At 32.3% G+C, this 119414-nt stretch overlaps 2 protein-coding genes across 5 annotated transcripts; one reads left to right on the top strand and one right to left on the bottom strand.

The window, feature by feature from the left end:
- Window positions 1–8225: 8225 nt before the first annotated feature.
- On the bottom strand, window positions 8226–63409 carry LOC139521080 (solute carrier family 12 member 2-like). 4 transcript variants are annotated; one of them, XM_071314338.1, is made up of 25 exons: window positions 62399–62898; window positions 61427–61450; window positions 54604–54723; window positions 51135–51306; window positions 40626–40765; window positions 37368–37478; window positions 36695–36806; window positions 30952–31079; window positions 29502–29747; window positions 22593–22700; window positions 21010–21133; window positions 19652–19753; window positions 18889–19044; window positions 18413–18512; window positions 17279–17390; window positions 16706–16849; window positions 16002–16111; window positions 15647–15762; window positions 14905–15153; window positions 14085–14199; window positions 13473–13559; window positions 12758–12875; window positions 11905–11972; window positions 10814–10951; window positions 8891–9961 (listed from the first exon to the last, which is right to left on the bottom strand). In XM_071314338.1, exons 1-24 carry the CDS (start codon window positions 62825–62827, stop codon window positions 10816–10818), a joined length of 3327 nt encoding a protein of 1108 aa, XP_071170439.1. In that variant the 5' UTR covers window positions 62828–62898; the 3' UTR covers window positions 8891–9961; window positions 10814–10815. The 4 variants fall into 4 exon arrangements, with proteins under 4 accessions (XP_071170442.1, XP_071170439.1, XP_071170441.1 ...); XM_071314340.1 differs by having other exon boundaries at window positions 14905–15147; XM_071314341.1 differs by lacking the exon at window positions 61427–61450 and having other exon boundaries at window positions 8226–9961; window positions 62399–63409.
- A 6912-nt stretch (window positions 63410–70321) lies between these two features.
- LOC139521078 (ADP-ribosylhydrolase ARH1-like) lies at window positions 70322–85386 on the top strand. The gene is made up of 2 exons (XM_071314337.1): window positions 70322–71048; window positions 84069–85386. Exons 1-2 carry the CDS (start codon window positions 70821–70823, stop codon window positions 85224–85226), a joined length of 1386 nt encoding a protein of 461 aa, XP_071170438.1. The 5' UTR covers window positions 70322–70820; the 3' UTR covers window positions 85227–85386.
- The last annotated feature ends 34028 nt before the right edge of the window (window positions 85387–119414 follow it).

Genomic DNA, 119414 nt, shown 5'->3' with positions numbered 1-119414 from the left:
ATAAGGAACATTCATGCTATGTTAGGTTTCATTCCATTCAGTGGTTCTCTAAAAGAAGTCATTTGTATGCATTTCCCATAGGGTCCTATGTTAAACTAAGTCCCCCGCTGGCGGCCATCTTGGATGATGGATCGGCTACAAAGTAACAACACTTGGTCAGCACCCCATAAGGAACATTCATGCTATGTTTGGTTTTATTCCATTCAGTGGTTCTCTAAAAGAAGTCATTTGTATGCATTTCCCATAGGGTCCTATGTTAAACTAAGTCCCCCGCTGGCGGCCATCTTTGATGATGGATCGGCTACAAAGTAACAACACTTGGTCAGCACCACATAAGGAACATTCATGCCATGTTTGGTTTCATTCCATTCTGTGGTTCACTAGAAGAAGTCATTTGTATGCATTTCCAATAGGGTCCTATGTTAAACTAAGTACCCCGCTGGCGGCCATCTTGGATGATGGATCGGCTACAAAGTAACAACACTTGGTCAGCACCCCATAAGGAACATTCATGCTATGTTTGGTTTTATTCCATTCAGTGGTTCTCTAAAAGAAGTCGTTTGTATGCATTTCCCATAGGGTCCTATGTTAAACTAAGTCCCCAGCTGGCGGCCATCTTGGATGATGGATCGGCAACAAAGTAACAACACTTGGTCAGCACCTCATAAGGAACATTCATGCCATGTTTGGTTTTATTCCATTCAGTGGTTCTCTAAAAGAAGTCATTTGTATGCATTTCCCATAGCCTCCTATGTTAAACTAAGTCCCCCGCTGGCGGCCATCTTGGATGATGGATCGGCTACAAAGTAACAACACTTGGTCAGCACCTCATAAGGAACATTCATGCCATGTTTGGTTCCATTCCATTCAGTGGTTCTCTAGAAGAAGTTCAAAATGTAAATTGTTAACGACGACGACGACGGACGACGGACGACGACGACGGACGACGGACGCCAAGTGGTGAGAAAAGCTCACTTGGCCCTTCGGGCCAGGTGAGCTAAAAATAAGAATAAAAGCATGGAACTTCTTCTGAAGAAAAAAAAGAAGTTAAAAGTATCCTTTAACTTTACTTTCCACTATTAAGATGTTCTCTCACTAAATAATTCAAATATGGTGACTATATTGAACATATCTATCCCATTGAACATATAAAAGATATAACAGATAAAGTCAAGTCAGCCTCATATCTTGATTTACATCTAGAAAATGACAATGAGGGACTGTTGAAAACAAAACTTAATGACAAAAGAGAGTATTTCAACTTCCTAATTGTGAACTTTCCATTTCTATGTAGCAACATCAGTTGAAAATGCAAAATATTTAGGTATAACTATTTCATCAAATTTAAAATGGAACAAACACATTCAGAACATGACATCTAAAGCAAATAAGACCCTTGGATTCATCAGAAGAAACTTAAAAATGAACTCAGTAACCATCAAAGACCGAGCATACCAAGCCCTTATTAGACCAAAACTTGAATACTGCTGCACTGTCTGGGACCCTTACACAACAGAGAACATTAACTCCATAGAAAAAGTTCAAAGACGTGCAGCGAGATATGTATGCTCAAACTACAAATATACTGAAAGTGTAACAAACATGATTAACACACTTCACTGGCCAACATTACAAGAAAGGAGACTCAAAAGCAGATTAAATATGTTCCATAGAATAACAAACAACAAAATTGCCATACCACATACTGACATATTAATTAAAAGCCAATCAAACACCAGGTCTAGCCACGAACAAACATACCGACAAATTCGATGCAGCAAAGACAGTTACAAATTTTCATTTTTCTGCCAAACTATAAAAGACTGGAACAAATTACCCGAACCAATAGCCTGCAGCACCACTACTGAGTGCTTCAAGGAGAAACTCACTAGAGAGATGGTCCTTGACACTTACAAACACCTACATGTATAATATGTATCTTGTTTTTATCTTATACCAAAAATTAAAAAATAAAAATTGAAAAATATTACTTACATATACATTTGTATTATAAAAATTGAAAAATTATTAAGAAATCAAAAATATATATTTTTAATCATTAACAATATTGTTAAACCAGGCATGCGCCGGAAAGTAATCATCAACCAGTTGATATTTTTCTGTATATAAAGAAGAAGAAGAAGAAGAAGAACATTCCAGCAGTGCCTACATACAAAGTATATATCTTCCAACTTGATACAATATTCCCAGGGCCTGTATTTCCTATCATGATTCACATTGCTGCTCACAAGGAAGCTATTACTATTAAACCAAGGGTTCCAAATGGTGAATTTGAAATCATCCCATCGTAAAATTTTACGGAAGCCATCACAAGTTTGTTTAGGGTTATAAAATATCCATTTCACAGATCACAGTTGTGTGTTCTGTGTATAAATTAATCTGCATGTAGTAAAGTCTTTGACCTAACTTTAACACATCATACATGTATGTATAACATATGACACAATAACAACAGAATTCTACTGTTTATTCATTAATCTAAAACCCAGTGTTTAACAAAAACAATAAAATGATCAGAAAATAATGTAACATGTTTACAGCACTTTGGATGGTTTTTACATAATCACAGTTTTTACATTTTACATATAACGAATACCACAATGTATAGTATTATAATGATTATATACTTAGATCCAAATATATGTGTCACAGACATCTGTTGCCCTGGTTAATATACAAATATATATATTAACCAAATTACCCATATTGCACGAGAGAACACGGAAATCTATTATCTTTGTGAGAGTAAATAGTTTCTTTGAACTTTTATAACTCACTACAGCTTTTCACCTTTAATAAATTTTCAAAGAATCCTTTTTATTATAGTTTATATTTTCTCTATTATCTGAATTTTGTAATGTTGGCAACAAGTACTGATCATCAATAGGGTTATTATCTGAACTTTGTGACGTTGGCAACAAGTTCTGATCATCGATAGGGTTATTATCTGAACTTTGTGACATTGGCAACAAGTTCTGATCATCGATAGGGTTATTATCTGAACTTTGTGACGTTGGCAACAATATCTGATCATCGATAGGGTTATTATCTGAACTTTGTGACGTTGGCAACAAGTTCTGATCATCGATAGGGTTATTAACCAAATAATCCCAGAAAGTATCTAATATTTGACTTTTACCCAATGTTTGATAACAATATTGAATCTAAGTCCAATTTTCTAATTTAAATAATGGTAGAATCCATGATTAGTTTTTTTTTCTTTTTCTTTTTCTGATTGCTGCTGAGGTCATCACCATTTAACCAGTTTAGGCAGCAAAAAGACTGTTACAGGGTTTCACTGAATTTCTCTATTATTACCCCATGATGTATTTATAACAGCTAACATGATGGTTGATTTTCAAAACATCTGGTGTTTTCACATAAATCATATTAAAGAAAATTGCTTCCAGTCAATGTTAAAGAAAACACTTGACCTTTAAGGTGGCACCTTACACTACAGGGAGATAACTCTGTAAAGTCAGCTAAACGTTTTAATTACGTTGTGTTATTAGAGGGAATATTAAGCTTTTCAATGATCAAAATTGGTGTTTGTCAAACTGCTATATAACCAATGTAATTTTTCTGACAAAACGGTTGGTTCAAAATTTTTATATTTATAAAGGTCAAAGTAAATACTTTGTTAAAATTTTATGAAAATTAAACGAGCCAAATTAATTTTAGTGAAAGTGCTGGGTACCACCTTAAGTCATATGAGTTCAAACAAAAACTAAATTCCAATAATAAAATAAATGAAAATATGACTCGAAACAAATTTAAATTTCGAATAAAAAGATAGATGATAAATTTTCCCCAAAAAATGAAAATTAAATTTCAAATATTTATGATGCTTACCTTCCCTTTCCCCTATTCTTTGTCATCTTTACTTACAATTATTTCAATCATGTGCTAAGTATAAACTGCACATTGACTCAATATAATACACTGACTGTCAGACTTTATATCAGAAGTAAAAGTTCAGTGATCAAAATTCTTTAGGCCTAAATTAAAATATTGTTTGTTTGCCCTTTTACGACCCTATGTTTTGAAACAGGGTAGGTAGGTAGGTAAAATATTTTATTTTTTTCCCCAAAAAAATAATTTGGCTCGATATATTTTTTGTCATGGGTAGGCAGGTAGGTATAATATTTTATTTTATATTGCAAAAAAACATGAAACCCTGACGGGTTAAAATGCAAACATAGTACATTGTATACACAAGTGACAAGAAACATAATATACAAAATCTGCATAATGTCATTTTTGTCTGTTTTGCTTTTGCTAATAAGTTGATGGGACTATTAGTATAATAGTCCCAGGAAGTTTTGAAAAAAAAATATGTAGAATGTGAAGTTAATTCATATGCAAGACTACTTTGTTTTCAAATATCAAAATATAGAGCTGTGCCACATATTTTCAACGTGTATATGCCTGGAACTTTGAAGAGTTTTAACTTGTACTAATATTCTGTACTACGTACCTTGTACGCTGACCTCTACCTAAAGGTTTTCTGTATATTATAAGCGATTACTTTGTCCTGGTAAAATATGTCCGGGCAGAGATACATTACTAGTAAAAAAGTCCCTAGAGTGTTTAAATTTTCGTGTGTGTCTGGGTTTCCAATAAAAATGCTACAAGATTTGAACTCAATTCTGAATCTGAATAAGTACGTTGCAGGGCCAGTATATATGGCATCAGTGGCAATGGGAGAGAGGCGCTGGAAAATTAATCCAACGTTGTGAGAGCAACCGAAGTTTAAAGCTCTCAATTGTCTTAGCACAAACGAGATTCTGGTAGTCTATTCCATTCGGGTACGTATTCTACATCGCAATTTATAAATGGTCTGTTTGGAAAACTTGGGAGCTTTTACTGCCAAATATTCTCCACTTTACAGGCTTTTGCCACCTTTGGTTCATGTCAGATATAAATAATACAGCAATGCTGGTCGAAGGCATCTTTAACATAATCATCCTGATCTACGGATCACAAAAGGCCATCCCTACTGTACATAGAATACAACGTCCGTTTACAAAAAAGTTTGTACACACGTTGATAATTTTGTATTAAACGAACTTTTTTGTAAGTGAACCCTGCTCTCCAAGTATAAAGATACAGAGTAACGTACGTCATATCTAGCTGCGAAAATGTAGCTCTATTGTCCTTTGATTTTTTTTTTTTGCCATAGATCTATGGTCCGCAAATATCAAAAATCATCAAAAGGACCTTAAGAGCTACGTTTTCGCAGCTAACGTCATATCATCATGTTTTCTCAAAGCGTTCAACATCGATTTCAAACAAATGCTTTGAAACTCTATATGCAAGTGTTCATGTCAAACGCTCACGAGATACCAAACGGACTAGACCTTATACGGTAAAGATAAAACCCGAGGATTCCGGTAAAACAGTTTTGAGCGGGAAATACAAATATAAGATTTTTGGTAGGAACGAAAAGATAAAATAAAATAAAATCTTGCTGGTAAATACAAATAAAAGATTTTCAGGCGGAACGAATTGACAGGGTCGGTCGGTAAAGGGCAAACAAACAATATTTTAATTTAAGCCTTAATTGATCAAAATCATTTGTTTCTCCTTGTAACTGTTCAGTAATTAATGGTACATGATTTATAAATGCTGGGTGAAATGCCCTTATCATGCATGGCATGTGAAGCTTAGACATCATGAGCAGACCTGAACTATTTCAGAATGAAACTACCAACACTAAATTCTACATAATAATAGTACAAATGTACAGATTACATCCCTCCACTAAATTCTAACAAAACATAAACTAGAGGCTCTAAAGAGCCTGTGTCGCTCACCTTGGTCTATCATGTCTATGTGCATATTAAACAAAGGACACAGATGGATTCATGACAAAATTGTGTTTTGCTTATAGTGATGTGTTTGTAGATCTTACTTTACTGAACATTCTTGGTACTTAGAATTTTCTCTATCTATAATAAACTTGGACCTTTAGATACAGTGAAAAATATTTTGTAAAAATTTACAAAAATTTACCAAATTAGTGAAAATTGTTAAAAATTGAATAAAATGGGCAACAACTCCTTAAGGGGTCAACTGACGATTTTGGTATGTTGACTTATTTCTAGATCTTACTTAGCTGAACATTATTGCTGTTTACAGTTTATCTCTATCTATAACAATATTCAAGATAATAACCAAAAACAGCAAAATTTCCTTAAAATTTCTAATTCAGGGGCAGCAACCCAACAACAGGTTATCCGATTTATCTGAAAATTTCAGGGCAGATAGATCTTGACCTGTTACACAATTTTACCCCTTGTCAGATTTGCTCTAAATGCTTTGGTTTTTGAGTTATAAGCCCAAAACTGCATTTTACCCCTATGTTCTATTTTTAGACATGGCGGCCATCTTGGATGGTTGGCCAGGTCACCGGACACATTTTTTAAACAAGATACCCCAATGATGATTTTGGCCAAGTTTGGTGTACTTTGGCCAAGGAGTTTCAGAGGAGAAGATGTAAAAGATTAACAAGATTTACGAAAAATGGTTAAAAATTGACTATTAAGGGCAATAACTCCTAAAGGGGTCAACTGACCATTTCGGTCATGTTGACTTATTTGTAAATCTTTTTTTGCTGAACATTATTGCTGTTTACAGTTTATCTCTATCTATAATAATATTCAAGATAATAACCAAAAACAGCAAAATTTCATTAAAATTACTTATTCTGGGGCAGCAACCCAAAACCAGGTTGTCCAATTCATCTGAAAATTTCAGGGCAGGTAGATCTTGACCTGATAAACAAATTTACCTCATGTCAGATTACTCTAAATGCTTTGGTTTTTGAGTTATAAGCCAAAAACTGCATTTTACCCAAGGTTCTATTTTTAGCCATGGCGGCCATCTTGATTGGATGGCTGGGTCACTGGACACATTTTTCAAACTACATACCCCAAAGATGGTTGTGGCCAAGTTTGGATTGATTTGGCCAAGTAGTTTCAGAGGAAAAGATTTTTGTAAAAGATTACTAAGATTTACGGAAAATGGTTAAAAATTGACTATAAAGGGCAATAACTCCTAAAGGGGTCAACTGACCATTTCAGTCATGTTGACTTATTTGTAAATATTACTTTGCTGAACATTATTGCTGTTTAAAGTTTCTCTCTATCTATAATAATATTCAAGATAATAACCAAAAACAGCAAAATTTCCTTAAAATTACTAATTCAGGGGCAGCAACCCAACAACAGGTTATCCGATTTATCTGAAAATTTCAGGGCAGATAGATCTTGACCTGTTACACAAGTTTACCCCATGTCAGATTTGCTCTAAATGCTTTGGTTTTTGAGTTATAAGCCAAAAACTGCATTTTACCCCTATGTTCTATTTTTAGCCATGGCGGCCATCTTGGATGGTTGGCCGGGTCACCGGACACATTTTCTAAACTAGATACCCCAATGATGATTTTGGCCAAGTTTGGTGTAATTTGGCCCAGTAGTTTCAGAGGAGAAGATTTTTGTAAAAGTTAACGACGCCGGACGACGACGGACGACAGACGACGGACGACGGACGACGGACGCCAAGTGATGGGAAAAGCTCACTTGGCCCTTTGGGCCAGGTGAGCTAAAAAAGCATAATAAATACAATGTTAAACTAAAAATATAAATGAGAAAAATTAACAATTAAATAAATAAAGTAAATAGTAAAAGATATTGCGAACTAAGATACATGTAAAATATTAATACTAATCAAAGCTTTAAGAATGAAACTGTTGTGTTTTGTGTTTATTTGCATTGAGAAATTGTTTCCAAAACTTCTTTAATATAATTTTGATGAAGAAAAAAATATCTTTGAACTTATCACTTTGGATGACATTTTATTTATATCAGAGACTATCTTTTTATTATGCATAAATTAGTAAAATGAGTGGGATAAATATCCCCGAGACAGCAGTCAAACAAAAGTTAACTAATAATCCAGTTAACAATTAGTTTGTTATATTTCATCATTTTTCAGCATACTAGCATGTACTCAAATTATGCTTTGATATCTATATCTCATAAATAAGCACCAAAAAAATTGAATTTTTAAAAATTTACTTTAATACTGTTAAACAGATGTGTAATGATGGTTACAAATTACAATAGAAGTTCATCAATATTTTGTATTGACTATTTATCTAATTGCATTTTTATTCTTATTTTAATATGTTTTTCTAATTATTCATATGTCAATTTAATAAAGATGAAAAATATCATTTTGAAACTTAAAACCAGTAAGTACAAAAATGACTGAGCATTCTATAACAGGATATTTTTCAACTAAAGACGAAGAGCTCTAACTGAATTTTGGACTACCCAAGCTAAATTCATAATTGATTTGAAGATATTGAGATAATTTGTTTTTCTGAAGATAATCTTAAAACACATCAGTTATTTCCTTATGCTTTGTTTAGTCTGACAAAATAATTGCAGTAAAATAAATATAAACTGAACACAAAAAATATTGCAAACTTCCTAAACCTTAATCTCAGCTTTTGAGTTTTAACAATCTAAATGCGAGTTAATAAACCCTTTGTGCAATCTAAATTTATTTGTATTATTTCACTTGATTTACCAAATTTAACTCATGTTATATATATATTTATAGAATGATTTTACAAAATTGGGGTTTGCTAATTTTTGATAATCATTAATTAAAATTATATTTTTTTTATTTGTTTTTCTAAGTATGAGATAATTCAATCTAGAAGTCAGTCTTCTTTAAAAAAAGGTTGAACAAAAATTTCAAGCTATAATCAAATAAAGAAAATAAAAAAAATAAAAATTGTTACTATTTTTGAATAAAGGTCGAAACCCAGAGTTACCCATCTTTTCAATATATTTCCTTTTTATTTTTTTTATCAAAATATAGAGAATTTCTATCTTTTTATTTCCCCTACAATTGAGACAGTTTATAACATAAATTCTAAAAAAATAAATGGTTAATGTATTGATTATATTTTATAAGATTACAAAATAATATATTAGCTAATATTACATTATATTTGTCATGTAATGCGTAGCACTATGGATTCATTTGTTTTCATGGAAACTTTGATTTTTTAGGCTTCAACAAATTTAGTATATGACCAAATGGTGACCTATAGAGGTTAATGTCTATGTTATTTGGTCTCTTGTGGTGAGTTGTTTTATTAGCAATCATACCACATCTTCTTAATTTTGAAAGGCTTATATTTTGTTAAAATTTTTAAATTCATGGTTTTTGTTTATCCACTAACCAAAGGAAAAAAGTACCCCATGATTAATAATGAATCCACAGTATTTAGATTTAAATGGAATAAATCTATATCACAGTAAGCATAGTATCTCTATAACAATTTTGTGACTCACTATATATATAACAAAACTTAAATGTGATTTGGGATAAAATATTATTACAAAAATATGTTCTTTTAAATATATCTCATTGGAAAACATTAACTATGATCAAACCAGTCCTAAAAGCTATTCAATAAATTATGTTAGTGTGACTGAAAATTTGAAATAACAACAAACTTGTCTATAGCAATGAAATAACAAATAATATCTTTAATTACTTTTACTTCCTCTCGGCCTTCCATAAAGATGTCAAATCATTGAAAGGGGAGCATTTTTATACAAAATCAAAACATAATTGTACAAAAGAACACTTCTAATGTTAACTAATGCATCAAAGCCTTGATTCTTTTTTTTTTCTCATCACATGATATCATCCCTGTATACAAAATACATTGTACAGTAGTCTATCTTTATCATCGTATTTATTTCTAGTCCTAACATTTCCATGTCTTCAGATTGATATTCATTATTTGCTTTCTGAAATGAATTTCTTTGCACTTCTTCATCTGTCAAATCCATTCTGTGTATGTGATTTTCTTTGTTTTCATCTGTATCTTCTAATATGAGGCAGGCATTACCTGTAAATGGGGACGAAGTCTGTATGAATTATTTTTTTGTAACTTAATTATTTGTCAAAAAAAAAAGAAACGGAAATACCGTAACGTTTCCGAGTTTGGTTCTGTTGTTAGGGATTTTAGTTGTGACGTTATTTAAATTATGACGTCATATGCAATGTAAACAAAGAAACGCTATCATTAGGTAACGTTTTTTCATATCAGGGAATTATTAAAAATGAAATTGGTATTGCGCGTTTCTTCCTATTTTATACTAGACTGATAAATATATATTTTACTCAAAGTTTCATACAAACGAGACCGGAAAAAGGAAGTATATTGTACATTTCTGCGCAGGTCCGGGATTTCAAAACATGACATAAAAAAAATTGAACGATTTTGAGTTCATTAGTACAATGAAAAATTCGGGAAATTTTCCCGAATTTTTTTTTTTATTGAATTTTCTACTGTTATTGGGGACTTCGTCCCCATATTAACAACCTTTTTATACAAAAAAAAAACATTAATCTTTACATATTTCAAAATTTAATCCACTTTACAATTGCCTCAAAAATCAATACAAGTTTCCCTTCAGCCAACACAAATAACTGCTTTTTTGCAAGTACACTTTACAAAGCTAAATTTGAAATACTTTGACGAATAATGATGATTAATAATAACAACTTGTATATGCTCTCCCATCATAATTATGATTTTACTATCACATACAAAGTCTTCTAATTTTACTATTTGAAGAAAAATATAAAAATAATAAAAACAAAGATGGCTGAAATGGCCAATGAAGATCCTATAGTATAAGCATTTACATTGTACTTGGCTACTATAAAACTTACAATGACTTGGTACTGACCTTACTACTAGGAATAGAATGTCAACACACTACTCTGATTACCACGTAATAACAATATCGGTGGCATTCCTGTCGTTAAAACATCCAACCATGCCATGTATAATCCTGCTGGACAGGTGCCTTTCCTAGGCATTGGTAAAGTCCTACAGAAAATAGTAATTATTTTACATAAATAAACAAACAGCTTTTCCTAGGCATTGGTAAAGTCCTACAGAAAATAGTAATTATTTTACATAAATAAACAAACAGCTTTTCCTAGGCATTGGTAAAGTCCTATAAAAAATAGCAATAATTTTACACAAATAAAGAACCTCCCTTTTCTAGGCATTGGTAAAGTCCTACATCAAGGAGCAATCTTTTTACACAAATAAGCAAACATAAAAAATGGAAAGTGAAAATGGGGAATGTGTCAAAGAGACAATGTTATTAACTTATACATCAAACAATATGGACAGTTGGCAAAATGTGTGACAAACAATTTGCAACTGATTTGTCAAGTTTAAGACCTTAATTTTGTTTCTAAAGTTCAAGTCAATTTGTGATAAGGAATGGCTATACATATTCCTACAACTGGCCAATTACATTTTACCTTTTTTATTTCTGATTGCTCCCACGTGAATCTAATTTTTAAATTCTTCTTTATTTATCAAAATCCTTTTTATTGATTTGACTTGACAGAATTCCTGAACATAGCGGACAATATGTTTATATAGATAGAACCATAGAATGATAAAATTAAATGCACAAATATGCTCTAAGATATAATTTGACAAAAGGAAATCCTGATCATAGTTAAATATTTTACAAAATCTTTAACTTCCTGTGGATCAAAATCTGTCGTAATAAGATTGTACCTAGATATACAGCTATCCTTTAAGACAGGTACAATAAGATTGTACCTAGATATACAGCTATCCTTTAAGACAGGTACAACCACCTGGAAATACTGAGGGAATCTTGTACGACAAGCCAAACCTTTTTTTCTACTTGGATTTTTGTCAATAAACAGTACATTTGTTTTCTCATGTCCAGCTTAGAAAATCAAAACTATGTATATGTATGCCATATTGTTATTATACAAAGATAACTAACTTACATAACTATTAAAGATGCTTCTGATGATTTGATCTTCAAAAGCTCGCTCAATCTTACATTTCTCTGTGTCTACAATGAAATAAAACAAACCAATCTAAACTATTGTTGTTAAGATAAGTATAATATCAGTATTTTAAGGATCTACATTAAAACTTTAGATTGATTTGATTCTATTATTATATAATTATTTCCTAATGTCTAAGTCAAACTCATTCTAATGTATAAATACACTTAAATTTTACAATTTAGAAAACATTTGACCTGTTATTTTTATTCCCTATACTGTAATCAGATCCAACGTTCTATGATTTATACATATGTATAAGGCATCAATGTTCTATGATTTATACATATGTATAAGGCATCAACGTTCTATGATTTATACATATGTATAAGGCATCAACGTTCTATGATTTATACATATGTATAAGGCATCAACGTACTATGATTTATACATAGGTATAAGGCATCAACGTTCTATGATTTATACATAGGTATAAGGCATCAACGTTCTATGATTTATACATATGTATAAGGCATCAACGTTCTATGATTTATACATAGGTATAAGGCATCAACGTTCTATGATTTATACATAGGTATAAGGCATCAACGTTCTATGATTTATACATATGTATAAGGCATCAACGTACTATGATTTATACATATGTATAAGGCATCAACGTTCTATGATTTATACATAGGTATAAGGCATCAACGTTCTATGATTTATACATAGGTATAAGGCATCAACGTTCTATGATTTATACATATGTATAAGGCATTAATGCAGAACATGGTCATCATTAATAATTAAACTCAGTATTTTTTTTTAAATGAACATATACAATTACCTTTTCTTTCAATAAAATGACATCCTCCTCTGAAACTTTCCATGGGAACTCATCTTTAGTCTCACCATTATCTTCGTCTAGCATCCAACCTTCTAGTAAACTTTCAAATGACTTCATACTGTAGAGGAAGAAAGATTAGTCCATTTCTAAATAAGTATTACAATTTTATATGTTAGAAAAAGAATAAAATATCTGAGATTACTTTTGAAATTTTGTTAACAAAAATAATTAATCTTGTATATGAGACCTGTTAACAGGCATGGGATAATACAAAAAACATTTCAGAAAATCAAACTAGAAACAAAAAAATGTCAAATTTACTTCTAGGTAAGATTATCTTCTACCACGCAATAAAATGCAAGTTGACATTTATACTTGAGTATTTTAGAAGGTAAAATTTGTTCAGCAAAGTTTGTCACTTTATTTGAACTAAGGTGAAGTGGAAGTGCTTCCCAAAGTGAATGCGTAAACAAATTTTGTGCTTTGAGACTACAGAACTTATGTTTTTGTGTAGATTCCTAGTTTTTGTAGTCCTTTCTTTAAGGAGATCACCCTGATTGTTCCATGAAAGTGGTTGGTTTCCAATTATTTACTGTAATTGTGATCATGATTCACATTTATAGGTATAAAATTTCATTTGATTTATAAAACATTTGACCTTCCAAGGAATAACATTTATTCATCAAACATAAAATAAATATGTAATTGTATGTACCTTTTTTCACTTGGTTTACGACCTATTTCTGGTAAAACATACATCTCCTTACAGTCTATCCTGAATTTACTCAGTAGTGTTGCTAGTCTGTAAATATAAATATTTTTTATATATAGTACATCCTGATCATTACTCCTGTTAACATCCCAATAATTTAGAGATATTTTCTAATTGGAGCCTTATCTCCTCCTTTGCAAAGGATTTCCCTACAGGGATATGAAAATCTCCCTAGACATTTCCTACATAATTTGTTTTCTTCAATTTCCAGTTAGAAATTAAACATGTTTTTTATGCTTCTGTCATTAAATTGATAATTTCTTTTTTAAAATTCTGATTGATTTTTTTTCTTTCGATAATTATTTTCTAATAGATATGAATCTTAAAGCAATATAATTATCAATAAATAAACTATATTTTATATTTAATCTGGAATTATTCTTCGTTTTTTTCGTGTAATTGAAACTTGTGTTTTGCAAAATTTCAAAGATAAAATATAATTATAGGTAGCCTTATATTTTATTTGAAGGCTTAGTGATTATTTCCTTTGTATTTGTCTAAAGAACTTTTCCAGGCTTAGTGATTATCTCCCTTATATTTGTATAATGAACTTACTGTCTCTGTTCCCTGTCAATCTCTCCTCTCTTTGTTCCTGCTGTGAATATTCTCAGCTTACAGTTACTCCATTGGCTCTGGGTAGTCAGAATGTAGGGTAACAGTAATGTCAGACCTGGGGAAAAACAACATTGACAGTGTCGTTAGAATTGTATCAATAATATCTCATCTTAGAAAAAATAAACATCAATCAGTTTTGCATTCCATATATTACACATTCTTTCCAATCTAAATTTAAGGAGTCGTCTACCTACTTTCATAAGCACCAGACCTACCTAAAAATTATATATGCATATTTTTTGTTGTTTTTTGGTATAAATTATGACTTAATTTTCGATTCACTCCAACTATGGCACCACAAAGCAAGCTTGAAATTATTTTGATAATGCCATGTGGTGACTGCCAAAACTTAAATAAACCTTCATTTTAGGGTCACTGACATCCATAAAAGTTTCAAGGTAAATCAACATAGTAGTACTTAAAAATGAATCTCAGAACTTGAAAAAACAACAAAAACAATTATGATCCACAAAGTATGGTCACTCTTTAAAATATATTTATCAGTATCTTTTACAGTCCCATAATGAATGATGACATTGTTAAAAGATATTTTTATATAGTCAACATTTGTGACGCTTGTTCTTGAAGGGTCATTGTGAATTCCCTCAAAATCGTACTTATTCTATTTTTATAATCTAGGACATTTTGTTGATTAGCACAACTACTGCATAATTCCAGCTTTAGTTTAAACAATAAAAGAATGCCAAATCTCAGTCTTTTATCTTTGTCTTAACTAAGCAGATTTTCTATAAGCCAATACCTCCATCATCAAACAGCCACCAGACATCAATGGTTCCTTTCCTCATCTTCTTCCCCCCAAACCTCTCAGACAGCTGATCTAGAGGAGAGGCTGAGTCATCTTTCTCCATGTCTCTATTAGGGGTAGAAGCATGAGTCTCATTCTCTCCATTGGTGGAGGCTGTACTGTAACGACGTAACATGGTGGGGGATCCCTCAGGAATGTTCAGAGTCTGTTCTCTTTCTGGATCACTTTCATCTTCATCTTCATCTAAAAAAGAAAAAAAAGAAATTCTGTCAATATCCCTAATGTGCCTCAAATTCAGGTACTCAAATATTTATCAATTATGGACTTTTGATGAGGAGGTCAATGCATTATCTATGGACCTGTTTGGATTATATTGATCGAGAAAAAATACAGAGGTTAATTATAATCAAACAGGTTCATTTATAAAATATTATATGTAACTGAGCGAAAGTCCTTAATTCATATACAACATATGTAAATAGTGTGAGTTTGAGAATTGTATTGACTCGATGTTACTATATTTATAATATGAAATATAATGTCATCAAAAAATATCTGTGCATTGATATTAGACTTGTGGATAAACTAACAAAAAGTCAAGCAATAACAAGACCTGCTTAGGTCAAAATAAGGAGATATCTAATGATTGCCATGAGACAACAATACATGAGAGACCAAATAAGAAGAAGTCAGCATGATGTGACAATCTAAAGTACAAAACACAGGGCCTTATTACCATTTAGGTTGACTTCTTCCTCTTGTTCTTGCTTTGTACAGTCACCACTTTCATCAACGAGAAATCCTTCTTTAACTCTTAGTATAGCCACTCCCATCTGCAGGTCAAAAGCATCACTAAAGAAACACAAAACATTGTTGTATTTAATTTTTAACAGACAAGTAAATTAAGTTTAAAAGACAATCTCTATAAATTCATTTTGTCTGCTTATATTAATTTTATATATCTGTGTTCAATAAATTTACAGTTATTACATAAATTGCATTCATCCATAAATCCATAAATAAAAGGAAATAAAATGACTTAGAAGTTATAACTAGCAATTACGAAAAAACACCTTAATGAGTCAACCTACTGAAAAACATTAAAGTATTCCTCGACTAGACTCTGGTCTTCCTTTGTTCTCCAACCAGACATGAATCCCATCATCACAACATTAGGTCTCAGTTTACCAACTCCTGTGTTCTGAAAATATATTAATAATATGTTACATAATAAGTAAAGACGGTGCAAGATAACTTTGAAGTATTTCTTAAAATCCCACCATCTCATGAACATAGGCCACCATAATTATTTAATTAAGCTTATAAATGTTCTACACAAACCACCAATAGTAATTTATATACAAGGTCTTCAAAGGCTGACAGATATCTTTTTCTAAAAAAAACACCCCTAAACATGAACCGGTTGATGTCTGTGAAAACAAAATTCCTTAAGTCATAAGACATTTCAAGAAGACTGTTTTCTGCACAGTAAGAAACACACAACTTCTTCATAAAATTCTAAATTTTGTATTTCAAAGCCATTAATGCTTTGAAATACAAAATTTAGAATTTTATGAAAAAGTTGTGTGTTTTTAACGACTATATAAAACATCAAAAAAAGTTTCATTAAGACTGAATTGTCTGGTCTGTTAAACTGACAATTGATTTTATGTTCAAAGATAAAGGTTTTACTTGAAGTATCACATAAATATTTAAATATCTTTTATAATGAGGTCAAGGTCAGATAGTCCTATCAGACGGGTATGTACACCTTACAAACTGTCTTTCTACTCACTAGCATAAGAGCCTGTACACCAGTCCTGAAATTCTCTGCTGATGTTGCACTGTAAAACGCCCTAATCTTTTTTTTATTTAGCCATCTGTTAACCTCCCATGATTTGTATCTGTTTATCAACTTCACGTTCTCATGGAAATCACCCTGAGAACAAAAATACAAAACATACATTAGGGTTTCTCGTAAATTCTCAAATAACCTTCATATTTTTTTCTTCATTGGTGTATAGATGTATCCTCTAATGACCTTCTGTAATATTTTCCATTTCACATTATAGTTGCTTGATCAGCATTCTTACAAGTTGCTGCTGCTTAATTTCATGATTTGTTCCCATGAGTCCTTTTGTTATCTTATGAACAAGTATCACACATTTCTATTTTTTGCTTTCAATGAAAATCATTAAACTCTTCTGACAATTTTTTAGAATGAATATATAAGATAGTTGTGGCGAGTCTTAAGTTTAACTTCATTTAAATTAACAAATTAATAAAGAATGCCTTGTTAATTGTGTACCAATAAAAAAAAAATTAAAATGTGTCCATGTGGCACAGATAAGATATAAATGATGCTCACTATAATAACATGGCCACACATCATTAAGCTGACTTTCTTTGATAGTGACCATACAAAGTCCACTAATGCAGGTCTAGACTTCGGTAGTCCTGTCAATACTAATATCTGAGGTCTGAAAACAAAAAAACATTGATATACTAATTTAAATTTATTAATCCTAGCTAGATCTATTGACACTGACTGAACTTGGTCTGTGTATTTTCTAGACTTCACCATATATTAGTTTAACAGATATGTTGGTAAATTTTGCTCATCTTTTTGAAAACTGTAAATTCAAAAAATATCACGATGTTTTTATCAATACAAAAAATGCAAGTGTGTTATAATTGCAATAATTTAACCTAGCATTTTGAAATTTTTTATGAGTTAAACAGGACTATTTTCAATATGGCAAAAATTAAAATCGTATTTCAGTTTAAAATGACAAAATTTTAATAATAAATGCACGCAATAATTTCTGAATTTACAGTACCACAAGATATGATTAATGGTTTGTTGATAATAAACACAACTTTCTGCACACTTGGACTGTAAAATGGTACAGGAAACTGGATTATGTGGACAAAACTCAGGATGGAAAACTGCAAATACTAGAGATTTAAAATTCAAAACATCTATAAGAAGCAGGTTCTTACTCACAACCTCAATGCTAGAAGCCTACAAGTTAGAGAAGATAGAGAACAAAAACGAAAAATTGAGCGATTTTTACATTCATAAAGGGGCATAGCTCAGGATCCATACAAGTTATGCCACCCAATTTATAAAAGAATCTGTATTTTGTGGTAATATGCATTCTGTTTAAGTTTAATATTATTGGTTGAGGCAAACTAAAGTTAGAGAAAAGAAAGGAAAAAAATCAGTTATGTTTATAAAGGGGCATTACTTATATACGACCACCTAATTTCAACCTTGATCTGTGTTTTGTGGTAATAAGCATTGTGTATAAGTTTTATAACAATTGGTTGAGGCAAACTAAAGTACGAGAACTATAACCAATTTTCAGAACATTCAGGATTGACAGATGGATAGACATGGGTTACACAAAATGCCACCTCCACATTGTACTCTCATAGTATTGAACATTTCATTTATTTCCAATATCAACATTCCCTGATTTACTGTTAAGTTTCTAACCTGAAGTTTTTAATGTGATCCTCCACCTGAATTAACTTTAATGTGGATTGTAAAGCAGTTCTATATACATGGGCTTGTGTGGAGGAACCCCAATTAACATCTGAAAATAAAATGGTTGATATCAATTTACATGAGAAGCTCTGCTAGGCTGTACAGAAAGGCACTGTTACAATATTATATTATACATGGTTGAATACATTCTAGTAAATGTTTATTGAAATATTGAAATAGGTAACAACATGTTCCAAGTCTTGTAAGACAACTGATTTACAATATGCATGCCAAAGAGATTAATCTGGCTATGCTTATAAAAACATTATCACTTACTATTTGAAATATAATTGTATGAGCTTCTTTTCAGGTTTCTTTCAAAATCGTTTAGTCAAATGATTATTTACATATTGGATTATCAAACTTGGTTCTTACAAAATCAAAGTTTCATACATTTTAAATCACAAACTTTCGAATACACCTACCTGGCTTGATATGATGTACATATACAAACAAAGCTACAATGACAGCAAAGGTAACCAGAGCTGTCCACCAATTAATTATAAACATCACAGTTGTACAAAGTAAGGCACCCAACAAACTTATCCACATAGAGTAGTAACGAAAAGCAGGACGCCATCCTGTTAAGGTAATACAGGTAAATCATGTTAAAATAAATCACACACACACATTAATATATACACAATTAGGTTAAACTAGGTCACACACACACATTTTAATATCTATATTTGTTTGTAATAGCAATTTTGAATAGACAACATCACATATTTCTAGGGGTTAAATCCATTGTTTTTACTAACCAACTATAAAAGCCTCATTTTGGTATCCCAGAATTCATTGGTAATGGTATTGTAATATCTTCAAAAATAAACAAAATAATCAATTGCTTAACCAATAAACCTCCTTTTTATCAATTATATGTCTGGTGCAAACATGTATCAATAATACAAATGCATGGTGTTCATGTTTGTAGCCGGAAGCGTTCCTATAATATCATGATATTTAGTCACCCAAGACAAGATCTGTCAAACTGATTCAACAGCTTTGTTAAATAAGCGCCACATATAAATTATAATTATTAGCAGGATTAAACAATTGCAAGCCACATGTAAGTAATAACAATTAGAAAGATAAATTTCATATTTCAAACAGCATTTTTTCATTAAAATTGGTAACAATAATCTTTGGGCCAGGTGAGCTTATAAGGGAATATGTTGAGTAACTCACCTGGAGATCTGGCTAAAGATGCATCAAACACAGCATAATTAATAAGAGTGTAAGCCATTAAGAAAAAGTTGGATATAATCGGAGCTATAGCATTCAAATCACCTGAAAAATAAAACTTCAAATTAATTTGGCTATAATGGGAGCTAAAACATATGAGCATGTTATAGAGTAATTCTATTGAGTATTATATTCAAATAAATTAGTGGATACAATTGATATTGAGATGAAAACTTATTGAAGGAATGCTTATAAAACAAGTGAAACTGCGAGCTACTGCTCACTGATGATACCCCCGCCGCAAGTGGATAATATTAATAGTGTGAAAATATGCAAGTGTTCGGTAAACAGGAAGTTGTCAAGTGATGAATCTGAAAACGCATCACACGGTATAGTTGACTTATATAAATCCTGAAACCAAATTTCAGAAATCCTTGTATTGTAGTTCCTGAGAAAAATGTGACGAAAATTTTCAACTTGGCTATCAGTGTAAAATCATACAAGTTTTCGGTAAACAGGAAGTTGTCGAGTGATGAATCTGAAAACGCATCACACGGTATAGCTGACTTATATAAATCCTGAAACCAAATTTCAGAAATCCTTGTATTGTAGTTCCTGAGAAAAATGTGACGAAAATTTTCAACTTGGCTATCATGTGTAAAATCATACAAGTGTTCGGTAAACAGGAAGTTGTCAAGTGATGAATCTGAAAACGCATCACACGGTATGGCTAACATATATAAATGTTGATACCAAATTAAAGAAAGGGTGGATGTGTAGTTCCTGAGAAAAATGTGACGAAAGTTTCATGGGACGGACTGACTGACGGACTGATGGACGGACGGACTGACAGACAGAGGTAAAACAGTATACCCCCCTTTTTTAAAGCGGGGGTATAATAAATGGGGAATGCGTCCATGGGTCATAGATGACGCCCCATCTTGCATATCATATGAAGTTATAAAGGGACATAACTGAAGGACAGTTAAAGCGACCCTACCCAAATTTGTACTTGATCTGAGTTTTGTGGTAATAAGTATTCTGTACAAGTTTCATAAAATTTGGTTGATGCAAACTTAATTTGGAAAACGGAAACGAAATAATTTGTGAAGAGGCAAAACTCTAGAGTGGTTAAAGTGTCGCTCCAAAAATCCAAACTTTATCTGTATTTTGTGGTAATAAGCATTGTGCATAAGTTTCCTAGCCTTTGATTAAAGCAAACTAAAGATAGAGAACGGAAAACCAATGTTGGGATTTACGGATGTGCATATGTACCGACGGATAAGGGTAAAACCTAATGCCTCCACCCCACCCATTTGTCATTCAAAAGGGGAGATAATACAGTGAACATCAACACTTACCTATACAAACAAATGCTACCCCTATAAAATATGCTAATATATAGGCTCGTCTTGGATTATCACTCACACCATATCCTTTAGCAAAGAAATCTATCTTTGGAAATATCTTATCTTTACATACAGCCTACAAAACCAACATGTGATAAGTATAACTTTATTGTAATTCAACAGCCAAATAATTGATAATAATTAAAGACAATGCACTAGTCTAGGACAATGCTAAAAGTAGCTAAACAGTCTCTCCTTTTTTAAACTGCGTCTAGTGATTTATTTTGTGTTGTATTATCCCTTGATTGTTTTTGTTGTTTGTTGCTGTCTCATACACTGTAGAAACATTAATTTTTGTGGGGTTAAAATTTCGTGGTTTTGGTCTAAATAAGATTTCATGGGGATTTAATTTCGTGGTTTTTATTAATTTGAAGCGCAATTATATGAAAGTTGAATTTTCGTGGGTTTTTTAATTTTGTTGATATATTCTTTCCACGAAATAAACAAAAATAAATCCTCAACAAAAATTTCTGTTTTTACAGTATATATGTATAATCACTCGTGTTTTATTTCTTTTCATCATCAATTTATCAAAAGAGATCATGTGTCTAGTTATATGACACTCCATAATGATTGGAACTTATAATGGCAGCTGTGTTGATTGTAATTAGACCATACTTCTATCAGTACAGAGATCATAGGAGGATGAGCGGATTAGGTTTGTAGCAAAACAAATTTCCTATTTCACTTGAAAGTAAACTCATTTCCCTGAATGAAATCATGTACTTTATTATTAATATGTAGCCATGATTCCAATCAATGTATATTCATTTGGGATTAATCATACAATATTTCAGATGCATATAAAATTTTAAAGCACTTCAGGTTATTATTGCTTTAATTTTTAACATGGTGAACTTTTGAATTTGGGATTAATCATACAATATTTCAGAAGCATATAAAGTTTTAAAGTACTATTACTTAAATTTTAACATGACGATCTTTTGATTTTGGAATTCTAACCATACCGATAGTTATCACCTAAATTCTAACATGATAAACATATGACTTTAGAATTCTACCCATATAGATTGTTTGAGAAGCATACAATAGATTTAAAGCTTTCACTTTGATTGTTAAGATCCTAACATAATGACATTTTGTACAGACAATTAATTGTGGCTCAGTAAACATGCTTGAATAATAAATTAATTTCACTATTTAAGGGTTAACTACATTTTAAACATATATGTCAAGGTAAAACCACTGACTAAGATTAAAGAACTTCAAAAATAGCTTTTATTAAATCTTGACATTTGTGAAAAAAGACAGTTGATAGTTGTTGACTACTTTAATTTAAAGTAAAAAATTATTTTAATTTTTTTTATTAATGCGAATAATTGTGACTGGGTTAGGACTACAATACTAACAACTGGCATTGTGATATCTGTAACATATATCTGAATGTAAATTTTCCTAAAATTGTAATAAATAATCTTACATAATTGTCCATTCTTCAAAAAATCATAATAATGCACACATTAATTTCTGAATTCATAGAAACTTGAGAAAGAAAGGGAAGTAATTGAGCAAACCTGGAAGACTTTAGGAGCAGATACAAGACTGGCTAATGCTGAAGACAGAGTTGCTGAGAATATACCAATGGTGATCAGAGGTCCAAACCCTGACATCTTTTCCATTGCCTGCAATACACAACACATATTAATATATATTATACTATATATTTATATATTTTTTATCATATAGCTAAATCAATGTATTTATTACAACACTGCAGTAGCATATAAGAGTTCAAAGTTTAAAAAGTCAATTTGTTCCCATATTGATTTGATATTTTGTTGTAATAAATAAGGTTAAATACAGGTAAAATCCAGCTATAACTGGATATTCTTTTGCAATTTTTAACACAAATGTCCTCATTTTCTACACAATGGTGGTATGTGTAGAACGGGTTCTGCTTACCCTTATGGATCACCCCTGATTTTGGTGGGGGTCATATTGCTTGGTCTTTGGTTTCCTATGTTGTGGTTTGTGTGCTGTTTTTAATATTTTCATTGTTTTGTATTTTGCCATAGCATATCAGTTTGTTTTCACCTTATGAATTTAAATATCCCTTTGGTACCATTATATTATCTTCTTTTTAAATCTCTAAATGAAACCCTGATAAATGAATTTATGAAACATAAAATGAAGCAAGAGTTCAATGAAGCATAACATGTACATATAGGTAAGGATTCAGTAAAGCATACTTAACCAGTCTTTCTGTTTTAAAATTTTATACACCATTTTTTTTAAATATCTTTCTCAAAACATTTTTATTGACAAGTTTTAATTTACTTTAACTTACTTATAGTGAAAGTTTTCAAGAAATGTACAGTGCATCATGCATTAGTCATTCAAACTATATTTTAATTTAAAAAAATCTTTAGTCAACTTCTTGTTGTACCATAAAGAGAGAAAGTTTTAGGGTAAAGTTTATATTGATACAGAATCTTACAACTTTTTCAGTTTTCAAGTAGTGCAACTCCTACATTTTATATTAGAATTTTGTAAAGATTGTTGATAAAGCTTACAATTTAATTTGAACGGGATATTACATTTCATTAGACACAACATGAATCAATATTTCCTTTCTACAAGACACTAGAGGCACCTGGTATGGAATTCAATGATTGTTCAAGTTTGCTGAAAATTTTATTGACAGTTATACTTTTGTATACAAACAAACAATTGGTTTTTTTTCCATCTACTATCTAGATTTTTAGGAAGTTTTCTAATAAATTTTCCATTAATGTTTTCCTTATGTTGGTTGTGCATTCATGCATGTCAACACAAATTACTTGGTAAAGAATTGCCAATTTGAAGACATAATCTTCTCAACTGACATTGACAAATCAATTTCTCACTAGGTTCTTCATGTAATCAATCAATTCAAATCACAATAAAATGCCAGATTTCAAATAACCGAGTGATTTTTTTCCTTTTAATCCTAATTTGTTATCAACCATAAAATAAAATATAAAACCCTTGTAAATCAATCTTTAATGTCAAGGTGACCTCAGGACATTTTCTTCTACAGGAAGAACGGTAAACCAGGATATTCTAGTTAGGTAGTATTTCCTCAAACAATATTCATTTTGCTCACTAAAACACTGCGGTACCAGTATATTTTGAAGCAGAACAAAAAAATCTGATCAATAGCAAATCCAGTCCTAAAAAGACATGAATTTTCTATGGTGCATATTCAAATGAGAGTTGTAATTAAACGTTACAAGTTATCAAGGCTGAGTAAATCAATGGTTTGTTATTACATATATTGGACATTGCACTCGACATATCAATACGTTTTTTCAATACTGTAGCAAATGTCACTTCTAGTTCTACTGATTACAATTGATTACCGAATAGGACATCATCAAGACAAATTGCTCAAGATTTAGCAAGGTCAGGGATATCTTATAAATTACACAAACAAAATGTAAACATCTTACAAAAGCAATCAGATAAATGGAAAGATAAACTGTCAGGTCAATTAGAAGATAATGTGTAACCTAGAAGACTTCTTTAAGATCTGCTATATTTAGAAGTTTTCTTCAAACAGAGAAGCCAAAAAACCACTGGTTCACTATATTTCTAATTGAATATGAATAAAAGAGGACATTAGGTAGACAGCATACTAACAACGCAAAAAAACATTTGGAGATCAACCATAGGCAGGTATCTAATATAATATGTCAAGATTAAAATCTACATCAGGTTTCCTGCAGGAAGTCCTCTCTGGGACTCTGGCATCAAACACCAATGACTATAAAATGCTGAGCGCAGCACACTGAGCACAGCCTGATGAAATAGCAGAGGTCAAACCCTGAACAGTTGGGGCAAGTTTGGACACAATATTCAAGCTTGATACTGTCTGAATTTTTGGTTGTGATCAAATTTTTAATATTATATACATTTCTGCCAAATTAATGTGGTCAAATTTAATAAAGATCTTAACAAGAATGTGTCCATAGTACATTGATTCCCCATCTGCATCATCATATTCTATGTTCTAGGTTCTGACCGTAAAAAAGGGGGAAAATCTCTAATTTGGCATTAAAATTAGAAAGATCATATTATAAGGAACATTTGTACTAAGTTTCCTGAACAGACAGACGGAAAGATGAACAGACAAACAAACGGACAGACGAACGGACCTATAGACCAGAAAACATAATGCCCATAAATGAGGCATAAAAATCTACTATGCAATACTGTGCAAATGAAGATTTCTTCTAGAAACATATAAAAAAAAACATGAAATTTAAAAATTTTGAAGAAAAATATAAACCTCCCAAAAAATTGGGAAAAAAATCCTCCCTCCCCCATATTTTAAGAGAGATCCATACACTAAAACACAAGTTATTGTCTGCAAACTAGAAAAAAATGCTTCTTTTATTTTTTTGACCATTTTTGTCCCTATAGCTAATTTCTGCATGTTTTGAGGCAATTACCCCATACGTATACTCAATCAATCCCAGCCTTTCTTTTGAGATATGGAATCTTGTACAATTTCAGAGAAATCCATACACTTACACACAAGTTATTATCCAGAAACTACAAAATTGCTTATTTTGGCCCCTTATTCCTAAACTGTTGGTACCATAACCCCCAAAATCAGTCCCACCCTTTTTTTTTGTGGTATTGAACCTTCTTGTAAAATCTCATAGATATTCTTTCTCTTAACTTAAGTTATTGTCCTGAAACCAAATGTGTCGTCGGACAATAATGATAACGCTGATAAGTCACTGATCATGACAACATCATGGCATAATACAGCCCAAAAAAATTTTGCGGCTGTATAAAAACATCAAGAAGAAAGTAGCTTTATTCTAGCAGACAAACATATAAATTTTGAAGTAAATGATCTATGCATACTCAATCTACAGCAGAAATGTGAAAATTTCAATAAAGGTTCAATATAGATAAAATAAATATGGCCCTTATTTTTAGCTAAAGTTTATAAAAGGGTTTATTGACCATTATCATTATGATTCAAAGCTAAAACCATGGGTAGATAAGAAATAGTCCTCTTTGGTGAAAATTGATTATTCAGCGTTCTGCAATTTTTGCTTACTTTCACCTAAACTTTGGCATATTTGGGGTCACCAGAAAAGCAAAACCTAAAATCTGTCTCATCTCACCTACACCAACAAAGCAGGCAGGACAATAACATAATCTGTAAAAGTTTAGGTAGGTTGTAAATAAATCCATGTCCTAACAGCAAATAATCAAAGAGCTGAAAGCTCTGAAGAAAAATGACGCCACTGTCTCTAATATTGGGATAGTTTTTATGCAAGTCTTGATTTTCACATACCTTAATTAGTTTAACAATGCAACATGTCTCGTAAGCATATAATTGATACTTGTATATGTGTGTGTGTGAAGTGAAGGTGACAACTGGCTGTTTTTTTTAAGATAAATGAATAGGTCAAGACTACCTGAATTTGTACAAATAAATACCGTAGAAAGGCTTGTATATTTCTCACTGGTACATAGTCTGAATCCGGGTCCGTTCGCGCCCCATTCACGTTTGCGCCCACTCATGTTCGCCCCCTTTCACTTTCACACCCTACATGTTCGCACCCAATCTTAATTGGTTTTGTGTTGAATAACTCTGTAAGCAAGTGTTTTCTTATAAGTATAATTGTTGTCATTGTCTCAAAATAAAGTGTTGAATAAATCTTAATCATGTTTTGGATAGGGTATTGTTAAAAATAATAATAATCCTTTCTAAATAAAGTGGTATTTTGTCAACGTTTTATTTTGTGTTGAATAACTCTTAATCATGTTTTGGTTAATGTATTGCTATAACTTTGTTTCATTGACTTGTTTCAAAATAAAGTGAGATTCTGACTATGTTTTTTTCTGTGTGTTGAATAAATTTTATCATGTTTTGGTTATAATAGTGGATTGCTATATTTTGGTTCCTATATTTTATTGCTTCGTTGTTTCAGATCAAAGGGACCAAGCTGTTAAAAACCATTATCTTTTGTGTTTTTCCTTTAAAATCTTCAATGTTTTACTCATACCAAGCTATAAATACATTCAGTATTTACACCAAAGCAATTTAAAACAACAATCATGATTTTCCAATTATTCAACTTGAATTTGAATTAAAATTGGGCGAGAATGAGTAGAGTGCGAACGGACCTTGGGTGCGAACGTGTAGAGTGCGAAAGTGTATTGGGCGCGAACAGACCTGATACCACAGTCTGAACCCCCTTCTCGCACAAAATATTAAGTAAATAATCTTTTTGTTACTGTTATCAAAGGTCTAATGAAACTCAGGTAATTTCAAACATTTGTCAAAGAATTCTAGTCAAACCAGCACCTGGTTAAATTTGCACCTGGACAAATCAGCACCTGGTTAAATCGACACCTGATTTAGTCAATTCTCACCCATGTTAAATAGATATTTTTAACAGTATTTTAAGCAAAAAGAGTAAAAATAAGAAAGGGGTTTCCAGAATTTTTTCAGTATTTAAGCAAAAAGAGTTAAATACTAACTTTCACATTTTTGGGTGTTCATGTACATTTTGTATAGCCTATATATTTATTTTTCTCAACTAAATGACTTTTTTGGTGTATTTTTAATGTAATATATATGAGTAGTCCAAATAATTATTACGTCTGGCAAGGCTTTTTTAATTTTATTCTGGGACACCTTCCTATGACCGCAAGGCTCTGTTAATTATTTTCTGGGACGCCTTCCTACAAACGTCGTAGGAAGGCGTCCCAGAAAAAAAATAAAATATCCTTGCCAGACGTCATAATTATTTGGACTAATACATGAGATATTGGATATTTTTATGCATTATTTTAACCAGTTGAGCATTTTACGGGATTTTTGGTTTAATGCTGTTTAAACTTTATTGAAAAAAAAACACCTTAAATTTGCTAATTATTTGGCATGAAAGTTTGATTTATTGAAAGGGACTCATAGTTTTCCATTTTATTTTAATAATGGTCTAATTGTTAGAAAAACAGTTGGGTAAGGGCTTCGTTGTTTACCTTTATACACAACAACATATTCACTTTGGTTTCCTTGTTTACCTAAATACACAACAACATATTCACTATGTACTTGGTAACAGTTATTAATTAATTGAATAGAAAATATTATAACAATTATTGGATGCCGAATTGACGTCAAATAGGTGCCGATTTGACTAGATGCCAATTTAACCAGGTGCCGACTTGACTTGTACGTTTCAATTCCTCTGCGATCGTTTGCGGTATTTTCTTGAGAAAACCTATTTTCCATCATCAAAGAGAAGAAGAAACTGCTTGAAAATGATTCTGGAACGCTTCATGATTGTAAAAAATAAGTTTAATTCACTCAAATAACAATTTTGAAACTTGCGATGTTTAAACAGGAAGTTTCAAAAGCACGTGTAAAAGAAGAAATTAACCGGTGAGAGTGGAAATCCGTACATGACAGATATCACTATAGTACGACTTTGAAAGTAAAACAGTTCCATCCTTTTGTAAAACAGTCTTTAATATACCTATCACATTAATGTTTGAAGGGTCTTAAGCTTATTCAAACCATATAAGTCGGTATGAAACACCAAAACGGAATGAACAATAACCGATTACGTTTTGTAGTTTACAAATTCTAAACTGGTTCCCGTCAAACTACAACACTTTGTTCGAGTGTAGTGGAATACAAGCAGAAACCAGTTAGTTTGTATAGTAAATATGAAACCGAGTGTAAACTGGATCCTGGCTCATAACTACACAATGATCATGCATAATGATAACACAAGCAGATTCCAGTTTGTATGGAAAATAGTAAATACGAAACCAAGCGCGGTAGGCAGAGAATTGTAATGAAGTTCAGGTCGGCAGTAATGGAACAATGACTGCGTCATTTTCCAAAAACTTAAAATCTTTCTTCACAGGGTATTAATCATTACCTATCATCAAAAGGCCATGATCAATTATATATTTTTTTTAACCAAAAGATCAAACAAGTAGTTTAACTTTAAACACATGTGATGTTCGTTGGTAAGAAAACTTACTTAAATCCTCCAAAGGACTGATAAACATACTGTCATGAATTAGAAGTTCCTTCATTATATAGTTTCCAAATGGAAGGAATATTCTGTATTTTCTCTTTTTTACGAAATTCTCCTTTGATCTTACTGACTAATAATTTTCTTTCTCAGCAGTTATTTGAAAAATTATCGCTAGAAGCTAAGGGAGCACATGCCGTTGTCAATGAAATTAACAATGTTGTCATAGGTAAAATAGTAATAAACAGATTATAATAGGTTATCTCAACTGGTTTGCTTTTCTCACTTTCGCCGTACTGACTCCAGCAAGAAAATCAATCTTGTTGAGATGACCAACATAAATCTATAACTTCTGTTTTGTTAGGCAGAACAAATACATAATGACATAATTCTATGAGGTTGACCTACTTTCAAAAATCTTACCTGATAATCATGTAATAATCCAAACAAGCTTGTGGGATCAACAGTACAATTGGCTATTGTAGATGTGATATTGTCCGAGGTAACAAGGTCGGAGTTTAATGTATTATTTACAAGCACAGATGAACACACTGTTAATGGAATTTCTCTTATCACAGTAGCGCCTAATATCCATGCAACAACTATATACACAACAGACGATATCAAAATGGCAAGAATTGTTCCTTTAGGAATGTCTTTCTGAGGATTCTGTAAAAGAAAGAGATATTTTAAGGGTAATTCATATATAATTTAATTTAACAAAAGATTAAATGTTGAAACAACATAAATAGAAGAAAAAAGTAAAATTAACAAAATAAGACAGCAACCAGATAACAAATTTCACCAATAATTGACATCTATAATATGATCTTAGAAGTAGTCCAGCTATTGCTTGTTTTTGAAAGTTTCAGCCAGTTACATACTCATACTGAAAATAGTTCTATGAACACTTTTAAATTGAAATTTTACATTTAAGTCCTTTAAATATTCAAGTCTTAATAGTATAAATATGTAATATCTATATACATGGGACTTCCACACACTAATATCAAACTTGATTGCAGAATACCGATGGTTATTTATATACATGGGACTTCCACACATTAATATCAAACTTGATTGCAGAATACCGATGGTTATTTATATACATGGGACTTCCACACACTAATATCAAACTTCATTGCAGAATTCCACACACTAATATCAAACTTTATTGCAGAATATTTAACTTAAAACTAATGACGAACACAACTTTTGCAATTTCTTTCTTCTTATTTTATTCCTATTTTTACACTTATAAAGGATTCACATTAATTTGATAACATTTTTTCAACTATATTTTGATTGAGGAAAGGGATTTTTTTTTAATTAAAAGTATTGCAAATAACAATAAAAGACTTGGTACCTTCAAAAATTATCAAAAAAAATCCTACTTTTTTGTGGTAAAAAGGTTGTGGGTATCATCCATAAATATGGATTATAGAAGACTTTTTATTGAAGTCATATTAAACAGGCACAAAATGTGTTGGGGTAAGACGTTCAGAGTTAAAGCCAAACAGATAAAAGGAAAAGAACAGCTGATCAGTCCATTACATTTAATAGGTCCTCTATCCTGATTATACTCCATAGCATATTTCTCAGGGCCATTCAAGAATTACTATAGCTACATGTATATAGAACGGAGATAATATACTTAAAGACCTTCATATGTACCAGATTTATTTTAGGAAGTAATCCATTTTCAAGTTGTTGTTGTTATTAACACTGCTATTTATATTTATCTTCTAGAACAGATGATCTGTGTTATAAAGGTGAACTACACTATACGATAAATCATTTCATATGGTTTTTTTAATTCTATATCAAAATGTTGAAATAACACTGTTCAATGCTGCTTTAATCCGATACTTACTTTTAAATCTCCTGATATATTAGCGCCGGCTAATATGCCGGTTGCAGCAGGAAAAAATACAGAAAATACAGAGAAAAAAGATTCACCATCTATAAACTGTGGCTTTAAATTTTCTACAAAAAGAGTACCTGAAATATAAATCAATTAGATATAAAACCACAATAACAAAGGATTCTATCCAGTCAAGATTGTTATTAAAATAAAACATAATGATCTCTGTTTCCACTCCCATCTCTTGAGTGAGTTTCAAAGTGTAAGTTTCTATTTTAACTTTAATTATTGTACAAGTTGATGTTTTTGGTTTACCATTGATACTCATGTGTATCTCTGAGAATAAAAAGCTAGTGTATTTCTTTCAAGAGAAGACAAGCGTGGAAGTCAGAATACAAATCGACTGTCCTGAACTAAGGATATGCATTCTGTGTCATTTCTCCTTTTGTCTCATTGCCAATCATATCACATCTTCTTTTTTGTATTAACAGATAAAACATCTCTTACAATTTTTGTATTTACTAGTTTTCTATTGGCTGATTTCAGTCATTTTTGTGTATAGCTTTCCTAGCCGCATAGAACAAAACACCAATATATGTGATAACCCATGAAAGTACTGGTACCAGTGACACTTGTTCTTTACTGATTTAGTTTAACTGCTAACATATACTTGGAACAATACACAACTTACATTCATTAACAACGTTAATTAAAACGTCAACCCAATTAAAAGTAGATTGACTTATACTAATGATAATGTACAAAGGACATTTGCTCTGCTTACCATTTATCATATGAAGAATTTACATTCCAAATATAATAGACATTTGCACTTTAAATTTTGTATTCATTATTATGACATCTAGGACCTCTTTGCACTAATTACCTTATTCAATAAACAGTAAATATCCTGTTATTCTTCCTATTGACCTGTATCTGTAAATCATGGGGAGTTATAATGGTAATTTTCAAATGTTCTTGAACCTTTTTTATCATCAGTGCCTGCATTAAGTGTGTTCTTAGGATATTTGTTTGCTTTTTGGTTTTTTTCATTACTCATAGGTATAGAAGACATTACTTACTGTTATATCCTATGATACCTCTGTCTAAGTTTTCTTTACTTACTATTATATCCTATGATACCTCTGTCTAAGTTTTCTTTACTTACTGTTATATCCTATGATACCTCTGTCTAAGTTTTCTTTACTTACTGTTACATCCTATGATACCTCTGTCTAAGTTTTCTTTACTTACTGTTATATCCTATGATACCTCTGTCTAAGTTTTCTTTACTTACTATTATATCCTATGATACCTCTGTCTAAGTTTTCTTTACTTACTATTATATCCTATGATACCTCTGTCAAAGTTTTCTTTACTTACTGTTATATCCTATGATACCTCTGTCAAAGTTTTCTTTACTTACTATTATATCCTATGATACCTCTGTCTAAGTTTTCTTTACTTACTGTTATATCCTATGATACCTCTGTCTACATATTCTTTACTTACTATTATATCCTATGATACCTCTGTCTAAGTTTTCTTTACTTACTGTTACATCCTATGATACCTCTGTCTAAGTTTTCTTTACTTACTATTATATCCTATGATACCTCTGTCAAAGTTTTCTTTACTTACTGTTATATCCTATGATACCTCTGTCAAAGTTTTCTTTACTTACTATTATATCCTATGATACCTCTGTCTAAGTTTTCTTTACTTACTATTATATCCTATGATACCTCTGTCTAAGTTTTCTTTACTTACTATTATATCCTATGATACCTCTGTCAAAGTTTTCTTTACTTACTATTATATCCTATGATACCTCTGTCAAAGTTTTCTTTACTTACTATTATATCCTATGATACCTCTGTCTAAGTTTTCTTTACTTACTGTTATATCCTATGATACCTCTGTCTAAGTTTTCTTTACTTACTGTTACATCCTATGATACCTCTGTCTAAGTTTTCTTTCCTTACTATTATATCCTATGATACCTCTGTCTAAGTTTTCTTTCTAAGTTTTCTTTACTTATTATTACATCCTATGATACCTCTGTCAAAGTTTTCTTTACTTACTATTACGTCCTATGATACCTCTGTCTAAGTTTTCTTTACTTACTATTATATCCTATGATACCTCTGTCTAAGTTTTCTTTCTAAGTTTTGTTTACTTACTATTATATCCTATGATACCTCTGTCTAAGTTTTCTTTCCTTACTATTATATCCTATGATACCTCTGTCAAAGTTTTCTTTACTTACTATTACGTCCTATGATACCTCTGTCTAAGTTTTCTTTACTTACTATTATATCCTATGATACCTCTGTCTAAGTTTTCTTTACTTACTGTTATATCCTATGATACCTCTGTCAAAGTTTTCTTTCCTTACTATTATATCCTATGATACCTCTGTCAAAGTTTTCTTTACTTACTATTACGTCCTATGATACCTCTGTCTAAGTTTTCTTTACTTACTATTACATCCTATGATACCTCTGTCTAAGTTTTCTTTACTTACTATTATATCCTATGATACCTCTGTCAAAGTTTTCTTTACTTACTATTATATCCTATGATACCTCTGTCTAAGTTTTCTTTACTTACTATTATATCCTATGATACCTCTGTCAAAGTTTTCTTTACTTACTATTATATCCTATGATACCTCTGTCAAAGTTTTCTTTACTTACTGTTATATCCTATGATACCTCTGTCTAAGTTTTCTTTACTTACTATTATATCCTATGATACCTCTGTCTAAGTTTTCTTTACTTACTATTACATCCTATGATACCTCTGTCTAAGTTTTCTTTACTTACTATTACATCCTATGATACCTCTGTCTAAGTTTTCTTTACTTACTATTATATCCTATGATACCTCTGTCTAAGTTTTCTTTACTTACTGTTATATCCTATGATACCTCTGTCTAAGTTTTCTTTACTTACTGTTATATCCTATGATACCTCTGTCTAAGTTTTCTTTACTTACTATTACATCCTATGATACCTCTGTCTAAGTTTTCTTTACTTACTATTATATCCTATGATACCTCTGTCTAAGTTTTCTTTACTTACTAATATGTCCTATGATACCTCTGTCTAAGTTTTCTTTACTTACTATTATGTCCTATGATACCTCTGTCTAAGTTTTCTTTACTTACTGTTATGTCCTATGATACCTCTGTCTAAGTTTTCTTTACTTACTATTATGTCCTATGATACCTCTGTCAAAGTTTTCTTTACTTATTATTACGTCCTATGATACCTCTGTCAAAGTTTTCTTTACTTATTATTACGTCCTATGATACCTCTGTCTAAGTTTTCTTTACTTACTATTACGTCCTATGATACCTCTGTCTAAGTTTTCTTTACTTACTATTATATCCTATGATACCTCTGTCTAAGTTTTCTTTACTTACTATTACATCCTATGATACCTCTGTCTAAGTTTTCTTTACTTACTGTTACATCCTATGATACCTCTGTCTAAGTTTTCTTTACTTACTGTTACATCCTATGATACCTCTGTCTAAGTTTTCTTTACTTACTATTACATCCTATGATACCTCTGTCTAAGTTTTCTTTACTTACTGTTACATCCTATGATACCTCTGTCTAAGTTTTCTTTACTTACTATTATATCCTATGATACCTCTGTCTAAGTTTTCTTTACTTACTAATATGTCCTATGATACCTCTGTCTAAGTTTTCTTTACTTACTGTTATGTCCTATGATACCTCTGTCTAAGTTTTCTTTACTTACTATTATGTCCTATGATACCTCTGTCAAAGTTTTCTTTACTTATTATTACGTCCTATGATACCTCTGTCAAAGTTTTCTTTACTTACTATTACGTCCTATGATACCTCTGTCTAAGTTTTCTTTACTTACTATTATATCCTATGATACCTCTGTCTAAGTTTTCTTTACTTACTGTTATATCCTATGATACCTCTGTCTAAGTTTTCTTTACTTACTGTTATATCCTATGATACCTCTGTCTAAGTTTTCTTTACTTACTATTATATCCTATGATACCTCTGTCTAAGTTTTCTTTACTTACTATTATATCCTATGATACCTCTGTCTAAGTTTTCTTTACTTACTATTATATCCTATGATACCTCTGTCTAAGTTTTCTTTACTTACTATTATATCCTATGATACCTCTGTCTAAGTTTTCTTTACTTACTATTATATCCTATGATACCTCTTGTCTAAGTTTTCTTTACTTACTATTATATCCTATGATACCTCTGTCTAAGTTTTCTTTACTTACTGTTATATCCTATGATACCTCTGTCAAAGTTTTCTTTACTTACTGTTATATCCTATGATACCTCTGTCTAAGTTTTCTTTACTTACTATTATATCCTATGATACCTCTGTCAAAGTTTTCTTTACTTACTATTACATCCTATGATACCTCTGTCTAAGTTTTCTTTACTTACTGTTATATCCTATGATACCTCTGTCAAAGTTTTCTTTACTTACTGTTACATCCTATGATACCTCTGTCTAAGTTTTCTTTACTTACTATTATATCCTATGATACCTCTGTCTAAGTTTTCTTTACTTACTATTATATCCTATGATACCTCTGTCTAAGTTTTCTTTACTTACTGTTATATCCTATGATACCTCTGTCAAAGTTTTCTTTACTTACTGTTATATCCTATGATACCTCTGTCTAAGTTTTCTTTAGTTACTATTACATCCTATGATACCTCTGTCTAAGTTTTCTTTACTTACTATTATATCCTATGATACCTCTGTCTAAGTTTTCTTTACTTACTATTATATCCTATGATACCTCTGTCTAAGTTTTCTTTACTTACTATTATATCCTATGATACCTCTGTCAAAGTTTTCTTTACTTACTATTATATCCTATGATACCTCTGTCTAAGTTTTCTTTACTTACTATTATATCCTATGATACCTCTGTCAAAGTTTTCTTTACTTACTGTTATATCCTATGATACCTCTGTCTAAGTTTTCTTTACTTACTATTACATCCTATGATACCTTTGCTAAGTTTTCTTTACTTACTATTATATCCTATGATACCTCTGTCTAAGTTTTCTTTACTTACTATTACATCCTATGATACCTCTGTCTAAGTTTTCTTTACTTACTATTATATCCTATGATACCTCTGTCTAAGTTTTCTTTCCTTACTATTATATCCTATGATACCTCTGTCTAAGTTTTCTTTCCTTACTATTATATCCTATGATACCTCTGTCTAAGTTTTCTTTCCTTACTATTATATCCTATGATACCTCTGTCTAAGTTTTCTTTACTTACTATTACATCCTATGATACCTCTGTCTAAGTTTTCTTTACTTACTATTATATCCTATGATACCTCTGTCTAAATTTTCTTTACTTACTATTATATCCTATGATACCTCTGTCTAAGTTTTCTTTACTTACTATTATGTCCTATGATACCTCTGTCTAAGTTTTCTTTACTTACTATTATATCCTATGATACCTCTGTCTAAGTTTTCTTTCCTTACTATTATATCCTATGATACCTCTGTCTAAGTTTTCTTTACTTACTATTATATCCTATGATACCTCTGTCTAAGTTTTCTTTACTTACTATTATATCCTATGATACCTCTGTCTAAGTTTTCTTTACTTACTATTATATCCTATGATACCTCTGTCTAAGTTTTCTTTACTTACTGTTACATCCTATGATACCTCTGTCTAAGTTTTCTTTACTTACTATTATATCCTATGATACCTCTGTCTACATTTTCTTTACTTGGAGGGATAAATGTTCCAATTATAAAATTAACAAGGGCAATTAATAAGGCTACTAACAACACCATCTGGGCCTGGAAATAAAAACATGAACGTCAATTAATATATTTCATTTTTTCAAGAATTATATATAACATTTAAAAGCATTAAACTTTTGCTAGACTGAGATATATAAAGGGGAAAAGGTACAGATACCTTATTCATTTATGCAAATTATACATTGATTAATAAAATAATGAAGCGCTTTTTGCTTTTATCAGTCCATTTATTTCCTTTTATGCTATATTTTTTTTCTTTTTGGAAAATTGAAGAAAATGAATTTTGAAAAGAAATGTAGCATGCATGAATCTTATAGAAAAAAATGTATAAAAAAAGGGATGAGAAACTATGGTAAGAGTTAAGCAGTAAAGAGGTCTACCAGTATATATGGAATAAGGTTATTGACATGTTACTCTCAATATCAATTGTATATACAGTTTCTAACAAGTGAAAGAAGCCTTTCATATCGACTGAAACTTGTAGAGAAATTCTAATGAAATTCATTACTTGTTACCAAGGCAGAGAGTTTAACATGTCTACAATTGTATAGATGTTGTAAGGTTGTTTTATTCAGCTACTGATATAGCATAGCTTACTCTTGCTTCCCACTCCATACCAATGATAGCGATCACTAACAGAAACGTAGTAGTCAAGATACCAATTATACGTATATCATTGACCTCGTCTATCATCAAAGCATCGTGTTCCTACAAATACAACAAATAGGTTTATTTACGTGAGATACATGCAAAATAAATCTGTCTGTACCAGATCTAACTGCAAATTACCTGCATGTATGCACTTCTCTTATGACAAGATACCTATAAAGGTGTCACAGTTTTCTACAATAACAATATTTTTATTTGGTGTGCCCCTGTACTTTATATGTTACATCATTGTCCAGACAAGACAATTAATAAGATTTTGATTTTTTTTGTAAAATGTACTAGAAATTACAAATTATATGGTGCATGTAATTAAGAATGATGATGTGCTGCACTATAAAGGTGAATGTAAAAGCATGTTTACAATATATACCATCACATATATGACATGTTCCAATAGTTTTCTCATGTTTAATAGGAAGATTGTTTTGTTTCAAGGCATGTCTCAGCCTTGCACATTTAAACAATTACATATAAAACTGTATCATTAATTTCTACACTTGTGACATAACCGACCGCAGCAACCTTTTTAAGTCTAGTATCTTTATAATACTAATGATACATTTGTATAAACTACAAAGGCACATGTTTCATTATTAAACTTAATTTATATGTCAATGTGCATTATTTTTTGCACATACATTAATTATTTACCGATTCTGTAAATACTTAACAATTTTTTGGGTCTAAAGAAAAACATGTTTTACAGGACTTCTTTTCTAGCGCATTTTAAAAGTAATCTAGTCAAACTGGCAATTTAGTACTATTTTGTAGGGAACTATACTGTATAGGATGGGATTAGCATCATCAAAGATGTACCTGCTCAAATTCATTAGAATAATTATGCAATTCTTTTTGTTATTTGAATTATTCAGGATCATCCATTCAAACACAGCTTCTACCCACAGACATTTGACTTGTGCACCACATCTTTTGTACATATGCACAGATGTGGCTATTAAGTTGAATTAAGTTTTTTTACCATCACTTTAAATGTACGCCTACACCTTTCTCTCTCGTTTATGACACTCATTCTTTAGGTGGTGAATACTTATGCCAAGTTTCATTACCCAACTACAATGGGTTTTAAAGTTTGAGAGAGGAAACAATTCTTGAGTATGTATGCACAGGGGTGGATAAGTTGAACTTTTTACCTTAATTACCTCAGACCTACCTACATTGTACCTACCAAGCCTGGGGTTTCTTTTCAGAACAAACCTTTAACACACATATTTTTATGTTTGGCCTTAATAATAATATTAATATTTTGCATACTCAATATCTATTAGTAAACTTATAATATCTATAATACAAATAAAACATGGTATATTCAAACATCAGATTTGGAGAAAACCTGTATTATAACAGTTAAAATGATATCATAAAGATGTTTATGTAAAAATAAACATTTATTACACAGGTAATGGGAGTTTGATAATAAATAGGTGGCTTATCCTTAGAGAACTGGTCAAGCTGAACAAAGCAATTTTTTTGGGGATGAAATTTTTTGGGTTTTTTTTTGTATTTTTTGTTTAAAATTTTGTTTAGGTCAATCTTTATCAGTTTAAGGCCAATTTTTAGGGTAAGGAATTGTTCTAATAATGCTTTACTTTTTGAAATAGCAGACATAGTACAGATTGTAATGGCTGTCACCAATATTAATAATAACAATTTTCAAAGTCAATAATATTCTGTTCTATAAGGTTTAAACATAGTCTTTATCTTTTAATAAGAAATAAGAATTTGTCCATAAGTACACAGATGCCCCATCCACACTATCACTTTCTATGTTCAGTGGACCATTAAACTGGGGTAAAATCTCTAATTTGGCATTAAAATAAGAAAGATCATATCATAGGTCACATGTGTACTAAGTTTCAAGTTTATTGGACTTCAACTTCATCAAAAACTACCTTGACCAAAAACTTTAACCTGAAATTTGCACTATCATTTTCTATGTTCAGTGGACCATTAAACTGGGGTAAAATCTCTAATTTGGCATTAAAATAAGAAAGATCATATCATAGGTCACATGTGTACTAAGTTTCAAGTTGATTGGACTTCAAATTCATCAAAAACTACCTCAACCAAAAACTTTAACCTGGAGTCTGACAAACAGATGCACAGACCAGAAAACATAACGCCCATTAATGGGGCATAAAAAGAATAAAGTATTTTAAACTAGACTATGGGGCATAAAAAGAATAAAGTATTTTAAACTAGACTAACTAAACACTTCCATCACTTTCGTCAGCAGAAAAAGAGCTTATAACTGTAGTTGGACAGAAAGAGATGTTTAAAGGGTTTTAAATGACATTATATTCTAAAGGTTTGAGGTAAGAGATGCAAGTAGTATCTTTATCAAAAATATCAGTCCTGGCAGATAATTTTAAATAAATATGTTCACACATTAGGAAACTGTAATGACAAATCGTGAATAGAATATCTTTTGCCTTTGGACTATAACTTTTATTACCAATAAATACCACTGTCGTGTTAGGAAGTGATAAACAATAAGAAATATGGAATACTTATAACCATCTATAACTGTCTACTATATGGATTATTTCTGACACTTGTCTCTCTTTAATGGCTGGGGTTACTCCTTTTTTCTTATTGACAATCAGAACAAATAAATACCACAGACAGTTTCCATGCATAATTAATTCTACTGCAAATAGTTTTGTATATATTAATCAGACTTATACCTTTATTGATCACAGGAATAGTTTTATGACATTTATTATTCTACCTAGATATCATCCAGTATAGAAACTTAATTACTATATCATTCACTCAGCTATTTGTATAGAATTTCAGTTTCAGGGCATTTAGTATTCAAAATTTTCCATACTGGACTGTCACAGTATAAATATATATACATGTACATGTATGCATCAAAAATAATATTAAGAAATAATTCATTGAATAAAGGAGATCATATATAGAACAACCAAAATTGGGTTATGATTTTCTGCATGCGAGTTCCAATTCATTTTGTACCTATACTAATTTTGTGGAGTTACAAAATCTTGATTACTAGTTTTATCATTCCACTGATGGTTCTATTCAGTGTTTTCAATTCCTACAATATCAGTTTTACATTGTATAATGCCATAATGTTAATATGAATCCTAACAATATCATGATCATAAATAATAAAATTAATCCTAAAACTGTTATAAATACCTTCAATATATCTCTGACAGTCTCAGCAAATCCTACAACATACATGGCAACAGCTACAGCATTGGCTACAGAGAAGATCAGTCCAATAGCACCACCAAATTCTGGACCTAAACTACGGGATATCATAAAGTAAGCACCTCCTACAATAAAACAGATAAAATCAGTCCAATAGCACCACCAAATTCTGGACCTAAACTACAGTATATCATAAAGTAAGCATTTCCTACAATAGAACAGAGAAATCAGTCCAATAGCACCACCAAATTCTGGACCTAAACTACGGGATATCATAAAGTAAGCACCTCCTACAATAAAACAGATAAAATCAGTCTAATAGCACCACCAAATTATGGACCTAAACTACGGGATCCGATATCATAAAGTAAGCACCTCCTACAATAGAACAGAGAAAATCAGTCTAATAGCACCACCAAATTCTGGACCTAAGCTACGGGATTTCATAAAGTAAGCACCTCCTACAATAGAACAGAGAAAATCAGTCCAATAGCACCACCAAATTCTGGACCTAAGCTACTGTATATCATAAAGTAAGCACCTCCTACAAAAGAACAGAGAAAATCAGTCCAATAGCACCACCAAATTCTGGACCTAAGCTACTGTATATCATAAAGTAAGCACCTCCTACAATAGAACAGAGAAAATCAGTCTAATAGCACCACCAAATTCTGGACCTAAGCTACGGGATTTCATAAAGTAAGCACCTCCTACAATAGAACAGAGAAAATCAGTCCAAAAGCACCACCAAATTATGGACCTAAACTACAGGATATCATAAAGTAAGCACCTCCTACAATAGAACAGAGAAAATCAGTCCAATAGCACCACCAAATTCTGGACCTAAACTACTGTATATCATTAAGTAAGCACCTCCTACAATAGAACAGAGAAAATCAGTCCAATAGCACCACCAAATTCTGGACCTAAACTACGGTATATCATAAAGTAAGCATTTCCTACAATAGAACAGAGAAATCAGTCCAAAAGCACCACCAAATTCTGGACCTAAACTACAGGATATCATAAAGTAAGCACCTCCTACAATAGAACAGAGAAAATCAGTCTAATAGCTCCACCAAATTATGGACCTAAACTACGGGATCCGATATCATAAAGTAAGCACCTCCTACAATAGAACAGAGAAAATCAGTCCAAAAGCACCACCAAATTCTGGGCCTAAACTACGGTATATATATATATATATATCATAAAGTAAGCACCTCCTACAATAAAACAGAAAAAATCAGTCTAATAGCTCCACCAAATTCTGGACCTAAACTACAGGATCCAATATCATAAAGTAAGCACCTCCTACAACAGAACAGAGAAAATCAGTCAAATAGCACCACCAAATTATGGACCTAAACTACAGGAATCGATATCATAGAGTAAGCACCTCCTACTATAGAACAGAGAAAATCAGTCTAATAGCTCCACCAAATTATGGACCTAAACTACAGGATCCGATATCATAAAGTAAGCACCTCCTACAATAATACAAAGAAAATCAGCCCAATAGCACCAACAAACAATTGACTTAAACTATGGGATATCATAAGGCCAACATTAAAAATATCTTTGTTTCCCCTCCCTGACTGAGGTTTTCAGGGTATGGGAAGGTAGGTAGGTAAATTATTTTATTTTATTCCTTGATATGATTTTCTAAAAAAGTAATAAATTACCCCTTGAAATTGCAGTAATATATGTTTACACTTTAAAAACAACTACATACATTATCAACATTTATCACTGTCAGATAAAGAAAATTTATACTGTCACATTGTTTTGGATTCTGACATTAAAATTTGTCAACCAGGTGCTCCGCAGGGCGCAGCTTTATACGACCGCAGAGGTCGAACCCTGAACAGTTGGGGCAAGTATGGACAAAACATTCAAGCGTGATACAGCTCTGAATTTGGATTGTGATCAAATTTTTGACATTACATGGGGTTTTTTTACACAAAACAAATGTCAAGATTTTACAAATCAATTAAAGATTTCTTCTTCAAACTTTTTAAATCTAAAATTAAATAGTTGACACAGCATAGGTTTCTGACACAGAATGAATGTGGTCTAATGAACTTAAAAACTTTTTTTTTGCCTTTGAGCAATTCACTATGCTGTTGAATATTAATCCTCTCAAAAAAATGTTTGAAGAAATTTTCTTTTTATTTATGAAATCTGAAATGAGAAAAATTTAAACCCCCCCCCCCCTTTTTTTTCACATCCCCGTTTCCCTTTCTCCAAAACTGATATCAATTCAAATTTCTAATGGAGTTTGCAACAATAACTACTCTTTTAAATACATCATAAAATATTAAAATGTAAAATAAAGTGCTTGTTATCACTGAATGGTAAAGATTGGTTGGTAGTAAAAGTGAATATACATTGTTTATTGTATAAAACAATAAAAAAAACTTCATCAGCAACATTTTATATTGGCAAATTTCCAATGAAGTTATTTACATAAAGTTATTGGCAAATAAAAATAGAAAATGACATCATAGTCATGTCTGGCAAATGTCCAACATACATTATCTAAAAACATTTTAGATAAGATAAGGAAAAAAAGCTTCATCAGCAACATTTTATATTGGCAAATTTCCAATGAAGTTATTTACATAAAGTTATTGGCAAATAAAAATAGAAAATGACATCATAGTCATGTCTGGCAAATTTCCAACATATATTATCAACTACTATTCTATACAAAGAAAGATAACTCCAATTGAAAATTAATTGCTATTGCACAATATTGTGCAATTAGATATTTCTTGCTATTGTGCAATACTGTGCAATTGAAAATTTCTTGCTATTGCACAATACTTGATATGGAATCCTGATTTGGACCAACTTGAAAACTGGGCCCATAATCAAAAATCAAAGTACATATTTAGATAAAGCATATCAAACAAGAAGTAATTGTAACAGGATGCTGTTACGAAGTCTCCCAAACAAAGCTCCCATAACTCGCCATTTATATGGTCCCATGTTCATTTGATTTGATTTTTTGTCCAATACAAGAATATATATGGCTTACGGGTGGGGATCTCCACCATTTACAAGTATTTAAACAGGAGGGGGTGGTGGTGACCCCCAGGGACTTTACCTACATTTTATTTGATTTGTTTTATTGTCCCATACAAGAATATATATGGTTTAGGGGTGGGGATGTTGACCGTTTACAAGTTTTCAAACAAGAGGGGGTGGGGTGACCCCCTCGGGACTTCCCTTTAATGTCATTTCATTTGTTTTATTGTCCCCTACAAGAATAAATATGGTATAAGGGTGGGGATCTGGACCATTTACAAGATAATAGCACATTCTCAAATTGAACGAGGTGGGGGCAACCCCCAGGATCTTCCCTTTAATTTCATTTGATTAGCTTTAGTGTCCCATACAAGTATATATATGGTTTAGGGGTGGGGATGTTGAACGTTTACAAGTTTTCAAACAAGAGGGGGTGGGGTGACTCCCTCGGGACTTCCCTTTTATTTCATTTCATTTGATTTATTGTCCCCTACAAGAATATATATGGTTTAGGGGTGGGGATCTGGACCGTTTACAAGATAATAGCACATTCTCAAATTGAACGGGGTGGGGATGACCCCCGGGGACTTCCCATTAATTTCATTTGATTTCTTTTATCGTCCCATTCAAGAATATATATGGTTTAAGGGTGGGGATCTGGACCGTTTACAAGATAATAGTACATTCTCAAATTGAACGGGGTGGGGGTGACCCCCAGGAACTTCCATTTAATTTCATTTGATTTTTTTTATCGTCCCATTCAAGAATATATATGGTTTAAGGGTGGGGATCTGGACCGTTTACAAGATAATAGTACATTCTCAAATTGAACGGGGTGGGGGTGACCCCCAGGAACTTTCATTTAATTTCATTTGATTTCTTTTATCGTCCCATTCAAGAATATATATGGTTTAAGGGTGGGGATCTGGACCGTTTACAAGATAATAGTACATTCTCAAATTGAACGGGGTGGGGGTGACCCCCAGGAACTTTCATTTAATTTCATTTGATTAGTTTTATTGTCCCATACAAGAAAAGATATGGTTTAGGGGTGGGGATGTTGACCGTTTACAAGTTTTCAAACAAGAGGGGGTGGGGTGAGCCCCTAGGGACATCACTTTTATTTCATTTCATTTGTTTTATTGTCCCCTACAAGAATATATATGGCTTAGGGGTGGGGATCTGGACCGTTTACAAGATAAAAGCATATTCTCAAATTGAAGGGGGTGGGGATGACCCCCCAGGGACTCCCCCTATATTTCATGTGATTTGTTTTATTGTCCTTTAATCATTTCTGAAGACTGCATGTATCTATCACTTACAGTTTTCAAGTTATATTCATTTGAAAATTTTAGAAAATAAAATCCCATAGGGTTCTATAGTAAACCCCTCCCTCCTTTCTACCCCCCAAAATACCCCTTAATAGACCCCAATGCACAAACAAAAGATTGATGGCTCACCTAGACATGTTAGTCTAACATATTGTAAAATCCTAAGTAAATCTGACAAGCCGTTTAGTAGAACCGCTGCGGACAAGTTCATTTTTAAAGTGGCGGAAGAAGAAGAAGAGGAAGAATAATAAAAATAACTAGATTTGTAATTGCTAGCAATAACGGATGGCACCCTCTTCCCCCCATTGCCAGGCGAGCAGCAGCCATTTTGAAAATTCCAAAGTCAAAGGTTGCATCTACATATGCAGGTTATCATTTTTGTAAAATTTCATACAGTTTGGAGCATTTTGAAATTTTGGACAATTTTGCTGTTTCCATGGTTACGGCGGCCATTTTGGAAATTCCAACTTCAAAATGAAACTCCGCATTTGTCAGCCACTATTCCTGTAAAGTTTCATCCAGTTTGCAGCACTTTATTTTTTTTGGAAATTTTGAACATTTGTGCTGCAACCATGGTTACAGTAGATAATTCCAAAATTCTAAAAGCAGACATCTCATTGCCACATGTCATGTTATGTATCAATACAGTTTCATTTACTTTGGTGCACTACTCTCTTAGAAAATGCTACTTTTATGCATTTTTCCATAGGGTCAATGCAAAACTTGGCCCCAGTTTCCATGACAACGGCGGCCATTTTGGACTTTCAAAATATTGTCTTGACATCTAAGCATACTGGGTAACATTTTTATAAAGTTTCATCCAGTTGGATCTTATAACAAAAAAGTAAGAATTTTTGATATTTTAGCTGTTTCCATGGTAACGGCAGCCATTTTGAAAATTCCAAGGTCAAACTGCATATCAGCAAATGCCAGTTACCATTCCTGTGGAGTATCTTCCAGTTAGGACCACTTTGATTTTTTTCGCATTTGTGCTGTTTCCATGGAAACGGCGGCCATCTTTTACCATTCCATACCAAGGTGCACAACTTTACATGGGGGTCCTCATTATAGTAAAGTTCCATCAACATTGGTCTATAGGATTCCGAGAAACACGACGGACAAAATGTGTGGAAGAAGAATAAGAAAAATAAGAAAAAAAAGAAACGTAGAATAACAATATGTCACCCCAACTCCGTTGAGGGTGCCATAATAAGAACTGACCAAAAACAATAAGTCTCCAAACTTTGTTTGGGAGACTTAATAAGCCCAAGAATTTGATTTTTGTTAAAATCAAACTTAGTTTAATTTTGGACCCTTTGGACCTTAATGTAGACCAATTTGAAAACTGGACCAAAAATTAAGAATTTACATACACAGTTAGATTTGGCATATCAAAGAACCCATTTATTAAATTTTTGATGAAATCAAACAAAGTTTAATTTTGGACCCCCATTTGGACCAACTTGAAAACTAGGCCAATAATTAAAAATCTAAGTACATTTTTAAATTCAGCATATCAAAGAACCCCAAGGATTCAATTTTTGTTAAAATCAAACTAAGTTTAATTTTGGACCCTTTGGACCTTAATGTAGACCAATTTGAAAACGGGACCAAAAATTAAGAATCTACATACATAGTTAGATTCGGCATATCAAAGAACCCCAATTATTCAATTTTTGATGAAATCACACAAAGTTCAATTTTGGACCCTTTGGGCCCCTTATTCCTAAACTGTTAGGACCAAAACTACCAAAATCAAACCCAACCTTCCTTTTATGGTCATAAACCTTGTATTTAAATTTCATAGATTTCTATTTACTTATACTAAAGTTATGGTGCAAAAACCAAAAATAATGCTTATTTGGGCCCCTTTTTGGCCCCTAATTCATAAACTGTTGTGACCTCAACTCCAAAAATCAATCCCAACCTTCCTTTTGTGGTCATAAACCTTGTGTTAAAATTTCATTGATTTCTATTTACTTATACTAAAGTTATTGTGCGAAAACAAAGAATAATGCTTATTTGGGCCCTTTTTTGGCCCTTAATTCCTAAACTGTTGGAACCAAAACTCTCAAAATCAATCCCAACCTTCCTTTTGTGGTCATAAACCTTGTGTCAAAATTTCATAGATTTCTATTCACTTAAACTAAAGTTATAGTGCGAAAACCAAGAAAATGCATATTTGGGCCCTTTTTGGCCCCTATTTCCTAAAATGTTGGGACCAAAACTCCCAAAATCAATCCCAACCTTCCTTTTGTGGTCATAAACCTTGTGTTAAAATTTCATTGATTTCTATTCACTTTTACTAAAGTTAGAGTGCGAAAACTAAAAGTATTCGGACGACGACGACGACGCCAACGTGATAGCAATATACGACGAAAAATTTTTCAAATTTTGCGGTCGTATAAAAAGTAATTTCGAGTTTCTGTATAAATATTTTCTGCTTTTTCTTTCTTTTCGATATATCTTTTGGTTTTCAGTTCTAGTGATTATATTTCATAACCATAGATGTATTTTGTCACCTGCTTGGATTTTTTTTTATATGTAGTTGATTGCCAAACATTACCCTTATCCGCTTCTGGAATCGGACCCGATATTGTAATTGTCTTCACGGCATCTAAACTGGACCCCTGCTGTTGTTTCAATCTTATCTACACACGTGTCGAAGTATCAATCAGCGTGTGGCCAGATAACACGGCATCCACTGATTTTCAATGTTGTTTTTGTCAGTCAGATACGATTTTACTCGAATTAAGACATTACTTGTTGGCGATTTTCTGTATAAAGCTAGTGGTTGAACAAAATGAACATCAGAAGGCATTTATAAATAAATTCCCTATAATGGTTTGTTGTGGATTTTCGGAATTACGGAATTATGGAATTACAGAAAATACAAAATTACGGAATTACGGAATTTCAGACAAGGGTAAAACTATATGGCACCGACAACTTCGTCGAGGGGCCATAACAAAAATTCTACACAAATGGCTAAGGCAACATATTTCAGGGGTAGAAAATAAATAATATATTGAATAATTCAATATTTATATAACACTAAACAGAAAATCATATCAATAATATTTTATGCAAACACAAAATGCTGACAAATAGGCAGGAGATACACTCGGGGAAGAAATCAGTTTCATGAATAATACCTATGTAAGTAATTTAGGCCTTTAGTGACCATTTAAGAATTCTTATGAATGTCATAATGTACATGATATTGAGCTGAGTAATGATATCATGGTTACAAATTATGTATTTCCTGATTATCCTACTTCATTACAGGATTATGCAATGTTAAATGTGCTGTTGTAGCCAAATAATTGATTTACATAACATATAAGGAGGGTTAATTGTCTCTGTAGACATATCAATTGCCGAGATGATTTCCGAAGGGACTCTTCAACTGTCATTCCATTAATGAATTAAAATAGCTAGAGATAACTTGTAACTTAAAACATTTACTGGTAAATCACACAAGAAGTCAGAAATTCTACTTTATATTAGAAAAATCTTATATACATGTATGTATAAGGATTATAGACAAATAAGGTTAAATTCTCTTATTGAAAAATACAGCATACATCTTCTTGATAAGGGACTTTCCGTTTTGAATTTTACTTGAAGTTTGGTATATCTTCTTGATAAGGGACTTTCCGTTTTGAATTTTACTTGAAGTTTGGTATATCTTCTTGATAAGGGACTTTCCGTTTTGAATTTTACTTGAAGTTTGGTATATCGTCTTGATAAGGGACTTTCCGTTTTGAATTTTACTTGAAGTTTGGTATATCGTCTTGATAAGGGACTTTCCGTTTTGAATTTTACTTGGAGTATGGTATATCGTCTTGATAAGGGACTTTCCGTTTTGAATTTTACTTGAAGTTTGGTATATCGTCTTGATAAGGGACTTTCCGTTTTGAATTTTACTTGGAGTTTGGTATATCGTCTTGATAAGGGACTTTCCGTTTTGAATTTTACTTAAAGTTTGGTATATCGTCTTGATAAGGGACTTTCCGTTTTGAATTTTACTTAAAGTTTGGTATATCGTCTTGATAAGGGACTTTCCGTTTTGAATTTTACTTGGAGTTTGGTACATCTTCTTGATAAGGGACTTTCCGTTTTGAATTTTACTTGGAGTATGGTATATCGTCTTGATAAGGGACTTTCCTTTTTGAATTTTACTTGAAGTTTGGTATATCGTCTTGATAAGGGACTTTCCGTTTTGAATTTTACTTGAAGTTTGGTATATCGTCTTGATAAGGGACTTTCCGTTTTGAATTTTACTTGAAGTTTGGTATATCGTCTTGATAAGGGACTTTCCGTTTTGAATTTTACTTGGAGTATGGTATATCGTCTTGATAAAGGACTTTTCGTTTTGAATTTTACTTGAAGTTTGGTATATCGTCTTGATAAGGGACTTTCCGTTTTGAATTTTACTTGAAGTTTGGTATATCGTCTTGATAACGGACTTTCCGTTTTGAATTTTACTTGGAGTTTGGTATATCGTCTTGATAAGGGACTTTCCTTTTTGAATTTTACTTGGAGTTTGGTATATCGTCTTGATAAGGGACTTTCCGTTTTGAATTTTACTTGGAGTTTGGTATATCTTCTTGATAAGGGACTTTCCGTTTTGAATTTTACTTGAAGTTTGGTATATCTTCTTGATAAGGGACTTTCCATTTTGAATTTTACTTGAAGTTTGGTATATCGTCTTGATAAGGGACTTTCCGTTTTGAATTTTACTTGAAGTTTGGTATATCGTCTTGATAAGGGACTTTCCTTTTTGAATTTTACTTGGAGTTTGGTACATCTTCTTGATAAGGGACTTTCCGTTTTGAATTTTACTTGGAGTTTGGTATATCTTCTTGATAAGGGACTTTCCGTTTTGAATTTTACTTGGAGTTTGGTATATCTTCTTGATAAGGGACTTTCCGTTTTGAATTTTACTTGAAGTTTGGTATATCTTCTTGATAAGGGACTTTCCGTTTTGAATTTTACTTGAAGTTTGGTATATCGTCTTGATAAGGGACTTTCCGTTTTGAATTTTACTTGAAGTTTGGTATATCGTCTTGATAAGGGACTTTCCTTTTTGAATTTTACTTGGAGTTTGGTACATCTTCTTGATAAGGGACTTTCCGTTTTGAATTTTACTTGGAGTTTGGTATATCGTCTTGATAAGGGACTTTCCGTTTTGAATTTTACTTGAAGTTTGGTATATCTTCTTGATAAGGGACTTTCAGTTTTGAATTTTACTTGGAGTTTGGTACATCTTCTTGATAAGGGACTTTCCGTTTTGAATTTTACTGAAGTTTGGTATATCTTCTTGATAAGGGACTTTCCGTTTTGAATTTTACTTGAAGTTTGGTATATCTTCTTGATAAGGGACTTTCCGTTTTGAATTTTACTGAAGTTTGGTATATCTTCTTGATAAGGGACTTTCCGTTTTGAATTTTACTTGAAGTTTGGTATATCGTCTTGATAAGGGACTTTCCGTTTTGAATTTTACTTGGAGTTTGGTACATCGTCTTGATAAGGGACTTTCCTTTTTGAATTTTACTTGGAGTATGGTATATCGTCTTGATAAAGGACTTTTCGTTTTGAATTTTACTTGGAGTTTGGTATATCTTCTTGATAAGGGACTTTCCTTTTTGAATTTTACTTGGAGTATGGTATATCTTTTGATAAAGGACTTTTTGTTTTGAATTTTACTTGGAGTTTGGTATATCTTCTTGATAAGGGACTTTCAGTTTTGAATTTTACTTGGAGTTTGGTATATCGTCTTGATAAGGGACTTTCCGTTTTGAATTGTCCTTAGACATGTTAGAGTTTGGTATTTTTGAAATTTTGTTTTTATCTGGTATTTTAAAGTTGATGGAGTTTGAAGATGCTGACCACCACAATTTTACAAATGACAGACACAACTTTTTTATTTTACAATAGAAATAAAAGTGAGAAGCAGCATATTTTCTTCATTAACCACCAGGGGAAAAAACTTCCAAGAACTCCATATAAAATCTGATTTTACACATGTCTGCCGCTAGTAAAGTATATTTATATATATGGTGTTATTTTTCATATATCCATCAATTGATACATGCATGTTCCTATTCTAAAGAGAAATACTTACCTCCCTTTACTTCTCCATTTGTACAAATAGCTGACATTGAGACGGATGTTATTAAAGTCACAACCACAGAAAGTAAAATAATAACAGAGGTCAGTCCAGTGCCTGCTTGACCTACGACCCATGACAATCTTAAAAATAACATCACTCCCCAAATGTTTAGAAGACATCGTACCTACAATAGAAAAATTATTAACATGTAGGCTCAAAAAGATGAGGATGATGAATATTGATAAACTTTTATTGTACTGAATGGGGTATAAGTTCTCAGGATCTCCACATATTGATATACAATGTAGTAAAATATCATATGTGAGCCACAATCTCAACTTTTAAGGCAAGTGATCACACCGAATCAGTTAATAAACAGCTGCGCCATGAGCGCACGATACGCCCGACATTTTATGTGGAATTCTTATGCAATAATCATAAATAGTTTATGAGAAAGTTTTAAGCAATAACCATATATTGTTTTAGAGACACGGCGGGACATGTGAAATGCACCCTGTTTTTTTTTACAAAAACTAAATATTACCAAAATAAAATTTTGAATCAAAACCAAAAAGTATACAGATCTTTAGATTAATATATCAAAGAAGTGTGTAAAGTTTTAAGAAATAATCATAACTTATTTTTGAGATACAGCGCGACATGTAAAAAACCCTCCCCTGTTTTACAAAATACTCAATAACTCAAAAATAAAATTTTGATTAATCACCAAAAAGTATACAGATCTTAAGATTAATAGAACAAAGAAGGGTGTAAAGTTTAAAGCAATAATCATAAATCGTTTTTGAGATACGGCACAACATGTAAAAAAAACCTCCCCCTTTTTTACAAAATACTCAATAACTCAAAAATGAAATTTTGAATCATCACCAAAAAGTATACAGATATTGAGATTAATATAACAAAGACATGTGTAAAGTTTTAAGCAATAATCATAAATCGTTTTTGAGATATGGCGCGACATGTAAAAAAAAACCTCCCCCTTTTTTACAAAATACTCAATAACTCAAAAATGAAATTTTGAATCATCACCAAAAAGTATACAGATATTGAGATTAATATAACTAAGAAGTGTTTAAAGTTTTAAGTCATAATCAAGAATCGTTTTTGAGATACAGTGCGACATGTGAAAAAAACACACCCCTGTTTTAGTTATAAAGTGCAGTAACTCAAAAAGTTTAAATCTTATTTTCACCAAAAAGTATACAGATCATTTGACCATCATAAGAAACAACTATAATAAGTTTCATGAAATTTGGATAAGTCGTTCTCAAGTTACGGTGCGACATGTTTACGCCAGACAGACGGATGGACAGACAGACAGACAGACGGACGGACGGACACCGGACAATTGTATACCATAATACGTCCCGTCAAAATTTTGACGGGCGTATAAAAAGCTACAAATTGTGTCGGGGAGCTGATTCTAATACTTATAATAACTATAGGTAGAAAAATAATCTGTTTATTGTTCTAGTACTGGTCTTTTCTCCCTTTCTTCAGACAGTTTTTCGCTTGACGAACGTTTGCTTAATAAAATCTCCCACAATGTGATATCTTCTCCTAAGACACTGTCAGATTAAGTCTCAAAGTTTAGTAGCGGTTGCTTAATTATTTTGAAAACAGATGACACTGGTCAAAATCAAGAATTGCTATAAGACTACTTACAAAAAATTGATAGGGAATATCATTTGAATAATTAATGCAAAATTTGATTTAAAATAGTTGTTTATAATAAGTAAAGAATAATATTTTTTGGGAGTTTCTCTTTGAATAGATCTTTTATTGTCCCTTTGATTACTTTTTCATTAGGTCGGCAGATGGGGTCATCTGGTCTTATTTTAAAAAAAAGAACATGCCTCAATCAATTTACCAACGTGACTAGACTTGCTACAATTCCCTTTCTAATATTTCTCTCTTACTAATTCATATGTTTACTGATAAGTGCCAGCCTACTGCAGATGTCAGTATAATTGTAATCTCCTAGTTATAGCAGTAAAATTATTAAAGGGGCAAAATTGAAAAAAATAATAATAATTAGGAAGGGACATGTAGCAAGTCTACAACGTGACCAGCGTGTCTGTTACTTTGTCAATTACAATGAAACTATAACTTATTTACCTACAGTTTTCTATTTCTAACAATGTTTGTTTCACTGGAAAGTTTTAAACTAAATATTACGACTTGGCTCAATGGTTTCACAAAAGATTTAAAAAATAATGGGCAAAACTGAAGTGAAAAAAATTTAAACTAGGTTTTGAGAACAATCAATTATTTTATATACATGTATGGTTTTTTTTACTACAATCATTTGTGGACTACTAGAACAATATATCATAATCATGCTAATTTTTTTGAATTGTGAATTTTTTCAGAAGTCATGGTGATTTGTCTATCAGAGTAGGTACTTTGTTATTATTGATAATAGTGTTGACATAAATAGCAGGTGTACTTTTCACCTCATTACTCACAAATCACATGAGTCTAATTTACCTGAAACCTGATGGAAAAATTCTTCCTAAAGTTATATCATTTGATGTATCATCAACACATAACATATATAACATTAAAATTTCATTTCCGCTGGGACTTAAATATATCTTTAAATCAACACAATAGAATATATTGAAAATAGCTGCACTTTATCTGAACTAATTCCTTAACAGATTACATAATACTATGACTTATTTGATTTTTAACAGCGAGTGAATGTTCTACAAAGTATCATATAGATCGATGTTCAATAACAACTTGTCAGAAAAAGCATGATTAGTTGGTATAAAATGATTTTTTTTGCAGTATATTTTTATGACCCATAAGCATAAGACGTATGTGTTCATTTAACGGGATGTTGAACATGATTCTTTTGGTTACCCTTACAAACGTATCATAGCTAATCCTGTGACGTAAATACATATTAATGTTAACTTTGAAAGTCAAATCCACCGAGAGCTTCTTAGAGGTTAATGTATATTTCTTTTAATAACCGCTATCAGATACAATGTACATGTATAACAAACTAGATGATTAGATTATGTCACATTGTTTTTGTATACTTACAAGATACATTTGCAAGAATGGTCAAAAAGAGAAGAAGGTATACAATTTGTAACCCATACGGTTTCTTTGTCTTAAATGAGACAAAATTTCAGTAACATGTAGTTCACAGGATTAACAAGGTTTCATGATGAAAAATTAATGATGAAACTCAAGATGTCTTTAAGATAAACTTTTATATCGACAGGCATCAGGGGCTCATTTTTTTTTAATTTTTAGAAAGATTCTGTTGGCTTGTCAAGATGATTTTTACAGGCCTGAAAGCAATTTTACAAGCCAGGGCCTTGACTAAAGCATGAAGACTGAACCATATCCAAGCACTGTTCTTAATCTTAATACAGTAAACATTTATTTTTAAAGACATAGCTAAATATAGGCTCTAATACATCCAGATATAACAACCTACCAGAACACCTTTGATCCAACCAAATTTAACAGCTGTAGGACCGGAAGGCTTTCCGTCTTCTATTGTTACAGCGTTACTTAATAATGGCTCACTTGGTTTTCCTTTAGAGTCTGATTCGTCCTAAAACATAGACGTACAAAACTTAGGAAATGTTATCTGTATTTCTGCTCATTTCTGATCCTTACCTATTTACCTTGATAATAATTTCAAATATAAACAAATTCATTGGTTCAGCATACTGCCTACAAAGAAATGATGTTTATATCTATAGTTCATTATTGATAGTGGATGTCTGGTTGACTAATTTTGGAGTCATGATGTAAAGTTTATTTAAAACAACAACTTTAAACATTTATATAAATTTTCTTAAGGCTGGAAAAGCAGAATTTGTTAAAACAATGTGATTGCAATTTTCCTTGATACATTTGTACTTGAAATTTGGAACATACAAAAACAAATTTTAAATGTCTCTTCACTTTGCTAAATTATGAACTTAATAGGATAATGAATGGAAATACTGAAAACAAAATATATCATGGAATAGGAGTGCTTTTGATTGGTTCCACCAACTGACCTTTGACCCAGTGTCTTCATTATCTCATTAGGTTATTCAACCCAAGTTTTGTAAAGTTGGATATATGGTTTAAAATATAACAACCAGAAACAAATATTTTGTCAAAGGATACAGTTCAGTCCATCAACAGTTGATGTGACCTTGACCTTAATAGCGACCCTTACATCCATAGCAGTCTTCCTAATTTCTTAGGGACATTAATTATGGCTTAAAAGATTTGGTGTTGAAACTAAATTTTTTATGTCAGAGGACAAAACAGTCCAGACATCATTTATCCTATTATCATGATTATTATGAGATGAATTCAAATTTCTTGCAACTCCGCTATAAATTCCGGAATTAATGTAAAATGATTTTAATACAAATGTACCCGGGAACCATACACTTAAACCAAATTTATTGTCTGGAAATAAATATCTTCGGACGACACCAACAACGATGTGATAGCAATATAAGACCATAAGAAGGAAACATTTTGTGCCATGGTATTTAAGAAGGTAAATTTGTATGGATCAACTGTCACTAATTGAGAAAATATAAAGTAGGATCCGAATTCTAAACCAGCTTCAAACCAGACATAGTTTTATAAAGCAAATTTTCTTCGAATTAATAAAATTATTTATTCTTCGCACATGGTTTAGATTTGTTGTCTCCAAAGCAAATTCTGAAATAATTCTAAATTGTCCTAATTGACCCTAAATAGATAAAAGAGTAAGAATTTAAAATAACATGTTTGTTTGGGCATACATATTTAACATGATCATTTGGGCGTGTTTTCCAAATGCTGCAATATGACTAATTACCATGCCACAAATTAAACATGTGACTTTTCCTTGACCTACAACATTAAAATGCAATTTGTCCCATAAACACACATACACAGTACATTATAACTTCACCACAACAAACACAATGTGAATAATCATGCGGTGGGTCATCTATTTTTATTATAAAAGACAAAAGGTCTATTGGCAAACCACAAGTACTAGTAAGATCAATTGTATGGCAGACCATCAAACTTCCTTTAACTTGTAAATATCTTAAAATATTCAAACCAAATATGATAGACTACCTCATAGATTTATCATATTTTACTAAATATATTCAAGTTATTACATATAAGAAACAAGTATTTTTTTAATATATTCAAAGAAACAACAACTTTTGTTTAACAATGTAGATTTTGTGATAAAGATAAAAATAAAAAATATCTACAGAACAATGTTCATAACAAAAATTAAAAAAATTGCTAACACACACCAAAACAAACCTGAAGTGATCTGTGCTTGTTTATTGTTTATATTGTTTTAACCTAACCATATTTGAGCAAAATCTGGATTTGAATGAAAAAACATCTTGACCAAACTACTTTGCAGATAGGTAAATGACAAATTGAATAAAATTATATGTGTATGTATCCCAAAAAAGACTATAAAAGATATTTGATAGAATTCAAAGATGTTTTTATTTGTATGGTAATCTATCCATATTTAGGATCAAAATAATGAGAGAAGTGAATATGTCTATGTACTAAAACAACATCCTGAGTAAGTCAGTTATATTGCTATACATGTAGCTCTCAATGTATCGAAATATTCTTTTTAAAAACCAGTCACCCCATTCACATGCATTATTCTGACTGAGCACAATACTCTCTCCTTTTGCTCCTAAAAGCTGCAATGCATTTTAAAATTGTTAGCTTGACACTTCTTATGTCATATATGAGCATGCCTGAATCACACATCTTTCATCTTGTGTGTCGCTCTAACAAAATAGTTCTGCATGTACGGGTATGCAAAAAGATTAACATAGGGATAGGGGGTTTCATCAAAATCAAATACTTCTGTGATTTTTTTAAAGTTCATTCAAATTTAAAATACATTTCATCCAAGTTAGATAATTCTGCTGAAACAAGGGTCGAGGTTGACGATGATTCTATCAAAAAGTAAAATAACAAATATATCAATCTCTGAGGAAAATGCAAAACAGAATGTCCATATTCAAATTGCAAAATCAAAAGCTTGAACAGATCAAGCAAATGAATAACAAATTAAGTGTTTTCAGAAGATTCAGTCCAAATTCTAACAAAGTTTTTGATGTCTTCGGTATTTAAAGCAAGAACTTAGAAGCCATGTAAATGTTAACTGTCATGACTGTCTCTTACTACGGGTAGTAAAATTTAAATATGTAAACATGATAAAGAACTGTGTTGAGTTAAACTCTGGCAACAGTACACATATGTACTATATATATATATATATATATACTTTAGTAATTGGAACTATATAAAACTGAACTTAACTTATAATCAATTTACATTTTTGAGGTAGTTTAGAACTGAGTTGTATTTAGAGCATGTAGTAGTTGTTAACTGGTACTATCTTTAATTAGAAGTTATTCATCATCACCATGATCAAAGACCGTGCATTCTTAGCCACTTATAAAAAGTTATACAACCTTAACATTTACAACAGAAGTTATCACTAAATCAGTTATTTTCCCCTTAATTCATTACCATAAGCATTTCTTAGTTCTTGAGTCATAGTGTTTTAATTGATGACTGTACATACTGTAATATAATTAGAAGTAGTTGTAAGGTGTTTCGTGTAGTCAGTCAGAATGCTTTAAAAAATTTCAAAAATTAATTCATTATATAATGAACACAACAGGAAACTTTATTCTTAAACAAGAATATTTTCATTGTTAAAATGTTGTTTGTAACAGTATGATTGTCAATTAGATCAAAGGACTAACCAGTGTATTGCACTGTCAAATTCTGTGCTGATATGTGGTGAATATAATGTTTTGAACAAAAGTATTTAAGAAATGACTGTAATATGTTCTCTGTCTTTGAAAAAATAACATAAAAAATTTGGTGCACACTGAACAACACGCGTAGTGAGTTATTTACCATTTTTTATGTTATTTCGAATAGACAGATATAATATTACAGTCATTTCTTAAAATTTAATTCTAAATTCCATTTTAAACCGTAGAAAACCATGAAAAAAATGTTGATGACGTCAGGGTCACATGACTAAATTATGTCTATGGGCTGATAACAAAATACCGTCAGCCAACCAAAAGACCTATTACATCCAAAATCAAATTATTTGCATATAAATCTCAATTTTAATAACAATAACCATATCTATTTACTTGTACTTTACTACAAGGCTATTTCTGCATTGTATTAACCCCAGCAATATATACCTACATGTGTGTACTATTAATAAAAATTTGAAAATAAATTCTATTACACTATTGCAACAGCTACTTCTAGTGTTATCTGTCTGGTAGAAAGTCTGAATAACATGTAAATGATGCTATCCCTATTGACCAAAAAGCAGTGTATTAGATTTGCATTTTTTTTTATCTATCAGAGTAAACACTACAATAAATAGCACTCTTATGGAGGGAGACCAGTAGTTATCAATGGCATAGTCTTCAAGGGGGGGCATCTTGATATAGAATACAGTATCTTATGGAGGGAGACCAGTAGTTATCAATGGCATAGTCTTCAAAAGGGGGGGGGTCTTGATATAGAATACAATATCTTATGGAGGGAGACCAGTAGTTATCAATAGAATAGTCTTCAAGGGAGGACATCTTGATATAAAATACAGTATCTTACGGAGGGAGACCAACGTTAATCAATGGAATAGTCTTCAAGGGAGGGCATCTTAATATAGAATAGAATATTCAAAACATCCTCATTTAAACACTGACACAGCAAGAAATTCCTACCTTATTAATCTAATTTCCATATGGAATTCTTCGGACTGGTTTTAATAATGAAACACAGTAAAAGATTCTGATAAGTTAATTACTTACATTACATATGTTACCCCTTGAGATTAAGATTATAGGATTAATAGTAAATCTTTTGACTTATCTTAGCTATTTACACTTATTTCTTAGATGTGACTCAATGTTGTCAATATCCTGCATGTATCAAGTTTCTTCTTTACATGGGGTCAAATACCTAAAAGACCCCCTTCCTAAATTATAGAATGATTTTCCATTACATTTTAACATAATCTTTTAGCAAGAATTTTGTTACCTATCCATGAACTTTCACAACTGTAATACTACATGAACAAATGTATATTTATAAATATAAATACAATGAAAATTTCATACGTAATAAATTTGCCACCCTGCGTACTAGAAAGGAAAAATTAAAGACAGAAAATGCATAAAATACTTGTTTTAACCAAAATGAATAATACATCTGGTGGATTTAAACATCAAATTAATACATTTAGAACTCCTACTAATTTTGTTGTTTCACAGATAAAGGTATAAAAAGTTGATTGCAACATGAACAGAGGTTATGTCTATTACCAATGCATGATTTTTTATTCTTATGTATTTGGTTGTTTTGTCAGGACTCACATAAAATGGGAAAGCAAAAAAAAATTAACAGTTTGTTTCTGTGAATCAGTATGTTCTAGAAGTGAAGGGATTTGTTTTGTACTTGGAACTTAATTTGGCTGCTCTGTACTGTCATTTGCTTTCTAATGGTTTGGCCTGTTTGTCCAATAAAATTCTCTGGACAACCCTGGAAGGTAAGATTGAGAAAAGAAATGGGGAATATGTCAAAGCGACAACAACCTGACCATAGAGCAGACAACAGCCTAAGGCCACCAATGGGTCTTCAATGTAGCAAGAAACTTTCGCACCTTTAGGCGTCCTTCAGCTGGCCCCTTAAAAAATATGTATACTAGTACAGTGATAATGGAAGTCATACTAAACTCTGAATTATACACAAGAAACTAAAATTAAAAATCATACAAGACTAACAATGGCCAGAGGCTCCTGACTTGGGACAGGCGCAAAATTGTGGCGGGGTTAAACATGTCCCCCTATACCAGGAAGGTAATATACTTTAGCTTTTCTGTACTTAATGTGTTCTTCATTCTGAGTGTGTCCCCCTAGTCAAATATGAATTAACTTTACTCATGAGATAAATACAAACATACAAATATATAGATACATGTACATGTACATGTAATTTAAAAGTGTTCTCCCCAGAATTTTCAAATAGCACCATGGAAATTAACATGGCACTGTTAAATTTTCCACTCATTTTTGTACATGTACAAATGTACATGTAGTTCAGTCGACCACTGTTGTTCATATGTAGATATCATAAGAGCTGTCTTACATCTATGTTCATGCGTTATACATATGGTAAAGAACGAAGGCAGTAGATGAAATTCAGAATTTCTGATCCATGCTTTACATTTTCATCACATTTGCATTACACATGTATTATTAGACTGAATTTGTGTGAGCCATAGAAAGAGGAAAATATATGTAGCCATCTTGGACAGCAATACCAATGGACAAATCATAACACTGATAGATAAAGTAAGCTTAAATAGAAACATTCAGAGAATAAAAATTTCAAAATTCATCAACTGATACCAACTAAGAGGGATGTTGCTGTTTATTCTTTTCTTTGTTTTTTAGAGATCCAATCTGGAAAATTTTCTACATTAGAGAATGCCTGTACCAAGTCAGGAATATGACAGTTGTTATCCATTCGTTTGATGTGTTTGAACTTTTCCTTTTTGAATTTTCCTTGGAGTTCAGTATTTTTGTGGTTTTACTTTTTATACATGTATGTACCTTCATTAAATGTGATTTTATTTTTCATATGCATATATGGTTTTAAAGAACTAATTTATTTTTTTCAGAGAAAAATTTAATTCTATGTAAATGTAAATATATGTATTTCTTTTTAACCACTACCTCTAACTTCCTCTACATATACATTTTTTGTAGCACATCTTTTCTATCACCATTATTCAATATACATGTAGCAATATATAACGAATAAACAAATTACAGAAATAGCATTAAGAAGTGTATTATTTCCTTTTAATATGGCTGATTTGGTTTCCCTAACAATTCTTTAAAATTTTGTATTTAATGGCTAATTCATTGAAACGATTTAAAAGGTAGTGTCAATAGGACTTCTGACTTCAATTAACTTTAGCTTTCAAGTCTAATACTGAAACATTTTTGATTGTACAAATGTTGTATAATGCTATCATACTAGTGCCATCTAATTTTCTGGGAAAATAAACTTGCAGTCAAACAAAGGTACATGTATGAAACAAAAGTTTGGATGTCCCTGAAAGTAGTGTACAACAGAAAGAACAAAAGGTTGATAAGTGTTATAAGAGGCTCACCAATGATCTGTTGAAAGGCCAAGTGAGCTAAAGAAATTAAACAAACCTGAAATGCTGATCTATTAAAACCCTATAAAACAAACAAAACAAACCTGAAAAGTTGATCTGAAACTCTAAAAAACAAACATAATACACTTATTACTTTTTAAACAATTTATATACATTGTACATACACTTGTACAAATGTACATGTATGCAAATGCAATTCATACATTTAAAGTACAATGATTGATTGGTAAGTAATTAATGTGGTGTCAGCCTACATGTATGATGGCTAAAGGCGCTAAAGTAAATTAATTTAATGAACATGTAGACTACGTATACATACATAAATACATATCCATCAAATTGTAGGTTAACTTGTATCAAACATGTCATCTTCAACAAAACACTTTTTTAGTAAGATTGACAGGAATAATATAATAAAGAAATATAAACCTTATACAGGAATCATGAAATTATTGAAAGTTATTACACCAGACCCTTTTTCAAACTCAGGTGGATCATCATGGATATATATATCACCAAAGCTTTATCATGTTTATCTTTTTTAATATGCAAAATCTCAATATGATGACAGATGCTGATAACTTTTTTACTTTCTCATATTTAAAATTTTCTTACTCTCATTTATTCAATCAAATAGTACAGGCACTTAAAAATGTTAGTTTAGTTTTGTCAGATAATTCCATGAACTTTGTTGACAAATGATACATACAATGTATGAAATTACAATTGCAAGTACCTGTAACATCATAATAGTTATAAAAATCTTGAAACATTTATAAATTAATATTTTATTTTGTAAATAATCAAATGAAATGATGAAAAAAAAAGTTTTCTTTTCAAATACAATGCTTTACATTAATTCTATTTAATCATTAAACTTTCCTTGAACCACTCATTTTATAAAATATTAATAAAGTATATATTTGGAATAGGATACAAAGCTATACTTAAATTATATGTGTATAATAAGGGCATGGTATAATTTTTCGACATGTAAAATGTACCATACCTTTTCTTCATGAAGCTCTGCAAGGGTTGGTCTGCTTTTGAGTGCATTTGTAGCAGAAAGTAAATTTCTGTAATGATCCACGTGTGGCAGAGCTTCTGTTGTGTATTTTCCAAAAGTTTTATGATTAGTATTAGCATTGACAGATTGATATGTAGCAGTTGGACTTATCGTATCAATATACACATTTATAGAATCCCTGTGAGAATCCTGGCGTTGATAACGGTCTCCTCTATTTTCATTCTCTCTATCAATGGTGTCTTCTGCATCTGATTCAGCTTCTTTGTCTACAGGTTCTGCAAAATCAACCCTAGCCACTTGAAATCGAGATGATGATGGAACCTTTTTCATGTTACCTTCCGTGAGTCTAAAGTCCAAAGTATCTGACGGTTCACCGGCTCCAAGTGAGCCGTTTACTTTCATCTCAGTCATTTTTCACTACACTAAAACTTCTGTCATGCTTCCGTCAAGACCGCCATTTTCCGAATAATCATTACTCTTCTTTGATTGGTCAATGACAAAAAATGTAAACAGCAGCACGTGTTTTGATTATTGCGCAATGCGTAAGCCGGAGAGGTTTAATCTGGTTTGACCGGAAATATGATATAATCAGCATGATTTACCTTTGGCCGTAGGTGCGGTATTATTTCTTTACTGGGGAAGTAAAAGAATGCATCAAAATGTATAATAAGAATTATGCTATCAGGAATTTGTACGGGATAGCCTAAAATGACAATCTGGTTAGGATAGTCTCATTTCATGTTTATATAATAATTGTGTTTACTACCATACTATGATACATAATTTAATGTTAATATGTATGTAAACGTGTTGAAAGATTATCGATTTATTGATCTTGAGTAAAGCATTGTTTTAGAAAACACGAAGAAAAAAATCTAAGAATGTGTGGCCTTATTTTTTTTAGACCACTAACGTCTTTCTTATTAAATTTGATATGTTAATATATTTTCACACATATTAATTTCAGTGTGAGTGTCTGAAACTTTCATTATATTGGTCTTGCGTATTATGATATCCATTCATAAAAGAAAAGCCTTGGGATTTTAAAATATGCGTTACTATAGAGAATATACGGGTTGTGAACTTTACACTGTGGATTAACTTCTATTATGTCCGACAACAAATTAAAATATTTTTTTTCTGTAAAATGTTGAAGCGGGAAACTTCACGAAAAGTGTAAATTAAGGTCTGTTTTTTTTAATGTGGGATTTGGTAGCAAAATTTGGTGCCACAAATATACTGTGTCAATATTTTTTTAGTACACCAGATCCGGATTTCGACAATAAATGTCTCTTCAGTGATGTTAGGGATCGAAACGGTATTTGAAAGGCCACATAAAAACTTAAGTACCCTCATTTTTAGATAGACCATTGAATTTTAAGAGTCAATATAGGACGAAAGGATCATGTAAACCGGAGGGAAAATATGATACAAGCCCAAACGAAAAAATATAAACGGGTCTATTAATTGAAATCTACGTTCAAACCTATGATTGCGTTGGATGAAAACCGCAATTTTTATACGTGTGCATGTAAAACAAATTTCGTCTAGTTCTATATACATCTATATACAACTCGTCTAAACATCAACGGTTACCCAGCATCTATTCCTATATGTATGTACGTCTGAACCAGTGACAACTCTACAACAGATTTGTTAATTGAAAAAAAAAAAAAACATTTAGAATTTTGGGAAATTAAGAAAATAACAAAATTTATAAATATTGAATTGAAATTGTTTTATAACATTATTAGACCCTTCTACAACGAAAGGATTAGGGGCAATAAGGCCCTTATTTGGCCCAAAAATAACAGCAAATTTTAAAGTTATCATACATATTCTTAAATTACTGAAAACTTGTCTAAGGTATAAGGTACTAAGAAAAACAAAACAAATTTGACATCGAACAAGTTACCATGGCAACAAATCATAACCTTTTTGCATATTTTGTTTAATTTCGTGATTTTCCCTGTAGAAGGGTCTAATAATGTTATAAAACTATTTCAATTCAATATTTATATTTTTTTTATTTTCTTAATTTCCCAAATTCTAAATGTTTTTTTTGGTTTTTTTTCAATTTGCTTAATCATAAGAATTAAGCTTATGCCAAAGTCTCATAAAGTTTAATAAGTTGAATCAAGGACATACACTAACATACGTCCTTGGTTGAATACAATGATTATACTTTTTTTTACTATCTCAGTTTTGTTTAAAACTTTAACCCCCAGAGGTTTATTCATGTCACTATAACAGCGATAAATGTTATAATTCGAACTTAAAATAGAGATACACGAAAGCGTCTGTTTGACTCAATCATGCGAGGTTTTTGCAAAAAATAAAATACTAAACTTTTGAAAAAGGCATCGCAAAACCTATTTTCCTAGGAAAAACTGTTTTGATTGATAAAATGATTTATCAGATTACAAGCCATTACCAATTAAATATCTGTATATTTCTAGAATTTGTATCTTGTATGTTAATGATCCGTTGTGAGTAAATTTTTTTCAAACTCGGTCCGTTGAATGTTTAATCATAAGACTGTACGCTGCTAAATATGTAGTGACTTTAGAGATATTTCTTTAAAACTGAATCAGTGTAGCGATAAGTGAACACAACAGGGGTCCAGTTTATAATTATATATACAAATCTATAAGATTGGCGCACTTTTGACCTTTAAACTTTATTTAGACATTAGTCAAATTGCTTGGTCACGTGATCTGTATTTTAATCAGATTACGTTATTGTGGTAAGTATGTGCTTGAATGATGATAATACTGATGTGATATCTATATGTTTGAGAAAAATAAAAGTTTTGGTTGCATGTAATATATGGTAAATCTGATATGATATTTATAACCTCCTACGCTTTAATGCCTTGAATGGCAAGAGAAAGTTCAAACTGGGTTTCAAATGTTCATGATTTATTATTATGAATTATGTATGAACTGATCAAGAGAACACTAAATGTAACATTTGAATATATGAAATGTCTAATAAATGAGCAATACTACCAGAAATATCATTATTGTCATTATATATTAGATGTTATTTTCAGTGGCGGATCCAGAACTTTTCTTAAGGGGGCACAGAGGCGGATTTAGGGGGGGGGGGGCAGGGGTCCCGGGCCCCCATTTTTGGGGGGAAATTTGGTTGCTTATATAGGGAATCACTGAAGCGTGACTGGAGCGGGCCCCCTACAAATTTCTGGATCCGCCATTTGGGCACGCTGACTGACCTAAGGGGGGCCCGCTCCAGTCATGCTTCAATGATTCCCTATATAATCAACCAAATTTTTTCCACGAAAGGGGGGTCCGGGCCCCCCAGGGCCCCCACTGGATCCGCCTATGCTATATCATGATTATGTTTGCTTCTCGGCAGTCTGCATCAAAATATATGTTCAAATACCAAAGTGACTTTTAAGTCACCAGTGTATATAAACTTTGACTGTTTGGAAATACAAATCCTGTGTCCAACCTTTGCTTACCTTGAAAAGAAAGCCTATAAACATGATCTGCATTTTATTCAAATTGGTTTGGAAAAGAAAATTGATCATTTGTTTTAATAAATTATTCAGATTAAAACAAATGTACTTTTCATTTCCGGTACAAATAAGGAAATCAAAACACATCTGTTTTATTTAATGTCTTGTTTTAATAAGATCTTTTATGGGATACAATATTTTTCATGCAAAGTTAAAAATCCATATTGGCGTTCAAATATACAATATAACGAGCGTCGTTATAGATGTAAAGCGACATAAGTCAGTTTTGCGAAGATAGAAATACAGCACGATAACAAAAGTCATAGAGTGCATTCTGTATTTTTTAGGTAGAATAATAAAAATAATTTCATTATGCATTATTCATTACTAAAATTCAATAATAATAAATTATTTCAATTTATATTTTTGCACTTTGAAAACACCGTCCTTCAGCGCGTTCATGCATATGCTTTTTGTTAATGTTTGGCTGATTTAATCACTTAAAACATATAAGAAATCCGCATTTTTATTTAACGGAAGTTTGATCTATATACATACAAAATCCTAACAGACTGTGTTAAAGAGGCATTATCTGTCAAATTCATTTTCACTCATTTGACTCAAATTCTCATATTTCAGTGATTTATAACATACTAAAACGTATATCCAAATTATAAAATGTCTAAAGTTTACAATTTACAATACATGGCCTCGATTTCGTGTGTATTTAAGTCTATATGACATCTGATTAACCATCGAGGTGACCTCCGGGGACTGCCGACAGTCATATAACCCATTTTAAACATAAATAGAGATATAAATAGAGAGTGAACTCTTGGATTTTGCAATTGGATTTTCTTGGTCTGTTTGATTTCATATAATAGCTAAACATTTATGTTGATCATCGTTTTTACCTGTATAAGAAGAAGTTTTTGTGGATCGAATCAGTCAATCAAGTGGTTACCTGTGTTTTACTTTCAATGTTGACATTCTTTTCGTTTTGATAACCGAACACGCCTTATTTATGTGTAACCCAAAGAGCTATATTGAAGGTCACATGAATACGGATTCAATGAGATCGAATAATTCACTTGCAAATGAATAATTCGTCAGAGAATTTTCTAAGCTTATTTTGACAATTTATTATTTCCATTCGAAATTTAGAATGTAAGCAGTGGCGGATCCAGAACTTCTCATAAGGGGAACCCGCTGACTAACCTAAAAGGGGGGGAGTCCAGTCATGCTTCAGTCATTCCCTATATAGTCAACCACATTTTCCCCACGAAAGCCCCCCCCCCCCCCGGGCTCCCTAGATCCGCTTATGGTAAGGACATCATTGATTGTAATTTCACAAAAAAACTGCTTTGATTGGTTTTTGAAAAAAAAATATATTTATGGAAAAATGTTATTTTGAAATATCACTTACCCATACCATGGGTATATCAAGTTTTCGAAAAAGAAACTTTTTGTTAGTATGCCCTGAAATGTGTTTAACAACTCGAAACGTTGGAGAAAATTCCAAACGGCCATGGACGATATAGAATATAGCATAGGCCGCCTGGTTCTACAACATTGGGAGGGGTAAGAAATTAAAACCAATGAAAAGAAAGGTTATCAAACGCCTTGCAATCCGTATGGATCTCCTAGTTGGGCAGCGATGAGAGCAATGTGCATCGGCATATGATATCCAAAATCCGAGGATTTATGATAGACTTGATAGCAGATGAGATTGAGATTGGACGCATGATGCACCATCATCCAACAGGATTTTAAGGAAGTTTAACAGCGTCATTGTTTACTTCGTATGCTATACAAGACAAATTGACAGAACAATGCATGGGGAGCGGGCTTGATTGAAACTTTAGAATTAACTCTTAGTTATGTAACGAAAAATTGACATGCTGTTGAAGAAAACATGGGATCATGGGGTTATTCCGAAACATCTTGGACTAATTATCGTATATAGAAAGAAATATTTTGTTTAGTAAAGGTTGTCCTACGTTTCCAGAAAATTATGATGTCGAAGCACGTGATAAATTTTACTAGTCTATAAACCTTTCAGGATGGGGTGGAGCTAGCGGGCATGATGCTCCCATGAGTGAGGCCCCTCATGGGGGGGTCCTAGTAATCACATAATCACCATTTTTTTGCCAATATAATCACATAATCATTAAATATTTGCTTATCTTTAGTAATCAAATAATCATAAACTAAAAATACAGTCCTAGGTAATCAAATAATCATGAAATATTTGGCTTAATAATCAAATAATCATTAAAAAAACGGCCAAGTAATCACATAATCAAAAACCCCATGAGGGCCCTCATGAGTGCATACGATGCTTTGTTAAGTCAGATGATGACTGGATTGAAATCTGTAAGAGAGGTATTTTGCATGGTGGTGACAAATAAGACAATGATAGCACGGGTGTAATGACAGGCTGTAGGTTGGGTTTTTAGGTAATCCGAGTAATCACTACGATAACCTTAAAAATATAATATTAAAAAAAACCTACTTGTAAATGTGAGAATAAAACTTCTTCATGCAAGTTAAAGCAAAAGACAACATTAATTTTGTTAAAGAAGGTTTTAAAGCAACACACTCATGTACGTTAGATGAGTCAATGTTGGTCAGACCCATTTCATGTATCAGTGAACAAGTCCATACATCAGATATTACAAACAATAGGTTTACTTTTTTAAAAGTACACTGGCAGATGTCATCTAACTTTAACCTCAATCGCATGGTTTAGTGGTTATAGTTAAGTTTTTGTGTTTTGGTCTTTTTTCTAATACTATATGCAATAGATCAACTACATTTGGCGTATCTATAGATACTTTATACGATCAATATTGCAGTCTGGCAGATTTTATTTGACCTTGACTCTATTTTCACGGTTCAGTGTTATTTTTTATGTGTTTGAGTCTATTTTCCTTAAACTATAAGCAATAGGTCAACACTATTTCATGTACGGAATTATCGTAAGGTGTACATGTACAACTAGCAGGCGTCATCTGACCTATTTTATGTTTATGTCTATCTTAAATTCTTACCTCAGGCCTCATTTTAATGGTTCATTGGTCAATATCAAATTATGGTAAAGTTTGTTAGATACTATAAACAACAGGTCAACTATATGAAACACATAAAATAATTTTAAGATGAACAAATCTGTCTGGCATGGTTTTGACCTTGACCTCATTTTCATGATTCATAGGTCAAGGTTAAATTTTCCTAATTTAGTTTGTTTCTTAGAAACTGTAAGAAATATGTGAACTATGTGTATGGAAAGGTTGTAAGGTGTGCACGTACTTCGGTTTGGAATATTCGACAGTGGCCTCATTTTCTTGGATCATGTTAAGTTTATTTGAAACTTGTATTAAAGCTTTATGTTTATGACTAGACTGTATCAACATTAAATCAATGATCAGTAAAGATGTGAGACATTTCCGCAGGGTGTGCACTCTTGTATTTTTTTGGTCTTTTAAAAAATGATGTTTGTGCAGGATTTAGACTCCTGCATACACACGTGTAAAAGTTGCGGTTTAATCCAATGCAACCATAGGTTTCAACGTTGTTTTCAACTGAGACTACTATAACACTACTGTTATAGTAGTCTCAGTTTTCAATTAAGGTTTGTATATCCGCTTGATAAAATCTGTCGTAGAGTTGAACAGAGTTGTCACTGGTTCATGCGGCTTTTTAATATAACTATTTCTGTGACTGCATTCTACATTAATTTGTAAGATCCTCTTCAATAAATAATTCCGCTGATCTGTAATATTCCATCGTCATGCCTTATATATGACCCTCTGGTGTAGGAGTATGGACCTGGACATCATATGTGTTGTTAATTTATAATATTCCTGAACATAAAATACTTGCCGCTGAACGTAAAGCAAACAACCGACAATCTTCACAACATCCTTTCGTATTTTATTCTTTGTCATCTAGCTGTGCTTTCACTCACTGTTTTTTTTATGTCAATCCCTGTTAAAAAAATATTATTCAATTCAAACAAACGTTTAACTGTCGAAAATATTATTTTCTTGAGTGTTTAGCAGAATTCTAACATTTTGGAGGGAAAAAATTGTTTTTGACCCTGAGAAAAAAATGTTTGTTTCCCCCTCAGCTGCCACTATATGTAAAATGCTAAAACTGAAAGAAAAAAATTGCTTTCGACTTGTCGCCAAAAAAATAGTATGGTTGCTGACTTAATAAAGGCGGTTTTATTTAAAAAAAAATATTATATGATCTGTAAACAATGAAAAAAGTCAAAAACAGTGGAAAAACACAGTAAAAAGCGGTTCTGTTTTAAAAACAATAAAGATTTAAAACGCCCCTTTCTGTGTACCGTTAACTTTTGGGATTTTAGCTATAATGGGAGAGAGTAAGGGAAATAATCGAAAAGTAGTAACTAACGTAGACTGGTTCCCGACCGCAATATTAAGTATGTTACACATATACCAATATACTTTGAAATTTATATTTTCGTATCTAATATTTATTATTCTCACAGATTCCGGAATTTTGTTGACAAATATTGTAAAAAAAAAAGAGATATTAACACTTGTTGCCGACCAGTTGAATATATGTATAGCGTTTAACGGCGAGTGTGAATACCGTCCGGTCAACTTTATTTGCTTATAAATATTTTTTTTCACTTATTTTGTTTGATTTTCATAAAATATATTTAAATATCTTTAAGGTCTACAAATATTAAACAAATCTACTGAATAACAAAAAAGTTATGACTATTTATATGTCGTCCGGTCAACCGTCCTGTCACTATCCGGGCAGTCGTCCTGTCATTAGTGCTTCCCAACAAAACGAAACAGAAAGTAGAAAAAACAATCGTATAGGCAGCCGTTGGTAATGCCTATATTTAGAAGCAGGATTATTATCTGCCATTAACTGATTAAGATGGCAGCTCCAGCAATATTGGAAAGATATGTTGCCGCGATGGTGTTGAGTGGTGTAGGTGACGCGATGGGATATAAAAATGGAAGTTGGGAATTCTGTCATTCGGGGATCGATATACACCAGGAAGCCGAAGAATTGGGAGGAATTGAAAAATTGAACATAAAATTAAAAGATTGGATGGTCAGCGATGACACTGTTTTACATTTAGCAACAGCGGAGGCTTATATGGTATTTATGATTTTATAATATATATGTATAACGTGTCAGTACCCAGATTGCACCTATTTTGACAGTTTTTTCATCTACGTTTTTTAGCTCACCTGGCCCGAAGGGCCAAGTGAGCTTTTCTCATCACTTGGCGTCCGGCGTCAGGCGTCGTCGTCGTCCGTCGTCCGTCGTCGTCCGTCGTCGTTAACTTTTACAAAAATCTTCTCCTCTGAAACTACTGGGCCAAATCAAACCAAACTTGGCCACAATCATCATTGGGGTATCTAGTTTAAAAAATGTGTGGCGTGACCCGGTCAACCAACCAAGATGGCCGCCACGGCTAAAAATAGAACATAGGGGTAAAATGCAGTTTTTGGCTTATAACTCAAAAACCAAAGCATTTAGAGCAAATCTGACATTGGGTAAAAATGTTTATCAGGTCAAGATCTATCTGCCCTGAAATTTTCAGATGAATCGGTCAATCGGTTGTTGGGTTGCTGCCCCTGAATTGGTAATTTTGAGGAAATTTTGCTGTTTTTGGTTATTATCTTGAATATTATTATAGATAGAGATAAATTGTAAACAGCAATAATGTTCAGCAAAGTAAGATCTACAAATAAGTCAACATGACCAAAATGGTCAGTTGACCCGTTTAGGAGTTATTGCCCTTTATAGTCAATTTTTAACCATTTTTCGTAAATTAAAGTAATCTTTTACAAAAATCTTCTCCTCTGAAACTACTGGGCCAAATTAATCCAAACTTGGCCACAATCATCTTTGGGGTATCTAGTTTAAAAAATGTGTGGCGTGACCTGGTCAACCAACCAAGATGGCCGCCACGGCTAAAAATAGAACATAGGGGTAAAATGCAGTTTTTGGCTTATAACTCAAAAACCAAAGCATTTAGAGCAAATCTGACATGGGGTAAAAATGTTTATCAGGTCAAGATCTATCTGCCCTGAAATTGTCAGATGAATCGGTCAATCGGTTGTTGGGTTGCTGCCCCTGCAGGGGTTAAAAAATCCACTAGCCCGACGCCCGGGACTACAGTATTTAGGCCTCGGGCAACCAAAACTTGTAACCCAATATGCCCGACGGACCAGTGACAAAAAAATCTTGGCGTTTCTAAAATAGAAAGGGAAACTCATCTCATCACTTTTCTATCTTAGCCAATCAGATTTGACTACGTCATCGGGGATTCCCAGAATTTGAACTGATTTTGTACAAGTTTTTAAATAGAACAAATAACTCCGGATGGATCCCGTACTTTCAATGTCGATGTATCAGTACAGGGGTAGTGTACATTGCTTATGCAACCTGATTGTACCTCCTTCTGAATGATTTATTGCAATATAAATGTGAATCCTTTTTGACAGCAGAAACCTGACTTTTGTTAGATATAACTTTTGAAACACGTGCACATGTTATGGACGTCATTTTGTTTTTGTTTACATACTGTGAAAAAGACTCCAGACCATGATCTAAACATTAACAGTCTTCAGAAAACTTAAACTTTATGCAATAATATTCATCAATCATGATAATCTTCATTGATATTCAAATGAATTCGAGTTTTTAAAGAAATAAAATTTATAACAAATACAATATAAGTTTAGAGACTGTGCTTAGGTTGTAATCTATTTATTTATAGCCCACAATTAGCTTACCTGTGATAAATGTAAATATAGACATTACTGTACTTCGTTTATAAAACAATTATAAAAGACCAAAACTATTGATAGTGATATTTATTCACATAAATATTTGAGGTCATTTAATTTATCTAAATAGTTAGAATTTTAAAACTGAAAACAAATATGAGCATTACATAATTAACCAGCTGATAATTCTTTTACACAAACGTGATGATGTATCTGATATAAACCCTCCAATCCTTTATATACCCATGTATAGCAGTGGTCAAGAATTGTATCATCTTGGGATTTGGTCAACTCATTATTACTGAATATTCAGTAAATATTCAATTATCAATTAATTGAATATATCTGCTAATGTCAGTAATCGGATAGTTTCTGCTAACATAAGTTTTGGGTATCCGATTTGCAAAAATCTACTGTACAATGGAAAAAAATTGTTAACTTTATAGAATTCATTGCAGCAAACTCTGAATTTGTAAGTCATACTAGGGCTAGCAGGTCAGTTTTGCTGGGCTAGTAGTTTTTCCAACAGGGCTAGTAAAATCCTGCTACCAATTAGCCCTGGGCTAGTGAGCTACAACAAAATTTCTTAACCCCTGCCCTGAATTGGTAATTTTGAGGAAATTTTGCTGTTTTTGGTTATTATCTTGAATATTATTATACCCCACGCAACGAAGTTGCGGAGGGTATAATGTTTTTGACCCGTCCGTCCGTCCGTCAGTCCGTCCGTCCGTCCGTCCGTCAGTCCGTCAGTCCTGTTTCTTGTCATCGCAACTCCTCTCAAACCACACAACAGAATTTCACCAACCCTTTTCAGATAATAAGGACATACTATGTAGTTGTGCATATCGACGGGAAATTGCGATTCAATTTTTTTTTCTAGGAGTTACGCCCCTTTGAACTTATTTACTTTAATGTACTACTGCAACAATTTGTCATCGCAAATCCTCTCAAACCACACAACAGAATTTCACGAAACCTTTTCAGATAATAAGGACATACTATGTAGTTGTGCATATCGACGGGAAATTGCGATTCAATTTTTTTTCTAGGAGTTACGCCCCTTTGAACTTATTTACTTTAATGTACTACTGCAACAGTTTGTCATCGCAACTCCTCTCAAACCACACAACAGAATTTCACGAAACCTTTTCAGATAATAAGGACATACTATGTAGTTGTGCATATCGACGGGTTATTGCGATTCAATTTTTTTTCTAGGAGTTACGCCCCTTTGAACTTATTATACGACCGCAAATTTTGAAAAAAATTTCGTCGTATATTGCTATCACGTTGGCGTCGGCGTCGTCGTCGTCGTCGTCGTCGTCGTCGTCGTCGTCCGGCGTCCGAATACTTTTAGTTTTCGCACTCTAACTTTAGTAAAAGTAAATGGAAATCTATGAAATTTTAACACAAGGTTTATGACCACAAAAGGAAGGTTGGTATTGATTTTGGGAGTTTTGGTCCCAACATTTTAGGAATTAGGGGCCAAAAAGGGCCCAAATAAGCATTTTCTTGGTTTTCGCACTATAACTTTAGTTTAAGTTAATAGAAATCTATGAAATTTTGACACAAGGTTTATGACCACAAAAGAACGGTTGGGATTGATTTTGGGAGTTTTGGTCTCAACAGTTTAGGAATTAGGGGCCAAAAAAGGGCCCAAATAAGCATTATTCTTGGTTTTCGCACAATAACATTAGTTTAAGTAAATAGAAATCAATGAAATTTAAACACAATGTTAATGACTACAAAAGGAAGGTTGGTATTGATTTTGGGAGTTTAGGTCCCAACAGTTTAGGAATTAGGGGCCAAAAAGGGACCCAAATAAGCATTTTTCTTGGTTTTCGCACCATAACGTTAGTATAAGTAAATAGAAATCTATGAAATTTAAACACAAGGTTTATGACCATAAAAGAAAGGTTGGGTTTGATTTTGGGAGTTTTGGTCCCAACATAATAAGGGGCCCAAAGGGTCCAAAATCAAACTTTTGTTTGAATTCATCAAAATTGAATAATTGGGGTTCTTTGATATGCTGAATCTAACTGTCATGACTGTGTATGTAGATTCTTAACTTTTGGTCCCGTTTTCAAATTGGTCTACATTAAGGTCCAAAGGGTCCAAAATTAAACTTAGTTTGATTTTGACAAAAAATGAATCAGTTAGGTTCTTTGATATGCTGAATCTAAAAATGTACTTAGATTCTTGATTATTGGCCCAGTTTTCAAGTTGGTCCAAATCGGGGTCCAAAATTAAACTTTGTTTGATTTCATCAAAAATTGAATAAATGGGGTTCTTTGATATACCAAATCTAACTGTGTATGTAGATTCTTCATTTTTGGTCCTGTTTTCAAATTGGTCTACACTAAAGTCCAAAGGGTCCAAAATTAAACTTAGTCTGATTTTAACAAAAATTGAAATCTTGAAGTTCTTTGATATGCTGAACCCAAAAATGTACTTAGATTTTTTATTATGGGCCCAGTTTTCAAGTTGGTCCAAATCAGGATCTAAAATTATTATATTAAGTATTGTGCAATAGCAAGTCTTTTCAATTGCACAGTATTGCGCAATGGCAAGAAATATCTAATTGCACAATATTGTGAAATATCAAATTTTTTTTTAATTAGAGTTATCTTTCTTTGTCCAGAATAGTAAGCAAGAAATATCTAATTGCAAAATATTGTGCAATAGCAATATTTTTTTTTAATTGGAGTTATCTTTCTTTGTCCAGAATCAACTTAAATCTTTGTTATATACAATATACAATGTATATTCACTTTTTACTACCAACTGATAAATTAAAATAATCTTTACCATTCAGTGATAACAAGCAGATTTTTTACATCTTAATATTTTATGATGTATTTAAATGAGTAGTTATTGTTGCAAACTCCATTAGAAATTTTAATTGAGATTAGTTTTGGAATAAGGGAAAGGGGGATGTGATTAAAAAAATTGGGTTCAATTTTTCTCATTTGAAATTTCATAAATAAAAAAGAAAATTTCTTCAAACATTTTTTTGAGAGGATTAATATTCAACAGCATAGTGAATTGCTCTAAGAGAAACAAAAATTTTAAGTTCATTAGAACACATTCATTCTGTGTCAGAAACCTATGCTGTGTCAACTATTTAATCACAATCCAAATTTAGAGCTGAATCCAGCTTGAATGTTGTGTCCATACTTGCCCTAACCGTTCAGGGTTCAACCTCTGCGGTCGTATAAAGCTACGCCCTGCGGAGCATCTGGTTTACTTTAATGTACTACTGCAACAGTTTGTCATCGCAACTCCTCTCAAACCACACAACAGAATTTCACGAAACCTTTTCAGATAATAAGGACATACTATGTAGTTGTGCATATCGACGGGAAATTGCGATTAAATTTTTTTTCTAGGAGTTACGCCCCTTTGAACTTATTTACTTTAATGTACTACTGCAACAGTTTGTCATCGCAACTCCTCTCAAACCACACAACAGAATTTCATGAAACTTTGTAGATAATAAGGACATACTATGTAGATGTGCATATCAACAGGAAATTACGGTTCAATTTTTTTTCTAGGAGTTATGCCCCTTTGAACTTATTTGCTTCAATGTACTTCTGCAACAGTTTGTCATCTCAACTCCTCAGAAAACACACAACATAATTTCATGAAATTTTGTAGATAATAAGGACATACTATATATATTGACAGGAAATTATTATTCAATATTTTTTCTTATACAATTTTTTTTTCTTATACTTATTTAATTTCTCCAATGACAATGTGGGGACGTGGGGTATGTGAGCGTGCTCACTAAGGTTCTTTAATTATAGATAGAGATAAATTGTAAACAGCAATAATGTTCAGCAAAGTAAGATCTACAAATAAGTCAACATGACCAAAATGGTCAGTTGACCCGTTTAGGAGTTATTGACCTTTATAGTCAATTTTTAACCATTTTTCGTAAATTAAAGTAATCCTTTACAAAAATCTTCTCCTCTGCAACTACTGGGCCAAATTAATCCAAACTTGGCCACAATCATCTTTGGGGTATCTAGTTTATAAAATGTGTGGCGTGACCTGGTCAACCAACCAAGATGGCCGCCACCGCTAAAAATAGAACATAGGGGTAAAATGCAGTTTTTGGCTTATAACTCAAAAACCAAAGCATTTTGAGGAAATCTGACATGGGATAAAAATGTTTATCAGGTCAAGATCTATCTGCCCTGAAATTTTCAGATGAATCGGTCAATCGGTTGTTGGGTTGCTGCCCCTGAATTGGTAATTTTGAGGAAATTTTGCTGTTTTTGGTTATTATCTTGAATATTATTATAGATAGAGATAAATTGTAAACAGCAATAATGTTCAGCAAAGTAAGATCTACAAATAAGTCAACATGACCAAAATGGTCAGTTGACCCGTTTAGGAGTTATTGCCCTTTATAGTCAATTTTTAACCATTTTTCGTAAATTAGAGTAATCCTTTACAAAAATCTTCTCCTCTGCAACTACTGGGCCAAATTAATCCAAACTTGGCCACAATCATCTTTGGGGTATCTAGTTAAAAAATGTGTGGCGTGACCTGGTCAACCAACCAAGATGGCCGCCACCGCTAAAAATAGAACATAGGGGTAAAATGCAGTTTTTGGCTTATAACTCAAAAACCAAAGCATTTTGAGGAAATCTGACAGGTATAAAAATGTTTATCAGGTCAAGATCTATCTGCCCTGAAATTTTCAGATGAATCGGTCAATCGGTTGTTGGGTTGCTGCCCCTGAATTGGTAATTTTGAGGAAATTTTGCTGTTTTTGGTTATTATCTTGAATATTATTATAGATAGAGATAAATTGTAAACAGCAATAATGTTCAGCAAAGTAAGATCTACAAATAAGTCAACATGACCAAAATGGTCAGTTGACCCGTTTAGGAGTTATTGCCCTTTATAGTCAATTTTTAACCATTTTTCGTAAATTAAAGTAATCCTTTACAAAAATCTTCTCCTCTGCAACTACTGGGCCAAATTAATCCAAACTTGGCCACAATCATCTTTGGGGTATCTAGTTTATAAAATGTGTGGCGTGACCTGGTCAACCAACCAAGATGGCCGCCACCGCTAAAAATAGAACATAGGGGTAAAATGCAGTTTTTGGCTTATAACTCAAAAACCAAAGCATTTTGAGCAAATCTGACATGGGATAAAAATGTTTATCAGGTCAAGATCTATCTGCCCTGAAATTTTCAGATGAATCGGTCAATCGGTTGTTGGGTTGCTGCCCCTGAATTGGTAATTTTGAGGAAATTTTGCTGTTTTTGGTTATTATCTTGAATATTATTATAGATAGAGATAAATTGTAAACAGCAATAATGTTCAGCAAAGTAAGATCTACAAATAAGTCAACATGACCAAAATGGTCAGTTGACCCGTTTAGGAGTTATTGCCCTTTATAGTCAATTTTTAACCATTTTTCGTAAATTAGAGTAATCCTTTACAAAAATCTTCTCCTCTGCAACTACTGGGCCAAATTAATCCAAACTTGGCCACAATCATCTTTGGGGTATCTAGTTAAAAAATGTGTGGCGTGACCTGGTCAACCAACCAAGATGGCCGCCACCGCTAAAAATAGAACATAGGGGTAAAATGCAGTTTTTGGCTTATAACTCAAAAACCAAAGCATTTTGAGGAAATCTGACAGGTATAAAAATGTTTATCAGGTCAAGATCTATCTGCCCTGAAATTTTCAGATGAATCGGTCAATCGGTTGTTGGGTTGCTGCCCCTGAATTGGTAATTTTGAGGAAATTTTGCTGTTTTTGGTTATTATCTTGAATATTATTATAGATAGAGATAAATTGTAAACAGCAATAATGTTCAGCAAAGTAAGATCTACAAATAAGTCAACATGACCAAAATGGTCAGTTGACCCGTTTAGGAGTTATTGCCCTTTATAGTCAATTTTTAACCATTTTTCGTAAATTAAAGTAATCCTTTACAAAAATCTTCTCCTCTGCAACTACTGGGCCAAATTAATCCAAACTTGGCCACAATCATCTTTGGGGTATCTAGTTTATAAAATGTGTGGCGTGACCTGGTCAACCAACCAAGATGGCCGCCACCGCTAAAAATAGAACATAGGGGTAAAATGCAGTTTTTGGCTTATAACTCAAAAACCAAAGCATTTTGAGCAAATCTGACATGGGATAAAAATGTTTATCAGGTCAAGATCTATCTGCCCTGAAATTTTCAGATGAATCGGTCAATCGGTTGTTGGGTTGCTGCCCCTGAATTGGTAATTTTGAGGAAATTTTGCTGTTTTTGGTTATTATCTTGAATATTATTATAGATAGAGATAAATTGTAAACAGCAATAATGTTCAGCAAAGTAAGATCTACAAATAAGTCAACATGACCAAAATGGTCAGTTGACCCGTTTAGGAGTTATTGCCCTTTATAGTCAATTTTTAACCATTTTTCGTAAATTAGAGTAATCCTTTACAAAAATCTTCTCCTCTGCAACTACTGGGCCAAATTAATCCAAACTTGGCCACAATCATCTTTGGGGTATCTAGTTAAAAAATGTGTGGCGTGACCTGGTCAACCAACCAAGATGGCCGCCACCGCTAAAAATAGAACATAGGGGTAAAATGCAGTTTTTGGCTTATAACTCAAAAACCAAAGCATTTTGAGGAAATCTGACATGGGATAAAAATGTTTATCAGGTCAAGATCTATCTGCCCTGAAATTTTCAGATGAATCGGTCAATCGGTTGTTGGGTTGCTGCCCCTGAATTGGTAATTTTGAGGAAATTTTGCTGTTTTTGGTTATTATCTTGAATATTATTATAGATAGAGATAAACTGTAAACAGCAATAATGTTCAGCAAAGTAAGATCTACAAATAAGTCAACATGACCAAAATGGTCAGTTGACCCGTTTAGGAGTTATTGCCCTTTATAGTCAATCTTTAACCATTTTTCATAAATCTAAGTAATCTTTTACAAAATCTCCACTGAAACTACTAGGCCACAATCATCTTTGGGGTATCTAGTTTGAAAAATGTGTCCGATGACCTGGCCATTCAACCAAGATGGCCGCCACGGCTAAAAATAGAACATAGGGGTAAAATGCAGTTTTTGGCTTATAACTATGAAACCAAAGCATCTAGAGCAAATCTGACAAAAAGTTAAATTGTTAATCAAGTCAATATCTATCTGCCCTGAATTTTTCAGATGAATTGGACAACTGGTTGTTGGGTTGCTGCCCTCCAATTGGTAATTTTTAAAGAAATTTTGCCGTTTTTGGTTATCTTGAATACTATTATAGATAGCGATAAACTGTAAACAGCAATAATGTTCAGCAAAGTAAGATCTACAAATAAGTCAACATGACCTAAATGGTCAATTGACCCCTTAAGGAGTTATTGCCCTTTATAGTCAATTTTTAACAATTTTCATTAATTTGGTAAATTTATGTAAATTTTTACCAAATATAGTTCTCTGTTACTAATGGGCAAAGTTCATTATAGATATAATTGTAAGAAGCAAAATCGTTCAGTAAAGTAAGAACTTCAAACACATCACCATCACCAAAATACAATTTTGTCATGAATCCATTTGTGTCCTTTGTTTAATATGCACATAGACCAAGGTGAGCGACACAGGCTCTTTAGAGCCTCTAGTTTATGATAAAGACAAAAATGTCCATTCTGTGTTTATTTTGTAGCCGTATCCTTCTTTATTATAAAGGTACACCAATTTGATTTTTATTCCATATGGAATAATAGAAAAATTGGTCTAAACTGACCTCCAAACCATCAATGATTCTGAAATGAGGAGTACCCAAATTGCATCCATGCTTAAATTCACATCGTCAGAAGTCTAATAACAGAGCTTTTGTTTAATTTCTTCAAATATTTTGAACAATTGGATATTAGTCCATGCTTACTCTTCATTATTTTTTAAGTGGATACTTGTAACATATTGTATTTGCTCATTTTAAAAAGATGACGTTTTGATGACGTCGCATGGCGACGTTTCAGTACATTTTGCTGTTTCAGTAAATACTTCATCTGTTGATAAATACTGTGAACGTTTTATGCATATCTAAATAGTGTTACCTATGTTGAAAGATGTGCTTAGTATCAAATCATAAAAATACAAATTGTTTAGTCTCTAGGAAATCTTGTAAGATTTTCGCTGCTAGTTTTGCTAAATAGGTGCAATTTGGGTACTCGGTGCAATTTGGGTACCGTTACGTTATGTGTCTTTAAATTATTAATTTGAAGTTGAGTATGGTTATCATATCTAATTACACCTTATATTAGAATGCCAGCTTTTGATTGACTGATAGCCAGTGTATTTTTCGCATATTCTAACATTTCTTCCTCATTTCAAACGAATCTGACTGTTTTTCACCACTGCCGGTGAATATGCCTCAAATACCATGGTATTTGCCATTTTGGATATTCCTTTTTTACCCTCTCGAGCATTTTCTCGCCAATTTTTCGGATATGACGTTACATAAAGACAGCGCGAACGCGTATAAGTACATGTATAGTTCCCGCGGTATATTTTATGATAGTACTTGTCCTCAAATAAATATTTCCTTTTCCTAGTACAGAGAGTTTTAATTAAAATTCATTCGGTGTAATTAAACAGATATATCATGTTATGGAGGGGTATTTGCAAAAAATACAAGTCTTGGGACAAAATTTGCCTTGCCTAGCGGCTCGGAAAATTTAAGTCCCTCGACTTGTATTTTTCGCAAATACCCCTCCATAACATGATAGTATGAAATTCAAAACAGTGTAGCTGTGGCCATTGATTGACACATTAAAATCATTCATTGACTGGGACAATTTAGGTGAACGTTTGTATGTAACGACCAATGCTCACTATGTACTTTTTAAAGAAACTTAAACTATGGGGTCACCAAAGGTTCTCAAAACCTAAATAAAGTAATTCGAAAAATCAATCAGAAATAACACGATATTTTGATTTATATCAATTATATAAATCAAAACACAAAGTTTATTCCTGATTAATTTTTCGAATTATTTTATAATTAAAGGCGTTACGAAACCTTTGGTGACCCCACAGTTTAAATGTCTATCGTAGGTACGTCATGAACAGTGGTTGTTACAGACAAACGTTCACGTAAATTGTCCCAGTCAATGGATGATTTTGATGGGTCAATCAATGGCCACAGTTACACTGTTTTGAATTTCATACTATATCTGTTCAAAATATCATTTCAGATATCTAAAGTATATTCTTGGTGTAAATAAAAAAAATCCTCAAATCTAGCAGTGTTATCAAGGTTGCAAGATTTCCTCTCAAGTTATTTTTCTGTCATCATATATTTGGTAATTAGTTATCAAAGGTACCAGGATTATGATTTAGTACGCCAGTCACGCGCGTTTCGTCTACATAAGACTCATCAGTGACGCTCATATCAAAATATTTATATAGCCAAACAACATTGAGGATCCAAAATTCCATAATGTTGTGCCAAATACGGCTAAGGTTATCTATATAGACATAGGAAGATGTGTTGTGAGTGCCAATGAGACAACTCTCCATCCAAATAACAATTTTAAGAAAGTAAACCGTTATAGGTCAATGTATGGCCTTCAACACGGAGCCTTTGCTCACACCGAACAACAAGCTGTAAAGGGCCCCAAAATTACTAGGGTAAAACCAATCAAACGGGAAAACCAACGGTCTTATCTATGCCTGGATAAGAAAATTATAAAAATGACCACATTATTGATATTCATGTCAACACCGAAGTGTTGACTACTGGGCTGGTGATACCTTCGGGGACGAAACGTCCACCAGCAGTGGCATCGACCCAGTGTTGTAAACAGTTATCAAAGGTACCAGGATTATAATTTAGTACGCCAGACGCGCGTTACAGGCTTAACAAATTGGACGAAGGGTTACTTTATGATGCTTAAATGTTTGTAATAACATTTTAGATGCAGGAAACATTAATTGTTGGTATTCATCTATGAGATATGTACTTCTATCACTTGATATACAAAATTAAAATACAAAGCTCAATAAATTAATTAAATTTGTAAAATGTAAACTTTGTAACAGTTTTAAAACATTTTGGGTGATCAAAAGATCAGATACCTTATCACAAGGTAATAGTAAATTAGAAAATTATTTCAACCTCAAGACTGACTTCGTATTAAAGGAGGCTTATTTATCAATTAAATAATTTAGTATAAGAAGAGCTACATGTAAAATGAGAATAAGTGCTCATGATCTTAGAATTGAGAAAGATAGATATAGTAAAAAAAACATAGAGAGAACTCAACGTCTATGTCATCAATGCTTATCACATGGATCAAATTCTCTTGAAGATAAGACCCATTTTACAGTAAGTTGTCCTTTATATAATGCACAGAGGATATTATTATTTGAGTAAAGTAAACACTTTTTGTCCTAATTTTAAAGAACTACCTAAGTATAAAAGAAAAATTCTGGCTGTTCACAAATGACCATTTACCAACTCTCATGTGCCTAGGAAGTTACATTATTAAAGGTTAAGAAATAGGATCCAGATGAAAACAAAATATATAAAATATTTTTATTGCAGATGAGATTTGATATATTAGTTATGTAAGACACATGTTGTGTTAGGCTCTGATCCTGTCCATAATGTTATAGTATGGTATTATATAGGTTTCTGTTTAATTTTCCCCCCCCAATCATATTGTGCATAATCATGATAATATTGGTGTTAAATGATGCCATTTGTGGGTTCTTGATTAAATTAATAAAATTCTTATCTAATCTTATCTTATCTTATAGATAGAAAGTTCAAACGAGATAGAACATACCAAATAAGCTTTTTGCTGTTTACAATCTAAGGAGGGGGGTCATCTAAATTACGTACTTTGTTAAGTTTGAGCACCAACATATTCTTAATCTGCCTGTCCCTATTCAAGAGCTTGTAATTATGCCCCTTTATAAATTGAAAAATTGCTGAATTTTTCGTTTCCGTTCTCTGATGTAAGTTTGCCTCAACCAAATGTTTTTGAAATTTATACATAATACTTATTACCACAAGAGACATGAACGTCACTTTTACCTTTCTTCAGTTATGTCCCTAGCCTTTATAACTTTCTATGATAACTTTCTATGCTATGCAAGCGTGAGCATGATATGTGTGCCATGGCATGGACACATTTCTCATTTATTTAGGAACGAGTTACACAGGTATACAAACATTCAAATAAAAGAAAATTACTTTTGGTGTCGGCAAATATAAAAAAAAAATATAAAAAAGAAGATATTCCTTTATTGGGTCGGTTAAATACTAGTAGTCCATAATTTTCATATAGCACCTTACGATAGGAATAATTTCTTTGTTAAAGTTGTTTTGATAATTTACAGGAAACGAAAGACACAAAAGACAAAGAAAATTTATATAGGCATATTGCAGAAAAATACAAAGAAGGTATGCGCAACATGAGTGGAAGGGCACCTGGTCCAACAACAATGAACTCTTGCCATATGCTGAAACCTGCAAGAGAAAAGGGATATGAAATTCCATTTAATCCACGAGGTGGTGGCTGTGGCGCTGCGATGCGGGCAATGTGTATTGGTCTTAGATATCCTAACCCAGATCAACTATCCGATTTGATCGCCGATAGCATAGAATCCGGACGTATGACTCATCACCACCCAACGGGATTTCTAGGAGGTTTAGCTGCCGCTTTGTTTACATCTTACGCCATACAGAACAAGTCAGTAGAGCAGTGGGGTGCAGGTTTAATGGAAACCCTAACTCTTGCTCGTAAGTACATCAAGGAGAGGGGTCACGCGGTTAATGAGAATTTAAAAGAATGGGGATATTTTGAAAATGCATGGAAAAATTATTTAGAAACACGAAACATTACATCTGGGAAAACTCTACCGATATTCCCCTCAGAGTATGGAATCAAAGAACGTGATAAATTTTACAAATCTGTAAGTTTTTCTGGTTGGGGTGGGGCTAGTGGACATGATGCTCCAATGATTGCATATGATGCTATACTCGGCTCGGGTGATAGTTGGATTGAAATATGTAAAAGAGGTATTTTACATTCTGGAGATAACGACAGCACAGGAGTTATGGCAGGATGCTGGTTTGGAGCAATGTATGGATTTTTGGGAGTTCCCGATAATCACCATAAAAAACTTGAATTCCGAAAACGTCTAGAAAAGGCAGGAGAAAAGCTTTACAAAATGACACATTCAGGTAAAGAACAACAATCATCGAGCATACCATTTCAAACAGAAGGCCATGACAAAGCTAAGACTTGTAGTGATTCAAACCAACAAAGTCCTGTAGATAATAAAATGTCTGAGACATTAAGTCAAGGGAATGAGGTAGGAGATACAAACACTGAAACTGTAGAAGGCGGAACACTCGAATCTAAGAACAATGAACATGTTGAAGTACGAGACAGCAACGCAGAACCAGTAGAGGTTGGCGAAGACAGTTCAAAACAATCAATTATCCAGGATACAGAAAAGAAAGTAACAGAAAAAGTTACAACTAATGTTTGACGCACTGTCTGGAATTTTTATACAAGTATATATTTTTTATTCAGGCAACCAAATACACTGTATGTATTCTTAGCATGCCATTATTCTCTTGAATCGTTTGGAATATAGGTGATATCTGTAATTACTTTGAAAAATAAATTGATTTAGATATACAAAAAAAGTAAAATTACAAAAATAACTAACTCCATGTAAAATTCAAAATAGAAAGTCCTTAATCAAATGGCAAAATCAAAAGCTCAAAGACAAACACATCAAACGAATGGATAACAAATGTCATATGCCTGACTTGGTATAGACATTTGTTTATGCAGAAAAAGGTGGATTAAACCTGGTTTTATAGCTAGCTGAACCCCTCAATTGTATTACAGTCACATCAAATCCTATAATATAAACAAATATGTGTGAACAAAACAAACAGACATAATAGATAAAAATATTTAAAAAAAAAGATGTACAGCAGTCAAGTAAGCTAATTATAAAGATAAAGTAATGATATAAGTATCTTTTATCTTAAAAGCTGTATGTTCAAGAAAGTCTAAATAAACATACAAAATGGTATAATAATTGCACTTTTTATAGAATGTAGAATAACAAAAATACCAAACTCCATGTAAAATTCAAAAAGAAAAGTCTCTTATCAAATGGCAAAATCAAAAGCTCTAACACACCAAAACAAATTGAAAATAACTGTCACATTCCTGACTTGATACAGGCATTTCTTTGTGTACAAAATGGTGGATTAATTATGATTTTTTATAACTAGACTAACCTCTCAATTGTAAGACAGTCGCAAAAACTCCATTACTTTGACAACAATGTGTAAACAAAACAAACAGAATTTGGAGTTTAGTATGGCGTTCGTTATCACCGAACTAGTATATATATTTGTTTAGGGGCCAGCTGAAGCACGCCTCCGGGTGCGGGAGTTTCTCGCTGCATTGAAGACCTGTTGGTGACCTGCTTTTTTCTGTTCCATGCATTCCGACACATTCCCATTTCCATTCTCAATTTTAGACAAAAAATGTATATATGTCAAAAATTAGGGCACAGTCAACATTGTGTTAAAATTTTAATCACTAAAAAAACAAATATGTCAAGTTGAACAAAGAAAAACAAAATGGTATATCGTCGCTGTTATGCAAAAACCTCGTATCTAAGGTTTTCATAATTTTACACCAGGCAATAAAAACTGATTTTTTTTATCGATTATTTAGAATTAAATATTTATGTTCCAATGTATGCAAAAATATCGTATCTTCTAACCAATCAATTACCAAGGCGAGCAAAAATTTCTGCACCTATATTGTATTTTCTAAGCTATACATAATATATTAGACAAAACTGAACCTGTTATAATCTCAGCTGCTAGTGCCATCTTTTTTTTCTTTTGAGATATGATATTTTCGCACAACAAAATGTCTCACCAATCCGACTACACTTTTTCGTCACTTGTCAGAATTCGGGTTAATGATTGGTTAGAAGATCAGATATTTTCGCATTCAGTGGAACATACATATTTAATTCTTAATAATCGATAAAAAGATTTCCGCAAAAAATTGAGATACGAGGTTTTTGCATAACAGCGACGATATAGACTAAGTACGAAAGCAAAAATTATAAATAAGAATACAAACAAGAGGCTCTCAAGAGCCTGAATCGCTCACCTGGTAAACAATGCCTTCGGTCATGTTTTTTGACGAAATAGAAAATGAAACACAAACTTTATTTATACACCCTACTGATCATTCAAATGAAGTTTGGTTGAATTTGGTTGAGTAGTTTTAGAGGAGAAGATTTTTTAAAGTTAGCAAATATGATGAACAAATTGTGAAAATTTGTCATTAAAGGACAATAACCCCTTAAGGGGTCAATTGACAAAAACTGCAAAATTTCCTTAAAATTACCAATTAAGTGGCAGCAACCCAACAATGGTTTGTTTGATTCGTCTGAAAATTTCAGGGCTGATAGAATTGACCTAATGAACATTTTTACCCCATGTCAGATTTGCTCTAAATGCTTTCGTTTTTGAGATATAAGCCAAAAACTGCATTTGACCCCTATGTTATATTTAAAGTAAGGGCGGCCATGTTTTTTGACGGATCAAAAATCGAAGCACACACTTTGTGCAGGATAATCTAAGGAACTATCATGCTAATTTTCTTCCAAATCCATATAGTAGTTTCAGAGGAGAAGATTTTTTAAAGTTAGCAAATATGATGAACAAATTGTGAAAAATTGTCATTAAAGGACATTTACCCCTTAAGGTGTCAATTGACAATTTAGGTCATATTAACCTATTTGTAGATCTTACTTTGCTGATCATTTTTGCTGTTTACAGTTTATCTTTATCTATAATGATATTCAAGATAATGACCAAAAACTGCAAAATTTCCTTAAAATTACCAATTAGTGGCAGCAACCCAACAATGGTTTGTTTGATTCATCTGAAAATTTCTGGGATGATAGATCTTGACCTAATGAACATTTTTACCCCATGTCAGATTTGCTCTAAATGCTTCCGTTTTTGAGATATAAGCCAAAAACTGCATTTGACCCCTATGTTCTATTTTAAGTAACGGCGGCCATGTTTTTTGACGGATCAAAAATCGAAGCACACACTTTGTGCAGGATAATCTAAGGAACAATCATTTTAAGTTTCATTCAAATCCATTTAGTAGTTTCAGAGGAGAAGATGTTTGAAAAATTGTTAACGACGACAGACGACGACGACGACGACGACGACGGACGCCAAGTGATGAGAAAAGCTCACATGGCCTTTTAGGCCAGGTGAGCTAAAAATGACATTCCATCTATACTTCAAGACCATCATGTATTGTTTATGAAGTTGATACGATATGTTTATCAACAAGGTCTTGGTATTTGAACTTTTTTTGAAAAGGACACGACGTACTTTTACGTAACCCTGGTTTGGTTCATCAACTTTCTCCTCAGACACTGGTGACGTGTTATAAAGTCTTGAGTAGCAGCTGCAATCTCTTGCATATCGGGGAAAAGGCATATCCAAAAATGGGGGAACATTGCTAGTTGGGTGGAGGAAATTCATAATTTAAAAATTAAAATCGTCTCTGACTTTCGTTTGTAATATATTCTGGTACTAACATCACCGCTTTTGTATATTTCGAGGTTTATATATTTTATCTTTTTCGTTTTAAGCCATGGCGTTGTCAGTTTATTTTCGATTTATGAGTTTGACTGTCCCTCTGGTATCTTTCGTCCCTCTTTTATATATGAGGCAGAGGGAAACTGTGTCTTGTTTCTTCAATTTCTAGTTCTATAGAGGAAACATTAAGAAATCCACTAAGAAAAGTTTTGATTGTTAATGAAAATAACATCATCAATAATATCTCAATGTGAAATTAAATTTTCTAGCTTCTTTGATCTTTTTTGTTTTTGAGAGGTGTTTGAAGGAATTCAGACTCATGGAAAAAACAAGATTAAGACAAGAGAGGCACACAGCTCGTTCCAATAGGAATGCCCGAAATCATTTGAAAAATATCTAACTTTAAACTCATCAAACATGTTATCAATAAAGAACTCAACCATACTGATCACTTGTTACTCTGTAGAATATTTATCTTTATGGTTTAAAATATGCCGTATAGTATTCCAAAGAAATGGTGGTATAAACGGATGAAAAACCAAAGGTTTTGATAGAATTGATTTTAGAAATAGATCGAGATTGATACTTTACAGAAGCAAAATAATATTAGAAGCAAAGCTATGTTTGTGTTTCTGAAAACAAATCAATTCATCATGGTAAAGGATGTTCTCGAATAAAAGTTGTACAAACAAATATAAATGCGCGAAAACTGTCTATAACAACAATGAAGAACGCTGAATAACATTGTGCTTTTTTGAAATGCATAGAATTGTCATAATATCTTGAATGTATATTTCGAATCTTTAATGTTCAGCTGCTTTTAACAACTTTCGGATTTGATTTTGCGATTTAAATTGAAGACATTCAAATGCAATTTGTCCTACCTCTTTTAGAATTACCCTTTGAAAACGAGAACAATATAATACCATAGCAATCAAATATTCAAAATTGAGACAACTCTCCACCAGAGACCTAAACGATTTGAACAGTTCATGCAATATGTTATTCCATTTCTTCCTGTTATGCATATAGAAAATACCCAAGTCTCTTAAACGCAATATTCACGTGCAGTATTGTATTCCAACAAGGGAAGTTGTGACGTACATTTTAATTTATGAAATACAACAGGAATTGCCAAAACATCGTTGTAGACAAACTAAACAAAAGAAGCAAGGTTTACACGAAAATAAAATATTCAAGTAGAGATTGAAACCAATCATACAAAAGATGATCAGTTCTTTAAAATTATCAGACATTATTGGTTCATTTACCTCATTTCAAGTAACCAGGATAAAACAGTGTTATTTTCTATTTTTAAATACAGATGTTTTTATTTATCATAATTAATACAATACTATATATGTCTTTATCAATTCAACATATTATTACCTAAGTGTTAATTACAAGAGATTTTCTATTCTGAAATACGAATCCTTTTATTTATTATTCAAACAATACTATACATGTCCTAAGAAATTCAAAGTATTTTAACCTTAGGAAGAGCGGTGACTTCGACTGTCATACAAGTGCAGGGGTGGATCCAGGACTTTAGAAAGGAGGGCGAAATAAAGAAAATCGGACACTTTTGGGGCTAAAAATCATAAAATAAGTGTAAAATGCACATTTTAAACGGTTAATTATTTGGGCATGTATATTTTATAGTTGCTGTAAAGTGTAAGGGTTGGACATTTTTGATGCTGTATTCTCCCTTTTAATTGTGTACCATAAAATGATAGTATGGATCCAAAGCTATGTACTGATATATTGCATGTGGGACTTGTCAGTAAATGTACACATAATTAAAAAAAAAATCTAAAGCATCTCTTTTAAGTTGGTATTGCCTAATATCTTTAAATTTATGACAAAATGTAAAAAAAATGTTCTTTTGTCTCCACTTCCGTGCAGAATTTTCAAAAACGTTCTTCTCATAGATTTTTGGGTATTTTGATAATAGATCTATTTACCCGTTATATATTTAAACAATTAGCGCTGACACGTAGTTGTGTAATGTTACTTGATATATTGGTGGTAAGATTGGTTTCAAGGCAGAAGCTAGGGAACAATTATTCAGAACAAAAAATATCACTGAAAAACATCAGTTTAATGTCCACAGCCCCAGATTTTGTTATTTGTAGCTGAGAGTCAGATTGCTGATTATAATATCTTATTAGACTATTTTTTAAACACTTATCTGTCAAATCTTTTGTTTCATGTTTAAATAGTTCAAATATTTTATTTATTTATAAACAGCCGTTTGATACGGTGCTTTTTGTCCGCAATTTGCTTTTTGTCCGCTTTTGCTTTTTGTCCGATAATTTTGCTTTTTGTCCGACACTTTTGCTTTTTGTCCGTTTCACTTTTTGTCCGATAATTTCGCTTTTTGTCCGACACTTTTGCTTTTTGTCCGTTTTGCCTTTTTAGCTCACCTGGACCAGAGGGTTAAGTGAGTTTTTTTTCATCACTTGGCATCCGTCGTCGTCGATAACTTTCAGAAAATTTGAAACTAATGGCAAAACTAAAGCAAATATGGCCACAATCATCACACAGTCCTTAGGGTATGTAGTTTCAAAAAGGTATCCGATGACCCCGCCCAAAAATCAAGATGGCCACCATGTCTAAAAATAGAGCATTGTGGTAAAATGTAGATTTCAGCTTATATCTCTGAAACTAAAGCATTTAGTTCTGGGATAAAAATATTCATCAAGTCATAATCTATAGCCCGAGATTTTTCAGTTACATTAGACAACGCGTTTTGGGGTTGCTGCCCCTGATATTTTAATTTTAAGGTAAATTAGCATTTTTTAGTTTTAGTTTGATTGAAATTTTATTTTAAAGTCGTCATAACGAGTAAGCTTACTTGTTATAGCGACTTAACTAACAACATAGCTTACTTGTTTTAACGACTTAACTAAATCGTTTAAACCACTTAACTCACTAGTTTACTTAAAAATTACTTATTGTAAATACACAATTTTTATGTGATGTTTGATAATAATATAATGATTAAATTTGTTGCTATTAGATAATAAATAAAATTGAGAAGGGAAATGGGGAATGAGTCAAAGCGACAACAACCCGACCATAGAGCAGACAACAGCCGAAGGCCACCAATGGGTCTTCAATGTAGCGAGAAACTCCCAAACCCGGAGGCGTCCTTCAGCTCCCTAAACAAACATGCATACTAGTTCAGTGACAATGGACGTCATACTAAACTCTGAATTATACAAAGAAACTAAAATTAAAAAGGATACTAGACTAACAAAGACCAGGGGCTCCTAACTTGGGACAGGCGCAAAATTGCAAAGACCCTATACGTGAATCAATATTAAAGCCAAAATATGCAATCTTTAATGACCTGACAACAGTATCGTAACTATATCCCTTCAAATAATTCTGTTTAAAGGTTTTGTTAGCTTTTGAGGTGAATACTGACATTTTTGGGCTTTGTAAAGAATATTACCATAAAAGATTGGATGTGAAATACCTGAACGTATAAGATATCTGCATGTTGAGTTATATTTACGAATTATTTCCTTGTACCGATGATAATTTAAGTAAATGTTTTGACTAGTTTGTGATATCGAAAACCCTGGTGTAATAATTTTTCAGTAATACATAAATTTCTCTCATTAAAATCGAAAACATTGTTACATACACGAGCGAATCGTACAAGTTGAGATATATAAACACCGTAAGATGGTGACAAGGGAACGTCACCATCTAAAAACGGATAATTAACAATAGGAAATGAAAAATCATCCCTTTTATCATAAATTTTAGTATTCAGCTTTCCATTAGTGATATAGATATCAAGATCGAGAAAAGGGCAGTGGTCATTGTTAGTATTAGCTTTATTTAAAGTAAGTTCAACAGGATAAATTTCTTTAGTATACATGCTGAAGTCGACAAATATTGACAGCCAATATATCATCCAAAAATTTAAAAGTATTGTTAAATTTTTGTTTCAAATGTTGTTTCGATGGATCTTTGCTGGTTTAAGTCATAGTTTGTAACTCATAACAATACAAAAACAGGTCCGAAATAAGTGGTGCACAGTTAGTCCCCATTGGAATTCCAATAACTTGACGATATACGGAATCTCCAAAGCGAACAAAATTGTTATCAAGTAAAAATTCAAGCGCAAATATAGTATCAAAGCATGTCCAATTGACATAGTTCATTTGTTTGTTGCTACTAAAAAATGACCGAAAAGAGTTTGAACATATGTATTGGCATTCTGACTTTTTAAATGCCCATTTAATTAGGGATGTGATTTTTTTTTCTTAATAAGAATATGAGGCAAAATGGTATATAGTGTAGAAAAATCATAACTTTGAACAGATTCAAAATCACCAATATATGCATGCAATTTATCAAGTACTTCCAACGAGTTTTTGACAGTCCAAAAGTAATTAATTCCACTATTTTCAAAGGCCTTATTTGAACAATTTATTATCAGGTTTTTGGAAAGTTTGCTATAGCTTGCTATTGCTACTTTCCTTAGGCGTCGGCCTCAACTTCCGGTGAGACAGACTATCCCAATGTTCTGCTCCAAGATAATGTAGTACTAGTGTTCGACTTCTGATTCTTGGATACTTTGAGTTGCTACTCTTTTGAAAAGATTACAGCTTGAATAAAAAAGGAATGAATGTTCAACGACAATTCAGATGAATTTAGCTTCATATTGAAAATAAGTATCACAAACACTTCTTTGCGGATCGGCCATTGGCTGAAGAGAAAATCAAAGAAATCTACGCGAGACAGCGTTTCATTCATGAATATTTAATGAATGAACATTTTCCCGCACTATTTTTTACTATGTACGATATTTACAACTGTTTATTATTGAATAAGTAAAAGCCCGAGTGCATCGAAAGAGTCCGGTATGCGAGAACAAGTTGATATTTGACAAAATTGTCGGATAATTGACAAGTGATAATGGTTTGATTTATTTTAACAATACACAGGTGATAGAATATAAAATAATCGATAATTATATGGCTTATGTCTCACGCCAAGGACGATTAAAGGTAAATACCGGCTTATAGAAATAAATAGAAAAGTGCATTGTTTTTGTCAAACTGACATCGATCTGAAAGTTTTGATGCCAAAAATCATTTGGAAACTTTTAATTCGTTAAATACTAGCTGTTTCACATTCCAATGTGGATATAAGGACCTTCACTCGTTCAGCATGTTCAAGTGGATCAAACTGTCAACAGAAAAAACATTGTCTTAATGACAATTAGTATCATAGTATCCGTATAATTTAAAAGCAACTGAGTCATCAACTACTTCTAAGAATATTATAGTTCAGTGTATCAAGACCGAGATCAAGCTATTTTTATCAAACTTTTTATCCTCACTTTATTCCTGGGGCAGTATGATTTTTTAAGATTGACCTATAGTTAATAATGTGTCCCCACAGAGGCAATGATTAAATAAATGGGTTAAAACAAAAATCTCAAATGTCATTGCCTCAATGGCAATTACGCAGCAGCAACTAAAATGTGTTACAGGGTTATAAGCACCTCAGATCAACATTGTATGAATCTAGTGTATATAAACTTTTTTATTCCTGAGGTCATACTACTATTGTTATGCCCCCACCATATTGAGTTTTATCCTTGTTTTTTTTCTGTAAGTATGTACGTCCCTTACTTGTACGTACATCCATACATCCCAAAATTGATTTCTGTTCTCTTACTTTAGTTTGCCTGAACCAAATTTTATGAAACTTATACGCAACCACAAAACACAAGTCAAGTTTGAATTTTGTTGGCGTCACTTTTACCATTCTAGATGTAAAGGGGTGAAATTTTCAGTATACCCTATCAAGTATATATACCTTTATATATAAAACATAAACATAAAAACGGTCTTTAGATTTAGAAGTATAGATATATATAAGAATGTGTCCCCAGTACACGCATGCCCCATCTGCACTATCATTTTCTATGTTCAGTGGACCGTGAAAATGGAGTAAAAACTCTAATTTGGCATTAAAATTAGAAAGATTATATCATAGGGAACAACCATAATACTAAAATGACGAGGTCCAATTTATCAGCCGTCATGGGGTAAAAACGACAAATCAAAGAATTCAATTTTATATATATCTAATATAGGACAATGGTGTTGATTAAAAATTACAGCACTCTTCCACATAATTAATATTCACCTGTCACCTATTACCTTATCGGTACGTTTCTCATCTGACAGGCGCACCACCAAACAGTGTATTTCGGATTTTACCATGTACACGGGTCATAGTCACAGGGTTGACACTACTAAATTCAATCATTGTCAAATTGTTCCCTATTGTAGTATTTTAAGCAGTAAGACTTTCTAAGATGACAATACGAGTACTAAAAATCTGGACTTAAAATAAGGCGTATAGGTACAGTTTTCAATTTGTTAGCGGGCATGACATAAAACAGCGAATCAAAGAATTCAACTTTATATTTATAACTAAATTATTAAATATAGAACAATGCTGTTAATTAAAAAATACTCCATTCCAGGACCTTTTGTTTTCAATTAATATTACCAATAATTGATAAGTTCCAGGTCGACGGGTTCAAACAGACAGATTTTGAAAGCAGAGAACACTGTGCATCTTATAATCGGCATGACTTTATCAGATGTCAATCCCAATACTAAAATAAGGCGTAGGTATAGTTATATACTTTAATTCAGTCACAGACCCGCGATATCACGGGTGTGTTCTAGTGTGTACTAAGTTTCAAATTGATTGGACTTCAACTTCATCAAAAGCTACCTTGACCAAAAACTTTAACCTGAATGGGACAGACGAACGGAAGGACGGACGGACGGACGAAGGGACGCACAGACCAGAAAACATAATGCCCATAAATGGGGCATAAAAAGTGATTTTTGGAAATTGCTGGCGAGACAATGGTTTAGTTTAAAAAATCAAAACAGTGATTTAAATACATATTTAAAATAATACACGTCAATAACCTATTTGAAATAATACACATATACAGTTGCAAACTTTCCAGAGGTGCTATCCAGCACTTTGATTGATTGTACCAAGTGTACCTGTAAGTAGAATAGACAATTTAGTAATGCAACAAAGGCTTGAAGATGAAATAAATATATACTTGTAATGTGTTTTGTGTAGCTTCGGAAGCCAGTACATAGTTGGGACTTTCATTGTATTTGGTTCTGCTTGAAAAGATGTAGCTAAAAAGTTTGTGTTTGTTACAGATGTCGTTTTCTGAAAATGAAGTCAGTTGGAATGTTGGTGAATTCGTGATTTCCTTTTGCAGAACCTCAATGTAAAATTTACGTCAAACAATAATGATATTAATAGTAGCTATATCAGCCGGGACAAAAACAAATTCCTTGGCTAGTTCATTTAGTTTAAGCATGCATTTCTGGCGAAAACATTTATAACGGCCGAATTTAAAGTTTTGTCTTTGTTAATAGAAGAAATTTTCATCATAAAATTGAAACGCATGCGGAAAAACGCACAAACGCATAAAGATGTTTATTCAGGACAATAACTTATATCCAAAACTAACAGCAGAAATATATATGAACTACCACCAATGAAGGTTATAAAATACTATAGGTAATACTTAATGCTTTACGTAATGTGCTGTTTATCTTTTTTTTTGTCGTTAAGACTTAGAATTGCACAAAAATAATGGATTTATACTTTAACGAAAACATCTCTTGAAAAGTTATTCGTTGATGGCTAAATGATATTTATTTCTGAAATCTAAATCTTGTTGTGCTGTTCTGAGTGTTCAAGATGTTACATGCAGTTAAGAGTGGTGAAACAAATACAAAAAAACACTGGTCTGTATAAAAGTAAACGAAAGAAAGCCTCTGGAATGCACTCCTGGTCTCAGATAAGCACATTTAAAAAATGACAGCTAACATGAAATAAGTGCCAATAAAAGAGTGAGTCCAACACTTGCTTTTTCAAAAACAAAAGCTATATTCAAAATGATAATGTATAAAAAAAAAAAAAAAAAAAAAAAAAAAAAAAAAAAAAAAATTGAATATTCAAAGGTCTTTGCATCGGAACTAAACACATTTATTCTAAAAACAGTTGTTGGCATGACACGGGTTATGTTCTTCTCATATATGTTATGATGGTATGATACTAAACCCCTAACGGGAAGGATTGTGCCTGATGTTCATATGATGAAATCATAATCTTTCAGTCAGTTTAATTGAAGTCTGGAGCTGGCATGTCAGTTAACTGCTAGTAGTCTGTTGTTATTTATGTATTATTGTCATTTTGTTTATTTTCTTTGGTTACATCTTCTGACATCAGACTCGGATTTCTCTTGAACTGAATTTTAATGTGCGTATTGTTATGCGTTTACTTTACTACATTGGTTAGAGGTATAGGGGGAGGGTTGAGATCTCACAAACATGTTTAACCCCGCCGCATTTTTGCGCCTGTCCCAAGTCAGGAGCCTCTGGTCTTTGTTAGTCTTGTATTATTTTAATTTTAGTTTCTTGTGTACAATTTGGAAATTAGTATGGCGTTCATTATCACTGGACTAGTATATATTTGTTTAGGGGCCAGCTGAAGGACGCCTCCGGGTGCGGGAATTTCTCGCTACATTGAAGACCTGTTGGTGACCCTCTGCTGTTGTTTTTTATTTGGTCGGGTTGTTGTCTCTTTGACACATTCCCCATTTCCATTCTCAATTTTATTATAGAAAATTATTATAGATTAAGATACACTTTAAATCACAAAAATGATCAGCAAGTCAAGATCTACTAACAAGTCAAATGTTGTCGACAAAGTTAAGTAGACTGTGAATCTTTATAGAAGTAATTGCACTTAAATGAGGATTTTTTTATCCTCTTTTGTGTTTTTAGCAAAACTAAACAAGAAAGAAGGAATCGAAACAGCACATGATCAGCAATACAAGATCAACAAAACAGATTTTGTCATAAATTATATTCTTGTGTATAATGTTGGAGAGTGTCCTTTGTTGAATATGCACATAGACCCAGGTGATCACAAAGGCTATTTAGAGCTTCTAGTTTATTTTTATTAGAACTATGCATAGTTGGTTAAACATGACTGTTAAGACTAATATCGAATACTTTTCGCTTAATAGATTTTTGGAACATATGTGAAGGACAAGGGTTATTTGAACGGACGTAATTCGAGTTCGAACGTTTTCTAACTCAAGTATGACTTTTTTCTTGCTTTTACTTTCGACATGTAAAGTTTAGCTTATGTCATGAATGTCACGCCCTTATTGTAAAAACACTTCAATAAACAGTAGACTATATGCCAGGTCTTTCTAATAACTAATGACAAACAATTTGGGGCGTAATTTTAGGAGGCTTTTCCAAGGATGCAATTGCTTGTAGACTGTATAATTACCCTCTACAGTATACCAAATAATCCACAAGTCCCCAAAAGGGACCTTTTAATGATAGGCCATGTCAAGGGAGATATAAAGGAACAAACACCCAGCATGATCGATGCATTTGTCTTAAACATCTCCGATATTGATTCCGCGTGGCTTTCAAATTGACATGAGTATCCGTTGGTGTTCATGTAAAACCTTTGGGGCTATATCAGTTTCATGGAAATTAACAAAGAGCATGACAACCTTTCCTTGGTGATGTTTTAATGGCTGTCCGGCATATTAAAAAAAATATCTGTTAACCAACAAAATAAAATATCGTATGTGTACCAAAAGCCGCCAGCGATGGTCACACAGACAATTTGCTACCTTCGTGGACCAAAGTCCGACTTCTCGGGGGATCCTATTGAACATCTAGTGGTGTCACTACATGTACCATGTGCTGTAGAGATTTCGTTGCACAACATGACAGAAACATTCTTTGTTAAAAATCAATAATGATAATTCAACATTGGATGTTTCATATACCCATTGTAGCCGAAAAATGATAATGAAATACTTTTGTTTGATAACAAAAGTATTTCATTATCATGAAATGATAATGAAATATCTAAAAGTATTATTAATTATTCAAAATATCTAAAAGTATTATTAAATTTGTTTATTAGATGTTGTTTCGATGGGTCTTTGCTTATTTTTGTCATAAATTATAACTCATAACAATACAAAAACAGGTCCGCAATAAGTGGTGCATAGTTAGTCCCCATTGGAATTCCGCTAATCTGACGATATACGGAATCTCCAAAGCGAACAAAAATGTTATCTAGTAAAAATTCAAGGGCATATATAGTATCAAAGCATGTCCAATTAACATAGTTTTTTTGTTTATTGCTACTAAAAAATGACCTAAAAGAGTTTGAACATATATATTCACATTCTGATTTTTTGAATGCCCATTTAATTAGGTGTGTGAATTTTTTCTTAATGAGAATGTGAGGCAATGTGGTATACAGGGTAGAAAAATCAAAACTTTGAACAGATTCAAAATCACCAATATAAGCATGCAATTTATCAAGTACTTCCAACGAGTTCTTGACACTCCAAAAGTAATTTATTCCACTATTTTCGAAGGCCTTATTTGAACAATTTATTATCAGGTTTTTAATAGTACCAAGTGTGCTGGTAAGAAGAATAGACAATTTAGTAGTTGAACAATGGCTTGAAGACGAAATAAATCTATATTTGTAAGGGGTTTTGTGTAGCTTCGGAAGCCAATACGTAGTTGGGACTTTCATTGTATTTGGCTCTGCTTGTAAAGCGGTGGCTAAAAGTTTATGTTTGTTACAGATTTCGTTTTCTGAAAATGGAGTCAGTTGGAATGTTGGTGAATTGGTGATTTCTTTTTTCAGAACCTCAAAGTAAAATTTACGTCAAACAATAATAATATTATTAGCAGCTTTATCTGCCGGGACAAAAACAAATTCCTTGGCTAGTTCTTTAAGTTTATGTTTGATACGAGAAATAGGTTTATTGTGGTTATTGTTTATAGTAAATTAAAAAAGATAGATGAAAATCTTCTTTAAGGTGGTATGGAAGTTTAGATTAAAAATGCTAGAATGTGCCAAAACGTAGTGCAAAAATGTATATATGAACTGTGTAAATAAATGTTCAAAAATTTAATAAATATGATAGGTCACCGAGCATTTTCGCAAGCTACAGGTTGTGACAAAATGACACAATTTGTATGATAGCGCTGAAGTACGTCCATTATTCATTTTCCATTATTCAAAATTCACTATACGTTAAGTGATGAATAATGAATAATGAATTAGTTTTTGTTTCAGTATTCAAGTTGAAAAGTGAATAATGAAATAGAATAATATTTTTTGACTGTGACACTATATCCCGTATTACAGAATTCGTAATTTTGATCTTACAAATATTCAAATTAATATCAGACAAAAAAATCCAAACACTCTTTGAAATTTTAAACTTTGTTTATTTATCTAGTTTCGGAGGAAAAACTAGAGGGTTTCCCTAACTATTTTTAACAGAAATTTCTTGGTTTAATGTATGGACGACCTGAATACCATAAATTATAAAAATTCAAATACTTTACGTTGTCTTTTATTATTTTCACTGGACCTTTGCTATTCTTCATCCCTTGATTATAGATATGACATGCTACATTGTACAGCAATGACCATTAGAGGGGTTACGGAGAGGACCAAAATGCCAAAATACGCGTGAAATTAAGAAATAGCCAATTTTGAATAATGAAATGGATAATTTGAATAATAGAATGGCTGTTGCGGCCCTTCAACCCCTATTTACACTTATACCTTATACCTCATTCGAAAGCTTATTAATAGAGGAGCAAAAGGTATATAGTCAGTGTGTTCCTCGTCGCCTATTAGAGGAGAAACGAAGGACCTAAATATCGAAATACATGTGACTATTAAAAGACATAGCTTATTTTGAATAATGGAATGGACTGCTGCAACCAGTCAGCCTCTAATTCAAGAAACCTTAATACTCCATTTGAAACCTTGATAAAGTAACAAAACTGTTATTAACAACGTGTATTTTGGCACCTTTAATGGTCATTGCGGGACATACTGTTCATAACCATTTTATTCCTTTTTGTCATAGCTATACGCTATATACCTCTTGTTTCTCTGTTGGAACGCTTTTGAATGACGTATAAGGTAGCAATACACAGTAAGGAGTTTGGTTCCGTATTTTGGGCACGGTGGATATGAAAGTTAAAGTGCAATAAAATTCATTTTTAGACAGCTGAGTACTAATTTAGCCTTCAAATACGGTTAATAAGAACATAAAGATTGTTTTTTACATGTTGTATGGCCTATTTACTGTTTGACTCTCCGTATTTTCATAGCTAGACTGGCCATAGGTTCGGAAATTAATGTAAATAATTGTTTACAAACGCTTTTTTTCTACACGAAGTATTTTACAACAAAAAAAACGCGTATTTTGGCATTTACGTCCTCCGTAACCCCTCTAATGGTCAATATTTATATACCCATTTTATTCCTCTTTGTATAGCTATAGGCTATATACCTCTTGTTTCTCTGCTGGTACGCTTTTGAATGACGTATAAGGTATAGCAATACACTAAGCTTTCGAATGAGTCATAAGGTATATCTGTTATTAGGGGCTGAATGGTCGCAGCAGTCCATTCCATTATTCAAAATATCCATTTCATTATTCAAACTTGGCTATTTCTTAATTTCACGCGTATTTTGGCATTTAAATCTCCGTAACCCCTCTAATGGTCATCGCGGCACAATCGACATGATATATCTATAATCAGAGGATTAAGATTAAGCAAAGATCTTGTGAAAATAAAAAAGACAATGTTTAGTATTTTAATTTTTATATATACATGTATTTTGGTATTCAGGTCGTCCATACATTAAACCAAGGAATATCTGTTAAAAATAGTTAGGAAAACCCACTAGTTTATCCTTCGAAACAAAATAAATAAATTAAAAAGATCCGGCATTATTTCACATAGTGTTTTGATTCATTTCTTACAAAATTGTTTAAATTAGTTAGATCATACGAAAATGACGAATTGTGAAATACGGGATATATATAGTGTCACAGTCAAAAAATATAATTCTATTTCTTTATTCACTTTTCAATTTGAATACTGAAATTTAAACTATTTCATTTTTCATTATTCAACACTTAACGTTGAATAGTGAATAATGAACTTTTTCATTATTCATTATTGAATTTTGAATAATGGAAAATGAATAGTGGACGTACTTCAGCGCGGTATTGGTATGGATTATACGGAGAAAAACAGCATTATGTGATCAGAAGCTTATCTAAATTATAGAATTAAAAACAAAATGCGAGAAGATAGCTTTAAGAAAATGCTTTGAGAATATCAATAGATACAATAGGGTCACCGTGCGTTTTTTCCTGCTAAAATTTAAGATAGCAAAAGTTCATGTATATTCTTTCAGAAAATGCACTATGTCCCCTAAAAATGCCAATTTAAAAACATTAAAAACCAAACAAATAAAATCTACGTTTGTAAAAATATTAATATTTATCAGTTGAATTTTGTTACAATGATTTAAAATTAGACCTTAAGCTTTCTTGTTATTTACAATCCAAGATATAAGGTAAAAAAAGCCCTTCCCCCCCCCCCCCAAAAAAAAAGATAGTAAAAAAAATAGTCAAAATCATCATCAATGGACATTATCTGTATTAAGGAGTCTCATTTGTAGAACTGACCTTGCTGATCACAATTAAGTTTTTCTGTATCTATTTTAATTTTAAGATAGTAGGCAAAACAATTTGTCATTTTAGGGCAATTAATCCTATATTAAAATGGGAAATTAGTCCATGGGACACAGATAATGCTCCCGCTCGCATATTACTTGATAACTTGATAACGACAAACGTGACACTACTCACATTTGTTCTTGATCTAACTTCTGTTGTAATAAGTATTGTGTATAAGTTTCATAAAATTTGCTTGAGGCCGTTAGTTTTCTCGTTTGAACTGTTTTACATTGTCATTTCGAGGCCTTTTATAGCTGACTATGCGGTATGGGCTTTGCTCATTGTTGAAGGCCGTACGGTGACCTATTGTTGTTAATTCCTGTGTCATTCAATCTCATGTGGGGAGTTGTCTCATTGGCAATCATACCATACTTCTTTTTTATATTAAGTTAAGAAACACAAACGATAAAGTCAGTATTTTCCCCATTTATATAGGGCATAAGAGGAAAAGTGAGGTCATCAAAATGCATACTTGACCTGTGTTTTATGGTATACTCATTGCATATAAGTTACATGCCATTATTTAAGGCAAACTGCAGTTAAAGAACGGATATAAAAAGTTCAGCAGTTTTTCCATTTCCAAACTATAGAGCAGTAAAAGTGACGCCATCAAAATTCAAACTTGATCTGGGATGTGTGGTAATAAGCATTGCGTTTAAGTTCCATAACATTTGTTTGGGGCAAACTATAGTTAAAGAATGGAAACTTATTTTGGACGTCATCTGACAGTTTTGACAATTGGTAGAGCTCAACATCCTGCTGTCAGATTTTCTCTCTTTTTAATGGTTTTCAGAATAATATACAAAACTTTGATTTTACCCCGTATGTTCTATTTCAGTCATGTTGGCCATCTTGGTTGGTAGGCGAGGTATGAATCAGGCATATTTCTTTTTAAATAAGATACCCTAATGATGATTTTTCGAAGTTCAAAATAAAACCTGCAAAAATAACACGTTTTTATATCGGACATAAAGCAAAATCAGCGGACAAAAAGCAAAACGGACCAAAAGCAACGGACAAAAAGCAAAAGTGTCGGACAAAAAGCAAAATTATCGGACAAAAAGCAAAACGGACAAAAAGCAACGGACAAAAAGCAAAAGTGTCGGACAAAAAGCAAAATTATCGGACAAAAAGCAAAACGGACAAAAAGAAACGGACAAAAAGCAAAAGTGTCGGACAAAAAGCAAAATTATCGGACAAAAGCAAGAGCGGACAAAAAGCAAATTGCGGACAAAAAGCATCGTATCACACGGACTTTTGTTCTTAGAAAGTATATTTTGTAAGCATAAATTATATTTCTGATGAATGAAAAGATTATAGTATTTGCTTTATCGATTTTTATGCGATTTTCTATCAATCAAACAGACAGCTGTTTCTGAAAAGTTATCTAGCTATTACACTCTTTTTATTCTTTAGTAAATATTTGTTCATCCACAAGAAACTCCAACATAGCGTTCTCTTTAAATTATGTATATGCTGGAGACATAATTTGGAGACTATATTTGACATTTAAATTTCCTTTGCAATATCTATAAAACATAAGTAAGATTTCCATTCAGTGTCTGTTAGGTTCCACAGCAGCCAAAACGGTCCGTAAATTTCAAAAATATACTCGGATCCATCATGTTCTTGTTTGAAATCAAAATAATGACAAAGAATACCACACATTCATGCATTTTGTGGTGCTCAGCAGATTTCCATCACTCATTGGTTTGCATATAAAAAAAAGATATGGTATGATTGCCAATGAGACAATTGTCCATAAGAGACCAAAATGACACAGACATTATAAACAACTGTTTGTTTTGTTTTCAAAAAGGAAAATGAATTTGTTTCAGAATGAAAGATGAATTGAATAAATTATACGCGGATGTGGTTCTGTATTGTGTATTATCCATGATGAGTACAAGTATAATTTTTCTTTTCAACAATGCTACATGTATATATATGTTCCAGACAATATGAGTATATTTGTATTTGAACCCTTACGCGTACGGTCTGAACCATATAAGTATACCTGAACGTATGCTCGTACCGTATGAGTATACTCGTACGGTTTAGTATGAGGTCGACCATACATGTGCATTTGTCAAATGTATCAAGAGTCAAAAAATGAAATAAAAACTTAAACCAAATAAACTAGAGTCTCTAAAGAGCCTGTGTCGCTCACCTGTATTTACTGATCCTTTGGAAATCATGTAAAATAAGGTTAAAATCATAATTTATAGTATAAGATATCATTAGATACTATAATAATATCTAAGATAATAGCCAAAAACTGCAAAATTTCAATAAAATTACTGACTCAGGGGCAGCAACCCAACAACTGGTTGTCTGATTTGTCTGAAATTTCAGGGCAGATGTATCTAAATCTGATGAACATTTTTGCCACCGTCAGATTTGCTCTAAATGCTTAAGTTTCAGAAAAGCAAACCAAAAACTGATTTTACCCTATGTACTATTTTTAGCCATGTCTGTCATCTTCGTTCGCTGGCAGGGTCATCGGACACATTTTTAAAACTATATACTCTTATGATGATTGGGCTATTGGTACTTTACGGAACGGAACGGAACGGAACGGAACGGAAAGGAATTTCATTTAAGGTATCCAAAGGGGGCATTTATCAAAATTTCGAAAAATCTTTAAAACAAAACAAACTTTAAAATTTCTGTGTTTTACGGTTTTCCATATACAAATAACACAAATGTATACTTAATCTCATCTTCACAGGTGAAATGTGTAATAATGTATAACATCGGGAAATATTCTGTAGATGAATATGTCGGATTGTCCTGATAAATTATCATGAAATTAACGCATTTGCAAGTCATGCATTATGATATCTAGACTGACCTCACGTCGTCCTTTGACAGTGATCAAAATGAATCTGATTTAAACTTTTAAATTTATTTTTCCGTTCCGTTCCGTTCCGCAAAGTACCAATTGCTCTGAGGAATTGGTATTTAACGGAAAAAACGGAAGCAGACATCTTTAATGTAATTGAAGCAGTATGATAAAAAAAATTGTCTGACACCTCTTTTTGCATGAGTGGTATGTGTTTTAGATAGCATTTTCGACTTGATCAATAATAAAAAATTTAACACAAAGGCAGGTTACACAAAAAGTCTTTCTCCTTCCATCGGTAATTATATTTTAAAAAAGAGGCCTTCAACAGCCCGTTCCGACGATGATTAGAGACAGTGATCCAGTTGAATCTGATGTAAACTTTTTAATTTATTTTTCCGTTCCGTTCCGTTCCGCAAAGTACCAATTGCTCTGAGGAATTGGTATTTAACGGAAAAAACGGAAACAGACATCTTTAATGTAATTAAAGCAGTATGATAAAAAAAAATTGTCTGACACCTCTTTTTGCATGAATGGTATGTGTTTTAGATAGCATTTTCGACTTGATCAATAATAAAAAATTTAACACAAAGGCAGGTTACACAAAAAGTCTTTCTCCTTCCATCGGTAATTATATTTAAAAAAAGAGGCCTTCAACAGCCCGTTCCGACGATGATTAGAGACAGTGATCAAGTTGAATCTGATGTAAACGTTTTAATTTATTTTTCCGTTCCGTTCCGTTCCGCAAAGTACCAATTGCTCTGAGGAATTGGTATTTAACGGAAAAAACGGAAACAGACATCTTTAATGTAATTAAAGCAGTATGATAAAAAAAATTGTCTGACACCTCTTTTTGCATGAGTGGTATGTGTTTTAGATAGCATTTTCGACTTGATCAATAATAAAAAATTTAACACAAAGGCAGGTTACACAAAAAGTCTTTCTCCTTCCATCGGTAATTATATTTTAAAAAAGAGGCCTTCAACAGCCCGTTCCGACGATGATTAGAGACAGTGATCCAGTTGAATCTGATGTAAACTTTTTAATTTATTTTTCCGTTCCGTTCCGTTCCGCAAAGTACCAATTGCTCTGAGGAATTGGTATTTAACGGAAAAAACGGAAACAGACATCTTTAATGTAATTAAAGCAGTATGATAAAAAAAAATTGTCTGACACCTCTTTTTGCATGAGTGGTATGTGTTTTAGATAGCATTTTCGACTTGATCAATAATAAAAAATTTAACACAAAGGCAGGTTACACAAAAAGTCTTTCTCCTTCCATCGGTAATTATATTTTAAAAAAGAGGCCTTCAACAGCCCGTTCCGACGATGATTAGAGACAGTGATCCAGTTGAATCTGATGTAAACTTTTTAATTTATTTTTCCGTTCCGTTCCGTTCCGCAAAGTACCAATTGCTCTGAGGAATTGGTATTTAACGGAAAAAACGGAAACAGACATCTTTAATGTAATTAAAGCAGTATGATAAAAAAAAAATTGTCTGACTGCTCTTTTTGCATGAGTGGTATGTGTTTTAGATAGCATTTTCGACTTGATCAATAATAAAAAATTTAACACAAAGGCAGGTTACACAAAAAGTCTTTCTCCTTCCATCGGTAATTATATTTTAAAAAAGAGGCCTTCAACAGCCCGTTCCGACGATGATTAGAGACAGTGATCCAGTTGAATCTGATGTAAACGTTTTAATTTATTTTTCCGTTCCGTTCCGTTCCGCAAAGTACCAATTGCTCTGAGGAATTGGTATTTAACGGAAAAAACGGAAACAGACATCTTTAATGTAATTAAAGCAGTATGATAAAAAAAAAATTGTCTGACTGCTCTTTTTGCATGAGTGGTATGTGTTTTAGATAGCATTTTCGACTTGATCAATAATAAAAAATTTAACACAAAGGCAGGTTACACAAAAAGTCTTTCTCCTTCCATCGGTAATTATATTTTAAAAAAGAGGCCTTCAACAGCCCGTTCCGACGATGATTAGAGACAGTGATCCAGTTGAATCTGATGTAAACGTTTTAATTTATTTTTCCGTTCCGTTCCGTTCCGCAAAGTACCAATTGCTCTGAGGAATTGGTATTTAACGGAAAAAACGGAAACAGACATCTTTAATGTAATTAAAGCAGTATGATAAAAAAAATTGTCTGACACCTCTTTTTGCATGAATGGTATGTGTTTTAGATAGCATTTTCGACTTGATCAATAATAAAAAATTTAACACAAAGGCAGGTTACACAAAAAGTCTTTCTCCTTCCATCGGTAATTATATTTTAAAAAAGAGGCCTTCAACAGCCCGTTCCGACGATGATTAGAGACAGTGATCCAGTTGAATCTGATGTAAACTTTTTAATTTATTTTTCCGTTCCGTTCCGTTCCGCAAAGTACCAATTGCTCTGAGGAATTGGTATTTAACGGAAAAAAAACGGAAACAGACATCTTTAATGTAATTAAAGCAGTATGATAAAAAAAATTGTCTGACACCTCTTTTTGCATGAGTGGTATGTGTTTTAGATAGCATTTTCGACTTGATCAATAATAAAAATTTAACACAAAGGCAGGTTACACAAAAAGTCTTTCTCCTTCCATCGGTAATTATATTTTAAAAAAGGGGCCTTCAACAGCCCGTTCCGACGATGATTAGAGACAGTGATCCAGTTGAATCTGATGTAAACTTTTTAATTTATTTTTCCGTTCCGTTCCGTTCCGCAAAGTACCAATTGCTCTGAGGAATTGGTATTTAACGGAAAAAACGGAAACAGACATCTTTAATGTAATTAAAGCAGTATGATAAAAAAAAATTGTCTGACACCTCTTTTTGCATGAGTGGTATGTGTTTTAGATAGCATTTTCGACTTGATCAATAATAAAAAATTTAACACAAAGGCAGGTTACACAAAAAGTCTTTCTCCTTCCATCGGTAATTATATTTTAAAAAAGGGGCCTTCAACAGCCCGTTCCGACGATGATTAGAGACAGTGATCCAGTTGAATCTGATGTAAACTTTTTAATTTATTTTTCCGTTCCGTTCCGTTCCGCAAAGTACCAATTGCTCTGAGGAATTGGTATTTAACGGAAAAAACGGAAGCAGACATCTTTAATGTAATTAAAGCAGTATGATAAAAAAAATTGTCTGACACCTCTTTTTGCATGAGTGGTATGTGTTTTAGATAGCATTTTCGACTTGATCAATAATAAAAAATTTAACACAAAGGCAGGTTACACAAAAAGTCTTTCTCCTTCCATCGGTAATTATATTTTAAAAAAGAGGCCTTCAACAGCCCGTTCCGACGATGATTAGAGACAGTGATCCAGTTGAATCTGATGTAAACTTTTTAATTTATTTTTCCGTTCCGTTCCGTTCCGCAAAGTACCAATTGCTCTGAGGAATTGGTATTTAACGGAAAAAACGGAAACAGACATCTTTAATGTAATTAAAGCAGTATGATAAAAAAAAAATTGTCTGACACCTCTTTTTGCATGAGTGGTATGTGTTTTAGATAGCATTTTCGACTTGATCAATAATAAAAAATTTAACACAAAGGCAGGTTACACAAAAAGTCTTTCTCCTTCCATCGGTAATTATATTTTAAAAAAGAGGCCTTCCACAGCCCGTTCCGACGATGATTAGAGACAGTGATCAAGTTGAATCTGATGTAAACTTTTTAATTTATTTTTCCGTTCCGTTCCGTTCCGCAAAGTACCAATTGCTCTGAGGAATTGTTATTTAACGGAAAAAACGGAAACAGACATCTTTAATGTAATTAAAGCAGTATGATAAAAAAAAATTGTCTGACACCTCTTTTTGCATGAGTGGTATGTGTTTTAGATAGCATTTTCGACTTGATCAATAATAAAAAATTTAACACAAAGGCAGGTTACACAAAAAGTCTTTCTCCTTCCATCGGTAATTATATTTTAAAAAAGGGGCCTTCAAAAGCCCGTTCCGACGATGATTAGAGACAGTGATCCAGTTGAATCTGATGTAAACTTTTTAATTTATTTTTCCGTTCCGTTCCGTTCCGCAAAGTACCAATTGTTCTGAGGAATTGGTATTTAACGGAAAAAACGGAAACAGACATCTTTAATGTAATTAAAGCAGTATGATAAAAAAAATTGTCTGACACCTCTTTTTGCATGAGTGGTATGTGTTTTAGATAGCATTTTCGACTTGATCAATAATAAAAAAATTTAACACAAAGGCAGGTTACACAAAAAGTCTTTCTCCTTCCATCGGTAATTATATTTTAAAAAAGAGGCCTTCAACAGCCCGTCCCGACGATGATTAGAGACAGTGATCAAGTTGAATCTGATGTAAACTTTTTAAGTTTTTTAGATGAAAATAACAAATCTTCCAACAAAATGACTAAAATGTATAAAACCAAAGCATGAATATCGCCCAGCAAACATCCATGTAATCTATATTTATTGTAGCATGCTAACATAAGAAATCAGAGCTATTTAAAACGTTTCTCTTGTTAAAATGTTTCTTAGGAGAGGATCTGTTTTTGCCAAACTTTTAACAATTATTTAAGAGTGCTCAACTAAATAGAAATTTGTATAGTGAAAAAGTCTTCTCTATAATGATAACAATTATCTTTGCTGTTTCTGAACACCTCAAATATATGTACACAACTCTTAACATGGACGATCTAATATTAAACAGAATTTTAATTTAACTAAACAAGTTGTACTATTACACCATTGCTCTTGAGGGGATAGAGCGCTCACGGCGACTTGAACAGCGCCTTATTATATAGATCAAGATCCGAAATCGGCAGCTTTTAATTATGCGTGTTATATTTGTTTATTGCTTTTTTTTTCTTGAAACCGGAAACGCTGTTTTTCTGGCTTTTTATTGGTTTACATTTAGTAGTGAGTGCAAGTAAAGGGGTCTCTTATAACTTACTATATTGGATGTGCTTTGTTCATTGTTGAATGCCATTAGGCATACGATGTTTTATTGGGGTATACATCTTTATTAGTTCGTCTGTTGATAAAAGTTGTCTCATTTGTAATCATACCCATTATGTCTGCTATGTTTATATAGACTACACTGCATTGGCTCTGCGATTCTGAAATTTATAGTAGGATAAACAAAGAAGATTAACACATAAATTTTTATTTATATTCAAACCAAATTAAATCAAAATTCAAATCCCGTGTCTACTCTTAAAAAGTTTGCGTACAAGGATCTGACAATACTTTCTGTCCTGGTAGTTTTTACATCAGCTAATAAAAATTTAAGCTTTCAAATTTTAAAAGTGTGTATTAATTACTCTGCTCACACATTAGTTGCATTGAAATGATTATCAAAACAATAACGGTAAATAGAACTGAAATATTTTCAGTTCAATATCAGTAAAAATGTTCAATAAATATTTTATGAAAAAAATCTCAACAATAATTAATTAAATTTATTCAAAAACATTTACTAGAGATAATTTTATAGGAGTTTAATTCAATCAATACAAAACGGTATATATATGCATATTCACTTTCGTTCATTCTTATATTGTGGTTTATAACTTCGACCATTCGTCAGCTGTGCGCTTTTAATTACGTATATTGTCGATAAGCTATAAGAGTTAAACAGATTTTATTTTTTCCCAGAATTCAATAAATCGGGCTAATACGTCACGACCCACTCGAGAATTCAACCAAAAAAGTTACAAATACTTGATTTTCTCCGTTATTAGAAGGAATATAAATTTAAAACTTTGCAAATGTGTTTTTTATGTTAAGATGAACATAATTAGATGATAAGTAAAAAATCGCGGAATTTCCCTTTAAGAGAACCTCAAAAGATCTTTAAACAGAAAGTAAAATTGAGCGTTTTCAGATCCTTATAAGCAACGTATCGACACATTTTATATGATCTTTAGGGACGGACCATTTAACTTACAGAGGGGGGGGGGGGGGGGGCATGCGCGCCTTTTTTTTTTGGGGGGGGGGGGGGAAGTGGCGCGACAAATTATTTTTTTTCAAATTTAACATTATTTTTTATGGTAAATATCCTCTGTCAAAATTTTTTTTCTCCCTTTGCTGGCCAAATTATTTATTTTCTCTATTCAGAATCAACATATTTATTTACGAAAAAAAACATTAAATCAATTTTCAATAAGGCTCTCTATAGACACAATATTAACAACATGAATAAACATAATCTACTACTACGGGTTTTTTTTAACGACCTTGACAAAAGCCCTTGCACGGTTGATATAAACCAAATCAATCTAGCAATACACAATGCTGAATAATAGTATGAATATTAAATTACATAAACAAATACATGAACAAAACGGATTACATGATAGTGTTTTGAGTTTTATTGTTAAAATATATAATGATTTGTAAGTATACTTGAATGACGATACATTTTTTTGATTTTTTGATTTCTTTGGATAGTGAATTCCACACCTTTTGACCACTAAAAGAAAAGCTTGGTTTGTATAATCCTGTATTTGATTTTGGAACAATACAATTATCTGAAAATGAGAGTCGAGTACTGTATGACTGTTTGCTATTTGTAGTTACAATAAGATTTGACAAGTATTGGGGTACCAATCCATTGTTTTATTCATACATTAATAAGGACTTGTGGTATAATATTCTATTACATGTATTTACTGAAATTATTCCAGATTCTTTAAAAAGTTCAACAGATGGTTTTTGAAAATCGTGTTCATTTAAAATAATTCTAGCTTCCCTTTTTTGTAATTTAAGCAAACTGTCGATTAAAAATGTGTTACAGTTGCCCCATATTGAACAACAGTAGTCAAAATTTGGAAGAATGTATGCATTATAAAATAAAATTCTTGCATTATGATTTACATATTTCTTGATCCTTTTTAGTAGAGCTAAAGGAAGAATTTACCTTAAAGTTTTTAATAACATATTTGATATGATCAGACCAAGACAGAGTTGCGTCCACAAAAATACCAAGGACTTGTTCACGCTGACTTTCATTAATATATTAATATGTTTCTTTATTATTATGAGGCTGACTTCATGCAGGAACTTCTTAGGAAGAAAGATAAGAAGTTAGCAATATCCTTTAACTCTACTTTCCGCTATATAGATGATGTTCTTTCACTAAACAATTCAAAATTTGGTGACTATGTGGAACGCATCTATCCAATCGAACTAGAGATAAAGGATACTACAGATACAGTTAAGTCGGCTTCATATCTTGACTTACATCTAGAAATTGACAATGAGGGTCGGTTGAAAACAAAACTTTACGACAAAAGAGATGATTTCAGCTTTCCAATTGTGAACTTTCCATTTCTAAGTAGCAACATTCCAGCAGCACCTGCATACGGGGTATATATCTCCCAATTGATACGATATTCCCGTGCTTGCATTTCCTATCATGATTTTCTTGATAGAGGTTTGCTGCTCACAAGGAAGCTATTAAACCAAGAGTTCCAAATGGTGAAGTTGAAATCATCCCTTCGTAAATTTTACGGACGCCATCACGAGTTGGTTGACCGTTATGGAATAACCGTTTCACAAATGATATCGGATATGTTCCTTACGTCGTAACTACAATCCCCCTTCCCTTTCATGAATATGACCTACCGAATTAGACTATTTACCGGATTTGTAATCACTTAAGCAACACGACGGGTGCCACATGTGGAGCAGGATCTGCTTACCCTTCCGGAGCACCTGAGATCACCCCTAGTTTTTGGTGGGGTTCGTGTTGTTTATTCTTTAGTTTTCTATGTTGTGTCGTGTGTACTATTGTTTTTCTGTTTGTCTTTTTTATTTTTAGCCATGGCGTTGTCACCCTTTGGTATCTTTCGTCTCTCTTTGATTATTAATGAAGATATTAAAAGGTTCATTACACATGACAGAAAGTTTGTGTTTTGAACATAAACACATTTTCTTTGTTTTGGATACATTGATTAACATTTTGTTTTCATCACACCAATGAGAAATATTTTCTAACACAGTATTTAGTGTCTGGCTATACAACTTTTGTTTTTACCAGTAACAGAAATAGTACTATCATCAGCCAAAAGATCACTGTTATGATTTGGATTACACAAAGGCAAAAAATTAATGAATAATAAGAATAATATGGGACCTTAAACGAACCCTTGAGGTACACCTGTTTTTACTTTTAATACACCTGAAAAAGTATTTGAAATGTATACAACCTGCTGTCTATCAGTTAGATATGAAGTAAGCCAGTGCAGTGAAGAATAAGAAAATCTGTATTTTTGTAATTTCTGGAGGAGCAGTTTATGATGAAGAACATCAGAAGCTTTACAAAGATCCAGAAATACTGCTCCTACTAATTCGCCTTCATAAATTGCTTTTAACCATTTATCTAACAAAGTTGTCATGGTAGTTTGACAGGAATGGTTCGAACGAAAACCTGATTGCAGGACATACAACAGATTATATGTGTCCGTATAGTTCATTAAATAAGTTTTTACGTGTCTCTCAAGTATTTTAGATACTAATTGTAAAAATGCAATTGGTCTGTAATTAAATACATCATTTTTTAACATTTATTTTCAAAAACTGGTATGACTTTAGCTAGTTTGAATAATGATGGATAAACTGATTTTTTAATGCTTGAATTAAAAATTTGACATAAGGGAACTGAAATAAGATGAGAAGTAATTTTTAAAAACTTTGCACTGATATTATCAAGACTGCTTTTATTACATTACAGATGCCTGTTTCCGTTCGATTCCGTTAAATACCAATTCCTCAGAGCAATTGGTATTTTGCGGAACGGAACGGAAATCAGATTCAACTTGATCACTGTTTCTAATCATCTTCGGAAGGCCCCTTTTTAATTTATAATTACCAATGGAAGTAGAAAGACCTTTTGTCTAACCTGTCTTTGTGTTATTTTTTGAACGTCCGTCAATTTTGACGGGACGTATTATTGTATACAAATGTCCAGTGTCCGTCCGTCCGTCTGTCCGTCTGTCCGGTGTAAACATGTCGCACCGTAACTTGAGAACGACTTATCCAAATTTCATGAAACTTAACATAGTTGTTTCTTATGATGGTAAAATGATCTGTATACTTTTTTTGTGAAAATAAGATTACAACTTTTTGAGTTACGGCACTTTGTAACTAAAACAGGAGTGTGTTTTTTTCACATGTCGCACCGTATCTCAAAAACGATTCTTGATTATGGCTTAAAACTTTCAATACTTCTTAGTTATATTAATCTTAATATCTGTATACTTTTTGGTGATGATTCAAAATTTGATTTTTGAGTTATTGAGTATTTTGTAAAAAAAAAAGGGGGGGGGGTTTACATGTCGCACCATATCTCAAAAACGATTTATGATTATTGCTTAAAACTTTACACACTTCTTTGTTATATTAATCTAAAGATCTGTATACTTTTTGGTGATGATTCATTTTTATATTTTCGAGTTATTGAGTTTTTTGTAAAAAAAGAGTTTTTTTTCACATGTTGCGCTGTATCTTTATTGCTTAAAACTTAACAGGCTAATGTTGCGTCGGGTTTCCAAATACATCTTGTACAATCTTCCTATTGAGCGGGAATAAGGAATGAGTCAGGATATACTAAGCATGACATCCTGTACAACCCTGTGTTATTCAAAAAAGATTTATGTTTTTTCACAAGACGACGGGCGTATCATGCGCTCATGGCGCAGCTGTTTATTTAAATATTGATCAAGTCGAAATGCTATCTAAAACACTTACCACTCATTCAAAAAAGAAGGGTCTGACTTGTTTTTATCATACTGCTTTAATTACATTAAAGATGTCTGTTTCCGTTTTTTCCGTTAAATACCAATTCCTCAGAGCAATTGGTACTTTGCGGAACGGAACGGAACGGAAAAATAAATTAAAAAGTTTACATCAGATTCAACTGGATCACTGTCTCTAATCATCGTCGGAACGGGCTGTTGAAGGCCCCTTTTTTAAAATATAATTACCGATGGAAGGAGAAAGACTTTTTGTGTAACCTGCCTTTGTGTTAAATTTTTTATTATTGATCAAGTCGAAAATGCTATCTAAAACTCATACCACTCATGCAAAAAGAGGTGTCAGACAATTTTTTTTTATCATACTGCTTTAATTACATTAAAGATGTATGTTTCCGTTTTTTCCGTTAAATACCAATTCCTCAGAGCAATTGGTACTTTGCGGAACGGAACGGAACGGAAAAATAAATTAAAAAGTTTACATCAGATTCAACTTGATCACTGTCTCTAATCATCGTCGGAACGGGCTGTTGAAGGCCGTTTTTTTAAAATATAATTACCGATGGAAGGAGAAAGACTTTCTGTGTAACCTGCCTTTGTGTTAAATTTTTTATTATTGATCAAGTCGAAAATGCTATCTAAAACACATACCACTCATGCAAAAAGAGGTGTCAGACAATTTTTTTTATCATACTGCTTTAATTACATTAAAGATGTCTGTTTCCGTTTTTTTCCGTTAAATACCAATTCCTCAGAGCAATTGGTACTTTGCGGAACGGAACGGAACGGAAAAATAAATTAAAAAGTTTACATCAGATTCAACTTGATCACTGTCTCTTATCATCGTCGGAACGGGCTGTTGAAGGCCTCTTTTTTAAAATATAATTACCGATGGAAGGAGAAAGACTTTTTGTGTAACCTGCCTTTGTGTTAAATTTTTTATTACTGATCAAGTCGAAAATGCTATCTAAAACACATACCACTCATGCAAAAAGAGGTGTCAGACAATTTTTTTTATCATACTGCTTTAATTACATTAACGATGTCTGTTTCCGTTTTTTCCGTTAAATACCAATTCCTCAGAGCAATTGGTACTTTGCGGAACGGAACGGAACGGAAAAATAAATTAAAAAGTTTACATCAGATTCAACTTGATCACTGTCTCTAATCATCGTCGGAACGGGCTGTTGAAGGCCTCTTTTTTAAAATATAATTACCGATGGAAGGAGAAAGACTTTTTGTGTAACCTGCCTTTGTGTTAAATTTTTTATTATTGATCAAGTCGAAAATGCTATCTAAAACACATACCACTCGTGCAAAAAGAGGTGTCAGACAATTTTTTTTTATCATACTGCTTTAATTACATTAACGATGTCTGTTTCCATTTTTTCCGTTAAATACCAATTCCTCAGAGCAATTGGTACTTTGCGGAACGGAACGGAACGGAAAAATAAATTAAAAAGTTTACATCAGATTCAACTTGATCACTGTCTCTAATCATCGTCGGAACGAGCTGTTGAAGGCCCCTTTTTTAAAATATAATTACCGATGGAAGGAGAAAGACTTTTTGTGTAACCTGCCTTTGTGTTAAATTTTTTATTATTGATCAAGTCGAAAATGCTATCTAAAACACATACCACTCATGCAAAAAGAGGTGTCAGACAATTTTTTTTTATCATACTGCTTTAATTACATTAAAGATGTCTGTTTCCGTTTTTTCCGTTAAATACCAATTCCTCAGAGCAATTGGTACTTTGCGGAACGGAACGGAACGGAAAAATAAATTAAAAAGTTTAAATCAGATTCATTTTGATCACTGTCTCTAATCAAGGACGACGTGAGGTCAGTCTAGATATCATAATGCATGACTTGCAAATGTGTTAATTTCATGATAATTTATCAGGACAATCCGACATATTCATCTATAGAATATTTTCCGATGTTATACATTATTACACATTTCACCTTTGAAGATGAGATTAAGTATACATTTGTGTTATTTGTATATGGAAAACCGTAAAACACAGAAATTTTAAAGTTTGTTTTGTTTTAAAGATTTTTCGAAATTTTGATAAATGCCCCCTTTGGATACCTTAAATGAAATTCCGTTCCGTTCCGTTCCGTTCCGTTCCGTTCCGTAAAGTACCAATAGCCGATGATTGTGGATAAATTTGTAACATTTTGTTTAAGTAATTTCAGAGGAGAAGATTTTTGTAAAAGTTAACGACGCCGACGCCGGACGCAAAGTGATGAGAAAAGCTGGCCCTTCGGGCCAGGTGAGCTAAAAAGTGACGCTACATTTGTTACTATGAAATTGAGGGGCGTATTGCATTTCCGCTAATTTTTCAAAGTCCCAATGCTACGTTTCCGCAAATTTAAAGTATACGTTTCCGCAATTTGCATTTATTACTTATCCGGAAATTTACCTGGTAAATTATAAATAATTGAATATATATTGACTTGAAAAATGTTGCTATGTCCTTATACAGAGACAGGCGAAAGCAGTTTCCAAAATTTCCTAAATGTAGATTAGAAATTCACGAGACATTAAGACAAATAGATTTGAATTATACTTTCATGTTTCACCAACTTGGTATGTCTATGCAATGAAATGACTGATATTTTCATAGATGGCACATTTAAATCCTGTCCGAAATTCTTCTACCAACTCAGTTTATTCGATACATGGAAGTAAAAATGGTAACTACATTCGTCTTGTATTTTAAATCCGAGGAATGTTACACGAAACTGTTGGATCGGCTTATTGATGTGTGCACTACCCGAAGAATAACTTCCCGAGGTAGTTCATAATGACTTTATAAAATTGAGAATGGAAATGGGGAATGTGTCAAAGAGACAACAACCCGACCAAATAAAAAACAAAGCAGAGGGTCAATGCGTAATGCATACTGCTGTTACGAAAACACGAATAGTGCCGAGTCTTTTCATGCCCACTTGAACGAGCAGTTTTACGCTAGCCATCCTAACATTTTTTGTTTGTTTTTATCAATGTGTTATTGAAACTGAAAACAACATCTTACATAAAGATGAGAACTCTAACTGTAAAAGCACCCGTTTGGAAATGTGAAAAGGAGAAGATGGACTTCCTTAAGTTCTTGAACAAAATACAAAACTTGTAAACGGTGAATGTACTACTGTGGACTTTGTGCGGCGTGTTGGCTACAAATATTCTGCCAGAACTGACTTATGAACTCATATCAAGATATTTCTGATTAGTGCTGACTTTTGAACATACGTTTTCATAGATTTAAATGATGAAGTTTACTTGCATGTTATGATGACCTTTGACTTACTTAATATTTATTTTATATTATGGCTTTGCTTTCGATCAACAGGTATTCCTCAATTATTTGCGGAAAAGCAATAATTTATTTTTTTCCGGAATAGTTACTTTTTTTCCGGAACGTAAACTTTTTTTTCCGGAAACGTCATCTTTTTTTTCCGGAAAAGTAATGCCAATTTGCGTAAACGTAAAACGCCGAAATTGAGTTCAAATGCTTAAATTGCAATTGAATTTATGGAAGTACATACATGTATATTTTTGGAAGATAAGTTTTTAGAACATTTAGGAACGTTGTACTTCAAAAACCGTCAAGCCAGTAAAGTATAATGGTCAGAAGTATTTGTCACCTACAAATAGTTTTTATATATATATCATAAAATCTACGGGTATTTTTCATAACAAATATTTAGGAACTATTTCATGTAAGATTTTAATCAAAATTAGTACCAATAGAAGCAGAACTGTCATAGGTTTATTTGTTTATTTGGTAATTTATCTATTTTGAAGCGTTAATTCTCAATTTCTGATGATATAACACAAAGTTTATATCTTATCCAAAAATTTGATTTACACCCCCACAAATGAAAAACAAAACTAACCGAAGAAAAGTATGACCAAATAAACAAATATATATTCAGACAATTCTGCGCCTTTCATCAAATGGTTTGTGAAAATCCAACTGTAAATGCTGTCAAATGTAATTTATTTTGCATTCACTTGCCGATGTATTTGTGTGTTGAGAAATCCAGAACTAATAAAAATAAATGTCTATGAGCATTGGAGGGTGTGGATATAGGATAAAGACAGGATGTGGATATAGAATAAAGGCGATAGGAACGTTCATCTTGCATTGAGCCCGAACACCAACAATTGTTGAACTATCCTATAGTCATACTTGATTGATAAAATGTACGTCACATCAAAGTTCACGGTATCGCTTTCAGAGCTAGTTTCGTTTCTTTATTCTCTTTTAAAGATACTTTTTTAGTATTTTGAAAAGGCTAAATGGAAGACTATTATGAAGTTTTAAGCTGAAACTTTTACGAATTATATAATATCAAGGAATGTTTCTGTTCTGTTCTTTTCAATACAATTCTATTGGTTTAATACTGTAGAACAGATTTAGCGTTTTGTGAGTTTATGCATATTAATCTTGTGAGTAATTTTACATGTGATTAAAACACTTGACCACGATAAACAACTAGTGTATGTATATTTTTAAGCCCTATTTATGGGCATTGGTTTTTCCGTTTGAATGGTTTTACACTTGTAATTTTTGGGGACCTTTATAGCTGGCTGTTCCGTGTGAGCCAAGGTTCCGTGTTGAAGGCCGTACTGGTCTATAATGGTCTTTTATAAATTTTAACTTGGATAGAGAGTTGTCTTTTTGGCACTGTGACTCATACCACATCTTCCTATATCGATCAAATCCGGTTTTATTGTGACATTTTGGTAGAAACCCATTCAACGCATCGATATCTGATACTAATCGATAAAAA

Source organism: Mytilus edulis, chromosome 4, assembly GCF_963676685.1.
Source record: "Mytilus edulis chromosome 4, xbMytEdul2.2, whole genome shotgun sequence".
In the NCBI taxonomy this organism is placed as follows: domain Eukaryota; kingdom Metazoa; phylum Mollusca; class Bivalvia; order Mytilida; family Mytilidae; genus Mytilus; species Mytilus edulis.
This window is presented reverse-complemented; position numbering and strand designations above follow the sequence as displayed.

Bases quoted from the DNA above. Each gene is read 5' to 3' on its own strand.
- LOC139521080 (XM_071314338.1), bottom strand. From the start codon at position 62,827: ATGACTGAGATGAAAGTAAACGGCTCACTTGGAGCCGGTGAACCGTCA. The intron at 19,045-19,651 runs GTGAGTTACTCA...TTACCTTAACAG, and splicing joins ATCTTTAGCCAGATCTCCAG to GATGGCGTCCTGCTTTTCGT. The intron at 13,560-14,084 runs GTAAGTTCATTA...TTATATTTACAG, and splicing joins ATTGACAGGGAACAGAGACA to ACTAGCAACACTACTGAGTA.
- LOC139521078 (XM_071314337.1), top strand. From the start codon at position 70,821: ATGGCAGCTCCAGCAATATTGGAAAGATATGTTGCCGCGATGGTGTTG. The intron at 71,049-84,068 runs GTATTTATGATT...GATAATTTACAG, and splicing joins CAACAGCGGAGGCTTATATG to GAAACGAAAGACACAAAAGA.